A 144,179-nucleotide genomic window follows, 5' to 3' on the forward strand; every position below is an offset into this window, starting at 1 on the left:
AACGGCCATAACGGTTATGTTCCACAAGACCAAGGATGGGAAGTAGTCCTAGTAAAACCAGAATGCATGACTTGTTTCTGGACGTATGAATTACGTGTCTTTATTGCCTTTGCTGAACGACTTGTGTACTAGCTAGAATTATCTTCACAACCATCTTGTATCAAATTTATTGTGTGCTATATTTCATGCTATATGTAAAATAAGTGGTATTGTAAGTTTGTAAAATATTGTGTAAAAGTTTGAACGCGAAATATTATTATAATCAGTTTTTCATATAGAATTGTAGTAGTTGAATTGTATATTAGCTACTAAGTATGAACTTAATGGGTAGGTACTACCCGAATTTATACTTATAAAACGCTAATATGAAGAAAAAGCTTTTATAAATGAGTTCATATTATGCTACGAGATACTATTGACTACTCTTAATATTCTGTATGATTAACTTGTTTCATTTGGCTATTTGAAGGAAATGGCACCGACTACTCGACAAACCTTGAATATGAGCGAAGAGGAATTTCGTACCTTTCTTGCTTCAAACATAGCCGCAGTACAGGCTGCGCTACATACCAAAAATAACCTTGGATCTAGCAGTACAGGACCGAGAAGTTCGAATTGGTGTTTGCCATAAGTAAGTGTACTGAAGAGGTGGACCGAGAAGTTCGAATTGGTGTTTGCCATAAGTAAGTGTACTGAAGAGGACAAAGTGAAGTACGCTACGCATACCTTCACAGGTTCTGCGTTAACATGGTGGAATACCTATCTAGAGCAAGTGGGACAAGATGATGCTTACGCACTACCGTGGTCAGCATTCAAGCACTTGATGAATGAGAAGTACCGTCCCAGAACCGAGGTCAATAAGCTCAAGACAGAACTTGGAGGATTACGAACCTAAGGATTTGATATTACCACGTACGAAAGGCGATTCACAGAATTGTGCCTATTGTGTCCGGGAGCGTTCGAAGATGAGGAAGAGAAGATCGACGCATTTGTGAAAGGATTACCGGAAAGAATCCAAGAAGATATAAGTTCACACGAGCCTGCCTCCATACAACAGGCATGTAGAATGGCTCACAAACTAGTGAACCAGATTGAAGAAAGAATTAAAGAACAGACTGCTGAAGAGGCCAATGTGAAGCAAGTCAAAAGAAAGTGGGAGGAAAACGGTGATAAGAATCACCAATACAACAACAACAGCAATTACAACAATAATCGCAACAACTATCCCAACAATCGTAACATCAATCGCAACTACAACAAACGGCCCAACAACAACAACAACAACAGCAGCAGCAGCAGCAACTACAACAATCATCCCAACAACAATAATAACCGCAACAACAACAACAATCAGAAGTAGCTATGCTAAAGGTGTGAAAAGTATCACTCGGGGTTCTGCACCAAATTTTGCAAAAAGTGTAAAAGAAATGGTCATAGCACGGCGAAGTGTGAGGTCTACGGACCAGGGGTTAACAGAACGAAAGGAACAAATGGTGTCGGAACGAGTAATGGCGGAGCAAGTAGTGTCGGAGCAAGTTATGCCAATGTAGTTTGTTATAAATGTGGAAAACCGGGCCACATTATTAGAAATTGCCCGAACCAGGAGAACACGTGTAGTGACCCGAACTTTTCCATGTTTATATATATTAATTGAGATTGATATTTACATGATTAAATGTTTCCAACATGTTAAGCAATCAAACTTGTTAAGACTTGATTAATTGAAATATGTTTCATATAGACAATTGACCACCCAAGTTGACCGGCGATTCACGAACGTTAAAACTTGTAAAAATGACATGACGATATATATATGGATATACATATGGTTAACATGAGATTATGATAAGTAAGTATCTCCATAAGTATATTAACAATGAGTTATATACATATAAACAAGACTACTAACTTAAGGATTTCGAAACGAGACATATATGTAACGATTATCATTGTAACGACATTTAAATGTATATATATCATATTAAGATATATTAATATATCATAATTTCATGATAATATAATAATTTAACATCTCATTAGATATAATAAACAATGGGTTAACAACATTAATTGAGATCGTTAACTTAAAGGTTTCAAAACAACACTTACATGTAACGACTAACGATGACTTAACGACTCAGTTAAAATGTATATACATGTAGTGTATTTAGATGTATTAAAATACTTTTGGAAGACTTCAAGACATATATCAAAACACTCATACTTAACGAAAATGGTTACAGTTACTTTCCCATTCTTTTCTTTCATCAAGAATTCTAGTCGTATTCTTACCCGTATTATACACAGCTTCAAAACGTACTTACTATGGGTATATACCAATAGGAACTAGCATGGGATTCCACTCTTGATTATGTCATGTATGACTAATCAATTTTAACTTCTACCATGAGCTAGTCAACTAACTAGAACTCCTTTTAACCCCACTCACCACTCACCAATTACCACTCATCATTCACTCCATTTCACTTCCAATTCTCTTTCTAATTCTCTCTCAACACACACACACACACTATTATGAACGTATTTTTCTAGTAGTTAATCATCATCTTCATCAAAAATCACTTCAAGAATCAAGCTATAATCATCATAGGAAGAACACTTCAAGAACACTTCAAAAATCCCTTCAAGTTTACTAATTTACTTCCAAGCTTTCTAATCCATTCCAAGTAATCATCTAAGATCAAGAAACCTTTGTTATATACAGTATGTTATCTTTCTTATTCAAGGTAATATTCATATTCAAACTTTGATTCAATTTCTATAAATATAAACTATCTTAATTCGAGTAAAAATCTTACTTGAACTTGTTTTTGTGTCATGATCCTACTTCAAGAACTTTCAAGCCATCCAAGATCCTTTGAAGCTAGATCATTTCTTGTCACTTCCAGTAGGTTTACCTACTAAACTTGAGGTAGTAATGATGTTCATAAGATCATTCAATTCATATATATAAAACTATCTTATTCGAAAGTTTAAACTCGTAATCACTAGAACATAGTTTAGTTAATTCCAAACTTGTTCGCAAACACAAAAAACACAAAAAACACCGTAAAACTGAATTTACGCCGTCATAGTAACACCGCGGGCTGTTTTGGGTAAGTTAATTAAAAACTATGATAAACTTTGATTTAAAAGTTGTTATTCTGAGAAAATGATTTTTATTATGAACATGAAACTATATCCAAAAATTATGGTTAAACTCAAAGTGGAAGTATGTTTTCTAAAATGGTCATCTAGACGTCGTTCTTTCGACTGAAATGACTACCTTTACAAAAACGACTTGTAACTTATTTTTCCGACTATAAATCTATACTTTTTCTGTTTAGATTCATAAAATAGAGTTCAATATGAAACTATAGCAATTTGATTCACTCAAAACGGATTTAAAATGAAGAAGTTATGGGTAAAACAAGATTGGATAATTTTTCTCATTTTAGCTACGTGAAAATTGGTAACAAATCTATTCCAACCATAACTTAATCAACTTGTATTGTATATTATGTAATCTTGAGATACCATAGACACGTATACAATGTTTCGACCTATCATGTCAACACATCTATATATATTTCGGAACAACCATAGACACTCTATATGTGAATGTTGGAGTTAGCTATACAGGGTTGAGGTTGATTCCAAAATATATATAGTTTGAGTTGTGATCAATACTGAGATACGTATACACTGGGTCGTGGAATGATTCAAGATAATATTTATCGATTTATTTCTGCACATCTAACTGTGGACAACTAGTTGTAGGTTACTAACGAGGACAGCTGACTTAATAAACTTAAAACATCAAAATATATTAAAAGTGTTGTAAATATATTTCGAACATACTTTAATATATATGTATATATTGTTATAGGTTCGTGAATCAACAGTGGCCAAGTCTTACTTCTCGACGAAGAAAAAAAATCTGTGAAAGTGAGTTATAGTCCCACTTTTAAAATCTAATATTTTTGGGATGAGAATAAATGCAGGTTTTATAAATGATTTACAAAATAGACACAAGTACGTGAAACTACATTCTATGGTTGAATTATCGAAATCGAATATGCCCCTTTTTATTAAGTCTGGTAATCTAAGAATTAGGGAACAGACACCCTAATTGACGCGAATCCTAAAGATAGATCTATTGGGCCTAACAAACCCCATCCAAAGTACCGGATGCTTTAGTACTTCGAAATTTATATCATATCCGAAGGGTGTCCCGGAATGATGGGGATATTCTTATATATGCATCTTGTTAATGTCGGTTACCAGGTGTTCACCATATGAATGATTTTTATCTCTATGTATGGGATGTGTATTGAAATATGAAATCTTGTGGTCTATTGTTACGATTTGATATATATAGGTTAAACCTATAACTCACCAACATTTTTGTTGACGTTTAAAGCATGTTTATTCTCAGGTGAATATTAAGAGCTTCCGCTGTTGCATACTAAAATAAGGACAAGATTTGGAGTCCATGTTTGTATGATATTGTGTAAAAACTGCATTCAAGAAACTGATTTCGATGTAACATATTTGTATTGTAAACCATTATGTAATGGTCGTGTGTAAACAGGATATTTTAGATTATCATTATTTGATAATCTAAGTAAAGCTTTTTAAACCTTTATTTATGAAATAAAGGTTATGGTTTGTTTTAAAAATGAATGCAGTCTTTGAAAAACGTCTCATATAGAGGTCAAAACCTCGCAACGAAATCAATTAATATGGAACGTTTTTAATCAATAAGAACGGGACATTTCAGTTGGTATCCGAGTGTTGGTCTTAGAGAACCAGAATTTTGCATTAGTGTGTCTTATCGAGTTTGTTAGGATGCATTAGTGAGTCTGGACTTCGATCGTGTTTACTTGAAAAATGATTGCTTAACAAATTTTGTTGGAAACTATATATTTTTAACATGTGAATATTATGTGATATATTAATCTCTTAACGCGTTTGATATTATGTGATAGATGTCTACCTCTAGAACAAGTCCCATTGACTCACCTAATAATAATGAAGAGTCAAATGTAAATTGGAATGATTCGTGGACTGATTCACAAGTTCCCGAAGAGGAACCGGAAGAAGAGTCGGAACCAGAAGAAGAATCGGAAGCAGAAGAAGAATCAGAACCGGATGAAGAAATAGAACCGGTGAGGGAAATAATAAAACGGTTAAGTAAAAGAAAATCCTCAACCAACCGACCAAGGTTAATTATGGTCAATGGTGTTTACGCTAAGGAAGCAAAATATTGGGAGGATTACCAATTCTCCGATGAATCGGATTCTGACGAGAATTCCGATGATGTTATAGAAATTACCCCAACTGAATTTAAAAAGGCAAAAGAAAATAATAAGGGAAAGGGCAAAAAAATAGAGATATATAATTCCAACCCCGATGAACTTTATATGTATCGTCAACCCCCGAAGTCCTTAAGTTGTAACAATGACCCGGGAACCTCTAAACCACCAGGTTTTTCTAAACCAATGTGGAAAACGACGGCTCGTATTAGGGGAACATCATATATCCCTAGAAACTTGGCAAAACGAACCAAAACCGAAGAAGAAGAAACAAGCGAGTCGGAATAAGATAGTTGTATTCGTGTGGTGTAATATATGTAATATAGTGTGCTTATGCTTTATAATATATGTAAAAATTGCTTGTATTAATAAGTATTTTTTTTTTATGAATCTAACTCTTGTCTATTTTACAGTATAAAAACACAAAATGGATGGACAACCCAATATTTTAAGAGACCTACCCGGAGACATGATTGATGAAATCTTGTCTAGAGTCGGTCAGAATTCTTCGGCACAACTATTTAAGGCGAGATCAGTTTGTAAGACATTCGAAGAACGTTCCAAGAATGCCTTGGTTTATAAAAGGCTTTCGTTCGAAAGATGGGGGATATCACATTGGGAAATCCATAAGTTACGATGTGTTTACTTTGACGCATATATTGCGGGGAACCCAAATGCGATTTTACGCAATGGGTTAAGAAATTATTTTGACTCAATATATCCGAATATTGGACTTCGTGATTTAGAAAAAGCGGCTAACATGCAACATAAAGAAGCATGTTATGCTTACGGATTAGTAATGTTCGCTTCTCACCAAAGTGAGAACAAGAACATCGGCCTACAATTATTAAACAAAACGTTCCCACAAGTGACGGAGTCGGTTATTGGGGTAAGAAATGAGGTTTTTAGATTGTTACGGGACTATTGGACATTACGTAACCCTCGTCCCTTTGACGACGTTACAACACGCTGTCTTATCAACGACCATAACGGTTATGTTCCATAAGACCAAGGATGGGAAGTAATCCTAGTAAAACCAGAATGCATGACTTGTTTCTGGACGTATGAATTACGTGTCTTTATTGCCTTTGCTGAATGACTTGTGTACTAGCTAGAATTATCTTCACAACCATCTTGTATCAAATTTATTGTGTGCTATATTTCATGCTATATGTAAAATAAGCGGTATTGTAAGTTTGTAAAATATTGTGTAAAAGTTTGAACGCGAAATATTATTATAATCAGTTTTTCATATAGAATTGTAGTAGTTGAATTGTATATTAGCTACTAAGTATGAACTTAACGGGTAGGTACTACCCGAATTTAAACTTATAAAACGCTAATATGAAGAAAAAGCTTTTATAAATGAGTTCATATTATGCTATGAAATACTATTAACTACTCTTAATATTCTGTATGATTAACTTGTTCAATTTGACTATTTTGAAGGAAATGGCACCGACTACTCGACACACCGTGAATATGAATGAAGAGGAATTCCGTACTTTTCTAGCTTCAAACATAGCCGCAGTACAGGCTGCGCTACATACCAACAATAACCTTGGATCTAGCAGTACAGGAAATCGTGTAGGATGCACCTACAAAGAATTCACTGCCTGCAAACCTTTGGAATTTGATGGAACCGAAGGACCGATCGGATTGAAACGGTGGACCGAGAAGATCGAATCGGTGTTTGCCATAAGTAAGTGTACTGAAGAGGACAAAGTAAAGTACGCTACGCATACCTTCACAGGTTCTGCGTTAACATGGTGGAATACCTATCTAGAGCAAGTGGGACAAGACGATGCGTACGCACTATCGTGGTCAGCATTCAAGCACTTGATGAACGAGAAGTACCGTCCCAGAACCGAGGTCAATAAGCTCAAGACAGAACTTAGAGGGTTACGAACCCAAGGATTTGATATTACCACGTACGAAAGATGATTCACAGAATTATGCCTATTGTGTCCGGGAGCATTCGAAGATGAGGAAGAGAAGATCGATGCGTTTGTGAAAGGATTACCGGAAAGAATCCAAGAAGATATAAGTTCACACGAGCCCGCCTCCATACAACAGGCATGTAGAATGGCTCACAAACTAGTGAACCAGATTGAAGAAAGAATTAAAGAACAGACTGCTGAAGAGGCCAATGTGAAGCAAGTCAAAAGAAAGTGGGAGGAAAACGGTGATAAGAATCACCAATACAACAACAACAGCAATTACAACAATAATTGCAACAATTATCCCAACAATCGCAACATCAATCGCAACTACAACAAACGGCCCAACAACAACAACAACAACAACAACAACAACAACAACAACAGCAACTACAACAATCATCCCAACAACAATAATAACCGCAACAACAACAACAATCAGAAGCAGCTATGCCACAGGTGTGAAAAGTATCACTCGCGGTTTTGCACCAAATTTTGCAACAAGTGTAAAAGAAATGGTCATAGCGCGGCGAAGTGTGAGGTCTACGGACCAGGGGTTAATAGAACGAAAGGAACAAATGGTGTCGGAACGAGTAATGGCGGAGCAAGTAGTGTCGGAGCAAGTTATGCCAATGTAGTTTGTTATAAATGTGGAAAACCGGGCCACATTATTAGAAATTGCCCGAACCAGGAGAACACGAACGGACAAGGCCGCGGAAGAGTTTTCAATATTAATGCGGCAGAGACACAGGAAGACCCGGAGCTTGTTACGGGTACGTTTCTTATTGACAATAAATCTGCTTACGTTTTATTTGATTCGGGTGCGGATAGAAGCTATATGAGTAGAGATTTTTGTGCTAAATTAAGTTGTCCATTGACGCCTTTGGATAGTAAATTTTTACTCGAATTAGCAAATGGTAAATTAATTTCAGCAGATAATATATGTCAGAATCGAGAAATTAAACTGGTTAGCGAAACATTTAAGATTGACTTGATACCAGTAGAGTTAGGGAGTTTTGATGTGATAATCGGTATGGACTGGTTGAAAGAAGTGAAAGCAGAGATCGTTTGTTACAAAAATGCAATTCGCATTATACGAGAAAAAGAAAAACCCTTAATGGTGTACGGAGAAAAGGGCAACACGAAGCTACATCTTATTAGTAATTTGAAGGCACAAAAACTAATAAGAAAAGGTTGCTATGCTGTTCTAGCACATGTTGAGAAAGTACAAACTGAAGAAAAGAGCATCAATGATGTTCCCGTCGCAAAAGAATTTCCCGATGTATTTCCGAAAGAATTACCGGGATTACCCCCACATCGATCCGTTGAATTTCAAATAGATCTTGTACCAGGAGCTGCACCAATAGCTCGTGCTCCTTACAGACTCGCACCCAGCGAGATGAAAGAACTACAAAGCCAATTACAAGAACTTTTAGAGCATGGTTTCATTCGACCAAGCACATCACCGTGGGGAGCTCCTGTTTTGTTTGTCAAGAAGAAAGATGGTACATTCAGGTTGTGTATCGACAACCGAGAGTTGAACAAACTTACCATCAAGAACCGCTACCCACTACTGAGAATCGACGACTTATTTGATCAACTACAAGGTTCGTATGTTTATTCAAAGATTGACTTACGTTCCGGGTATCATCAAATGCGGGTGAAAGAAGATGATATTCCAAAGACTGCTTTCAGAACACGTTACGGTCATTACGAGTTTATGGTCATGCCATTTGGTTTAACTAATGCACCAGCTGTGTTCATGGCCTTATGAATCGAGTGTGTGGACCATACCTTGACAAGTTTGTCATTGTTTTCATTGATGACATACTTATTTACTCAAAGAATGACCAAGAACACGGTGAACATTTGAGAAAGGTGTTAGAAGTATTGAGGAAGGAAGAATTGTACGCTAAATTTTCAAAGTGTGCATTTTGGGTTGGAAGAAGTTCAATTCCTCGGTCACATAGTGAACAAAAAAGGTATTAAGGTGGATCCGGCAAAGATAGAAACTGTTGAAAAGTGGGAAACCCCGAAAACTCCGAAACACATACGCCAGTTTTTAGGACTAGCTGGTTACTACAGAAGGTTCATCCAAGACTTTTCCAGAATAGCAAAACCCTTGACTGCATTAACGTATAAAGGGAAGAAATTTGAATGGAAGGATGAACAAGAGAAAGCGTTTCAGTTATTGAAGAAAAAGCTAAATACGGCACCTATATTGTCATTGCCTGAAGGGAATGATGATTTTGTGATTTATTGTGACGCATCAAAGCAAGGTCTCGGTTGTGTATTAATGCACCGAACGAAGGTGATTGCTTATGCGTCTAGACAATTGAAGATTCACGAGCAAAATTATACGACGCATGATTTGGAATTAGGCGTGGTTGTTTTTGCATTAAAGACTTGGAGGCACTACTTATATGGGGTCAAAAGTATTATATATACCGACCACAAAAGTCTTCAACACATATTTAATCAGAAACAACTGAATATGAGGCAGCGTAGGTGGATTGAATTGTTGAATGATTACGACTTTGAGATTCTTACCACCCGGGGAAGGCAAATGTGGTAGCCGATGCCTTGAGCAGGAAGGACAGAGAACCCATTCGAGTAAAATCTATGAATATAATGATTCATAATAACCTTACTACTCAAATAAAGGAGGCGCAATAAGGAGTTTTAAAAGAAGGAAATTTAAAGGATGAAATACCCAAAGGATCGGAGCAGCATCTTAATATTCGGGAAGACGGAACCCGGTATAGGGCTGAAAGGATTTGGGTACCAAAATTTGGAGATATGAGAGAAATGGTACTTAGAGAAGCTCATAAAACCAGATACTCAATACATCCTGGAACGGGGAAGATGTACAAGGATCTCAAGAAACATTTTTGGTGGCCGGGTATGAAAGCCGATGTTGCTAAATACGTAGGAGAATGTTTGACGTGTTCTAAGGTCAAAGCTGAGCATCAGAAACCAGCAGGTCTACTTCAACAACCCGAAATCCCAGAATGGAAATGGGAAAACATTACCATGGATTTCATCACTAAATTGCCAAGGACTGCAAGTGGTTTTGATACTATTTGGGTAATAGTTGATCGTCTCACCAAATCAGCACACTTCCTGCCAATAAGAGAAGATGATAAGATGGAGAAGTTAGCACGACTGCATTTGAAGGAAGTCGTCTCCAGACATGGAATACCAATCTCTATTATCTCTGATAGGGATGGCAGATTTATTTCAAGATTCTGGCAGACATTACAGCAAGCATTAGGAACTCGTCTAGACATGAGTACTGCCTATCATCCACAAACTGATGGGCAGAGCAAAAGGACGATACAAACGCTTGAAGACATGCTACGAGCATGTGTTATTGATTTCGGAAACAGTTGGGATCGACATCTACTGTTAGCAGAATTTTCCTACAACAACAGCTACCATTCAAGCATTGAGATGGTGCCGTTTGAAGCACTTTATGGTAGAAAGTGCAGGTCTTCGATTTGTTGCAGTGAAGTGGGGGATAGACAGATTACGGGTTCGGAGATTATACAAGAAACTACCGAGAAGATCATCCAAATTCAACAACGGTTGAAAACCGCCCAAAGTCGAACAAAAGAGCTACGCTGACATTAAAAGAAAAGATATAGAATTTGAAATTGGAGAGATGGTCATGCTTAAAGTTGCACCTTGGAAAGGCATTGTTCGATTTGGTAAACGAGGGAAATTAAATCCAAGGTATATTGGACCATTCAAGATTATTGATCGTGTCGGACCAGTAGCTTACCGACTTGAGTTACCTCAACAACTCGCGGCTGTACATAACACTTTCCACGTCTCGAATTTGAAGAAATGTTTTGCTAAAGAAGATCTCACTATTCCGTTAGATGAAATCCAAATCAACGAAAAACTCCAATTCATCGAAGAACCCGTCGAAATAATGGATCGTGAGGTTAAAAGACTTAAGCAAAACAAGATACCAATTCTTAAGGTTCGATGGAATGCTCGTAGAGGACCCGAGTTCACCTGGGAGCGTGAAGATCAGATGAAGAAGAAATACCCGCATCTATTTCCAGAAGATTCGTCAACACCTTTAACAGCTTAAAATTTTGGGACGAAATTTATTTAACGGGTAGGTACTGTAGTGACCCGAACTTTTACATGTTTATATATATTAATTGAGATTGATATTTACATGATTAAATGTTTCCAACATTTTAAGCAATCAAACTTGTTAAGACTTGATTAATTGAAATATGTTTCATATAGACAATTGACCACCCAAGTTGACCGGCGATTCACGAACGTTAAAACTTGTAAAAACGACAAGACGATATATATATGGATATACATATGGTTAACATGAGATTATGATAAGTAAGTATCTCCATAAGTATATTAACAATGAGTTATATACATATAAACAAGACTACTACCTTAAGGATTTCGAAACGACACATATATGTAACGATTATCGTTGTAACGACATTTAAATGTATATATATCATATTAAGATATATTAATATATCATAATATCATGATAATATAATAATTTAACATCTCATTAGATATAATAAACAATGGGTTAACAACATTAATTGAGATCGTTAACTTAAAGGTTTCAAAACAACACTTACATGTAACGACTAACGATGACTTAACGACTCAGTTAAAATGTATATACATGTAGTGTATTTAGATGTATTAAAATACTTTTGGAAGACTTCAAGACATATATCAAAACACTCATACTTAACGAAAATGGTTACAGTTACTTTCCCATTCTTTTCTTTCATCAAGAATTCTAGTCGTATTCTTACCCGTATTATACACAGCTTCAAAATGTACTTACTATGGGTATATACCAATAGGAACTAGCATGGGATTCCACTCTTGATTATGTCATGTATGACTAATCAATTTTAACTTCTACCATGAGCTAGTTAACTAACTAGAACTCCTTTTAACCCCACTCACCACTCACCAATTACCACTCATCATTCACTCCATTTCACTTCCAATTCTCTTTCTAATTCTCTCTCAACACACACACACTATTATGAATGTATTTTTCCAGTAGTTAATCATCATCTTCATCAAAAATCACTTCAAGAATCAAGCTATAATCATCATAGGAAGAACACTTCAAGAACACTTCAAGAACACTTCAAAAATCCCTTCAAGTTTAGTAATTTACTTCCAAGCTTTCTAATCCATTCCAAGTAATCATCTAAGATCAAGAAACCTTTGTTATATACAGTAGGTTATCTTTCTTATTCAAGGTAATATTCATATTCAAACTTTGATTCAATTTCTATAACTATAAACTATCTTAATTCGAGTAAAAATCTTACTTGAACTTGTTTTTGTGTCATGATCCTACTTCAAGAACTTTCAAGCCATCCAAGATCCTTTGAAGCTAGATCATTTCTTGTCACTTCCAGTAGGTTTACCTACTAAACTTGAGGTAGTAATGATGTTCATAACATCATTCGATTCATATATATAAAACTATCTTATTCGAAAGTTTAAACTCGTAATCACTAGAATATAGTTTAGTTAATTCTAAACTTGTTCGCAAACAAAAGTTAATCCTTCTAACTTGACTTTTAAAATTAACTAAACACATGCTCTATATCTATATGATATGCTAACTTAATGATTTAGAACCTGGAAACACGAAAAACACCGTAAAACCGGATTTACGCCGTCGTAGTAACACCGCGGGCTGTTTTGGGTTAGTTAATTAAAAACTATGATAAACTTTGATTTAAAAGTTGTTATCTGAGAAAATGATTTTTATTATGAACATGAAACTATATCCAAAAATTATGGTTAAACTCAAAGTGGAAGTATGTTTTCTAAAATGGTCATCTAGACGTCATTCTTTCAACTGAAATGACTACCTTTACAAAAATGACTTGTAACTTATTTTTCCGACTATAAACCTATACTTTTTCTGTTTATATTCATAAAATAGAGTTCAATATGAAACCATAGCAATTTTATTCACTCAAAACGGATTTAAAATGAAGAAGTTATGGGTAAAACAAGATTGGATAATTTTTCTCATTTTAGCTACGTGAAAATTGGTAACAAATCTATTCCAACCATAACTTAATCAACTTGTATTGTATATTATGTAATCTTGAGATACCATAGACACGTATACAATGTTTCGACCTATCATGTCGACACATCTATATATATTTCGGAACAACCATAGACACTCTATATGTGAATGTTGGAGTTAGCTATACAGGGTTGAGGTTGATTCCAAAATATATATAGTTTGAGTTATGATTAATACTGAGATACGTATACACTGGGTCGTGGATTGATTCAAGATAATATTTATCGATTTATTTCTGCACATCTAACTGTGGACAACTAGTTGTAGGTTACTAACGAGGACAGCTGACTTAATAAACTTAAAACATCAAAATATATTAAAAGTGTTGTAAATATATTTCGAACATACTTTAATATATATGTATATATTGTTATAGGTTCGTGAATCAACAGTGGTCAAGTCTTACTTCTCGACGAAGTAAAAAAATCTGTGAAAGTGAGTTATAGTCCCACTTTTAAAATCTAATATTTTTGGGATGAGAATACATGCAGGTTTTATAAATGATTTACAAAATAGATACAAGTACGTGAAACTACATTCTATGGTTGAATTATCGAAATCGAATATGCCCCTTTTTATTAAGTCTGGTAATCTAAGAATTAGGGAACAGACACCCTAATTGACGCGAATCCTAAAGATAGATCTATTGGGCCTAACAAACCCCATCCAAAGTACCGGATGCTTTAGTACTTCGAAATTTATATCATATCCGAAGGGTGTCCCGGAATGATGGGGATATTCTTATATATGCATCTTGTTAATGTCGGTTACCAGGTGTTCACCATATGAATGATTTTTATCTCTATGTATGGGATGTGTATTGAAATATGAAATCTTGTGGTCTATTGTTACGATTTGATATATATAGGTTAAACCTATAACTCACCAACATTTTTGTTGACGTTTAAAGCATGTTTATTCTCAGGTGATTATTAAGAGCTTCCGCTGTTGCATACTAAAATAAGGACAAGATTTGGAGTCCATGTTTGTATGATATTGTGTAAAAACTGCATTCAAGAAACTGATTTCGATGTAACATATTTGTATTGTAAACCATTATGTAATGGTCGTGTGTAAACAGGATATTTTAGATTATCATTATTTGATAATCTACGTAAAGCTTTTTAAACCTTTATTTATGAAATAAAGGTTATGGTTTGTTTTAAAAATGAATAAAGTCTTTGAAAAACGTCTCATATAGAGGTCAAAACCTCGCAACGAAATCAATTAATATGGAACGTTTTTAATCAATAAGAACGGGACATTTCAACACGAATGGACAAGGCCGTGGAAGAGTTTTCAATATTAATGCGGCAGAGGCACAGGAAGACCCGGAGCTTGTTACGGGTACGTTTCTTATTGACAATAAATCTGCTTACGTTTTATTTGATTCGGGTGCGGATAGAAGCTATATGAGTAGAGATTTTTGTGCTAAATTAAGTTGTCCATTGACGCCTTTGGATAGTAAATTTTTACTCGAATTAGCAAATGGTAAATTAATTTCAGCAGATAATATATGTCGGAATCGAGAAATTAAACTGGTTAGCGAAACATTTAAGATTGACTTGATACCAGTAGAGTTAGGGAGTTTTGATGTGATAATTGGTATGGACTGGTTGAAAGAAGTGAAAGCAGAGATCGTTTGTTACAAAAATGCAATTCGCATTATACGAGAAAAAGGAAAACCCTTAATGGTGTACGGAAAAAAGGGCAACACGAAGCTACATCTTATTAGTAATTTGAAGGCACAAAAACTAATAAGAAAAGGTTGCTATGCTATTCTAGCACACGTCGAAAAAGTACAAACTGAAGAAAAGAGCATCAATGATGTTCCCGTCGCAAAAGAATTTCCCGATGTATTTCCGAAAGAATTACCGGGATTACCCCCACATCGATCATTTGAATTTCAAATAGATCTTGTACCAGGAGCTACACCAATAGCTCGTGCTCCTTACAGACTCGCACCCAGCAAGATGAAAGAACTGCAAAGCCAATTACAAGAACTTTTAGAGCGTGGTTTCATTCGACCAAGCACATCACCGTGGGGAGCTCCTGTTTTGTTTGTCAAGAAGAAAGATGGTACATTTAGGTTGTGTATTGACTACAAAGAGTTGAACAAACTTACCATCAAAAACCGTTATCCACTGCCGAGAATTGACGACTTATTTGATCAACTACAAGGCTCGTCTGTTTATTCAAAGATTGACTTACGTTACGGGTATCATCAAATACGGGTGAAAGAAGATGATATTCCAAAGACTGCTTTCAGAACACGTTATGGTCATTACGAGTTTATGGTCATGCCGTTTGGTTTAACTAACGCACCAGCTGTGTTCATAGACCTTATGAACCGAGTGTGTGGACCATACCTGGACAATTTTGTCATTGTTTTCATTGATGACATACTTATTTACTCAAAGAATGACCAAGAACAAGGTGGACATTTGAGAAAGGTGTTAGAAGTATTGAGGAAGGAAGAATTGTACGCTAAGTTTTCAAACTGTGCATTTTGGTTGGAAGAAGTTCAATTCCTCGGTCACACAGTGAACAAAGAAGGTATTAAGGTGGATCCGGCAAAGATAGAAACTGTTGAAAAGTGGGAAACCCCGAAAACTCCGAAACACATACGCCAGTTTTTAGGACTAGCTGGTTACTACAGATGGTTCATCCAAGACTTTTTCAGAATAGCAAAACCCTTGACTGCATTAACGCATAAAGGGAAGAAATTTGAATGGAAGGATGAACAAGAGGAAGCGTTCCAGTTATTGAAGAAAAAGCTAACTACGGCACCTATATTGTCATTGTCTGAAGGGAATGATGATTTTGTGACTTATTGTGACGCATCAAAGCAAGGTCTCGGTTGTGTATTAATGCAATGAACGAAGTTGATTGCTTATGCGTCTAGACAATTGAAGATTCACGAACAAAATTATACGACGCATGATTTGGAATTAGGCGCGGTTGTTTTTGCATTAAAGACTTGGAGGCACTACTTATATGGGGTCAAAAGTATTATATATACCGACCACAAAAGTCTTCAACACATATTTAATCAGAAACAACTGAATATGAGGCAGCGTAGGTGGATTGAATTGTTGAATGATTACGACTTTGAGATTCGTTACCACCCGGGGAAGGCAAATGTGGTAGCCGACGCCTTGAGCAGGAAGGACAGAGAACCAATTCGAGTAATATCTATGAATATAATGATTCGCAATAACCTTACTACTCAAATAAAGGAGGCGCAACAAGGAGTTTTAAAAGAGGGAAATTTAAAGGATGAAATACCCAAAGGATCGAAGAAGCATCTTAATATTCGAGAAGACGGAACCCGGTATAGGGCTGAAAGGATTTGGGTACCAAAATTTGGAGATATGAGAGAAATGGTGCTTAGAGAAGCTCATAAAACCAGATACTCAATACATCTTGGAACGGGGAAGATGTACAAGGTTCTCAAGAAACATTTTTGGTGGCGGGGTATGAAAGCCGATGTTGCTAAATACCTAGGAGAATGTTTGACGTGTTCTAAGGTCAAAGCTGAGCATCAGAAACCATCAGGTCTACTTCAACAACCCGAAATCCTGGAATGGAAATGGGAAAACATTACCATGGATTTCATCACTAAATTTCCAAGGACTGCAAGTGGTTTTGATACTATTTGGGTAATAGTTGATTGTCTCACCAAATCAGCACACTTTCTGCCAATAAGAGAAGATGACAAGATGGAGAATTTAGCACGACTGTATTTGAAGAAAGTCGTCTCCAGACATGGAATACCAATCTCTATTATCTCTGATAGGGATGGCAGATTTATTTCAAGATTCTGGCAGACATTACAACAAGCATTAGGAACTCGTCTAGACATGAGTACTGACTATCATCCACAAACTGATGGGCAGAACGAAAGGACGATACAAATGCTTGATGACATGCTACGAGCATGTGTTATTGATTTTGGAAACAGTTGGGATCGACATCTACCGTTAGCAGAATTTTCCTACAACAACAGCTATCATTCAAGTATTGAGATGGTGCCATTTGAAGCACTTTATGGTAGAAAGTGCAGGTCTCTAATTTGTTGGAATGAAGTGGGGGATAGACAGATTACGGGTCCGGAGATAATACAAGAAACAACCGAGAAGATCATCCAAATACCCAAAGTCGACAAAAGAGCTACGCCGACATTAAAAGAAAAGATATAGAATTTGAAATTGGAGAGATGGTCATGCTTAAGGTTGCACCTTGGAAAGGCGTTGTTCGATTTGGTAAATGAGGTAAATTAAATCCAAGGTATATTGGACCATTCATGATTATTGATCGTGTCGGACCAGTAGCTTACCGACTTGAGTTACCTCAACAACTCACGGCTGTACATAACACTTTCCACGTCTCGAATTTGAAGAAATATTTTGCTAAAGAAGATCTCACTATTCCATTAGACGAAATCCAAATCAACGAAAAACTTCAATTCATCGAAGAACCCGTCGAAATAATGGATCGTGAGGTTAAAAGACTTAAACAAAACAAGATACCAATTGTTAAGGTTCGATGGAATGCTCGTAGAGGACCCGAGTTCACCTGGGAATGAGAAGATCAGATGAAGAAGAAGTACCCGCACTTTTTTCCAGAAGATGAGCCAACACCTCCAATCGCTTAAAATTTCGGGACGAAATTTATTTAACGGGTAGGTACTGTAGTGACCCGAACTTTTCCGAACCTTTCTATGATTATATGTTTAATGAAAACTATATTTACATGATTAAATGTTTCCAACATGTTAAGCAGTCAAACTTGTTAAGACTTGGTTAATTGAAACGGAAATTTTGTAAACGTCTGATTACCCAAGTTGACCGGTGATTCACGAACGTTAAAACTTGTAAAACTATATGATGACATATATATGGTTATATATATAGTTAACATGATATTATGATAAGTAAACATATCATTAAGTATATTAATAATAAACTATATATGTAAAAACAAGACTACTAACTTAATGATTTTGAAACGAGACATATATGTAACGATTATCGTTGTAACGACATTTAATGTATATATATCATATTAAGATATATTAATACATCATGATATCATGATAATGTAATAATTTAACATCTCATTTGATTTAATAAACAATGGGTTAACAACATTTAACAAGATCGTTAACCTAAAGGTTTCAAAACAACACTTACATGTAACGACTAACGATGACTTAACGACTCAGTTAAAATGTATATACATGTAGTGTTTTAATATGTATTCATACACTTTTGAAAGACTTCAAGACACTTATCAAAATACTTCTACTTAACAAAAATGCTTACAATTACATCCTCGTTCAGTTTCATCAACAATTCTACTCGTATGCACCCGTATTCGTACTCGTACAATACACAGCTTTTAGATGTATGTACTATTGGTATATACACTCCAATTATCAGCTCTTAGCAGCCCATGTGAGTTACCTAACACATGTAGGAACCATTATTTGGCAACTAGCATGAAATATCTCATAAAATTACAAAAATATGAGTAATCATTCATGACTTATTTACATGAAAACAAAATTACATATCCTTTATATCTAATCCATACACCAACGACCAAAAACACCTACAAACACTTTCATTCTTCAATTTTATTCATCTAATTGATCTCTCTCAAGTTCTATCTTCATGTTCTAAGTGTTCTTCATAAATTCTACAAGTTCTAGTTTCATAAAATCAAGAATACTTCCAAGTTTGCTAGCTTACTTCCAATCTTGTAGAGTGATCATCCAACCTCAAGAAATCTTTCTTAATTACAGTAAGATATCTTTCTAATAGAAGGAAATACTCATATTCAAACTTTGATTCAATTTCTATAACTATAACAATCTTATTTCGAGTGAAAATCTTACTTGAACTGTTTTCGTGTCATGATTCTGCTTCAAGAACTTTCAAGCCATCCAAGAATCCTTTGAAGCTAGATCCATTTTTCTCATTTACTGTAGCTTTATCCAGAAAACTTGAGGTAGTAATGATGTTCATAACATCATTCAATTCATACATATAAAGCTATCTTATTCAAAGGTTTAAACTTCTAATCACTAGAACATAGTTTAGTTAATTCTAAACTTGTTCGCAAACAAAAGTTAATCCTTCTAACTTGACTTTTAAAATCAACTAAACACATGTTCTATATCTATATGATATGCTAACTTAATGATTTAAAATCTGGAAACACGAAAAACACCGTAAAACTGGATTTACGTCGTCGTAGTAACATCGCGAGCTGTTTTGGGTTAGTTAATTAAAACTATGATAAACTTTGATTTAAAAGTTGTTCTTCTGGGAAAATGATTTTTCTTATGAACATGAAACTATATCCAAAAATCATGATTAAACTCAAAGTGGAAGTATGTTTTCTAAAATGGTCATCTAGACGTCGTTCTTTCGACTGAAATGACTACCTTTAGAAAAACGACTTGTAACTTATATTTCTGACTATAAACCTATACTTTTTCTGTTTAGATTCATAAAATAGAGTTCAATATGAAACCATAGCAATTTGATTCACTTAAAATGGATTTAAAATGAAGAAGTTATGGGTAAAACAAGATTGGATAATTTTTCTTGTGGAAGCAACGTGAAAATTGGTAACAAATCTATATTAATCATATCCTAGCTAACTTATATTGTATTATACATGTATTCTAATATATTATGTAATCTTGGGATACCATAGACACGTATGCAAATATTTTGACATATCATATCGACCCATGTGTATATATTATTTGGAACAACCATAGACACTCTATATGCAGTAATGTGGGAGTAAGCTATACAGGGTTGAGGTTGATTCCAAAAATATATATATACTTGGAGTTGTGATCTAGCCTGAGACGTGTATACACTGGGTCGTGGATTGATTTAAGATAATATATATCAATTTTTTCTGTACATCTAACGTTGGACAACTAGTTGTAGGTTACTAACGAGGACAGCTGACTTAATAAACTTAAAACATCAAAATGTATTAAAAGTGTTGTAAATATATTTTGAATATACTTTGATATATATGTACATATTTTATAGGTTCGTGAATCGACCAGTGGCCAAGTCTTACTTCCCGACGAAGTAAAAATCTGTGAAAGTGAGTTATAGTCCCACTTTTAAAATCTAATATTTTTGGGATGAGAATACATGCAGGTTTTATAAATGATTTACAAAATAGACACAAGTACGTGAAACTACATTCTATGGTTGAATTATCAAAATCGAATATGCCCCTTTTTATTAAGTCTGGTAATCTAAGAATTAGGGAACAGACACCCTAATTGACGCGAATCCTAAAGATAGATCTATTGGGCCTAACAAAACCCATCCAAAGTACCGGATGCTTTAGTACTTCGAAATTTATATCATATCCGAAGGGTGTCCCGGAATGATGGGGATATTCTTATATATGCATCTTGTTAATGTTGGTTACCAGGTGTTCACCATATGAATGATTTTTATCTCTATGTATGGGATGTATATTGAAATATGAAATCTTGTGGTCTATTGTTACGATTTGATATATATAGGTAAAACCTATAACTCACTAATATTTTTTTGTTGACGTTTTAAGCATGTTTATTCTCAGGTGATTATTAAGAGCTTCCGCTGTCGCATACTTAAATAAGGACAAGATTTGGAGTCCATGCTTGTATGATATTGTGTAAAAACTGCATTCAAGAAACTTATTTCATTGTAACATATTTGTATTTTAAACCATTATGTAATAGTCGTGTGTAAACAGGATATTTTAGATTATCATTATTTGATAATCTACGTAAAGCTTTTTAAACCTTTATTGATGAAATAAAGGTTATGGTTTGTTTTAAAATGAATGCAGTCTTTGAAAAACGTCTCATATAGAGGTCAAAACCTCGCAACGAAATCAATTAATATGGAACGTTTTTTAATCAATAAGAACGGGACATTTCTTACGTCACCGGTTAAGACAAACCTGCATTTGTTCATTTCACTCCTTTGTGATAGCTTCACTCGTACTCTTCACAAAAACGAATTGTTTTATCCATATTACTCAAATATGATAAAATTCTATTTATCAACTCATATTCGTCAAGAAAACATTCTTATTGTTATCCATGACCACCTCGATCAAATTTCGGGGACGAAATTTCTTTAACGGGTAGGTACTGTGACGACCCGGAAATTTTCGACCAAATTTAAACTTTATCCTTATAAGATTCTGACACGATAAGCAAAGTCTACTAAATCGAGTCTCAAAATGTTTGAACTATTTTATGAAATCGTCTGACCTTTGACTATTCCCAACGATTCATGAATAACTAATTGTAAATAGATATGTGTGTATGTATATATAAATAATAATTTGAAATATTATATGTTAATTTTTAATTATGTAAAATAAAATAAAAATAGGATATTATAATAATTAATATTTAATATATATATATATATATATATATATATATATATATATAGTATATTAAAAATAAATATTAAATGGTTGTAATACTCGTTGATGTTCCGATTTATATTAAGCAAGTTAAATTCAAACTTATATGATTTTAAAATAAACAGTGATCCAAAAATGAGTTCTATAAATTTTAGGCTTACTATAAATGTATTTAGGATCTAGTTATTAAACACTTTTTATATTTTACCTAGGATCGTGCACGGAAATCTGAGTTAATTTTTATTTAATGATTAATAACCAAATTTTATACCTTAATGACTAAAATAACTAAATATAATTACTGTAAAAATTTGGGATTTTTCTGTGTACTTTTATCCGCCAATAATTATCAACGGTGTATGAGATAATAGTCCGTGAAAACTGTCGGTAGAAAGATTACAATTAAGTGGCTGCCTTACTATTTTAATGTTGAATTCATGAACATACTTTGTTTGTATGTTTTCCTTTAATTCGATCCGCTATATTCGATCCAGTAGCATAAATCCAAGGGGACGACTGCTTTACTGTGATTTCATTTCATCTCCATTTACTAGCATTATATATATATATATATATATATATATATATATATATATATATATATATATATATATATATATATATATATATATATATATATATATATATATATAATTGATTGTATGTATATGTGGATTAATAATAATAAGAAAAGATGTATATATATATTCAACTCATGATATAGAACATAAAAACACTTCAAACCACAAACTGTAAACATATAAATATGTCTCTGTTTCGGTTAACCTCACGATCACCATCAAGCCTCTTGATCACAAAGTTTGATAACCACAACCACCATCGTGAATCATAATCCATCCGTCACCTTGAAAACCCTACTCACAACAATCTTTTTCTTCTTCTGTTTCATGTCCAACAATTTCATTAGCAAACCACCACCTTCATCTAATTCTTTAGTCGATCAAACACTTGCTACCATCATACCCTCGGTTTCTAATTGTTGCGTCTATTATGATTATGTACGACAACCATCCTCATAAAACACCATCGAACTCCATTAAACCACGATGAAATAACTTGTCATTCTAGATCACCATTTAACAACCCTCACAACAACTATTATCAACAAACCCATGAACTACTGCTACTTTTGTTTCCAGTTCGATTAGGACCCAAACCGAACATCATTTAAACTTATTACTCGAAATCATGCAGCTATACTTACTTGATTACGGTTCTGGTTCGATCAACCACAAGAACAACTATCAACCACCACTTCATCTCCTTGTTTGATCACCACCATGTGTAACCGTCACCACTCTACACTACCACTTTTTTAGATATGGTGATCGATTGCAGTGACTACTGCAGCCAAAAACTGTTTCTGTTGCAACACAATAATCACAATTATTAGTCGATTTTTACAACCGTAAAACACCACGAGATCTATCAAACAACTATATGTTTCCGTTCCAATTGATGAGAAACCATCACAGACCGTCGTCTGCCATTCTACTTCTATTCGAACCCAACCAAACACCTGATAATAAAGAGCTGCTACTATTTAAAAGTCCAACTCTTTTTCTATTCCGTTAACCCAAGCTGCAACCGATAGGATAAAATAAAAGAATGATGATAAGGAGGCAAGGAAAAAGAAGATACTTATAATCATACTTGATTTTTTTTCATACAAAGTATTATTAATCAAAGTGTAGGTAAACTGTCTTTTATAATTATGATATTGATAATGGAAGATGATGTGATGATTAGGGTTTGATGATGGGATAATAATACAGCAATATATCGATCTGTTAAAAAGCTTCCTGACGATTAACACTCCACTTAGTTGATTTAAAAACTGTTGGGCTTATTGAATTAAATGGACTGGTTACGAATTGGGCCAAACACATCGTGGAGAAGATATAAGAAAATGAAATCACAGGTTATGATTAAACTAGATGAGTTTAAATCAGAAAAAGATAAATGGCGTAATGGTTGGGTAATGATTCGGGTTAAAGAGAGGTCTCGGGTTCGAACCCGGGCTGAGGCATTCTTTTTTTAGGCTTATTTGTTGAGGTAGATCTTTATTTATTTATCTTTATTATTATTATTATTATTATTATTATTATTATTATTATTATTATTATTATTATTATTATTATTATTATTATTACTATGACTAAAAGTTATTAAAATGCTAAGATTAAGATTGAAATATGAATATAAGACAAGATTATGATTTAGAATATGTTAAGTACAAACATGGTGTAATTATGAAAAAGATGGTTAAAATATTTACTACTGCATTTATAAGATGTACAATACAATATTGATTAATTACTTATGTCCTAAAAGATAATCATATGAAGTAATAAGTATTGTTATAATAATGGTATTAAGATATTAAGATGAATATAAGCACACATATATGAGAAAGAGAATAATAATTAAGTTATGATTATGAATGGAATATAATTAAGTAGGATATGAATATAGATATAAACATAGGTATTGATAAAAGATAATATTATGAATACGAATACTAATATTATGAAAATAATGAAGATAATGGAAATTAAGATAAGTATAAATATATGTGACTTTATTATTATTATTATCATTACTGTTACTATTATTGTTATTATAAAAATGATTATTACTACAAAATAATATAACTCTTTATTCATTATTATTATTAATATTATTTTATCAAATAAAAATTAAATACATAAAAATATATTTACTACATATTAATATATTAAGTAATCGATATATTATTATAAACATTATTATTAACACCATATAAAAATAAATACTTATATATATAATGTTGACACAACACATATCTATAGATACATAACACTTGAAATGACAAATATAATTCTAATTTAAATAAGTAATATAGTATATATATATATATATATATATATATATATATATATATATATATATATATATATATATATATATATATATATATATATATATATATATATATATATATATATATATAAACTTGTTTGATTGTGATTATATATTATATATATAATTGATATAGGTTCATGAATCCGAGGCCAACCCTGCACTTGTTCAGTGCCATCATATGTATTTTTACTACAAAATACAGTATTATGAGTTCATTTGATTCCCTTTTACTCTTTACATTTTTGGGACTGAGAATACATGCGCTGTTTTTACAACTGCTTTATTAAATTCTTTTGAAATATATTTTGAACTGAGAATACATGAAATGCTTTTTATAAATGTTTGACGCGATATGACACAAGCAAAACATTCCTCGAATGAATTATTATGCAGACAGAAGTTCTGTGGATTATTATTAAATTAGTTGGACGTTATAATTGCCACTAATTGTTGTGAATATTTTCCCCTGATTATTATTGCTTGGTAACCTAAGAATTAGAAACGGGTATGGCCCTAATTCATGCGAATTCTAAAGGTAGCTACCGGGTTTAACACCCCCACCCAGAATGTTCACTAGACGGAAGAGCTAGTGGGCGTGGTGTTTAGTACTTCGAAGTTTATATATTTATACAGACGAGATGTTCTGTTTTGGGGATATTATTAATGCGCATTATATGTTAAGGTCGGTTACCATGTTGAGCAATGAAATCGAAATGAATGTTATGTATCGAGAGAATGATTTTTATACACAGGTTATGTGTATTAGTTTTGTGCACGAGATATGTGCATGATTATTTAAAAATTACGAGGCAACCTACGGGGGAGAAAAGGATACAAACCTACTCTGCTAAGCATTATGAAAAATGGTTTCGTACACGAGATAGGTGTACTGTATTTGAATCTTGTGGTCTATCAAAATGATGAATTTTATTGTTTACGATAAACTTATGAACTCACCAACCTTTTGGTTGACACTTTAAAGCATGTTTATTCTCATGTATTAAAGAAATCTTCCACTGTGCATTTGCTCATTTTAAAGATATTACTTGGAGTCATTCGTGACATATTTCAAAAGACGTTGCATTCGAGTCGTTGAGTTCATCAAGATTATTATTATTAAGTCAATTATAGTTGGATGTATTATGAAGTGGTATGCATGCCGTCAACTTTCGATGTAAAGAAAGTTTGTCTTTTAAAAACGAATGCAATGTTTGTAAAATGTATCATATAGAGGTCAAATACCTCGTGATGTAATCATATGTTATTGTATTCGTCCTTATGGATTAGGACGGGTGGTCTCAGTGGAAGACTTGCAAACCACTATCTTGCCATTTTCTGCAACACCATAGGAAACATATGACACGCAACCTCATCTTCCCATTGTTGCAGTCTCATAATTCCCTTAAACATGGTAAAAAAATCTTATGGATCAGTTGTTCCATCATAAACATCGATAGACAGGATTCTCAAGTTTCTTGGTAATGGATATTCTGCAATTCGAGTGATAAAACATTGAGTTGACTCTACCATTGCTGACAGTTTGATGGCTTCATCTCCTGTAATCAAAGCAAAAAATTATCTACAGAAGTTGCACGGATAGTGGGCTGTGCTAACTTCTGCTTATACTTTGTGGCGTCGTTTTGGTCAGAATTCCATCTAACAACTTTCCTACCATCTCCTTAAATATAAATGGTTGCGCTTCTTCTTCCCCATAATCCCACTCATTCTCCACAAAACCTTCATCATTGCATTCATGCTCAATATCATCCACCAAAGTATTCAATTGATTGAATAGCTTGAACAATTATTGTTTAGAGATTAATTTTCCTTTGCTGGTATACTTAACATTCACATCAAATGTTCGCTTAAAAGAAATGTTGTGCATTCCCCGCCTAGCTTTCCACATTCCTCCACTAGAGCTTTCCATTAATGGTTTCTTCAATTGCGGTACAACATCATTCACATGCTCTTCTGCTGTGTCGGTATTCAATTGGTCTCCCTCTTCAATTGAAGTTTCTTCCAAGGTTAATTGATCCACCAGTATATTCTCAATGAAGCTTTCAGTGATTAGTTCAAGTGCTGCTCGCGTTGAAGTCATGTCAGTTGCCTTTGCGCTCTTGGTATTCTTGTTGGTCTTTGAAACGGATGGCACCATATGTTGGTACATTTTTTCGTATAGCGGGTGTATGGTACCAGTACAATACAATAACAGCCTAGCTTAGAGTGATATGGTGCCGATTGATGTTTTTCCTCGGGAAATAATTCCTGCAGACCCGGAACATGGATGAGAGATTCGTGGGGTGGCCTCAATCAATCTTTGGATCAATCTGGAATTGATCCGTCTAGCGTTCTGTTGCTAAGCGGTTAATGTTTTAGAGTGAGAAAGAACTGTGTGTGAGAGAGAGAAAGTGTACTTCTCTCTGACTGAAGTTCAAATGATAAATACAGTGACCCAAGGGGTCTATTTATCGACGTAGAATGTCCGAAATTCTCGGGATACACGTGTTAAATGCTGATTAATTCTATTATGTGACATATCCGGAATTGACTTTGGCATGGCTGACGTGGCCTAATAAAAGGGCTTAAGCATAGAAGCTACCTGCAGGGTTTACGCATAATGTTGGGCGACCTGTTGAGCGCTGGACCCAAATACTGAAACTATCAAATATTGTTATCTTTTATGCTCTTTGATCCATTTTTCTGTATAAAAATGATGCTTTTATGCGTGTATCCATAGGATACACCATTATATACTTATACATTAATTATGGAATGTGTTACATTGCTTGCAAGCTTGCATAAGCTTGAATTTGATTTGTTATGCAACTAGTTATATGGTAGACATTAGAATCTATATGATCTCTTGCCATGACTCTTATGAGTATTACTTGATCAACATGCTAATTGCTTATATGATTAATACTCATATGTGTGCCAAACATAATCTAGAATTGCCATCTCTAATATAAGTATTACTTGCTACTTGCTTATGTACTTAAATATAAGTATTACTTAAGTGTTTACTTACATCTATTAACATGCTCAAGTTATAGGTTGTAAGGTTAGGAATTCAATAACTAGTTTACCGTAGATGAATTTATTGATCATAATCTATTTGGTCTTGTGCTAAGATATGAATATTAACACATATGGAACTTAACTAGTAAAATGCTTAAGTCTAGTAACAAGTCTAAACTTAGTCAACTTGATGTCTTTGGGTGATTAACATAATAAACTAATTAAGACATCATAGTTACATCCAATTAGTGTATGATTAGGATTAATAAATAAATATAATAAGATTAATCATTAATTGGAACTAGATAGTTAAGGACATGTTCACTAGTCTTTAGGCTTGAACTAAATGTGTTAGAATGTAACCAAATAGTTATGACCAAACTGAGATTGCCTAAAGAGTCCATCAAGACACATATCCTAGGATGTTGGGGTTACCACATTTGGTGTGTCAAGTCACTTTCAAGGCAATGACTTTAATTAATTCATGTTGTACTTGTATAGGATGTCTGGTATCTTTTGCAGGTATTAATTAGGGTAAAGAGGCCAAAAGGAAATGTCCAAATCTCAGTCAAAGCATCAAGCAATGACTAGAAAATTTGGGCAGTTACACGTGCGGTCGATAGGCGGTCGACCGTGTGTCAACAGCTAGTTTTTGAACTCTACTATAAAAGGCAAGCCTTAGAGACCATTTGAAGCAGACCCTCTTGCACACTTCAAAGGCATTATTCCAGTGATCACAAAGCTCATAACTACTATCTTAATGTGATCAAAGCAAGAGAAGATTCTATGTCTTAGAGATATAGAATAAATTGTAAACTTACTTTCATTTGTATATCTTGTAAGTTTGCTCAGTATAGATGTCCTTAGTATTGTCTGAGGATTATCTTCACAGTTGTATGAGTCTTGTATTTGTAATAGAAGCCAAGGCTAACTTAGGGATCAACTTGCTTAAAGGGAATTAGGAAGTTGATTAATCTCATTGGGGGGGTTAATGCTTGTCCAAGGTGAAGACAAGTTGAACTAAGGTAGAAGTAGTTCTTCGAAGGGAATGAAAAACTAGATAGGTTTTCTAGGAAGGGTACAAGACTTGTAAATTGGATTCTCCACCGGGTTTGGAGAAAGGTGCTTAGTGAAGCAAAAATCCCGATTAGTGTAATCGGAGAGTGGATTAAGGTGTACTAGTTAACATCCACCCCAAACACTATAAATCCTTGTATTTATGTTCTTTACATTACATTTACATATCATTTGAACATAAACACACCACACATCAAGTTTGAGTTGAATGGTTTATCAATCAAGTTTTTGATAAATCGAAAATGTTTTAAAAAATGAACTAAGTAACTATTCACCCCCCTCTAGTTACTTACACATATATTATAATAAAAAATTATATATAAATGAGAAAAATAAAACACAACCATGCATCACACACATACATAGCCTATTCCAAAAATCCTATGCTTGATCACATGAGCCGACATGGAATCAAGAGGTCAAACTAAGGACAATTCAATGCTTCCACTTGATCCAAGAACCAAGTGAAAACTTGCTGAACACCATCGTTGTTAACTTGATCCATTCACCATCTTATAAGCCAAACTTCACGTTGCAACTTTATCTTCAATCTTCATCTTGTTACATTTATTTAAAATTGAAAAATAGAACTAATCTAATACTTTTACAAATTGAAATAAACTCAGATACAATACTATGAAACTGAAAATAATTAAAATACAACTTTGGCTTCTGGACCACCAAATAAATCAAAAACTAACATGACATAAAATTACCGTAACCAACAATCACAACATCACACATAGGTCGGGGAATTATGGGCTATGTATGTAATCATAAATTAATAACAACATTCTTGAACCTATATATGACTTTTCCATGGTTACAATGCATGTGTATAACCGTGAATTAAAATAAATATAAATAATCAACAATTATCTAAGCCATAACTTTTAAATTTAAAATTTAAACAATGAATTTCTTGAGATCTTATTTGTGTGTCATGAGGACAATCAACAAAGTTGACTTTCAAAACTATAAAAGTTTTGACTTTTACCAATTCACCACAAAGTTAGATCTAAAAAAATCACAGGACAATTAAGACGATGTAAAAACCTGGCCTTTGATACCACTGATAGAAAATCGTGTGCACGTTTATATTTTATAAATGTAGCGGACAGATATAATAATAATCTTTTATTATATACACAATTAAATTATCATTTATTTAATAATAAATTTATACGATTAAATAATCAATTATTTAATAAGAAGCTTTCATAAAATAAGAATGATAAGGGAACATTTTTTCGTAAAGGTAAATTTTATACACATGCATTAAGAGGCTTTCATTTTTAATCGTAATACTCAATTTAGGAGCTTATTCCTTATAATTAACAATTTCTATATTACATAATCAAAGCCATAAATAGCGTAAACATAACAATAAAATATTTAACCGAGTAACATCAGATTAGCTAGACCACTTAGCTCTCAACTATCAATATCTTTTACCAAACCTTTTGATGGAAAATCGTGTGCACTTTTATATTTTATAAACGCAGCGAACAAATATAATAATAATAATCTTTTATTATAATAATTAAATAATCATTTATATACCTTCGCAAATAATAATCATTTACAAATAATAATCATTTACAATAATCATTTACAATAATCATTTACAATAATTAAATAATAATCATTTACAATAATTAAATAATAATCATTTACAAAATGAGTAAGTAATATACCTTCGCAAATTGATTTTCACGTGTAGATTGAAACGAACCGCCTTGTAGAAGAGAAACCTAGCGATCAAAAGTATGATCGTCTCTTTGGATAGTTCACTACATTTTCAAACAACATCAATGGATGCTAGTCCAAAAAACAAGTAACAATTAATCTACCTTTGATATATATCTTGAAACAAAAATAATACTCCTTATTTCGTTCAAAATTATTGTTGGTACGATTTTCCGTATAGCGGCTGTAAGGTACCAGTACAAGACAATAGATGCTCAGCGTGTGGTGTATGATGTTGATTGTTGTTTGCCCTCGAGAAATAATCTCTGCAGACCCGGAACACAGATGAGAGATCCGTGGAGTGGCCTCAATCAATCTGAGGATCAATCTGTAATTGATCCGTCTAGCGTATTGCTGCTAAGCGGCTAATGTGTGTTTAGAGTGAGAAAGAACTGTGTGAGAGAGAAAGTGTACATCTCTCTAACTGAAGTTCAGATGTGAAATGTGGTGACCCGAGGGGTTTATTTATAGTCGCAGAATAACCAAAATTCTCGGGATACATGTGTCAATTAATGAGTGGTTCTGTCACACGAAATATCCGAAAGGTCGGTGGCGTGTGCTGACGTGGATGCGTGCCGTTCACGCGCTGAGCTAAAGGGCTTAAGCATAGAAGCTGCCTGCAGGGCTTACGTTTAACGTTGGGCGGCCTGCTGTACGCTGGGCGGCAAATACTAAAAACTGCCAAATTTTATTATCTTTTATGCTTTTTGATCCATCTTTCTGTATAGAAATGGTGTTTTTATGCGTGTATCCCCTAGGATACACCATTAAGTCCCCTAGTTTAATGTCTTTATTTTTGCAAAAAAATAAAGTCATTAAAGTAAAAATAAAAGATGCCTTTTTCCTCGAAGACACAAAACTGCTGCAGCTGTCTGCTTTCCTGTTCTGACGTCACATTTCAATTATAAAATTGCCCCCAAAATCTTTTTGATTTATTTTTAAAATTTAAATTGTTGTCCAATTGATCTGGCCCATACATCTGTCTCAATCTTATCCCTTCATTATCAATATACTTGACTATAAATAGCCCGTTCCCTTTTCCTTTTTCCTTTTTCGAAAACTGATTATTTGCTGTGAAGATAACTACAACTATTCATTTTAGCGATCTGTTAAGTGCAAGGTCACTGATCACTCATCTTTCTCTTCTGCTTGAATTTTTATTTTTCATACTACCATGGCCGAATCCAGCAGCACTTCTTCCCAAAGAGATAATCGTGATGTTAGCACCATCCCTTCCAGTATTACTGAAGTCGATATAGAACAATTATGTAGAAAGCACAGAAATCTTAGATTGCTAAATCCTGTTGTTCCATCGCCTAACGATAGGACCAATAAACCTCCTAAGAAGATGATTACTCTCTATAAACTTCAATTAACTGTAGGAAACCTCCGTATTCCTCTATTCTTTTCTTCAACAGATTCTTGCCCATTATGGAATAGGTCTTAGTCAAATTCATCCATTAGGATTACAAAAAATTATTCATTTTGAAATGTACTGTAATGCTGTAGAAGAAGTCCCAAATGTAAATATTTTTCATGAACTGTTTAGAACTAGATTAGTTAGCAGATGCTGGTATACATTTGACAGTAAGCCAAATAAGGCTTTTACTGGGGTGAAAGAAACTTCCTTAAAAAATTGGAAAGATCCCTATTTCTTTGTCAATGAAAGGGTTGTTCAGGATGCCTGGGCATGTGTTCGTGGATGGAGAAAAACAACAATAGGAGTTAGCAAGTCCATCACTTTATCTGATGATGAAAATAAAATTCTTGAAACATTAAAGACTTTTCAGTTTCCACAAAGGTCATACAATGATTATGAAGCCATTTTAGTGCTCTGCAAAATAAGTAATAATTGGCATGCTGGATATATGCCGGTGTTACGCTGGGAAGGACGTGGTAGGTATCTTTATTGATATATTTTGCCCATTGTTATGTTACCATGAGTTGTATATGTTCTTATATATATGTTTCTGCTTGTTTGTATGTTATTTGATTGCAGAAGAAGAGATGCAGGTCTACAGGACTTTTAAGAAAACTAATCTAGATCCGCTTATTGTTTCTGAGAGTCCCAAGACCCCTGCTGAAATAGAGGCTGATAAAGTCAAGGATACTGAATTAGAGCAACAATTGAAGAGCCCAGAGTGGCCTGCTAAAGGTGGAGATGGTGGTATTGCTCAACCGTCTCCTGATGTTGAGATTATCGAAACTACCCCTCAACCGTCCAGCACCAAGAAGACTGCTAGGCGCTCCAAACGTGAAGGGAAGCATCCAATAAGTGATTCTACTTAGAAGCCAAAAAAGAGAAGTATGTTTCTCATCTATACCTTTGTAAGTAAATTGTCCATTTGTGTTGGTGCTCTGATGTATATTTATCTGCTTCTTCATTTTATAGGATTGATTCTTCAAGATGATGTTGTTGATACTGCTGCTTGGAAAGATGATGAGAGTAATAAGGCCGCTGATGTGGAAGATGACAGTGATGAAGAGACTGATGATGATACTTTTGAGACTACTCCATTCAATACTCTGTGTACTCCCAAAGGAATTGAAACAATACAATCCTCAACATCTACCCAACCATCATCCGTACCGCTAGGCGGTCTGCAGGATTTCCTTGATGATCCCGCCAATAAATCTGATAGTTTTGCTGAGTTTCTGAAGGTAATCCTTATAAGATTTATGGTCCAATAAAACCATTTCATTGGTAATTGTTTTCTTATCATAACTATTGTATTCAATGCAGGCAAATACACTTGTTGATCTTTCTTCTTCTCTGTCTACTATGACACTCAAACAAAGTTGTCAATCCAATGCTGCAGCTTTGGTACTTCTAAATCAACATGTGATCCACGATCTTAAGATGCAAGAGGCTCAGAAGGTCATTATTTCAAATGCTGCACATAATGTTACCAAAATAAAGAAACTGGAAAGTGATTTGGAAGATGCGAGTTCAAAACTGAGAACTGCAGTGGATGCAGCAAAGAATAAGGATGAGCTGTTACAGGTGGTATCAACAAAATGCGTTTCGGAAAGGGTTGAGAAAGAAAAGTTTATGGAGGAGAATGATAAACTGAAGAAGGAGAATGAGGAGTTAAAGAAAATGTTAGAGGATAAGAATCGATTGATTGAAGAAAACATTGTTGCTGCTGCTGATGCTAAGAAGAATTTTGTGGATTTAAAGGCTGGTCTCCCTGCCCTTGTGGAAAGGGTATTAAACTCTCCTCTTGTTGGTCAAACTTTTCACAAATATCTGGTGGCATCTACAGAAAAATACCTTGCAGAGGCTGTAGAGGAAATTGTGAGTGCTCTTCCTACGAAACCTGACCCCTTACCAGCTGCAATTTCAAAACATATTAAACCAGATGTTGATGCTAAGCTACAGGCGGCAATGGTTGAAGTATCCACCCTAAAGATTGTTACTTTAAAAGATATATGCAGCAGGGAAAATGATTCTGTGAAAGATATCTTATGTGTGCCCATTTGAAAGTACAATGAAATTGATCTGTAATTACAGCATGTAACTTTTTTATGCTGATCATATGTATTCTTATATTTGATTTTGCCATGCTCCTTCTTTCCATGATTAACATGTTTCTATTATATGTGTTTAACTATTTCAAGCTACAGAAAGCTTAAAAATCATATAAGATGATTTTTGCCTTGAACTGAATACTGTTTATGACATATGTATTGATCTGTGTTCCGTTATCCGTTATCCATCAAATGTTGTTTCATAACATATTTATGAAATTAAAAATTGTTTCCATTATATGGTATAATATATTTCTGCTTAATATTAGTGTATCGGTAAAATGTATACGCCTTTGTAATTTTCATATTAAGAAAATATCAAAATCACTGTCCGACCTCCATATTGCATAAGAGCGTCTGTTTTCCAAGGATGTGTTCGAAGTATCATGTTTCTGAAATGCGTGATGAATCAAATAATGATAGTTTATGTTGATAAGGTATCATAATAATGATAAGTGTGTTTAAGGTATTTGTATAAAGTATACTTATTTAAAGAATGCTCCGCTTTCTATGTTGCGCTTAGGCGTTGTGCGGCTTATAAAAATACACTTGTATTTAATTTTTTTCTGCTTTCAAAATATAAATGGATTTATGCCTTTGTGATAAACCATTATGTTTGTCATGACATTATTAGATCTTTATTTTTGCCTCGGTGCCCTCTAGCGAAGTAAACACTTTACGCTAGCTGATTCCTTGCATCTATAATGTTGACACATGAGCCTCTACCATCGGGGGCATAAAAATGCCTTGCCTTATGTGGGTAGGTATGAATGCAATGTTCTACATTCGTAACGTGTATCGCTTTGCGTGAGAAAAGATAAAATTTTATTGATATTTCATTGCCGCATATACAATATTTTGTGCAACATCTTCCTATAGGGTGATCAATCTTAATCAGAAAACTAAAAAAATTGCATTGTGCTTTTGTTTGAACTGAGGAAAATTAAAAAACATGGTAAAAAAATTGTTCTATACGAATCAACAAGCTATTCTGCACAAATGATGGTAATATAATGTCTTCCGTGCAGCGTGTTGCATCGTGCGTTTAATGCTCCCACTTTTTGGGCGGTTTGAAATACCCATTCACATTGTTTCTGTTAAACAACTGTCTTGACGTCCCTCCCTGGAAAAAAATTTCCTGAGCTTCATAAACAACTGATCTCTCCCTTGCCGGTCCAACGTATTCAGAGTGTATCACTGCTACACCATTTGGTGTTGGGAACCGCAATTCTGCATGCGGTGTAGATGTGATTGCTCCAAATTTGCGAAGCATTCGCCTACCAAACAATGCATTGAATCTTGATCTGCCATCAAGAACCGTAAAGTCCACAATTTCTGTTCGGACTAAAGGGTGTATTCCCAATGTTACGTCCAGCTTCACTTTAGCAACTGCCTTCATTGATTCTCCCGTGATGCTAGCAATCTTCAAGTTTGTGTAGCGAAGCCTGTCCTTTACGCTGAACGGATACACTTTGAAACATTGCAAATATAAAATATTCGCTTCACTACCTGTATCAGTGTATATTCGAGTGTTGTTTCTGTTTACAATTACAGCTGAGATAACTACAGGTTCCTCTGATAGACGCCAATTTGGAATGGTGTGAAATATGATTGGAGTATACTTCCACCTCTCCGTCCTGCGTTCTCCGTCTGTTTCATTTTCCTCCCCCTCATTCCATATAACTTTGATGTGCATTTCAGGGGTTGGATCCCTTTCATCATTTCTTTCTTCCCTTCTGTTCCAATCACGTCGTCCACCATAACGCACTTTTCCTTACTAAGAAAAACGTTTGTTTGGATCATTTCTCCTGTACTTTTTCCCTAGTAAAAGATGGTTTAACTCCTTAGCTTTAATCTTTGTGATGATTTTCCTCATCAACGACTTACAGTTATCAGTGTCGTGTCCATATGCTTCGTGGAAATCACACCACTTGTCACTCTATGGTCCCTGACGCTCTTCCATTGGTTGTGGAGGGTGAAATGTTTCCTTAACCGCTTCTGTGAACAAGATCTCTTTTGGAGTTTTAGTTAAAGCCATGATAAGTGAATGTCTGTCTAATATCTTTCAATGGTGATAGTTGTCATTTGGATGATTATTCCCCTTCCAACTGTGTTGCTGCTTCTGATAATTACTCTCATACCCATGTTGTCTCTGATAGTTGTCATTCCTATTCCGTTCTCCGCCATGCTGCCTGAAGTTTCTTTGATAATTATCCACTCTTGGATATCCCATTTCTCCTGCTCTCAAGTGTTTCTAAGCAATAACCAATGCCTGATGCAATATTTTTGGTGCATCATAACGCAACGCATGAACCAATCGTGCAAAACGTCGCTGATCAAGACAAAATATAAATCCTGAAACAAGCTGAGATTCTGGTATGTCTGGTATCTTTTGACACTCAATAGTATAACGCTTCATGAAATCACTCAGTGATTCATTCTGGTGCATTGTTATCTCATGTGCATCAAGATGTGACAACGTACAACTTCTCAAGCTTTAATATTGCATCACAAATTTTGCCCTTAAATCAAGGAAACTGGTAATACTCCTTGGTGGCAAACTTTTAATGACCCATTCTAATCTATCTGGACGAATACATTACATTTGGTTACATCGTGAGGTACTTGACCTCTATATGATACATTTTACAAACATTGCATTCGTTTTTTAAAAGACAAACTTTCATTACATCGAAAGTTGACGGCATGCATACCATTTCATAATATATACAACTATAATTGACTTAATAATAATCTTGATGAACTCAATGACTCGAATGCAACGACTTTTGAAATATGTCATGAATAACTCCAAGTAATATCTCTAAAATGAGCAAATGCACAGGGGAAGATTTCTTTCATACCTGAGAATAAACATGCTTTAAAGTGTCAACCAAAAGATTGGTGAGTTCATTAGTTTATCGTAATCATTCATTTCTATCATTTTAATAGACCACAAGAATTTCATTTCCATTTCTCATAAATAAACATCACATACATAGGGATAAAAATCATTCATATGGATTGAACACCTGATAATCGACATTTACAAGATGCATATAGAATATCCCCATCATTCCGGGACTCCCTTCGGACATGATAAATTTCGAAGTACTAAAGCATCCGCAACAACGGATGGGGTTTGTTAGGCCCAATAGATCTATCTTTAGGATTCGCGTCAATTAGGGGCTCGGTTCCCTAATTCTTAGATTACCAGGCTAAAAGGGGCATATTCGGCTTCGATCCATTTGACCATATAATGTAGTTTTAATTACTTGTGTCTATTTCGTAAAACATTTATAAAAGCAGCGCATGTATTCTCAGTTCCAAAAATATATATTGCAAAAGCATTTAAAAAGGGAGCAAATGAAACTCACAATAATGTATTTTGTAGTAAAAATACATATGACGAAACTGAACAATGCAGGGTTGTCTTCGGATTCACGAACCTATATCATTTGTATATATATTAAAACATATACTTATAATCGAACAATTATATATATTATTATTAGTGATATAATTTTTATATTATTAATTTGTGTATTTCATTATTATTATGTAAAAATATAACTTTTGTTAGATTATATGTATCAAATATTTTATATGTATATATTTCATTTGTTTGTTAAAATTACAATTATATTAATACTAAAATAATATTAATAGTGATTAAAATAATGATAATAATAATACTAGTGTTAATAATAAGGATAATTTTATTAATGATTTTATTAATTATAATATTATTGACAGTTTTAATGACAAATCTTATAATAATGATAATAACAGTAGTTTTTAATAAATTAACTAATTTAAAAATAATGATAATGGAAATAATACTTTTTGATATTAATATTTAATACTTAATAATAATAATTGTAACAATCTTATTACTAATGGTAATCTTAAGAATAATACTTTTATTAATAATAATAATAATAATAATAATTCAAAAATAATATTAGTACTAGTATTAATATAACTAATATTAACTTTTATTACTTTCATCATAACACTATTAATATTTCTAATAACATTAATAATAATAATAATAATAATAATACATATATTAGTAATAATTATAGTATTAATAATTATAATACTTGTAATAATAACAATAATAATAATAATAATAATAATAATAATAATAATAATAATAATAATAATAATAATAATAATAATAATAATAATAATAATAATAATAATAATAATAATAATAGTAATATAATCACGTTGATCAAGTGTCATTATATTATACTAATTCATGCTTCAGTTCCCAACACTACTTCAAAAACATTCATATTTAAACTCGAAGGTTTACATAATATAGAAACTAAAAGTTTCCTTTAAGATGTAATACAGATAGCGCGAAGAGATAAATGATTTCGGATAAGAATAGTTATGAGAATATCTTCAGAAATATCGAGGATATTTATAATGAAAGATACAATGATATCTTAGAATTTCTAGTATCAAAGGATGATGAAGAAAATTTTTCCACAAAGGTTTAGAGTCAGGAGCAAGGTATTCGTTAATGACTTCAGCAGATACTGAATCATTTGGATTCTTTGAAGGCAGGTTTAGTATTTGTGATTTATCCACAGCCTCCTTCATGATTTGCTCAATCCGTTTATCAGTTTCAACTTTTCTGAGCTTTGCCAACATACTATTCTTTCTCATCAAACTTCTAATGGTTAAGGTCGTTTACGGTTGTCTATAGTTTCTGCCGTTTCATTCAGCTTTTTCAAAACTCAAAGAACTGATTCGTAGGCTAGAGTGCTTTTCAGAATTTCAGAATAGAAGAACATAATTCTAAGAGATAAATGTTATATGTATACATATAACTATTAATGTAGAAATGTTGTGAGATTCAAAGTATTGATTGCTGATTCCCGGTAATTGGTATGGCACTTCTCGTTACAAGGTGCAGATGAGTATATGATAGGGTTTTGATAAAGATAACGATTTTTCAAAAAGTTAAAGATCAACAATATTGTTGGTAAGTTTACTGCTAATGTGGGGGAATATAAACGGTTCCCCAATAACGAAGGTGAAAAGACAACATATATATCAAGGTTATAATAAGGTTGTTTCGAACGAAAAGTCGAAGTTGACTTGCTGGAGTTGTGACAAAACTGGCTATCTCGAACAGGAGTTGCATAGTTATTTTAGGTAATAATAACGCTAAAGGAATTAGCACAGCTACGTGTTAAACGTTTACTCAGTTTTCGAGAATTTTTCAGGTGCATAACTATATGCATAAATCTTTCCTTTCGTAGATGAAGTGCGGTTGGTTCATCCTTTTGATTGAGGTGTTTTCAAGAATCATGGAAGGTTTGAACGCAGATTGTAATCGTCAAGATACAAATGAGGTTTAAGATGAAATCAAGTGGCAAACTTAAAGAAATGTTTAGTTTCATATGTTATAATCAATATTTTTATTCATTTTAATTGTCTAATTTTATTAGTCCACGGTTAGTAGTTCAACAATTCATATATAGTTTAATATATAATATTCGAATTAATTAATACGTGTCGTGACCCATTATATACATGTCTCAGACTCGATCACAACTCAAAGTATATATATTATTTGAGAATCAACCTCAACCCTGTATAGCTAACTCGATCATTACTGCATACAGAGTGTCTATGGTTATTCCAAATAATATATATAGATGACGTCAATATGATATGTCAAAACATTGTATACGTGTCCCGATATTTAAAGTGCGTAAAATAAATAACAGAAATTAAATGACGATAAATAAAATTGCGAAAATTAAAATTGCGATAAATAAATTGCAATAAATAAAATGTAATAAGGAATTAACAGTTATCTAGGAACAGTTAGCTAGGATTTTGTTAGCGTGGATTCTTAACAAAATTTCTCATAGTTAATTTGTTTGTTTTTAACAAATTTTATTTCGTCCGATGTTTTCTTCATTATGCCACTTGTTAGATTCTGATAAGTTAAAATCCAAATATGAAATTGAATGAAAATGGCTACTCTGTGGTGAACTGATACATATAATTGTGGATCTAAGTAGGATAGTAAATGACTGTTGAATCAGATTCGAAGAATGTACAATGTAATTTATTAATGTGAAATCAAAATATTCTTCGAGTATTACCTACCCGTTAAAATATTTTCACCATTAACAGTTTGTACAAAAGAATTTTTTTTTTTTTACAATCTTTATGAAAACATATATACATATATATTTTCTTCAGATGTAATCATGGATTTAATGAGTTAATATGATATTAATCTCATTTGATTTACCGTTAGAACAAGAATATATAATCTCTAAAACATTAGAGATTGCATAATTACCATGTCGAACGAAGATAAATGATGTAGAACGATATATAGAACGAAGATTATGCTCGATGTACAAAATGAGATGTTGAGGCGTGTGATGTTGAAACTTGGGTTGTTGGTGGTACTGTTGATGTCGGTGATGTTGTTGAAGCTGGTAAGTTTTGCACCATATTTTCCAAATTGATTACTCGAGCGTGTAGCTCGTTGACTTCTTCCATTATTCCGGGATGATTGTCGGTTGGAACGAGCGGATGAATAAGGTTTAGAATTGTGTATAGAATATAATCGTGTCGCGCTACTCTGAAAATGAGGCTGAAAATGGTGTTTCGGATAGGTTCGCCGGTAAGTGCTTCAGGTTCATCGCCAAGAGGACAATATACTTATAATCGAACAATTATATATATTATTATTAGTGATATAATTTTTATATTATTAATTTATGTATTTCATTATTATTATGTAAAAATATAACTTTTGTTAGATTATATGTATCAAATATTTTATATGTATATATTTCATTTGTTTGTTAAAATTTTAATTATATTAATACTAAAATAATATTAATAGTGATTAAAATAAGGATAATAATAATACTAGTGTTAATAATAAGGATAATAATATTAATGATTTTATTAATTATAATATTAATGACAATTTTAATGATAAATCTTATAATAATGATAATAACAGTAGTTTTTAATAAATTAACTAATTTAACAATAATGATAATGGAAATAATACTTTTTGATATTAATATTTAATACTTAATAATAATAATTGTAACAATCTTATTACTAATGGTAATCTTAATAATAATACTTTTATTAATAATAATAATAATAATTCAAAAATGATATTAGTACTAATATTAATATAACTAATAGTAACTTTTATTACTTTCATCATAACACTAATAATAATTCTAATAACATTAACATTAATAATAATAATAATAATAATAATAATAATAATAATAATAATAATAATAATAATAATAATAATAATAATACATATATTAGTAATAATTATAGTATTAATAATTATAATACTTGTAATAATAACAATAATTGATAATGATAATAATAATAATAATAATAATAATAATAATAATAATAATAATAATAATAATAATAATAATAATAATAATAATATTAAATTTTTGTAATTATATTATAATCATAATAATAATACTACTTTAAAAATACTAATGATAATAATGCTTCTAATACCTATAAATCTAAACATGATAGTAATAATAATTATAATACAATCAATAACAATAATAATAATAATAATAATGAAGTAATAATAAAAATTTAATAACTACCTCAAGTGTAAGCCTTTCTAAAAAGATTTGTCACAGACGGAGCTCAAACCCGTGACCTCTCACTCACCCGAACACTTACTAAACCATCCTTCTGCTCGTTCTTTTCTAATTAAATCTATATCCTAATTATATTTATCCCGTTTTATTTTCTGTCTCTTTATCTTCTTCTTCTTCAAAAATAAATCGAAGATAGACCATTTGTTACAACAATTTTAGGATTGAAACTAGGACTGATTAACAACAGAAACGACTCTCAATGCTTGATTAAATCAATTTAATCATAATAAAAGGAAATTTAGCTGTAACAGATTATCACGGACACGTTTGAACTCAAACATCGATCCAATGATTTAGGCAGTTTTAGTTTGTAATTTCAACTTGAAAAAGGTTTCAAATCTCCCTTATAAACTTTCGAAATCATTAATTGATCCTAAAATATCATAACGAATTCGAATTTCACAATGAACACGACAGTTGACTTTTTGAATAAAATGTTTGACTCCAAAATTGGAACTCGATAGGATGAATTGGACTTCGAAACTTTCCAGATAGTTTTAGTAGAAGATTTCTAACAAAATTGCATTTTTACATTTTTAAAATTTATTCGAATTCGTGACTTAGTTAAAAAGTTGCAGAACAGAGTATTTCGACTAGTTTCTTCAAAATTTTGTTTAAATAAAAGAAAAGAAGTTGTTATACTTGCTAATTGGTAATGAGGATAAAGTAACTGATTGAATTTTATCACTATCGTTAAATAATTTGGTTGCTTTATAGCCAACTGATCGTCACATAATATTCTATCAGGAAAAATACAAAGTTCATCAATTGGTTAATTTCCACAGATTGGTACGATCGATTATGACTTGTATCAATTTATGAGACAGAAACAAATTTTTGTACGAGTCGATTGCTACGTGAAACAGATTCCAGTTATTATCTGATTTATATATTCTGTATTAATAAATAAATAAATAAATAGATTGATAATAATAGTATTAATAATAATAATTATATAAATAATAATAATAATTAATAATAACTTTAACAATTATAATAATAATAATTTAAAAATTTATGATACATTGTATTATCTTTATGATAATATTAATAATGATTTTAATAATAATGGTAATTATAATTATAAAAGTAATAATATTAATAATAATAATAATAATAGTATTAATCATAATAACTAATAATATTTAAATTACAACTAAATAATAAATTTAATCATTCTTATAGTAATATTTATATTTTAAGTCTTCATTTTGATAATCATAACCTTAAATTTATTAAAATATTTAATATTACTAATATTAATATTAATATTAATAATAATGAAAGAAGTAATGATATCAATATCATTAGTAATTAAATGTATCCAATTTTAATAATACTTATATTAGAATTAATAATAAGTAATAGTAACTATCTTTTAACTTCTAAATATATTAATATTACATATTACTAATTATGTAATATTTAATAACTATATATAATACATATAATGATTATATCATATATATATATATATATATATATATATATATATATATATATATATATATATATATATATATATATATATATATATATATATATATATATATTCCATTATACATGTTATAAAAATTCTTTATAGAACTACTATATATTTATATATAATTTTATTTTTTTATAATAACTTTCTTATCTTGTAAATTATTTTACATATTTAATTTAAATGTTAAATGATATTATATTAATTCAAATTAATATATACACTTATTTTTATATTTACATATATATATTTAGTTACCTGTTTAATTACACACAATTGTTCATGAATCGTCGAGCACAGTCAAAGGGTAATTGAATTTGTGAAAACAGTTCGAAAATTTTTGAAACTCAACATTACAGACTTTGCTTATCGTGTAGAGATCATTTAAAAATTAAGTTTAAATTTGGTCGGAAATTTTCGGGTCGTCACAAAACTAGCAAACCACTCTTTCGCCATTTTCTGCAGTACCATTGGAAACATATGGCACGCAGTTTCATCTTTCCAATGATGTAATCTCATAACACCTTCAAACATGGTAAGAAAGTCTTCTGGGTCTGTTGTGCCATCATAAACACCGATAGATGGAATTTCCAAATTTCTTGGTAATGGATAATCTGCAATTCGAGGGATAAAACACTGTGTTGACTCTACCATTGCTGGCGGTTTGATAGCTTCACCTCAAGTAATCAAAGCAAACAAATTATCTATAGCTGTTGCACGGATGGCTGGTTGTGCTAATTTTTGCTTATATTTTCTTGTCATTTCCTCAGTCATAAACAATTGCTCGTTTTCTTCTCCAAAATTCCAATCATCTTTCACAACACCTTCATCATTGTGTTGATTCTCAGTATCATCAACCAAAGTATTCAACTGATTGAATAGCTTGAATAATTTTGATTTTGAAATTGACTTTCCTTTGCTATTGTGCTTAACATTCATATCAGATGTCTTCTTAAAAGAAACATTGTGCGTTCCTCGCCTGGCTTTCCATATTCCTCCACTAGAACTTCCCATCAATGGTTTCCTCAACCGTGGTATAGTTTCTTGCACTTGATCATCTGTTGTGCTAGTGTACAAAATGATATTCTTCCTCAATTGAAGTTTCATCAAGAGTTAACTGATCCACTGGTATGTTTTCAATGATGTTTTCATCGACTGGTTTGAATGCTACTTTTGTTGAGGTTGTTTAAGTTGCCTTCATGCTCTTGGTGTTTTTGATGGTCATTGAGACAGATGGCGCCATTTGTTGGTACGATTTTCCTTATAGCGGCTGTAAGGTACCAGTACAAGACAATAGCTGCTCAGAGTGTGGCGTATGATGTTGTTTGTTGTTTACCCTCGAGAAATAATCTCTACAGACCTGGAACACAGATGAGAGATCCGTAGGGTGGCCTCAATCAATCTGAGGATCAATCTGTAATTGATCCTTCTAGCGTATTGCTACTAAGAGGCTAATGTGCGTTTTAATGACCCGTCCTAATCTATCTGGACGAATACATTACATTTGGTTACATCGTGAGGTACTTGACCTCTATATGATACATTTTTCAAACATTGCATTCATTCTTAAAAGATAAACTTTCTTTACATTGAAAGTTGACGACATGCATACCATTTCATAATATGTCCCAACTATAATTGACTTAATAATAATCTTGATGAACTCAACGACTTGAATGCAATGTCTTTTGAAATATGTCATGAATGACTCCAAGTAATATCTCTAAAATGAGCAAATGCACAGCGGAAGATTTCTTTCATACCAGAGAATAAACATGCTTTAAAGTGTCAACCAAAAGGTTGGTGAGTTCATTAGTTTATTGTAATCAATCATTTTCCATCATTTTAATAGACCACAAGAATTTCATTTCCATTTCTCATAAATATACGTCCCATGCATAGAGACAAACATCATTCATATGGTGAACACCTGGTAACCGACATTAACAAGATGCATATAGAATATCCCCATCATTCCGGGACTCCCTTCGGACATGATAAATTCGAAGTACTAAAGCATCCGGTACTTTGGATGGGGCTCGTTGGTCCCAATAGATCTATCTTTAGGATTCGCGTTAATTAGGGTGTCTGTTCCCTAATTCTTAGATTACCAGACTAAAAAGGGGCATATTCGGTTTAATAATCCAGCCATAGAATGTAGTTTCGATTACTTGTGTCTATTTCGTAAAACTATTATAAAAAACAGCGCATGTATTCTCAGTCCCAAAAATATATATTGCAAAAGCATTTAAAAAGGGAGCAAATGAAACTCACAATACTGTATTTTGTAGTAAAAATACATATGACGTCATTGAACAAGTGTAGGGTTGGTCTTGGATTCACGAACCTATATCATTCATATGTATATAAATACATATAATCGTCATCGAAAAAAAATTATATATTTTATCCTGAATTATATATCTTATATATTTAATTTGTATATATTTAATATAGTTAATGTTTATATAGTTTTATATATACATATGATTAATATTATATCAAAAATCAACAATTTATTATGTGTAAATACTTATATAAATAATCTTAATATATATATAATTAGATGTATTGAGGTAGTTGTAAATAATATACTCTTATATAGAAAATATTTATTTATTATAATAATATTGTTAATATGAAAGTAATAATGATAATATTAATAATAATAATAATAATAATAATAATAATAATAATAATAATAATAATAATAGTATTGATACTAACGATAATTCTAATAATAATATAGATTTTGATAAAAAAAAAATGATAATAATAATAATAATAATAATAATAATAATAATAATAATAATAATAATAATAGTTTTTATTAAAAAGATATTTCGATAATAATGATAATTCATTTAATTATGACTTTATTATAATTATATTCATAACTATATCTCTGTATTAACTTAATCATAATCGTGCATATAATTAATCTTTTCGATTGTAATTGCTTTAACTATAATCATTTTTATCTTAATATTTCGTAACATAAATTATAGCTATTTTTATCTTTATCATAAACATAATATTAATTAATTAATTAATAATAATAATAATAATAATAATAATAATAATAATAATAATAATAATAATAATAATAATAATAATAATAATAATAATAATAATAATAATAATATTTGGTGAGAAAACTACCTCACAAGAGTTCTAAAACAAATAGTTACCCACGCCCGGGCTCGAACCCGTGACCTCTTGTTCAGGAACGACACCCCTAACCATCTAAGCTGATTCGTTTTTCTGTTTTAATTAACAACCGCAATCTATATAACTCTTATTTCGTTTTTCTACTTCTTCTTCAACAATTCATGTCAACATATAACATTCACATCATCATCATGGAATTATTTATCATCACCATCGTTCTATATCATCATCTATATCACCAACTATCATCCTAATCTACTCAATCAACGAAAAATCATCATCATCATCAATCTTAAAACCGTAACACCAATCATCATCATCTCATCCTATCGTCATCATCATCATCATACATAAAATCACCATCATTCATTACGTTCATCATGGTCACCACCATCGTTGTTATAGGAACAAAAATAGGAATGTAGCAGTTTGGTGTTGGGTGATAGAAACAGATGCGTAAATAATGGCAGCCTGGTTTGAATATTGGGCCAAGGATAGTAGTGATAGTGGCCCAAGTTGCATTACAACCCAAGTTAACAAAAATGAGTCTTCAACTGATTCGGTACCAATTTTAAAGAGGGATATGAGCTTGTATTTCCTGTCTGGCTCCACAGCGATATTATGAGCCCCTAAACTCGCTAACCCTATATATATTCTATGAAATTGCTTTCGGTTAGATGATTAAGTGTAGGTGGGGTTCGATCCTAATCATAATAGCCACGTAAATCATCTTTGTTCCTAAATCTTAAAAGTCAAATGTGTTGGCCCCTCACAAGCATTGAAACAAAGTAAAACGCATTATACTCATGAATTAATATCATTATGTCTCCCACTTCCTTTTCCTAAATCCAACTTGCTTTTCCTAAATCCAACTTGTAATTGTTAGAAAATTTCGGTGCCCCACTATCAAATAAGTCCATATAACACAAACTTTTAACAATAAAGAAATCAAGTGGGGACTTGGAGTTTGTCTGTTACGAATTTAAAAGTGTGTAGCAAGGTTTTATGGTTGGTGCTCGCTGGACCCAAATAGAAAAATAAAAGTAGAAGTTGGCGAGATGCATGAAAGCATGTCGATACATAGATATATGTATGTATATGTAATATATATATATATATATATATATATATATATATATATATATATATATAGGTGGTTCAAGTGGTGGTTCATTTTTTTAGTATAAAAAGGTTTGCAACGATGAGGTTTGAAAAAAAAATACTAAACGTAGCAGCTTTTGCTGCTGCTCGAACAGCCGAAACAACCAAAAAATAAACATGTTGCAGGTAGGTTTGTGGGTGTTTTGTGGTGGTGTTTGGGTGATTTCACGATGAAGGAAAGAAGAAGCAACAAAGTGGTGGGTTTCGTGGATGTAGAAATAAAAAGGTTGGGTTCGAATATTAGAAACAGAAAACAAAGTGGTGATTAATAGTTTATGATGGTGGTGAGGGTTTACATCATGAAAGTGTGAAACAACTAAAAAAATGACGATGGTGTTGTGGGATTTACCTCGGGCAGAAGAAAGAAGAGAAGACGAAAAACGCATATGTAGGTGGTTTACATGGTTGATATGGTTTGCCGATGTTGTGTGTGTTGGAGATTGAAGATGATCGTTCAATCACAAAACCGGGAACAAGTGGTTTGTTGTGACAAATGATGTAGCAGAGAAAAATATATATGGGTGTTGTTCTTGCAAGTAGTATAAATATATATATTTTAAATTCACACAAGAACATGTATCAACAGTTTTAAAATCGTGATTGTTGCCACTAGTGGGATTAAAGTTAAGGGGTACATAATAATAATAAAATAATCAATATGATAATAATACTAGCAAATGGAAGAAACGTGCCAACAATTTAAGCAACAGTTTAGCAGTCTTAGTTTTGTCTCTTGTACCGACAGTTTACACGGACTGCTAAATCGTACTCCGTTGTTAAATTAGCGGCGGATAAAAAGGTCTCAGAACAATCCCAAACTTTTAAATTAAATATATTTATTTATTTTGGTCATTATGGTATAAAGTTTAGTCATTAACTATTAAATAAAAATTACATTAATTATTTACTCTCAACCCCAAGTAAAATATAAAAAATTTTAAAATTCAACAATTAGTTCCTAATTACATTTTTAATAAGCCTATAATTTATAAAACTCATTTTCGGCTAACCATTTATTTTAAAATAATATAAGTTTGAATTTAACTTGTGTAATATCCATCGAATGATGAACGAGTGCTACTATCGTTTACTAAATGCATTCAAAACCAAATATATATATTCGAAATACTTTATGTATGTAGATTTATTTTAACAATAAATTTTATTATTAATTACTTCATTTTTTCATACTTATTTCTAACAATTCAGTTGTATATTATTTTACATATTTATTTATAATAATAATTTCATACAACGATTAATAACATTTATTATGTACATATATTTATTTATATTTATATACATATCTACTCACAAATAGTTGTTCGTGAATCGTCGGGATGGTCGAAGGTCAATTGAATATATGAAATAGTTCAAAAAAAATTTTGAGACTCAACTTTACAGACTTTGCTTATCCAGTCGAAATCATAATGAGATTAAGTTTGAATTTGGTCAGAAATTTTTGGGTCGTCACAGTACCTACCCGTTAAAGAAATTTAGTCCCGAAATTTGAGTGGACTCGTCATAGCTAACAATAAGAATGTTTTCATGATGATTATGAGTTGATAACTAGATTTTTATTACCATTGAGTAACAAGGATAAAATAATTTGATTATTCGAAGGGTATAAGCGAAGCTATCATAAAAGAGTGAAATGCGAAAGGTAAAGTTTCGTCATATCTTTTGACGTAGATAGGGTTGATTTCCAGAGTTAAAGGGATTTCGAGAAAATTTTCGTAATAATATTTGAGTCTCCGATAATTAAGGAAATAGGATCTTCTTTGGTTAAATACGATAATCTGTTTTGATTGCTCTGTCGGATATTTCACTATAAATTCACCCTTCTCATTTCCTTTATATTTTGGAGTTCCATTCTTTTGTTTTCCTCTTCCCGACTTTAAGTCAAACGAATAATGGTCCAGAATTCGTAGGTATGAAGTTTCGAATAAACATGACTAATGTTCTAAGAGAGAAATTATAATAGCACGATCTTGATTGATTAAATTACCAGAATTCAAGAGAGGAGATAAGACTATCAAGATGATATGTTCTTGATATGTTTAGAGATCAGATAAAATGTAAGAGTCGTGTAACATGGCACATGATGACGGTATGGTCTGTGAATCATCATGTTTCATTAGAAACTCAGCATGACTTACTGTAATATAATCATGTTGATCAAGTGTCATTATATCATACTAACTCATGCTTCAGTTCCCAAAACTACTTCAAAAACATTCATATTTTAAATTCGAATATTTCAGAATTTAGAACCTAAAACAGTTTCTTTTATGATATAACACAGATAGAGCGGAGAGATACTTAATATCGAACGAGAATATTTATGAAGATATCTTCAGAAATATTGAGGATATTAATAATGAAAGATACGATAATAACTTAGAATTTTTGAATCAAATTGTGATGAAGAAATTCATTCACGATGATTTAGAGCGATTAAGGAGCAAGGTATTCGTTAAAGATTTCATCAGAAACAGAATCATCAGGATTCTTTTATGTACAAGTTTAGTCCTTGTTCAGAGTCTCTTTCATGATTTTCTCAATTCATTTTTCAGTATCAAAATCTTTGAGCTTTTCCAACACTCCATTCGTTATCATTAAACTTTTGACTGTTAAGGCAGTCTTCAGTTTTCACTGCTTCATCAGCTTTTTCAAAACTCAGGAAACTGATTCATAAGCTAAAGCGCTTTTTAGAAATTCAAAATTTAAATTCGTAAATCCAGGAGATAGAAGTTATATATATATATATATATATATATATATATATATATATATATATATATATATATATATATATATATATATATATATATATATATATATATATAATTGTTGTCGTAGAATTGCTGAGAATTTCGATATTATGGATTGATGCCTTCCGGTACTTGGTATGGTAATTATCGTTACGAGATACCGATGAGTTCATGATAAGACTTTAATAGATAAATATATTGATTTGTCGTAGAGATTTAAGCCAAGGAGCAACGAGGTTGCTGGTACGTCTGCTGGTAATTTAGTGGAATATAAAAGATTCCCCCTGTAACAATAAAAGAGCACGTATATATATCAATGTTATAATAAGTTTGTTTCGAACGAAAAGCCGAAGTTGACTTGCTGAAGCTGTGACAAAACTTGCAACTTTGAAAGGAATTACCAAGTTATTTTGGGTAATAATAATACTAAAGGAATTAGCACAGATACGTGTTAAACGTTTACTCAGGTTCCGAGAGTTTTCAAGTGCATAACTATATGCATCAATTTTTTTTCCGTAGATGAAGTGCGGTTGGTTGATCCTCTCGATTGAGGTGTTTTCAAGAATCATGAAAGGTTTGAACACAGATTGTAATCGTCATGATACAAATGAGGTTTAAGATGAAATCAAGTGGCAAACTTGAAGAAATGTTTAGTTTCATATGTTATAATCAATATTTTAATTCATTTTAATTGTCCAATGTTTTTAGTCCACAGTCGATAGTCCACAGTTAACAGTCCAATAATTCATATATAGTTTAATATATAATATTTGAATTAATTAATACGTATCGTGACCCGTGTACATGTCTCAGACTCGATCACAAATCAAAGTATATATATTATTTAAGAATTAACCTCAACCCTGTATAGCTAACTCTATCATTACTACATATAGAGTGTCTATGATTATTCCAAATAATATATATAGATGCGTCGATATGATATGTCAAAACCTTGTATACGTGTCCCGATATTTAAAGTGCGTAAAATAAATAACAGAAATTAAATGACGATAAATAAAATTGCGAGAATATAAATTTCGATAAATAAATTGCGATAAATAAAATGTAATCAGTTAGCTAGGAACAGTTAGCTAGGAACAGTTAGCGTGGATTCTTAACAAAAAATTTCTAATATTTAATTTGTTTGTTTCTAACAAATTTTATTTTGTCCAATGTTTTCTTCATTATGCCACTTGTTGAATTCTGATAGGTCAAAATCTAAATATGAAATCGAATGGAAATGGTTATTATGTGGTGAACGAATACGTATATCTGTGGGTGTAAGTAGGATAGTAAATGACCGTTGAATCGGATTGGAAGAATGTACAGTGTATCTTATTAATGTGAAATCTAAATATTCCCCGGGTATTACCTACCCGTTAAAATATTTTCACCATTAACAGTTTGTACAAAAGAATTTTTAATTACAATCTTTATGAAAACATATATACATATGTATTTTCTTCAGATGTAATCATGGATTTAATGAGTCAATATGATATTAAACTCATTTGATTTACCGATAGAACGAGAATATATAATCTCTAAAACTTTAAAGATTACATAATCGCCATGTCGAACGAAGGTAATTGATGTAGAATGATTCGTAGAACGATGATTATACTCGAGGTACAAAATAAGATGTTGAGGCATGGATTGTTGAATGTGACGACCCGAAAATTTCTGACCAAATTTAAACATAACCTTTATATGTTTCCGACACGATAAGCAGAATTTGTAATGTTGAATCTCAAAAAGTTTGGAACTACATTCATGTAATCAATTACCCTTTGACCGTGTTCGACGATTCACGAACAATTATGAGTATATAGATATGTATATATAATATATAATATTAACTGAAAACATTAACAAAGTATTAGATATATGATACTTTACATGAACGTATTTGTTTCGATATATTTATCGACAGAATTAAGAGATAATATCAAATGATTGAATTATCAAATACATTAAGATATGATTACGGGCCTATGTTATGAGGTCCACTGTGATTTAAGAAATCTATTCTTTTTGACAACATTCGGAAAATGGTAAAGTGATTTATAAATAAGAACAAATGTGTCAATTAACGGGAACTAGACAATGGTTAGTGGAAATTCCTGTTTAATTTCCAAGGCATGTTTTATAATATTTTCCTCGTGACCTTGATAAGATAACTATGTTAACTTTCATTTTATTTAATATGAAAATAAGAACGTGGAGTGTAAATAACTTAGATGTTGGATATCGACAAGTTAAGTAACTCGACATTTTTCATTAAGATGATTTCATACGTTTATTTAACCTTTTGACTTTATCCCATGCTTCACCAACAGACTGTAATTTAAAAACTTGAAACCTATTATGAATATATATAATTCTACTTTTCTAAAATGTTTTGTGGTATAACGATTTCCATTATTTTAACCTTTTAATAAAATGATTCTTAAATATATTTAGTTTTGGAAAACAAAATTATCATATTTATTTGATTTAGTTTCAAAAGTACAAAAAACGTTTTCAGTTTAAAAAGAACTTTATTATTAAAACGTATATATCTTTTGTAAATATCTAGAACCACTTTTGACAACTCATTACTTAATCAGTATGATAAAGATAACGATATTTATATTTTATTTTATTAAATATATATAACGATTTAAATTAATATTATATATATTTATACGTGTATTATACGTATATAGTTTTATACTTTTACTATACTTTAACTTTACCTTTACTTTACTTTTATTTTACTTTAACTTTAATAATTTATACTTTAATAATTCACTTTAATAATTCATACTTTAATAATTCACTTTAATAATTCACTTTAATAATTCACTTTAATAATTCATACTTTAATAATTCACTTTAATAATTCATACTTTAATAATTCACTTTAATAATTCACTTTAATAATTCATACTTTAATAATTCACTTTAATAATTCATACTTTAATAATTCACTTTAATAATTCAAAAATCTATTATAAATAGAATTCAATAGGTTTCATTATTTCATAGAAACTTAAAAATATATTTCTCTAAACTCTCTCAATCAAATTACATATATATATTTTTTTTTGTATTATTTCAAGATATTATTAGTATACATAAAATACTACGACGGAGTTATACTCGGACGATTTCAAAATAAGTTTTCAAACGGGATAGAGCTAACGAAATTATGGGTTATAGCTATGGAGGTTATGGGTATTGATCGAGGGTATTGCTCATGAGGTCAACCTAACGTTTATCATTTTCAGTGTCGTCATATACATAATTGCTACGAAATACAGTATTGTGAGATTCATTTGCTCCCTTTTTAATTGTTTTTGCAATATATATTTTTGGGCTGAGAATACATGCGCTGTTTTATAAATGTTTTACGAAGAAGGCACAAGTACTAAAACTAATTCTATGTGGGTTTAAACCAGAAATATACCCTTAGCTTGGTAACATTAAACTACTTGTCTATGTACGGTAGGCGCGAATCCTAAAGATAGATCTATTGGGCCTGACAAACCCCATCCTGACTATGGGATGTTTGAGTACTTCGAGGTTATTTTAAACACACCTGATCTGGTGTACTTAAGAGGGTAAAACATGAATGTTAAGGCTTGTTACCGGGTGCCTACAACTTATAGAATACTTTTAAACACTTGCGAGTGTACGGATATTTATGGAAACTGAAATCTTGTGGTCTATTACTATTACGAAAATGATTGATTATGATAAACTAATGAACTCACCAACCTTTTGGTTGACACTTTAAAGCATGTTTATTCTCAGGTATTAAAGAAATATTCCGCTGTGCATTAGCTCATTTTAAGGATATTACCTGGAGTCATTCATGACATACTTTGAAAGACATTGCATTCGAGTCGTTGTGTTCATCAAGATTAATATTAAGTCAATTATAGTTGGATGTAATATGAAATGGTATGCATGCCGTCAATTTTTGATGTAAAGAAAGTTTGTCTTTTAAAAACGAATGCAATGTTTGTAAAACGTATCATATAGAGGTCAAATACCTCGCGATGTAATCAACTATTGTGAATCGTTTATAATGTATATGAACGGGTCCTTTCATTGAAACTTGGGTTGTTGGTGGTACTGGTGGTGCTTGCAAATTGTGTACCGTGCTCTCTAAAGTTAATACTCGAGCTCGAAGTTCTCTAACTTCTTCTACTAACCCTGGTTGGTTATCAGTGTGAGGTAGAGGTCGGATATCTCCTCTATTTTTGTTAATGGTAGCCTCAAGATGAAAAATTCTTGCAAACAGGGTATAAACGGTGTTGCGAACGGGTTCGCCGGTGAGTGGTTCAAGTACTCCAAGGTTAGGTGGTAGATTCGGTTCATGATATGGAGTACCTTCTTCCCTTCTCCATAGGGTGAGTATGTCGCGAACCCACCCCTATTTTCTCCAGTAATCACGGTAGTTGATTGGTTGGTGTGCTCCTGTCACGCTGTCTTCGGAGACAGAGGAACTTGGTCGATTCGTAGAGGACATCTTACGCGATCTCAGGAAAGATTTTTGGTATGAAGAGTTTAGTGACAGCAATTGATAGTTGGATGGTGTTCTCAATGCATAATATGCATAGATATCTATAGTACCAGTTTCCCTTAAATTACGAAGAAATTTACAGAAGATATCAGGCAAAGTCTACCGTAATAGATACGCTAAGATATGAATTTGTCTATATACTATCTATGCAATAAAGGTAGTAGGATGTGTCTAGACTTAGGAATGATAAGCAGGTAATTTCCTAAGGATGATAAGTAGATGATTTTCGACACGAAATGATAAGCAAAGCTTTTGACATGCAGACACGGTCGAAGTCCAGACCCACTAATGCATCTAAACAACTATCAGTTAGACACACTAATGCAAGACCTGGTTCACTAAGACCACCTCTCTGATACCACCTTTAATGACCCGTCCTAATCCATCTGGACGAATACATTACATTTGGTTACATCGCGAGGTACTTGACCTCTATATGATACATTTTACAAACATTGCATTCGTTCTTAAAAGACAAGCTTTCTTTACATTGAAAGTTAACGACATGCATACTATTTCATAATATGTCCCAACTATAATTGACTTAATAATAATCTTGATGAACTCAGCGACTTGAATGCAACGTCTTTTGAAATATGTCATGAATGACTCCAAGAAATATCTCTAAAATGAGCAAATACACAGCGAAAGATTTCTTTCATACCTGAGAATAAACATGCTTTAAAGTGTCAACCAAAAGGTTGATGAGTTTATTAGTTTATTGTAATCAATCATTTCCATCATTTTAATAGACCACAAGAATTTCATTTCCATTTCTCATAAATATACGTCCCATGCATAGAGACAAAAATCATTCATATGGTGAACACCTGGTAACCGACATTAACAAGATACATATAGAATATCCCCATCATTCCGGGACTCCGTTTGGACATGATAAATTCGAAGTACTAAAGCATCTGGTACTTTGGATGGGGCTTGTTGGGCCCAATTGATCTATCTTTAGGATTCGCATCAATTAGGGTGTCTGTTCCCTAATTCTTAGATTACCAGACTAAAAAGGGGTATATTCGATTTAATAATCCAGCCATAGAATGTAGTTTCGATTACTTGTGTCAATTTCGTAAAACAGTTATAAAAAACAGCGCATGTATTCTCAGTCCCAAAAATATATATTGCAAAAGCATTTAAAAAGAGAGCAAATGAAACTCACAATACTGTATTTTGTAGTAAAAATATATATAACGTCATTGAACAAGTGTAGGGTTGGTCTTGGATTCTCGAACCTATATCATTCATATGTATATTAATACATATAATCATCATCGGAAAAAAATTTATATATTATATTGTAGTGACCCGAACTTTTCCATGTTTATACATATATATATTAAATGAAATTTTTATTTACATGATTAAGTGTTTCCAACATGTTAATCAATCAAACTTGTTAAGACTTGATTAATTGAAATAGGTTTCATATAGACAATTGACCACCCAAGTTGACCGGTGATTCACGAACGTTAAAACTTGTAAAAACTATACGATGACATATATATGATTATATATATAGTTAACATGATTATATTATAAGTATGTATCTCATTAGGTATTTTAACAATGAGTTATATACATAAAAATGAGACTATTAATTTAAGAAACTCGAAAACAATATATATAACGATTATCGTTATAACAACGTCTTACTAGGTACATATGAATCATATTAAGATATTGATACACTTGGTTAATTATGTTAAATTATAAGTAAATATATTATTAAGTGTATTAACAATGAAATACATATGTAAAAATAAGACTACTAACTTAATAATTTCGAAACGAGACATATATGTAACGATTATCGTTGTAACGATATTTAACTGTATATATATCATACTAAGATATATTATATATCATAATATCATGATAATATAACAATTTAACATCTCATTTGTTATAATAAACAATGGGTTAACAACAATCAACAAGATCGTTAACCTAAAGGTTTCAAAACAACATTTACATGTAACGACTAACGATGACTTAACGACTCAGTTAAAATGTATATACATGTAGTGTTTTAATATGTATTCATACACTTTTGAAAGACTTCAAGACACTTATCAAAATACTTCTACTTAACAAAAATGCTTACAATTAAATCCTCGTTCAGTTTCATCAACAATTCTACTCGTATTCACCCGTATTCGTACTCGTACAATACACAGCTTTTAGATGTATGTACTATTGGTATATACACTCCAATGATCAGCTCTTAGCAGCAAATGTGAGTCACCTAACACATGTGGGAACCATCATTTGGCAACTAGCATGAAATATCTCATAAAATTACAAAAATATGAGTAATCATTCATGACTTATTTACATGAAAACAAAATTACATATCCTTTATATCTAATCCATACACCAACGACCAAAAACACCTACAAACTCTTTCATTCTTCAATTTTCTTCATCTAATTGATCTCTCTCAAGTTCTATCTTCAAGTTCTAAGTGTTCTTCATAAATTCCAAAAGTTCTAGTTTTATAAAATCAAGAATACTTCCAAGATTGCAAGTTTGCTTCCAAGTTTTCTAAATCCATTCCAAGTAATCATCCAAGATCAAGAAACCTTTGTTACTTACAGTAGGTTATCTTTCTAATATAAGGTAATAATCATATTCAAACTTTAATTCAATTTCTATAACTATAACAATCTTATTTCGAGTGGAAATCTTACTTGAAATTGTTTTCGTGTCATGATTCTGCTTCAAGAACTTTCAAGCCATCCAAGGATCCATTGAAGCTAGATCTATTTTTCTCATTTCCAGTAGGTTTATCCAAGGAACTTGAGGTAGTAATGATGTTCATAACATCATTCGATTCATACATATAAAGCTATCTTATTCGAAGGTTTAAACTTGTAATCACTAGAACATAGTTTAGTTAATTCTAAACTTGTTCGCAAATAAAAGTTAATCCTTCTAACTTGACTTTTAAAATCAACTAAACACATGTTCTATATCTATATGATATGCTAACTTAATGATTTAAAACCTGGAAACATGAAAAACACCGTAAAACCGGATTTACGCCGTCGTAGTAACACCGCGGGCTGTTTTGGGTTAGTTAATTAAAAACTATGATAAAATTTGATTTAAAATTTGTTATTCTGGGAAAATGATTTTTATTATGAACATGAAATTATATACAAAAATTATGGTTAAACTCAAAGTGGAAGTATGTTTTCTAAAATGGTCATCTAGACGTCGTTCTTTCGACTGAAATGACTACCTTTACAAAAACGACTTGTAACTTATTTTTCTGACTATAAACCTATACTTTTTCTATTTAGATTCATAAAATAGAGTTCAATATGAAACCATAGCAATTTGATTCACTCAAAAAGGATTTAAAATGAAGAAGTTATGGGTAAAACAAGATTGGATAATTTTTCTCATTTTAGCTACGTGAAAATTGGTAACAAATCTATTCCAACCATAACTTAATCAACTTGTATTGTATATTATGTAATCTTGAGATACCATAGACACGTATACAATGTTTCGACCTATCATGTCGACACATCTATATATATTTCGGAACAACCATAGACACTCTATATGTGAATGTTGGAGTTAGCTATACAGGGTTGAGGTTGATTCTAAAATATATATAGTTTGAGTTGTGATCAATACTGAGATATGTATACACTGGGTCGTGGATTGATTCAAGATAATATTTATCGATTTATTTCTGTACATCTAACTGTGGACAACTAGTTGTAGGTTACTAACGAGGACAGCTGACTTAATAAACTTAAAATATCAAAATATATTAAAAGTGTTGTAAATATATTTTGAACATACTTTGATATATATGTATATATTGTTATAGGTTCGTGAATCAACCAGTGGCCAAGTCTTACTTCCCGACGAAGTAAAAATCTGTGAAAGTGAGTTATAGTCCCACTTTTAAAAGCTAATATTTTTGGGATGAGAATACATGCAGGTTTTATAAATGATTTACAAAATAGACACAAGTACGTGAAACTACATTCTATGGTTGAATTATTAAAATCGAATATGCCCCTTTTTATTAAGTCTGATAATCTAAGAATTAGGGAACAGACACCCTAATTGATGTGAATCCTAAAGATAGATCTATTGGGCCTAACAAACCCCATCCAAAGTACCAGATGCTTTAGTACTTCGAAATTTATATCATATCCGAAGGGTGTCCCAGAATGATGGGGATATTCTTATATATGCATCTTGTTAATGTCAGTTACCAGGTGTTCACCATATGAATGATTTTTATCTCTATGTATGGGATGTGTATTGAAATATGAAATCTTGTGGTCGATTGTTACGATTTGATATATATAGGTTAAACCTATAACTCACCAACATTTTTGTTGACGTTTAAAGCATGTTTATTCTCAGGTGAATACTAAGAGCTTCCGCTGTTGCATACTAAAATAAGGACAAGATTTGGAGTCCATGTTTGTATGATATTGTGTAAAAACTGCATTCAAGAAACTGATTTCGATGTAACATATTTGTATTGTAAACCATTATGTAATGGTCGTGTGTAAAGAGGATATTTTAGATTATCATTATTTGATAATCTACGTAAAGCTTTTTAAACCTTTATTTATGAAATAAAGGTTATGGTTTGTTTTAAAAATGAAGGCAGTCTTTGAAAAACGTCTCATATAGAGGTCAAAACCACGCAACGAAATCAATTAATATGAAACGTTTTTAATCAATAAGAACGGGACATTTCATATATCCTGAATTATATATCTTATATATTTAATTTGTATATATTTAATATAGTTAACGTTTATATAGTTTTATATATACATATGATTAATATTATATCAAAAATCAACAATTTATTATGTGTAAATATTTATATAAATAATCTTAATATATATAATTAGATGTATTGAGGTAGTTGTAAATAACATACTCTTATATAGAAGATATTTATTTATTATTATAATATTATTAATATGAAAGTAATAATGATAATAATAATAATAATAATAATAATAATAATAATAATAATAATAATAATAATAATAATAATAATAATAATAATAATAGTATTGATACTAATGATAATTCTAATAATAATATAGATTTTAATAAAAAATTATAATAATAATAATAATAATAATAATAATAATAATAATAATAATAATAATAATAATAATAATAATAATAATAAAGATACTAAAGATATATGTATGTATAAGTAATATATATATATATATATATATATATATATATATATATATATATATATATATATATATATATATATATATATATATATATATATATATATATATATAGGTGGTTCAAGTGGTGGTTCATTTTTTTTAGTATAAAAAGGTTTGCAACGATGAGGTTTGAAAAAAAAAACACCAAAAGTAGCAGCTTTTGCTGCTGCTCAAACAGCCAAAACAACAAAAAAATAAACACGCTGCAGGTATGTTTGTGGGTGTTTTGTGGTGGTGTTTGGGTCATTTCACGATGAAGTAAAGAAGAAGCAACAAAGTGGTGGGTTTCCTGGATGTAGAAATAAAAAGGTTGGGTTCGAATATTAGAAACAGAAAACAAAGTGGTGATTAATAGTTTATGATGGTGGTGAGGGTTTACATCATGAAAGTGTGAAACAACTAAAAAAATGACGATGGTGTTGTGGGATTTACCTCGGGCAGAAGAAAGAAGAGAAGACGGAAAACGCATATGTAGGTGGTTTACATGGTTGATATGGTTGGCCGATAGCGTGTGTTTGTTGGAGATAGAAGATGATCGTTCAATCACAAAACCGGGAACAAGTGGTTTGTTGTGACAAATGATGTAGCAGAGAAAAATATATATGGGTGTTGTTCTTGTAAGTAGTATAAATATATATATTTTAAATTCACACAAGAACATGTATCAACAGTTTTAAAACCATGATTGTTGCCACTAGTGGGATTAAAGTTAAGGGTTACATAATAATAATAATAAAATAATCAATATGATAATAATACTAGCAAATGGAAAAAACGTGCCAACAATTTAAGCAACAGTTTAGCAGTCTTAGTTTTGTCACTTGTACCGACAGTTTACACGGACTGCTAAATCGTACTCCGTTGTTAAATTAGTGGCGGATAAAAAGGTCTCAGAACAATCTCAAACTTTTAAATTAAATATATTTATTTATTTTGGTCATTATGGTATAAAGTTCAGTCATTAACTATTAATTAAAAATTACATTAATTATTCACTCCCAACCCCAAGTAAAATATAAAAAGTTTTAAAATTCGACAATTAGTTCCTAAATACATTTTTAATAAGCCTTTAATTTATAAAACTCATTTTCAGCTAACCGTTTATTTTAAAATAATATAAGTTTGAATTTAACTTGTGTAATATCCATCGAATGATGAACGAGTGCTGCTATCATTTACTAAATGCATTCAAAACCAAATATATATGTTCGATATACTTTATGTATATAGATTTATTTTAACAATAAATTTTATTATTAATTACTTCATTTTTTCATACTTATTTCTAGCAATTCAGTTGTATATTATTTTACATATTTATTTATAATAATAATTTCATACAGCGATTAATAACATTTATTATGTACATATATTTATTTATATTTATATACATATCTACTCACAAATAGTTGTTCGTGAATCGTCGGGATGGTCGAAGGTCAATTGAATATATGAAACAGTTTAAAAAAAATTTTGAGACTCAACTTTACAGACTTTGCTTATCGTGTCGAAATCATAATGAGATTAAGTTTGAATTTGGTCGAAAATTTTCGGGTCGTCACATGCGTTTAGAGTGAGAAAGAACTGTGTGAGAGAGAAAGTGTACTCCTCTCTGACTGAAGTTCAGATGTGAAATGTGGTGACCCAGGGGGTCTATTTATAGGCGCAGAATGCCCGAAATTCTCGGGATACACGTGTCAATTAATGCGTGGTTCTGTTACACGAAATATCCGGAAGTTCGGTGGCGTGTGCTGACGTGGCTGCGTGTCATTCACACGCTGTGTTAAAGGGCTTAATTATAGAAGCTTCCTGCAGGGCTTACGCTTGACGCTGGGCGGCCTGCTGTACGCTGGGCGGCAAACACTGAAAACCGCCAAATTGTATTATCTTTTATGCTTTTTGATCCATCTTTCTGTATAGAAATGGTATTTTTATACGTGTATCCTATTAATTATTAATTATTAATTATATAATATAAAACTCCATATATGATTGTATAGCTTTTCTAAAAGACACGTAATATCTCTTTTGTTTTGTACAGCCACCACTAAATGGGATTTGAGGTTTTATATTGCAATTTTTTGTTTTCTTTCTTATCACTCTCCAAACTAAAAGAAATATATGTTTTTTATATTACCTCGATAAGGAGTATGGTTAAAACGACTTATTAAGTCGCTGAGAAACTAAGAGGGCTCCCAACGGTCCGCCCAGGAGACCCGCTCAGGACCGCCCACCCTGGGCGCCGATGGCACCAACCTCGCCCAGGTCCCGCCCAGGTCACGCCCAGCTTGATTCGCCCAGGTCTTTTACTATGTTAAGCATATTTGTGGACGTAAACAGATGAGAGAAAAAAAATCGAATTTAACACCCAACGGCTACTTCAACGGCTATTTCAATTTTTTTATTTTTTCTTTTTCTTTTTTACACTATATATACACACCAAACAATATTTTTACATACACAAATACACTCTCCTTTCATATTTTCTACCCATTTCATCATTTTTATACTCAAATAAACAATATGAGTTCCGATTCCGATCCCGACGTAAATATGGTATTGTCGATCAGAAATACGACTACGAATCGAGCACTCGAAGTCATTGACACGTTAGATGAATTAAGTGATAACGAAGAAGTAGAACAAATACCACGGGCACCTAGAATATATTTACATAGAGATCGTCAGGGTCGTGCATTGGATTTATGGAATGATTATTTCTCCGACAATCCCACATTTCCGGACGATTATTTTCGTAATCGTTATCGAATGAGCAAACCTCTATTTCTTTGTATATGTCAAGGTATATTGAACTTTTCTCAAACTCCGGTTCCTAAATATTTTACTTATTTTATTCAAAAACGTGATGCTACCGAATTACTTGGTTTTAATATTGTTCAAAAAGTAACATCCGCCATACGTCAACTAGCTTATGCCGCTTCGGCCGATGTTTTTGATGAGTATTTGCATATGGGTGAACAAACCTCATATGATTGTTTAAACAATTTTTTCAAATGTATTTTCCACTTGTACGGTCCCGAATATTTGAGACGACCAACTGCACAAGATGTGCAACGTTTGACCACTAAACATGCTCAAATACATGGTTTTACGAGGATGTTAGGAAGTATTGATTGTATGCATTGGAGATGGAGAAATTGTCCGGCACGTTGGAAGGGTCATTATACACGAGGTGACCATGGTTACCCGTCAATTATGCTTGAAGCGGTAGCATCGTACGATGGATGGTTTTGGCACGCGTTTTTTGGAACTGCCGGATCAAACAATGATATCAACGTGCTAAATCAATCCGACTTGTTTAGTGAGTTATTAGCCGGTGAAGCACCACCATGTACGTATACGGTTAACGGATGTACGTTTACTAAGGGTTATTATTTGGCGGATGGAATTTACCCGGAATGGTCTACAATAGTTAAGTCGTTCAAAAATCCGATAGACCCGAAACAAAATAAATTCAAAAGGTATCAAGAATCGGCAAGAAAAGATATTGAACGAGCATTTGGAATAATACAAGGCCGATGGCAAATTGTTCAACGTCCGGCACGACCGTATTATATCCGCAAAATTAGAAGGATTTTGTTATCATGTGTGATATTAAATAATATGATAACCGAGGACAACGGCCGTGCATTTTGTGGACTCGAGGAGAATTATCGTCCGGTTCGACGACCACCGAGATCATTCCAAGAAAGGGTTGAAGTGCATATGCGAGTGGACGCAGAAATAAGAGATGCGGGCATTCATCAACTACTAAAACATATGCTTGTAGAACACATACATAATCTTCCACCAAATTATCGCATACGACATGATCCCACAAGAAATCCAAACAACCAAGATGACTCCGGACTTTCACACATTCCCGATGACGAGGATGAAGAAGATCACGAAGAAGATCAAGAAGACGACGATGAAGAATAGGTCTTTTAATTGATGTTTTAATGTAATTTTATTTTTAATTTGTATTTTTATTTTAATGTTGTTTTAATGTAATTTTATTTTTAATTTGTATTTTTATTTTAATGTACTTCTAATTTTAATTATTGTAATATTTTTTTTAATAAAAGTTTAGTTTTATTTAAATAATTGTAATTTTTTGATAATATAAAATAATTCAAAAATAAAATAAAAAAATGGAAGGAGGAATGTCTTTGTTGGGAGTGTTTAGTCCTGGGTTTAGTCCTGGGAAGGAAGTGGGATGGAGGTGCTGATGTGTCTTTGTTGGCGTTGTTATTACCGAAAATAACAGTGCAGTCCTTTTTTTTTCAAATTAGCCAATTTTGTCACAGCTCCAGCAAATCAACTTCGACTTTCATTCGATTTAGTCTTATTATAACCTCGATATATAAGTTTTCCTTTCATCATCATTACCAGGGAACCGTTTATATTCCACCACATTACCAGTAAACTTACCAGCAACATCATTGATCTTTGACTTTATGAAAAGTTATTATATTCATTGAAATCCTATCATCTACTCATCTGCATCTGATAACTAGAATTGCCGTACCAAATACCGAGAATCAGCAATCAATATTCTGAAATCTCGCAGCATGTCTACATCAACAGTTATATGTAAACATATAACATTTATCTCTTAGAATTATGATCTTCCATTCTGAAATTCTGAAAAGCACCCAGTCTACAAATCAATACCACAAATTCTGAAAAAGCTAAATACAGCGGAAAAAAAAACCGTACACGACCTTAACCGTCAAAAGTTTGATGATAAAGAATGGAGTATTGGAAACATTCAATAGAAAATTTAGTACCGAAAAGCGGATTATGCGAAACTATGAAGGAAGCCGTGGACAAATCACAAAGAATAAGTTTGACTTCAAAGAATCCAAATGATTCAATGCCTGCTAAGGTCTTTAGCGAATATCTTGCTCCTTACTCTAAACCCTTGCGGACAATAGTTTCTATCATCCTCTGATCTTAGATATTCCGAGGTATTATCGTATCTTTCATTATAAATATCCTCGATATTTCTGAATATGTTTTCATAACTAATCTTATCTGAAATCATTAATCTCTTCGTGCTATCAGTGTTACATCATATAGAAACTGTTAGTTTCTATATTCTGTAAACTTTTGAGCTTAAAATATGAATGTTATTGAAGTAATGTTGGGAACTGAAGCATGCGTTAGTATAATATAATGACACTTGATCAACGTAATTATATTACAGTAAGTCATGCTGAGTTTCTAATGGGACGTGATGATTCACAGATCATAACGTCATCATGTGCCATGTTACGTAACTCTTTCATTCTTCTTAACTTCTAAACATATCAAGAAAGTATATTCTTGATAGTTCTATTCTTAATGATTCTGGTAATTTGACAAATCAAATCGTGCTATTACGTCCTTTCTTGTTTAGAACGTTAAGTTCATTCGAAACTATATATCCACTAATTCTGGACCATTACTTGATCTATTTAATATTGGGAAGAGAAAACAAAAAATGGAGCTCTGAAATATAAAGGAGGATATAAAGCTCAATAACAACACAGAGGTTACAAACCGTGAATATTAATACAATAGCAATGTAAAGACACAGGAGAATTAAGAATAGTATCACCCCAAGGTAATAGTAGAAGTAAACAGATTCCTCAGGTGGTAGAAAAAAAAAAGGAGAATGATCAATATGAATGTCAGAAATATATCCAGAATTAAAAACTAGGTGAAGCATATTGAATGAGGATTTGGAAGTATGAATTAAGGTATAGAAAATGGGAGTAATGGGAAATAATGGAATGGAAGAAGTTCATTTATAGTGGAAATACCAGACAAAGCAATCAAGACAGATGATCGCATTTAATTATAGAGATCTTAATTTGTTTACTCGCCGAAGAATCAAATCTTTTAGATTTCGAAGATTTTCTTTAAATTCCTTGAATTCCGGAATTCAATCAAGACAACGTCAAAAGTTAAGACGCATCTTATTAGACCAACCTTAACTCTGCCAAAAGCTAAGACAAATCTTTATCCTTTCATTTCATTATTTTGTGATAGTTTCATTCGTAAGCTTCACATGATAGAATCATTTTATCTATGTTACTAAATAATGATAAAACTCTATTTTCAACTCATATTTGTCATGAAAACATTTTTATTATTAGCCATGACCCCCTCACTCAAATTTCGGGATGAAATTTCTTTAACGGGTAGGTACTGTGACGACCCGGATATTTCCGACCAAATTTAAACTTAATCTGTAAATGTTTCCGACACGATAAGCGAAGTCTGTAATGTTGAGTCACCAAAATTTTGAACTGTTTCATACATTCATGTAACTTCGACCATTGCCGACGATTCACGAACCATTGTTTATAAATAAATACATATGTGTATATAAATGTAAGTATATATAATAATTGGAATTAAATGTAAGTAAAAATACAGAATAAATAAGTTACTATTAAAATAAATAATATATACATATAAATTCTAAACATGAGTAAAATTAGATATATTAAATTATAAATAGTAAAGATTTAATAAGTTACTGTATTATAGATATTATATAATTAGTAAACATGATACAATAAATAAATTGTAAAAGTAATTATAAGGTAAAAATATAATTATTAATATCGTTATTATTACTTTCATGATGATTAAAGATAAATGCTAATATTAAACATTGTTATTAGTAAAGATTATAAATTTAATTATTATTATGGTTATTAAAAGTATTATTATTAATGTGATTACAAAAATTAACATCTTATTAAAGATTGTTACTAACATTATTTTTTATTAGTATTATTATTATTAATATTATCTTTATTATTAACGTTACTAGTTTTGCTAAACAATAATATTAGTATTATTAATAATATTATGTTTCCTTAATATGTAAAATACATAAATAATTAGATATATAAATAAGTAGATACAGAGATATACAGATATATAGGTATGGTTAAATACAAATATATAATAGGAAATTAGTTTTTATTTTTAAAGATAATTATTATTATTATTAATACAATTATTATTAATACCTATTAATCCATATAACTACAAAAACTGTTTTAATCTTGTTCACTGCTATACAATCTGTCGATCTAATTGATATCAATATCACAGATAAGTTAAAATCAGTTAGAAATTGCTATCACCTTTTATTTTATTTTTATTTATTCTGTACGATTAATTGATTTCCTTGTCGATTGTATCTTGCTACAAAACAACTACAATTGAATCTGGTACGGTTTAAATATCTCATTTACATTCTTTATAAGAATAGAGTTGATTCAGTAAAAAGAAGAGAAAAAAAAGAAAAAAAAAAGAAAAATCAATTAATGAAACCGTTTATCTCTGTTATTGAGTCAAATGGTGAAAAACTCGAGTTCAAATTGTTTTTCAAAATCTAATAATGCAAAAATGTTAGGAATCCCTTACTCAATCTTTCTGTAAAGATTCAAAACCCAATTCCTAATATCAAGTTCGAATTTCTGAGTCAAACTTTAGTTTCAAAAAGTCAAACATCGTGTTCATCGCGAAATTCGTAATCGTGCTGAAGTTTTTAGTTCAATTGATGATTACAAAAGATTCTAGGTGTGATTTGAAACTTAACTCGTGTTATAACCTTGGTCTATAACCCTCTCGAAATCAAAAAGCGAAAAAAAAATTTAAAAAAAAAAGCGACAGCAGTAAGCTGTTTAATAACTTTTTTTTATTTTTTTTCTTTTCATTTTTAGATAAATATAAACCTTTGTTTGTGATTTTAATTTGTGACGAAGAATTAAAAATCGTTGTTTAGAAGAACTGAGGAAAAATCAAGTTCTGTTAGATTATAGAAGAAGAAATAGGACAGCGAATATCAGTGTTAAAATTATTTAAGTGTAAGGATAATCAGAAAAATAAGAGCAGCGTGATGGTTGGGTCTTTGATTAGGGAACTAGAGGTCGCAGGTTCAATCCCTGCTGTGCCACATTTTTTTTAAAAGAAGAACCAGAATTGCTGTTGGGCCGAGAATTTATTTCTGTTGGGCCGTGGGTTTCTAGTTGGGCCGAAAGCTATTATCCTCTGTTGGGCCGTGAGGTTTAAACATTGAGTTGGGCTTCTAGTTGAGTCAAGGGATACATGATAAAAAGAATTATTCGGGTAATAAAAACAGAAAAACAAAATGGCTCAAATGGTTTGAGAGGAAGGCGTGATATCGAGAGGACTTGGGTTCGAGTTCGGTACAAGGCTATTCTTTTTAGAAAAGCTTTTCATGAGGGTATACCTTTTTTTCATTTTATTATTATTACCATTATTATTATTATCATTGATATCATTAGTTATTGTTATTTGTAATATTAGAAAAGGAATTATTATTAGTGTTAATACAACTAGTACTACTACTATTATTATTACTATTATTATTATTATTATTACTAATATAAGTGTATTTATAAAAGCTATCATTTTTTTAACATTATCAAGTATTGTGGATATTATCATTATTATTAATATGATTATAGTTATAATTAAGAATATTGTTATTATTATTATTATTATTATTATTATTATTATTATTATTATTATTATTATTATTATTATTATTATTATTATTATTATTATTAGTACTAATACAAATAATTATGTTTATATAAAAAATACATTACTAGAACGTTAAAATCACATATCACTATAATTTTATTATTATCAAGATAGTAACTAAGCTATATATATGAAATATATCAATTAATATATACATATATATATTTTTTTATATATAAACCCTAATATAAATTATTATTATTAATATGTTATAATGAAAGATAAACACTAATTAAATCAAATAGATAAATCAAATATATATATATATCTATACCTATATAACAAATAATTTAACAAGTATATTATTAAAAATAATATATAGATTCATTTGAATACGAGTATATGTTTTAATATATATACAAATGATATAGGTTCGTGAATCCGAGACCAACCCTGCATTGTTCAGTTGCTCAATATAGTCATATGTATTTTTACTACAAAATACATTAGGTGAGTTTCATTTGATCCCTTTTACTCTTTATATTTTTGGGCGGAGAATACATGCGCAATTTTTATAAATGTTTTTACGAAATAGACACAAGTAATCAAAACTACATTATATGGTTGAATGATCGAAATCGAATATGCCCCTATTTATTAAGTCTGGTAATCTAAGAATTAGGGAACAGACACCCTAATTGACGTGAACTCTAAAGATAGATCTATCGGGCCCAACAAGCCCCATCCAAAGTACCGGATGCTTTAGTACTTCGAAATTTATTTCATGTTCGAAGGAGGATCCCGGAATGATGGGGATATTCTTATATGCATATTGTTAATGTCGGTTACCAGGTGTTCAATCCATATGAATGATTTTTGTCTCTATGCATGGGACATAAATTTATGAGAAATGAAAATCTTGTTGTCTATTATAATGATGGAAATGATTATTTATGTTAAACTAATGAACTCACCAACCTTTTGATTGACACTTTAAAGCATGTTTATTCTCAGGTATGAAAGAAGTCTTCCGCTGTGCAAATTGCTCATTTTAAAGATATTACTTGGAGTCATTCATGACATATTTTAAAAGATGTTGCATTCGAGTCGTTGAGTTCATCAAGATTATTATTAAGTCAATTATAGTTAGATATATTATAAAATGGTATGCATGCCGTCAACTTTCTATGTAATGAAATATTGTCTTTTCAAAAATAAATGCAATGTTTGTAAAATGTATCATATAAAGGTCAAGTACCTCGCGATGTAATCAACTGTTGTGAATCGTTTATAATCGATATGGACTTTGTCCGGATGGATTAGGACGGGTCCTTAGAGTTGGTATCAGAGCGGTGGTCTTACCGAACCAAGTCTGCGTTAGTGTGCCTAACTGATAAGTCGTTAGGATACATTAGTGAGTCTGGACTTCGACCGTGTCTGCATGTCAAAAGTTTTGCTTATCATTTCTAGTCGGAAATCATCTGCTCATCATCCTTAGGAAATTATCTGCTTATCATTCTTAGTCTAGACACATCTTACTGCAATGATTGCATGAATAGTGTATAGACAAAATTTGTATCTTAGCATATCTGCTAATTCATATCTTAGCGTATCTGTTACTGTAAACGTTGCCTGACATTTTCCGTAGATTCCTCCGTAACTTATGGGATTTTAGTTTATATATGCATATGTAAATTATGTATTGCAGGATATTAATCTACATCCTATAATCTATTTCTTGTCGAAAATCCTTCATCTGATCGTACGAGATGAATCCCTCAACCAGTTCGAGTCCCTCAGATTTCGATAGCTATTCCGATAGTTATTCCGACAGCTATTCCGACATGAATATTCACCTAACTTCCGAAGCGGTGTCACCAGAATGAATCAACCAATCATCCATCCCCAATTCATCTGATGGGTTCGTAGTCGACTTAAACAATGGAGACGCGAAGAAGGCGATCCCTTCCACCAACCGAATTCATCTCTTGGCGAAGAACCTGAAGCATTTACCGGAGAACCTATCCGAAACACCATTTTCAACCTAATTTCTAGAGTAGCTTGACACGATTATATTCTATCTAAAATTCTAAACCTTATTCATTCGCTCATTCTGACCGACAATCATTCCGGAATAATGGAAGAAGTCAACAAGCTTCGCGCTCGAGTAATCAATTTGGAGAATATGGTGCAAAATTTACCAACTTCATCAACATCACCAGCACCAACATCAATACCCGTACCACCAACAACACAAGTTCAACATCACACACACCTCAACATCTCATTATGTACCTCGAGCACAATCATCAATCTGCGAATCATTCTACATCATTTATCTTCGTTCGACATGGCAATTATGTAATCTCTAATGTTTTAGAGATTATGTATTCTAGTTTTGACGGTAAATCAAATGAGATTAATATCATATTAACTCATTAAATCCATGATTATATCTGAAGAAAATATATATGTATTTATATTTTCACAAAGATTGTAATTGAAAATTCTTTTGTACAAACTATTAATAATGAAAATATTTTAACGGGTAGGTAATACCCGAGAAATATTTAGATTTCACATTAATAAGATACACTGTACATTCTTCGAATCTGATTCAACAGTCAGTTACTATCCTACTTACACCCACAGATATACGTATTCGTTCACCACAGAATAACCATTTTCATTCAATTTCATATTTAGATTTTAATTTATCAGAATCCAACAAGTGGCATAATGAAGAAATAATGGACACAATAAAAATTGATTAGAAACAGACTAATTAACAATATGAAATTTTGTTAAGAAACCACGCTAACAAGATCCTAGCTAACTGTTCCTAGCTAACTGATTACATTTTTTTTTCGCAGTTTATTTATCGCAATTTAATTATCGCAATTTTATTTATCGTCATTTAATTTCTGTTACTTACTTTACGCATTTTATTTATCGTCATTTAATTTCTGTATTTATTTTACGCACTTTAAATATCAGGACACGTATACAAGGTTTTGACATATCATATCGACACATATATATATATTATTTGGAATAACCATAGACACTCTATATGCAGTAATGATCGAGTTCTCTATACATGGTTGAGGTTGATTCTACAATAATATATATACTTTGAGTTGTGATCGAGTCTGAGACATGTACACGGGTCACGATACGTATTAATTAATTCGAATATTATATATTAAACTATATATGAATTATTGAATTGCTAACTGTGGACTAATCAACTGAGGACTATCAACAGTGGACAATTAAAATGAATTAAAATATTGACTATAACATATGAAACTAAACAATACTTCAAGTTTGCCACTTGATTTCATCTCCAACCTCATTTGTATCTTGACGATTATAATCTGCGTTCAAACCTTTCATGATTCTTGAAAACACCTCAATCGATGGGATGAACCAACCGAACTTCATCTACGGAAGAAAAGATTGATGCATATAGTTACGCACCTGAAAACACTCGAACCTGAGTAAACGTTTAGCACGTATCTGTGCTAACTCTTTTGGCGTTGTTATTACCGAAAATAACATTGCAGTCCTTTTTTTCAAATTAGCCAATTTTGTCACAGCTCCAGCAAATCAACTTCGACTTTCATTCGATTTAGTCTTATTATAACCTCGATATATAAGTTTGCCTTTCGTCATCGTTACCAGGGAATCGTTTATATTCCACCACATTACCAGTAAACTTACCAGCAACATCATTGATCTTTGACTTTATGAAAAGTTATTATATTCATTGAAATCCTATCATCTACTCATCTGCATCTGATAACTAGAATTGCCGTACCAAACACCGAGAATCAGCAATCAATATTCTGAAATCTCGCAGCATGTCTACATCAACAGTTATATGTAAACATATAATATTTATCTCTTAGAATTATGATCTTCCATTCTGAAATTATGAAAAGCACCCAGTCTACAAATCAATACCACAAATTCTGAAAAAGCTGAATACAGCGGAAAAAAAACCGTACACGACCTTAACCGTCAAAAGTTTGATGATAAAGAATGGAGTATTGGAAACATTCAATAGAAAATTTAGTACCGAAAAGCGGATTATGCGAAACTATGAAGGAAGCCGTGGACAAATCACAAAGAATAAGTTTGACTTCAAAGAATCCAAATGATTCAATGCATGCTAAAGACTTTAGCGAATATCTTGCTCCTTACTCTAAACCCTTGCGGACAATAGTTTCTATCATCCTCTGATCTTAGATATTCCGAGGTATTATCGTATCTTTCATTATAAATATCCTCGATATTTTTGAATATGTTTTCAATACTAATCTTATCTGAAATCATTAATCTCTTCGTGCTATCAGTGTTACATCATATAGAAACTGTTAGTTTCTATATTCTGTAAACATTTGAGCTTAAAATATGAATGTTATTGAAGTAATGTTGGGAACTGAAGCATGAGTTAGTATAATATAATGACACTTGATCAACGTGATTATATTACAGTAAGTCATGCTGAGTTTCTAATGGGATGTGATGATTCACAGATCATAACATCATCATGTGCCATGTTACATAACTCTTTCATTCTGCTTAACTTCTAAACATATCAAGAAAGTATATTCTTGATAGTTCTATTCTTAATGATTCTGGTAATTTGACAAATCAAATCTTACTATTACGTCCTTTCTTGTTTAGAACGTTAAGTTCATTCGAAACTATATATCCACGAATTCTGGACCATTACTTGATCTATTTAATATCGGGAAGAAAAAACAAAAGCATGGAGCTCTGAAATATAAAGGAGGATATAAAGCTCAATAACAACACAGAGGTTACAAACCGTGAATATTAATACGAATAGCAATGTAAAGACACAGGAGAATTAAGAATAGTATCACCCCAAGGTAATAGTAGAAGTAAACAGATTCCTCAGGTGGTAGAAACAAAAAAGGAGAATGATCAATATGAATGTCAGAAATATATCCCAAATTAAAAACTAGGTGAAGCATATTGACTGAGGATTTGGAAGTATGAATTAAGGTATAGAAAATGGGAGTAATGGGAAATAATGGAACGGAAGAAGTTCATTTATAGTGGAAATACCAGACAAAGCCATCGAGACAGATGATCGCATTTAATTATAGAGATCTTAATTTGTTTACTCGCCGAAGAATCAAATCTTTTAGATTTCGAAGATTTTCTTTAAATTCCTTGAATTCCGGAATTCAATCAAGACAACGTCAAAAGTTAAGACGCATCTTATTAGCCCAACCTTAACTCTGCCAAAAGCTAAGACAAATCTTTATCCTTTCATTTCATTATTTTGTGATAGTTTCATTCGTACGCTTCACATGATAGAATCATTTTATCTATGTTACTAAATAATGATAAAACTCTATTTTCAACTCATATTTGTCATGAAAACATTTTTATTATTAGCCATGACCCCCTCACTCAAATTTCGGGACGAAATTTCTTTAACGGGTAGGTACTGTGACGACCCGGAGATTTCCGACCAAATTTAAACTTAATCTGTAAATGTTTCCGACACGATAAGCGAAGTCTGTAATGTTGAGTCACCAAAATTGTGAACTGTTTCATACATTCATGTAACTTCGACCATTGCCGACGATTCACGAACCATTGTTTATAAATAAATACATATGTTTATATAAATGTAAGTATATATAATAATTGGAATTAAATGTAAGTAAAAATACAGAATAAATAAGTTACTATTAAAATAAATAATATATACATATAAATTCTAAACATGAGTAATATTAGATATATTAAATTATAAATAGTAAAGATTTAATAAGTTACTGTATTATAGATATTATATAATTAGTAAACATGATACAATAAATAAATTGTAAAAGTAATTATAAGGTAAAAATATAATTATTAATATCGTTATTATTACTTTCATGATGATTAAAGATAAATGCTAATATTAAACGTTGTTATTAGTAAAGATTATAAATTTAATTATTATTATTATGGTTATTAAAAGTATTATTATTAATGTGATTACAAAAATTAACATCTTATTAAAGATTGTTACTAACATTATTTTTTATTAGTATTATTATTAATATTATCTTTATTATTAACATTACTAGTTTTGCTAAACAATAATATTAGTATTATTAATAATATTATGTTTCCTTAATATGTAAAATACATAAATAATTAGATATATAAATAAGTAGATACAGATATATACAGATATATAGGTATGGTTAAATACAAATATATAATAGGAAATTAGTTTTTATTTTTAAAGATAATTATTATTATTATTAATACAATTATTATTAATACTTATTAATCCATATAACTACAAAAACTGTTTTAATCTTGTTCACTGCTGTACAATCTGTCGATCTAATTGATATCAATATCACAGATAAGTTAAAATCAGTTAGAAATTGCTATCACCTTTTATTTTATTTTTATTTATTCTGTACGATTAATTGATTTCCTTGTCGATTGTATCTTGCTACAAAACAACTACAATTGAATCTGGTACGATTTAAATATCTCATTTACATTCTTTATAAGAGTAGAGTTGATTCAGTAAAAAGAAGAGAAAAAAAAAGAAAAAAAAATAAAAATCAATTAATGAAACCGTTTATCTCTGTTATTGAGTCAAATGGTGAAAAACTCGAGTTCAAATTGTTTTTCAAAATCTAATAATGCAAAAATGTTAGGAATCCCTTACTCAATCTTTCTGTAAAGATTCAAAACCCAATTCCTAATATCAAGTTCGAATTTCCGAGTCAAACTTTAGTTTCAAAAAGTCAAACATCGTGTTCATCGCGAAATTCGTAATCGTGTTGAAGTTTTTAGTTCACTTGATGATTACAAAAGATTCTAGGTGTGATTTGAAACTTAACTCATGTTATAACCTTGGTCTATAACCCTCTCGAAATCAAAAAGCGGAAATTTAAAAAAAAAAAAAAAACAGCGACAGCAGTAAGCTGTTTAATAATTTTTTTTTATTTTTTTTCTTTTCATTTTTAGATAAATATAAACCTTTGTTTGTGATTTTAATTTGTGATGAAGAATTAAAAATCGTTGTTTAGAAGAACTGAGGAAAAATCAAGTTCTGTTAGATTATAGAAGAAGAAATAGGACAGCGAATATCAGTGTTAAAATCATTTAAGTGTAAGGATAATCAGAAAAATAAGAGCAGTGTGATGGTTGGGTCTTTGATTTGGGAATGAGAGGTCGCAGGTTCAATCCCTGCTGTGCCACATTTTTCTTAAAAGAAGAACCAGAATTGCTGTTGGGCCGAGAATTTATTTCTGTTGGGCCGTGGGTTTCCAGTTGGGCCGAAAGCTATTATCCTCTGTTGGGCCGTGAGGTTTAAACGTTGAGTTGGGCTTCTAGTTGAGTCAAGGGATACATGATAAAAAGAATTAATCGGGTAATAAAAACAGAAAAACAAAATGGCTCAAATGGTTTGAGAGGAAGGCGTGATATCGAGAGGTCTTGGGTTCGAGTTCGGTCCAAGGCTATTCTTTTTAGAAAAGCTTTTCATGAGGGTATACCTTTCTTTTCATTTTATTATTATTACCATTATTATTTTTATCATTGATATCATTAGTTATTGTTATTTGTAATATTAGAAAAGGAATTATTATTAGTGTTAATACAACTAGTACTACTACTATTATTATTACTATTATTATTATTACTAATATAAGTGTATTTATAAAAGCTATCATTTTTTTAACATTATCAAGTATTGTGGATATTATCATTATTATTAATATGATTATAGTTATAATTAAGAATATTGTTATTATTATTATTATTATTATTATTATTATTATTATTATTATTATTATTATTAGTATTAATACAAATAATTATGTTTATATAAAAAATACATTACTAGAACGTTAAAATCACATATCACTATAATTTTATTATTATCAAGATAGTAACTAAGCTATATATATGAAATATATCAATTAATATATACATATATATATATATATATATATATATATATATATATATATATATATATATATATATATATATATATATATATATATATATATATATATATATATATAAACCCTAATATAAATTATTATTATTAATATGTTATAATGAAAGATAAACACTAATTAAATCAAATAGATAAATCAAATATATTTATATCTATACCTATATAACAAATAATTTAACAAGTATATTATTAAAAATAATATATAGAATCATTCGAATACGAGTATATGTTTTAATATATATACAAATGATATAGGTTCGTGAATCTGAGACCAACCCTGCATTGTTCAGTTGCTCAATATAGACACATGTAATCAAAACTACATTATATGGTTGAATAATCGAAATCGAATATGCCCCTTTTTATTAAGTCTAGTAATCTAAGAATTAGGGAACAAACACCCTAATTGACGCGAACTCTAAAGATAGATCTATCGGGCCCAACAAGCCCCATCCAAAGTACCGGATGCGTTAGTACTTCGAAATTTATATCATGTCCGAAGGAGGATCCCAGAATGATGGGGATATTCTTATATGCATATTGTTAATGTAGACTATCAGGTGTTCAATCCATATGAATGATTTTTGTCTCTATGCATGGGACGTAAATTTATGAGAAATGAAAATCTTGTGGTCTATTATAATGATGGAAATGATTATTTATGTTAAACTAATGAACTCACCAACCTTTTGGTTGACACTTTAAAGCATGTTTATTCTCAAGTATGAAAGAAGTCTTCCGCTGTGCAAATTGCTCATTTTAAAGATATTACTTGGAGTCATTCATGACATATTTTAAAAGATGTTGCATTCGAGTCGTTGAGTTCATCAAGATTATTATTAAGTCAATTATAGTTAGATATATTATAAAATGGTATGCATGCCGTCAACTTTCTATGTAATGAAAGATTGTCTTTTCAAAAATGAATGCAATGTTTGTAAAATGTATCATATAGAGGTCAAGTACCTCGCGATGTAATCAACTGTTGTGAATCGTTTATAATCGATATGGACTTTGTCCGGATGGATTAGGACGGGTCCTTAGACTGGAAGACATTCTGTCATGGTTGGGAGCACTCTAACGCGTGAACAAAATATGGTTTTCAATTATATCTTTGTTTCTGAACGTGGCCATCAAGGAAAAAAAAAAACAAACTTATATTTTGTTTTAATAAAACTGAATTTCCAGTTTAATATTAATTAACTAAGTTATATTAAACAATCTTTTAATTAATTATCTAAACTAAATTTTTTTATTATTTTTTTAAAAGCAAACCTACAATCTACACATGAAAATCACGAATATTTACATTTCACTGCCACAAGTGAGGCTTGAACCCACAACCTCTTGGTTGAAGGGTTCCTCTCATACCGCTAGGCCAAGGGCCCTTTATTATCTAACTAATTTATAATTAGATACTTTAACTTGTTTCGTTACTTGAGTAATATATATATATATATATATATATATATATATATATATATATATATATATATATATATATATATATATATATATATATATATATATATATATGACGTCTAGATGTATATATGTGTGATTTCAAAGGCTAAAAGCCATATAATTATATGTTGTACTTTTCACATTAATCCTACACCTTTGACTTTGACTTTGTATGATAACTCCTCGGATATCAAAGCACCATAGAGTATATCTTCTTCTTTGCTTCTTCCTCAATCCTCACTGAAAACCACCAAATAACATCATCGGAGTATAACATTGCATATCCACACCACTCCTAATATGGTATATGTAAAATAACTACTATTGCAAAATTCACATACTTAAATCAATTAATGAAATAACTATTTGTAAAACTAGTAAAAGATAAATCACGGTTTAACATTTACTCAATATAGTCTTTCGTAATAAGTGAATATACATTCATGTAATTTTTCTGGTACATATATGAAAAATGAATAATACCTTTTGAGAAATTAGGGTTTAACAATTTAATCAAAATAATCTTTCGTAATAAGTACATATGCATTCATGCAGAGCCGGTCCCAAGAATTTAAGAGCCGGTCCCAAGAATTTAAGGACTCCGAACGAGGTGGAAAAAAGGGCCCTTAGGCCTTAACGAATAATATAATCTATTTAAAAAAGCTCTTTCGACCCTGCTAGAATGCTAATAGTCTTTTATTTCTTTTATTTTTGGGTCTTTAATTGTTGTTTTTGTGCATATTATGCTTTGACTTCACTGCTTCAAGTGAGTTTTCCTTGTTCCCCTATTTCCAAAATATCGAATTATATATATATATATATATATATATATATATATATATATATATATATATATATATATATATATATATATATATATATATAAAATTGAGCTCCAGAAAATCCCGAGTCCTGAGCGGTTGATCACTTTGCTCCTCCTCCGGGCCTCCCCTGCATTCATGTACTAACGTTTGTATGAATGATGAATACTAATTCCTTCCGAGAACAGTAGCTAGGGTTTTGATGTAAGAATTAATCATCTCATCTTCATAGGGTTTAGGGTCGGTAGGGAACTCCATAACAGTAAGCCAATGCTCATAATGACATCCATCAAGTAAAAGTGATTCTTTTGGAGGAAGATTCCTCCAATTCGGTGAAGGATTTGGCTTGGCGGTGCTGCTCACCGCATGCGGCGATGACGAAGGAGTTGTTGCTCTCCGCAGGTGGCGATAACGACGGTGGAGATGGAAGTGAGGAGTAATTTGGAGTTGAGGTTGTGGATAAGCTTGGGCAAGTAATTTGTAGTGGCGAATTTTTAATTTTTTTTACCTCTTGATGGGTCGAATGTTGTTTTTGTGTTTTTTTTAATGAAGTGGATGGCGGTTTTTGGGGAAAGCTTTAGTATATAAGGAAAAAATGGAGAAATACAAGAGAAATAAATTTGAATTATGATTCGTTTATTTTACAATCCAATTCATTAGGTGAAATTATTTTTTTTGAATTGTAAATGAATTTAGCATTTCTCTAACAAAAATACGAGTTAATAGAATATAAATTATTTGGCTTTATTTTTTTTTTTTCAAATAAAAAAATATAAATAAACGAATCTAAATTTTAAAAAGATACTAACAGTTACATCAAAACCAAGAACTAGCCTAGACAAACTAACACAATAAATATGTGAACAAACAAATGCAACTTAATTAACAACATGATGAACAAACATTAACAAGGTTAGCAAACAAAACGATCAAGATTACATTTAGACCCGAAGTATCGGTCATACCAAAATCATTTCTAGCAAAACACAATGTATTGTGAAAAGAACGTCAAATACAATTGTATCCTGCCGAAAATCTTAAACATATCGAAATTTCACATTTAGACCACTTGTAGTGGTAGGGGGTGGGTTGGTGGTGTGAGTTGCTTTTTGTACTTTTTTGATGACTATGACGTGTTGGTTTTTTGTGTGGAGTAGTGGTGGTGTGAGTTTTTGGTGTAGAATATGTAGGTTAAGAATATTGTGATGATGTGTAAAATATAATTGGTAAAATAATAAAAAGGGTTTTAAAATAATATTTTAAAATATTATAAAATTGTTAAATCTATACTTCACCCGTTGAATAGGAAACTAGAAAAAAATTCGACCGCGCGTTGCTGCGGTTGTATTCAACGCACGGTCGAATTTGGATATACGTTGTTTGGTACCTAATGTATCTAATAGGTTGGTTTGTTTTTTGTACGTGTATGTATATGTATGAAATATAGCCCGTAATATTTAGTATTTTTTTAATGATGTCCGTATCGCTTATAGTTAGTCGCAGTGTGTTCGTAAAATTATTTCGAGTTGAACGGTGGTCTCGAAAAAATTTAACTCGCACCGAGCGAGAAGATAGAGCCCGTTAAAAATTCGGGTGGAATTAGTTTCTTTTATTATAATAAATCTACTCCTGAGAAAATGTAAACTTAAGGGGTCGTTGTGTTAATTGAGCCAAAGTTGAGGGACCGGTTGTAGTGTGAACGCAAACTAAAAACGACAATCCGCAACAGCTGAAACGACAAATTTCGGAGGGGGGGTGAATAGTTACTTAGTCGTTTTTTTAAAAATTTTCTTTAGCATTTTGTTGAACTTGAACTTGATATAGTGTGATTTGAAATGTTTGTTCTCTAATAATGCCAACAATACAAATATAAGTTAAATTGTAAATAAAAGATAAGGGAAGAGAGAACAAACACAACGATTTATAGTGGTTCGGGAAGATGTTAACTAATATTCCTTAATCCACTCCTTAATTCTACGAATTGAGATTTTTCTTCACTATGATACTCCAAACTCGGTGGAGTGTCCGGATACAACACTAGTACTTCGATAAGCCGCCCCTTGTGAACTTTTACGTCCCTTTGAAGACTTCACAAACACCTATAGCTCTTACCACAAGATCCTAATGAACTTATCCTAGTGAAAACACAACTATCCTCTAGATCCCTTTAAGAAGATAGTTTATGTGATGACCCGGGAATTTCCGACTAAATTTAAACTTTATCTTTATATCATTCCGACACGATAAGCAAAGTCTGTCATATTGAGTCTCGGAAAAATTTTGAACTGTCTTCATATATTCAAATTGACCTTCGACTGTTCTCAACGATTCACGAACAACTAATTGTAAATAGATACTTTTATAAATATAAATATATAAATATATATATATCAATTTGAAATATAAAATGTTATAAGTATTACATAATTAATGAAATGTAAGATTAATATATTAATTGATGTTGCAAGTTTAATTTTAGTTGTTATATTATTATTACATTCACTACTATTAGTAATATCAGTAATATTAATAATGTTAACTATTATAACATGAAATTGATGCATTTGTTTTGCTAACTAGTGGAAAAATCATAATTATGATTAATACCTGTATTATTATTAAATAATATTAGTTCATTTTTTTATTATTTTATTAGTATCATTATTATTTTTTTAAAACTTATTAATATCATTATTATTATTATTGGTAGTAAAAATTATGATCTTAGTTATTATTAAGATTATTAATATTGTAATTTTTACAATTACCATTACCATCAAAATCACTATTAATATTAATATTAGTATTAGTAATACTATTATTATATTTATAATTGTTTAGATATGATAACAAGGTTATAAGAATAATTAGAAATTATAAATTAATTGTAATTCAAATATTATTAGTACTTTTATTATTATTAATATTATTACTTTTATAATCATTATCATTATTATTATATGGTTATCATTAATATTAAATATTATTAAACCTAACATTTTCTTTAAAGTGATCATTATCCTTATTATAAATATCACCATATTATTATTATCATTATTTATCTTTATCAATAATATTATTATTAATATTATTATTATAAATTATTATTATTATTAATATATTATTATTAACTAAATTACTGAAAATGCAAGCTGTTAAAGCGTCGAGTTTGGTTAGCATCGCTTTCATTTTTTTTCTCCTACTTGTCTATCATTCGGTCACAAGTGGGAAATTAAGTCAGAATGGAAACAAAAGTTGTTAGCACTCTCAATCAACTTTTACTTCTTTTATATTTTTTTATTATTTACCTTGTCTAATTAAAGGCTGCTGTCGATCACTCTGCCATAAACCAACCAGTTTTAAATGGAGAAGGGAATTCATACAACCTCACACTATCAACACAATTACAATTATATTTTTTTTTTTAGCTTTTAATTTGGTAAATTCCATCAAAAATATGAAGAACACTCTGTACGCTCAACTTTTTAATCAAAACTCAAATTTGAACCAATTTTAAAAATGCAAAAATGCAGAGTTGTTAGGAATGTTTTACTCAAACTTTCTTTAAAATATCAAGTCTCAATTCGTTGTATCAAGTCTAAATTTCGAAGTCAAAGTTTTTAAATAAAAAAGTCAACAAAAGTTCTTTGACCAAATCCGAGTTCGTGTTTATGTTTCGAGATCAATTGAGGTTTGAGATAGTTTCTAGGAAAGAATTACAATCTATTTCGTGTTATAAGTTTGGTCTAATCCGTTCCCCAAATCAAAAACAATTTAATTTTTTTTTTTTGAAAGCAGCCATCGCTGCTGTACTGTTTTTTTTTTATTGTTTATTTTTTTCTCTTCTCAATTAATTTAAGAACTTATGAAAACTGATTAGAAATTGTTTGAAAGTTCTAAAAATGTTTAAGTGATTGACTATCGTTGTTGGGTTGAGTTCTTGATCGATATGGATTTAGAAGTTAAGGAAGAAGAAGAATAAATAACACGGTTTATTACATTTAGCAGTTATATTAAAACAGAAAAATGTGAATGGAGGAGTGGTCTTGTGCGTGTGTTAGTGAGCTAGATGTTCCGGGTTCGAGTCCGGTCTGGGACTATTATTTTTACAGCAGCCTTTAAAGGGTATAGACCTTTTATTTTATTATTATTATTATTATTATTATTATTATTATTATTATTATTATTATTATTATTATTATTATTATTATTATTATTATCATTGTTATTATTATTATTATTATTATTATTATTATTATTATTATTATTATTATTATTACTATCATTATTATTATTATAATTGTTGTTATTTTTAGAACTATAATTATTAAGATTACTATCACTAATACAAGTATTATGATAAAAAGTTCACTTAGTATTATTATGATTATAATTAAAAATATAATTTTTAATGTCATTACTAATATTAATATTATTATTTAAAAATGTAACTTTATCATTTTATTACTAGCCTAAGTATTATTATTATTATTAATAAGTATTTAGTATTATTATTGAAAGTATCAATTTCATTACAATTATTATTAAATTTTTTATGTTATTTAAAAACTACTGTTATTTTCATTATTATAAGTTGTAATATTAAAACTATCATTAGCATTATGATTAAAAGAATTATTGATATTGTTATCTTTAATACTAAAACTAGTATTATCATTATCAATATTTTAGCATTACAAATATTATTATGGTATTATTAAAAATACTATTTTAACAAACAAATGATATACAAGAATATAATTAGTACATATAACATAACAAAAGTTATATTTTAATATATATATATAAAATAAACATATAATAAAATATATAAGTTATTGATCTAAAAAGTATATCACCAATAATAATATACATTTGATCGATTACAAGTATATGTTTTAATATACATATGAATGATATAGGTTCGTGAATCCGAGGTCAACCCTACACTTTTATTCAATGTCGTTATATGTATTTTTACTACAAACTACATTAGGTGAGTTTCATTTGTTCCCTTTTACTCATTACATTTTTGGGCTGAGAATACATGCAATGTTTTAATAACTGTTTTACAATATTTATATGCGTGAGTTTCATTTGCTCCCTTTTTAAATTCTTTTACAATATATATTTTTGGAACTGAGAATACATGCGCTGCTTTTATAAATGTTTTACGAAATAGACACAAGTAATCGAAACTACATTATATGGTTGAATTATCGAAATCGAATATGCCTCTTTTTATTAAGTCTGGTAATCTAAGAATTAGGGAACAGACACCCTAATTGACGTGAACCCTAAAGATAGATCTATCGGGCCCAACAAGCCCCATCCAAAGTACCGGATGCTTTAGTACTTCGAAATTTATATCATGTCCGAAGGAAGATCCCGGAATGATGGGGATATTCTTATATGCATATTGTTAATGTAGACTACCAGGTGTTCAATCCATATGAATGATATTTTGTCTCTATGCATGGGACGTATATTTATGAGAAATAAAAATCTTGTGGTCTATTAAAATGATGGAAATGATTATTTATGTTAAACTAATGAACTCACCAACCTTTTGGTTGACACTTGAAAGCATGTTTATTCTCAGGTACGAAAGAAATCTTCCGCTGTGCATTTGATCATTTTTAAAGATATTACTTGGAATCATTCATGACATATTTCAAAAGACGTTGCATTCGAGTCGTTGAGTTTATCAAGATCATTATTAAGTCAATTATAGTTGGATATATTATGAAATGGTATGCATGTCTGTCAACTTCAGATGTAATGAAAGATTGTCTTTTCAAAACGAATGCAATGTTTGTAAAATGTATCATATAGAGGTCAAGTACCCCGCGATGTAATCAACTGTTGTAAATTGTTTATAATCAATATGGACTTCGTCCGGATGGATTAGGACGGGTCCTTTCAGTTGGTATCAGAGCGGTGGTCTTAGCGAACCAGGTCTGTATTAGTGTGTATAACTGATAAGTCGTTAGGATGCATTAGTGAGTCTGGACTTCGACCGTGTCTGCATGTCAAAAGTTTTGCTTATCATTTCGTGTTGAAAATTACTTGTTTATCATCCTTAAAGTCTAGACACGTCTTACTGCCGCTATTGCATAGACAGTGCATAGATAAATTCATATCTTAGCATATCTGTTGTTGTTACCTTTGCCAGACAGCTTCCGTAAATTCCTCCGTAACTTATGGAATTTTAGTATTATATATGCATATTTAAATTATGTATTGCAAGGTACTAATCTACATCCTATAATCTATTTCTTATCGAAAATTCTTCATCTGATTGTACGGGATGAATCCTTCAACCAGTTCGAGTCCCTCGAATTTCGATAGCTATTCCGATAATTATTCCGACAGCTATTCCGATGTGGACGTTCACCTGAGCTCCGAAAGTAGCGTCACCAGAATGAATCAACCAACCAACCATCCCCAATTCATATGATGAGTTCGTAGTCGACTTAATTAATGGAGACGAGAAGAATGCAATCCTTTCCATCAACCAAATTCACCTCTTGGTGAAGAACCTGAAGCACTTACCGACGAACCACACCGAAACACCATTTTCACCCTCAATTCCCGAATATTTCACCACGATTATATTCTATCTAAAATTCTAAACCTTATTCATCCATTCGTTCCGACTGACAATCATCCCGGAGTAATACAAGAAGTCAGCGAACTTAGCGCCCGAGTTATAGTCTTGGAAAAATATGGTGCAAAAATTTACCAGCTTCAGTAACATCACTGGCACCAACAGTACCACCAACATCAATACCATTACCACCAACAACCCAAGTTTCAACGTCACACGCCTCAACGTCTCATTCGGTACCACGAATATAATCATCGTTCTATGAATCGTTCTACATAAACTATCTTCATCCTTCATGGCAATTATGTAATCTTTAATGTTTTATAGATTATGTACTCTAGTTTTAGCCGAAAATCTGATGAGTTTAATATCATATTGACTCATTAAATCCATGATTACGTCTGAAGAAAATATATATGTATATATGTCTTCATAAAGATTGTAATTAAAAATTCTTTGGTACAAACTGTTAATGGTGAAAATATTTTAACGGGTAGGTAATACCTGAGGAATATTTAGATTTCATATTAATAAGTTACATTGTACATTTTTCGAATCTGATTCAACAGTCATTTACTATCCTATTTACAACCATCGATATACGAATCCGTTCACCACAGAATAACCATTTTTATTCAATTTCATATTTGGATTTTGACTTCTCAGAATCCAACAAGTGGCATAGTGAAGAAAACATTGAACAAAATAAAATTTGTTAGAAACAAACGAATTAACTAATTGAAATATTATTAAGAATCCACGCTAACTGTTCCTAGTTAACTGTTCCTAGCTAACTGGTTACATTTTATTTACCGCAATTTAATTACCGCAAGTTATATTCTCGCAATTTTATTTATCGTCATTTAATTTATGTTATTTACTTTACGCATTTTATTTATCGTCATTTAATTTCTGTTATTTACTTTACGCACTTTATTTATCGTCATTTATTTTCTGTTATTCATTTTACGCACTTTAAATATCTGGACACGTATACAAGGTTTTGACATATCATATTGACGCATCTATATATATTATTTGGAATCACCATAGACACTCTATATACAGTAATGATCGAGTTCTCTATATAGGGTTGAGGTTGATTCTACAATAATATATATAGTTTGAGTTGTGATCGAGTCTGAGACGAATACGGGTCACGATACGTATAGTTAATTTTTTTTTTAAAATTTTACTAGAAGTGGGTAGTCAGTATATAAGACTAGGGCTGTTCTTTATAATCAGAGAGCACTAGATTCTAATACAACTACTGTGTTACTAGTAAAGTTTAACGGTGGCTATTAAACCAAGTGTATAAGTCAAAAAATTTTAAAACCGAAAGAATTTAATCCCTTCCCACACTTAAGATCTTGCAATGCCCTCATTTGCAAGAAATCGGTAATAATTTAAATTATTGAGGGCGATTAGCGTATAAAAATGATTAAATTTTACCAAAGTTTCCAAACATATTGTTGTTTGTGTTGAATGATAAATGGTGCACATCATTTGTTCATTCCTGCAGTTGTTATTTCACATTTATTTTGCATCTTGTCATCAAAATTAGTTGCTTTTGCTGAATTTAATGACAGTCTTTGAAAAGGCGCTGTTTTACCCTGTTGTGTACATGAGATAAAATACATACAATACAAATATAAACATGCATTGTAATTTGAAATGGGACTTAATATCCCACTTTCAAATTAAAAAAATTAAATATTAGTATACAATAATAAAAATATTAAACATTACATAAAAGTATCAAAATGTTAAGTGTTTAACATAAATAGATAAAAATAATAAAAGATAAGAAATCACCAATGGAACACTATTGATTTGGATAGGGATTCCAGTTCATATCATCGTTCGGGTTCCATGGTTGGTGATAGGTGTTCTGGTAGGCTTGATTGGGGTCGTACAGGTCAAAGGGTGGTCGCATGTCGGGCTGATGTGGTGGATAGTAAGCGGGTCGAGTCGGGATGTAGTTATTTGGTACCTGATTATGATAGCAGGCTCATGATTTGGTGCTGATGAACTTGCCAGCTATCGTGTTGGCATCGCCTGGAAGTCTCATACACATTCACGTCTTGCCACTGCTCATACTGACGATGCCTAGACTCGTTATTCATTTCCACCTCATCAACACGCTGGAAAACATCAGTAAAACTATCCCTAATGATATCCCTGATGTCATCTGCTACCTCCATCTCCTCATCCGAACCCCTCTCTACCTGTGGCACGAGAGGCACGAGAGGATTTCCAGCCGATACGCAGGGTGCCTTTTCAAGATTTTTCGGCTCCCCTTCAGCCGTTCTGGACTTCAATGATTGAGTTTCCTCAATCGATTGAGTCAACGCAGACTTTACTGCAGAGGAAGACTTTACTTCCTTAGATGTCAAAGCACCTTGCTTAGTAGGATTTATTATTAAGTCCTATTTAGATTGGATGGGCTGATTGGTCTTTTTACCATCCGTGCGTTTATCTCTCTTGCCTACCGAAGCTTGCGCTTCATTTAGTGTTGGGCTTATTGTTATTGTTGGATGTGATACATAAATGGATGAAGGTGACCTAATAGGCTCTAGGTCTTGGTCCGTATCACCAATGGTTGAAGTAACTGTTTGGCGTACGATAGGAGTCATAGTCCTAGATCTTGTTACTCGTAGGGTTGGCGGAGTCTGAATCATCTCATCGGGCATATATCGTGTTCTCTTAGAAGCATGTTCTGGAGATGATTCAGTTGTTGATGAATCGGTGTCACAGCTCTCAGGTGTAGTTGATAGGGTAGGTTCAATCCTAAGAGGACTAGGTTCCCTGATCCTCACGGGTTGAGCTTGTTGTGCTACCCTAGGGCATTTGAGGTTTATCCTAAGTGGAGGATTAGCTGGCCCGGGTGGTTGTACTACAGGTTCTTCTACAACCTCTGGGGCTGGAACTGCGGTTGGTTCAACTTGTTCTTGTTGTACCGGGTTCGGAAGAGGTATTCCTACAGCCTCAAAATAAGAACGCATTCGAGTGTCTTGTGGTTCAGCTAACCTCACTTACCAATCTATAATTGGTTCAGTGAATCTATTGTCAGAAATCACCGGGGTATTCATCTTTAACTCCCCAAATCTGTTCATCTGTAATCCATGTGTACCTGGTACAAAAATATTTACATTTCTGCAAGCAGTTATAGTATCATGGATAAAGATACATAAAAACCTTTCACAAGGGATGTAGGAGCCCCTCGGTTTATCTACTTGTGCTTGAACCAAATCCCACAAGAGTTCTGCATAATCTGGAGTTTCCACTCTTGTGAACGAGTAGAACAACTTGAGCATTAGCATAGTTAAGCTGTCAGATCCACTCCTTGTCATCAGCAAGCATCTGTTGATGATCGAGAAGATCACATACCACCGAGAATGCAAGTACTTCTTTTGAAACTTAGCTGGTGGAACATTGGTAGCTCCACTATAACCAAGTTGGAAGATTGACTCATCATTTGCTGAGTAGCAGGAAAAGCAGGAGCATTCTGTACAAGAGGAAGCTGAAAGATCCTCCTAAAGTCAGCTTTGGTGATACTCCTGAATCCTTGTAACCCTCTCAGCTCAAATTCAAATTTAGCTGGTTCTCCCTGTGGATTGGCAGCTGTAGGTTGTGTAGCCTTCGCAACCCTTATTATTCTATTAAGAAGCTCTAAGTCTGTGACTGGCACACTAACTGTTGAGCTTAGAGCAGGCCATAAAGTATGCCTCTCTAGAATAGCAGTCCAGTAATTGCAAGGGATGTTGGTTTCAGAATTGATGAAGTGATTGTTCGCCATTTAGCTGTATATATAAGAAATAGAAGATTACAAGATGTTATCATAAATCACATATCTCTATTCTTATTTCCTTTGAAAACCTTTGTATTTTTTAGATTTTATAATTTTTATGGTTTTTCTAAGTTATAAAAATCATTTATTCCAAATATGTACCAACATTTGACAAACATGATATTCATACGATATTCATCACATTACACCCTATCATGCAATATCAAATATATACCATAATGAATCAGAACAACATTTAGTCAATTATTCAACACAGTCCAAGCAGATTCGATATTCATGAAAACTTTAGATTCAGTAACCAAATAAGCTTGAGTTTTCAATTCAAATACTTAGAATAAAACATGTTAAGTGTTTCAAGACAAGAATCAAATTATTTCAATGTACCAAATAGCAGACTCGGTATCAAGCCAAGAACAGATTTGGTATCTTCAAAATTCACAGATAATCACTCAAACATGCATATTCAGTCTCATATCATGCAAAATCATAACCAAAATCAATTAACACCTCAATTAACATAGGAAAACATGTCAATCAATTGAACAGACTCGGTACTGTAGCAAGAACACATTCAGTATGTACAGAATCCATCAAACAATCAATTAAACATGTAATCAGACTCGGTCAATTAATAGATCAATCAACTTAACACAAATTAGACCAGATTTCATGTCAATCAACCTAATCATTTGAATTTAATCAAAGATTTTATTGATATTTTCAAAATTAAATATCATAATCTTGTTTTTATTGACATTTTCTGGTTAATAATCATGTATTTATCTCAGATCTACAACATGTAAATCTTAAATTTGCTTAAAACAAAGAAATATCAAAGATTTGAAGATAGAGAAGGACAGACTCGGTAGATTAGGCAGATTCAGTATGTTTAATCAGACTCGGTATGTAATTAAGAACAGTGAGAGAGAAAGTTTGACTTTGACCCTCCTTTTATAGATACCGAAGATTTTCAATTAATGAGCTTTATCGAATGGGCCTATTATAACGAAAGCAATCCATTTTCAAATTTTAATCCATTTGACTTCAAATTTTAACAAATCTTTAACAAGATTTTTCAAGTTTATCACATTTTCAATGAAGAACATTTCTGAGACAATTTGTGAAAACTTTAAACTTACCGAATCTGCACTGTTGGTTGTCAGATTTGGTATAATGCTAAAAATAGCATTTATTCAGTGAAAACAATTCTTTTTGGATTTTATCTTTTCCAATTTTTAAGAGTTTTCTAAAAAAAAAATAAGATTTGTACTTAGAAAAACTTTGAATTATGTACAAAGTAGAAATCTTCAGTGATACCAAATGTTGAAACGGGTTGCATACTGAAATGTATACAAGCCAAAGTGAATATTTGCAATTTAAAACATGATTTTTATGAATTCACTTTTGAAAATCAATTATCTTTTTAATTTTCTCCCTTTCTCCCCCTCAAAATGTGATATACAGTAAAGTTTATCACCATTTTGACCTTTGACAATAAAATTAAGTAACACCCCTTTGAAATATGATATCAATCAGTTACCTCCCCCTTTTGTAACCATTGAAAAATAAACCTAGGAAGTTATCAGAAATCTAAAGGCTCCCCCTTGAAAGATAATATCTAAAGCAGAAGGTATCCGTTGCTCCCCCTATCCGTTACTCCCCCTAAACACATGATCCCGGGTATAAGTCCCGATATAGCTAAGGAAAGTTAAGCACTATACTCTACCATGCCAATATCTTTGATCAAGAACTTTAGCCTAAGTTCATCTAAGGGTTTAGTGAACATGTTAGCTAATTGCACTTTGGTAGGCACAAAGTATAACTCTACATCTCCTTTTTTAACATGGTCCTTATAACAAGTATCTATGTGTTTAGTATTAGAATGCTAAACCGAGTTGCTAGTTTTGGCAATTGCACTCTGTTAATCACAGTATATTGGGGTCTTAGTTATCTTAAAGCCATAATCTAGGAGTTGAGTTTGCATTCACAAAACTTGTGAACAACAATGAGCTGTAGCAATATACTCAGACTCAGTAGTTGATAAAGAAACACAGTTTTGTTTCTTGGATGACCAACCAACTAACCTATTCCTCAACATCTGAATTGATCCAGATGTGCTTTTTCTATCAACATGGCAACCTCCATGATCCGCATCAGTATAATCAGTGACATTAAAATCAGATCCATATGGATACCAGATTCCAAGATTAGGAGTACCTTTCAGGCATTGAAAAATCCTAACCACCGCTTTGGAGTGGGATTTCTTATGGTTCGACTGAAAGCGGGCACAAACAGTTACAGCAAGTGTAATTTCTGGTCTACTTGCAGTCAGATACATTAAAGATCCAACCATGCTTCGATAAAGCATAACATCAAAGGGTTCCCCATTAGCATCAGCATCCAGTAATGTCCTCATTGGGGTTGTCATTGGTTTTAAAGCAGTCATTTTAAAACGTTTTAGAATATCATTGATATACTTTGTTTGACTGATAAAAATCCCGTTTGGTAATTGTTTTACTTGTAACCCCAAGAAGAAATTAAGCTGGTCAAGCATGCTCATTTCAAATTTGTTAGCCATAAGGTCACCAAATTCTTTGCATAAGGCCGGGGACGTGGAACCAAAAATAATATCATCAACGTAAATTTAAACCAAGAGAATGTGACCGTGGTTTTTACGAATGAAGAGCGTTGTATCAATCGTTCCATGAGAGAAGCCATTATCCAGCAACTACTTTGTTAAGGTCTCGTACTATGCATGCGGTGCTTGCTTCAGACCATACAAAGCTTTCTCCAAGTAGTAGACATGGTTTGGATGAATGGGATCGACAAAGCCTTCTGGTTGATCAACATAAACTTCCTCTTGAAGATGACCATTCAGAAAAGCAGTTTTGACATCCATTTGAAACACCGTGAACTTCATATGAGAAGCAAATGTAAGGAAAAGACGAATAGCCTCAATTCTAGCAACCGGAGCAAATGTTTTGTCATAATCAATACCCTTTTGTTGTCGATATCCCTTGGCCACAAGACGTGCCTTATTTCTAACCACAATTCCATCAGAATCCTTCTTGTTCTTGAAAATCCACTTAACCCCTATTGGTCGTTGACCCGCTGGTCTTGGAACTACTCGCCATACTTTCAAACGATCAAATTGATTAATCTCCTCTTACATTGCTACCACCCAGTTCGGATCTAGTAAAGCTTGAGCAACCGTTGTTGGTTCAATCTTACTAAGAAAGGCAGTATATAGACACATATTCTAAGTAGCCCTTCGAGTTGAAACTGGAGCATATGCATCACCAATGATAAGATCAATTGGATGACTTTTAGTCCATCGGTTGTGATGTGGAAGAGGTTGTACATCAGTGGTATCCATTGAAACATCAACCGTTGTTGACGTTGAGCAGGTCTCTGCTGTACGAACCCCTCAACAGAATGGAGTAGTCGAACGACGTAATCGTACTTTGTGCCAGACAGCTCGAACGATGCTTGCCTACTCCAAACTACCTCCAAAAATGTAGGGGGAGGCCATTTCAACTGCATGTTATACCCAAAATCGTTGTATCGTTAATAAACGTTTTGACAAAACTCCTTATGAGTTATTATATGGTAGATGCCCGAATGTCAAATATTTTCGTGTCTTTGGTTGTATATGCTATGTGCTTAATGATTTTGACAGCCTCGGAAAGTTTGATCCTCATGGCGATCAGGCCATATTTCTCGGTTATTCTTCGAACAAAGTTGCTTATCGTGTCTATCAAACGAACAAAGACGATCAAGGAAAGCATTGATGTCAAGTTCGATGAATTTTTGGGAATGGCTTTTGAACAAGTTGGTTCAAAACCCGATCCTAACCTAGCTACTACTTCTTCTGCGCACAATTCAATTTTCTTGAAGAAAGGTGTTTCGACGGTTACAACAGAGGAACTGGATATCTTGTTTGATAGTCTTTATGCTCCTCAACGGAATTCAAATGTTCAAACCGTACCGGTTACGCCATCACAGTCATCTACTGTAGAGACTCAACCAAGTCTCTATGATGAAGATACAACACCAACTGATTCACCTGTTTCTTCTTCATCCTCCCTCCCTCCTACTACTGATAATCTTGAACCAATTCAAGATTCATCCGTTGATACAACTCCAGTTGTTTCTCCAGATACTCAAATGAATCCATTAGAAAGTGTTACATCAGCACAAGCGGATTGGTTTTTTAAATAACTATCAAGCAGGTCATTTTTAAATTCCATCCCATTATCAGTTAGGATGCTCTTAACATGTGTGTTAAAAGAGTGTTGAGTCTTTTTGATGAACTCAATGATAATGGCGGGGGATTCAGATTTGGTCCTCAAAAGAAAAATCCATGTAAATCGTGTATAGTTATCTACAATGACAAGCACATGTTTCCGGCCACTGAGGCTAGAAATTCTCATATCCACATAAATCCATATACAATAAGTACAAAGATGAGGAAGTACCGGGGTTTCGCTTAAGCGGATAATTGGTCCGTTTCAGCTTACCCATCGTACATGATGGACACACATGATGCTTATCATACTGAAAGCAAGGAATACCATCAATTAAGTTTTAGAGACCAGTGGATTAATACCCTTGTAATTCAAGTGTGACATCTGTTGATGCCATAACCATGAATTTTCTTTTATCGAACGGATAGCCAAACACATGTTTCCATGTGATGATGCATAATTGAGTTCAATAGTATATAGTGAAGCATAACGTTTACCAACAAGGACATCATTTCCATCGGTGTATTGCACCGAGCATTGACGACGTTCAAATAGAACTTTGAGATCTCCATCGCAGAATTGGCTGACACTAAATAAACTGCACCCAAACCCTCAACATATGAGACTCGTTTGATCGTTATGCCATTTTTCACATAATCTCCATATCCCGTTATCATTTCAATCTCATCATTTCTGAATGTAATTGTTCCTAGGAATTTGTCAACAAAATTGACTAGCAATGATTTATCGCCCGTCATGTGTCGAGAGCAACCGGAATTGATATACCAAACACAGACGTTAAAACCCTATAAACGTTAATTTCCTAGAGTTTAGGTACCCAAAGTTTCTTGGGTCCTCTACGGTTAGTACCATCAATAAACTTTGGATCAACAATGAGATAATCACGTATAACATCATGCAATTTAGACAATAAAGCATCATTTAAAACCACATTACATGAAGCATCATGTAGTGACCCGAACTTTTTCATGTTTATTTATATTAATTGAATTAGATAATTACATGATTAAGTGTTTCCAACATGTTAAGCAATCAGACTTGTTAAGACTTGATTAATTTAAATAGGTTTCATATAGACAATTGACCACCCAAGTTGACCGGTGATTCACGAACGTTAAAACTTGTAAAAACTATATGATGACATATATATGATTATATATATAGTTAACATGATATTATGATAAGTAAGTATCTCATTAGGTATTCTAACAATGAGTTATATACATATAATTGAGTTTATTGAATTAAGAATCTCGAAACGATATATATAACGATTATCGTTATAACAACGTCTTACTAAATACATATGAATCATATTAAGATATTGATACACTATGTTTAATCATGATAAATGATAAGTAAACATGTCATTAAGTGTATTAACAATGAACTACATATGTAAAAACAAGACTACTAACTTAATGATTTCGAAACGAAACATATATGTAACGATTATCGTTGTAACAACATTTAACTGTATATATATCATACTAATATATATTAATATATCATAATATCATGATAATGTAATAATTTAACATCTCTTTAGATATAATAAACAATGGGTTAACAACATTTTACAAGATCGTTAACCTAAAGGTTTCAAAACAACATTTACATGTAACGACTAACGATGACTTAACGACTCAGTTAAAATGTATATACATGTAGTGTTTTAATATGTATTCATACACTTTTGAAAGACTTTAAGACACTTATCAAAATACTTCTACTTAACAAAAATGCTTACAATTACATCCTCGTTCAGTTTCATCAACAATTCTACTCGTATGCACCCATATTCGTACTCGTACAATATACAGCTTTTAGATGTATGTAATATTGGTATATACACTCCAATGATCAGCTTTTAGTAGCCCATGTAAGTCTCCTAATACATGTAGGAACCGTCATTTGGAAACTAGCATGAAATATCTCATAAAATTACAAAAATATTAGTAATCATTCATGACTTATTTACATGTAAATAAAATTACACATCCTTTATATCTAATCCATATACCAGCGACCAAAAACACCTACAAACACTTTCATTCTTCAATTTTCTTCATCTAATTGATCTCTCTCAAGTTCTATCTTCAAGTTCTAAGTGTTCTTCATAAATTCTATAAGTTCTAGTTTCATTAAATCAAGAATACTTCCAAGTTTGCTAGCTTACTTCCAATCTTGTAAAGTGATCATCCAATCTCAAGAAATCTTTCTTATTTATAGTAAGATACCTTTCTAATACAAGGTAATACTCATAATTCAAACTTTGATTCAATTTCTATAACTTTAACAATCTTATTTTGAGTGGAAATCTTATTTGAACTTGTTTTCGTGTCATGATTTTGCTTCAAGAACTTTCAAGCCATCCAAGGATCCTTTAAAGCTAGATCTATTTTTCTCATTTCCAGTAAGTTTATCCACAAAACCTGAGGTAGTGATTATGTTCATAACATCATTTGATTCGTATATATAAAACTACCTTATTCGAAGGTTTAAACTTGTAATCACTAGAACATAGTTTTGTTAATTCTAAACTTGTTCGCAGACAAAAGTTAATCCTTCTAACTTGACTTATAAAATCAACTAGACACATGTTCTATATCTATATGATATGCTAACTTAATGATTTAAAACCTGAAAACACGAAAAACACCTTAAAACTGGATATACGCCGTCGTAGTACCACCGCGGGCTGTTTTGGGTTAGTTAATTAAAAACTATGATAAACTTTGATTTAAAATTTGATCTTCTGGGAAAATGATTTTTCTTATGAACATGAAACTATATCCAAAAATCATGGTTAAACTCAAAGTGGAAGTATGTTTTCCAAAATGGTCATCTAGACGTCGTTCTTTCGACAGAAATGACTACCTTTACAAAAATGACTTGTAACCTGTATTTCTGACTATAAACTTATACGTTTTCTATTTAGATTCATAAACTTAAGTTCAATATGAAACCATAGCAACTTGAATCACTCAAAACGGATTTAAAACGAAGAAGTTATGGGTAAAACAAGATTGGATATTTTTACTTGTTGTAGCTACGTGAAAATTGGTAACAAATCTATATTAATAATATCCTAGCTAACTTATATTGTATTATACATGTATTCTAATATATTATGTAATCTTGGAATACCATAGACACGTATACAAATGTTTTGACATATCATATCGACCCATCTTTATATATTATTTGGAACAATCATAGATACTCTATCTGCAGTAATGTTGGAGTTAGCTATACAGGGTTGAGGTTGATTCCAAAAATATATATACTATGAGTTATGATCTAGCCTGAGACATGTATACACTGGGACGTGGATTAGGTCAAGATAATATATATAAATTTTTTTCTATACATCTAACTATGGACAACTAGTTGTAGGTTACTAACGAGGACAGCTGACTTAATAAACTTAAAACATTAAAATGTATTAAAAATGTTGTAAATATATTTTGAACATACTTTGATATATATGTACATATTTGTTATAGGTTCGTGAATCGACCAGTGGCCAAGTCTTACTTCTCGACGAAGTAAAAATCTGTGAAAGTGAGTTATAGTCCCACTTTTAAAATCTAATATTTTGGGATGAGAATACATGCAGTTTTATAAATATTTTACGAAGTAGACACAAGTAAATGAAACTACATTATATGGGTGAATGATCGAAGCCGAATATGCCCCTTTTGCTTGGTAGCCTAAGAATTAGTAAACCGATCTACTAATTGACGTGAATCCTAAAGATAGATCTATTGGGCCTAACGAACCCCATCCAAAGTACCGGATGGTTTAGTACTTCGAATTCGTTTTTATCATGTCCGAAGGATTTCCCGGAATGATAGGCGATATTCGTATATGCATCTTGTTAATGTCGGTTACCAGGTGTTCACCATATGAATGATTTTTATCTCTATGTATGGGATGTATATTGAAATATGAAATCTTGTGGTGTATTATTATGATTTGATAATATATAGGTTGAACCTATAACTCACCAACATTTTTGTTGACGTTTTAAGCATGTTTATTCTCAGGTGATTATTAAGAGCTTCCGCTGTTGCATACTAAAATAAGGACAAGATTTGGAGTCCATGCTTGTATGATATTATGTAAAAATTGCATTCATGAAACTTATTTTTGATGTAATATATTCTTATTGTAAACCATTATGTAATGGTCGTGTGTAAATTGTAACATCCCGCGTTTTTCCGTTAAATTTATTTTTAACACCGTCTTTTTCTTTTAAATAATACCTTTCGTTATTTAAATTCGTAGTTTCCGTTGACTAACGTTCATAATAATTCCGTCATTTAATTATAACATCTCTCGTTAACTTGCGTTTTAAAAATATTCGATCGGTTAAATCCCGCACCCGCTTTGAAACTCGAGGGACCGGAGTTGCCAAATGGGCGAACTAGTTGACTAGGTCAACTAGTCAACCCATTTCATCCATTCCATCATCTCCCTCATCCCTTTTCTCTCCATCTCAAGAACACACACACAAACCCATTCCATTCATTCATCATCTAAATTCAATCTTGGAAGCTCACAACAAATCCGATTACATATTTGGAATCCTCTCTTCATCCTCTACAATTTGATACCAACTTCATCTCGTTTGGGTAACATTTCTAAAACTCTAGATTTCTCTAAATTCGTGTTTTTGATTTGAAATGGTGTTAGTTAGTGTCTATGGCTCGAGTCTAACATGAATATATGTTTGGTTTGCTCGATTTGTTGTTTTTGGAGTAACTAGCATGAACTTGAAATGGGTGTGCTTAATCCTTGATTTTGGATGATCAAATGTTGTTAATATGTTAAAGTGCAAGTATTAGATGTGTTCCTAGTGTCACTAGCTTCAATTTGATGTGTAGGTTGATTTGTAAAACTTCATAAACTTGATTAGTGATTTTGGTGATTTTGGATTAGGGTTTGATAAGCTTTATATGAACTTTTGGTGCATCAAATGCTATGAATTGTTGTTGATAAGTGTTTAGTTGCAATGTGTGTTTGATTACCTTCGAAACGGCATATCATACGTGTGAATTGGTTTCCCGAAACTCAAATTGCATTTGAAGAACTTGAAACCTTAAAAATGAACGTTTAATGATCACTTGATGAGTTTTTGGCTATTATAAATGATGTTTTTGTTTGGTGAAACATGTTTAGTTGTGTTCCTTGTCAAAAGAGCTTTCCAACGGTATAAGATACGTCTTCTAGTTGTTTACGGTTTGAGTTTTGCGTTTGTTTGAAAATTGACCAAGCCTTGAACAAGTGAAACAGGCCTGGGACCAGGCCACGGCCATTGTCGCGGCGCGACAGTCCTGGCCGCGGCGCGGCATAAGCCGTGCCCAGCTTCTGTCTCCAATGTCCGTTTCACGTGAAATGTTTGCCATGTTTTAGACTTCCAATTCGCATGCAACTTGTTCTAACATGCTTATATATGAATAACTAGCATAGAAAATTTGTCCGAGACCCGACCCGAACATGTTGACTTTTTCGTTGACTTTGACCAAGTTTGACTTTTTGTCAAACTTAACCAATTAATTATGCAATCTTTCTAACATGATTCTATACTTGTATCTTGCATGAAACTTGACAATTTGACTCACATGCTTCATAATCGAGTCGTAACGAGCCATAGGACTAATTGAACATCTTTGACCGTTTGTGTTTACCGTTATTGATATAACCTATATGTTTAGGTCAAGACTAGCTTTGTCTTTGCACGCGTTTACTTGTCGAAGTACTTTATTAACTCTTGCACTCAAGGTGAGATCATAGTCCCACTTTTTCAATCACTTTTATTCTTTACATCGTGGGCTGAGAAACACATACATTTCATACTTATTTACTTTTCATGCTTTTACATTGTGAACAAATACGAATACAAAGATGCATACGAGTTTGAACAAAAGTCCTCAATCCAATTATCATTAGTTCCACTTGCAGGGTGTAAGTGTAAGCGTGTAATTATGTTGTGTGGCCATACGGGTTTAACAAACCCTCATTCAGACGGTTCGCTACCGTTAGTGAATGAAATATAATTTCAACAATAATTCAAAATTCAGAGGGAAGATTCGGTTAAGCCTTGATAATTGGGTGCTCGTGATACAAATACTATTTTGGAATGTGAATGATTCTGGTTGAGCAATTCTTAAAGAACCTTGTGGTTCAATACAATTTACTTACTAAACCTATGATTTCACCAACGTTTTTCGTTGACAGATTTCTATGTTTTTCTCAGGTCTTGCACGATATGTGATACATGCTTCCGCTCATTATTTGATACTTGCTTTGGATGTCGAGTATACATGCTTTTCATGGAGCGTCTTTTGACTTTACTTTAAACCGGGTCGCCTAGATTTCATTTGTACTTATAACCTTGTAACTTAACTTTTGGTTGAACAATTCTTGTAAACTTTGAGACAAATCTTTATTTTGAAATGAAGGCGACATATTTTGGTCAAACGTTATCTTAAAGACTTATAATCAGGTAATGGGACCCACGTAGCCGACGCCGTCACTTGACGATTTGTCGGGGTCGCTACAGGTGGTATCAGAGCCTTGGTTGTAGGGATTTAGAGTTCATTTGTGTCCACCCCGAGTCATAAGGTACATAGGTGAATCTAGACTACAACCGGCATATAGACTGAAGTAGGAATTACTTGACTATTTGTGCATTTATACTCGAACTCTTCTATCATATCTAACTCGTATTCGATCTTGATCTTACGTTGATAAATTTTGTTGATGCGCCACCTTGACTTTATGAAGTAATGTTAAATGCACATGAGAATCAGGGTAATATAATTTCCGGGATTATATTACGGTGATTCACATGGACGTTCCGACATTATGACATAAAGAATTTAGGGCGAGTCAAGGAAAATTTTCTCTCTATCCTTAATCCATACTCCGGTTAGTATTGTTGAAAATACTAACCAACGATATTCTTGTGTCGTGAAGGAATAATGGCTCGTCGATGCACTCCTCCCGAAACTCCCGAACAAGCCCTCCAACGTATGATAGCCACTGCCGTGGATGCGGCCATGGCCGGTCACTCCTCCAACAACAACAATAACAACAATTATCACAACAACAACAACAATGGAGCCAGAAATTTCAACGAAGGATGCTCCTATAAGAATTTCATGGGGTGCAAACCTCACACTTTCGATGGAACCGGGGGACCGGTTGTGCTCACCCGATGGTTTGAGCAAACGGAAGCCGTCTTTAGCATAAGTGGTTGTCGAGACCAAGACAAGGTTAGATATTCCACTCACACCTTCGCCGGTATCGCTCTCACATGGTGGAATTCGTATGTACAATCGGTGGGTATCCACGAAGCCCACGCTCTCTCTTGGGCCGACTTAAGAGGAAAGATGATCACCGAATATTTTCCTCGCGAAGAAACCCGAAGGCTCGAACAAGAGCTAAGAGCTCTGAAAGCGGTCGGGAACGACCTTAAGGCCTATAATCAACGATTCTCCGAACTTGCTTTGATGTGCCCAAATCTTGTAAACCCCGAATCTTTAAGGGTTGAACTTTACATGGATGGTCTCCCCAAGAGCATCAAACAAGGAGTAATGTCATCCAAACCCGCTAACCACCAAGAGGCTTTGAATATGGCCCGTCAATTGATTGAAACAGTGGACGAGATTGAAGTGCCGGCACCTAAAGCCGAGGATAAGTCGGGTGACAACAAAAGAAAATGGGAAGCCCCCCAATCAAGCAATTACAACAACCTCGCCAAGAAGCCCTTCATCCCCAACGGCAAGAAAGGTTATACCGGACACCTACCGTATTGTAACGAGTGCTACAAACATCATTTAGGTGAATGTGGCAAACCATTTTGCTTGAAGTGTCAAAGAAGTGGCCATGTAGCCCACGATTGTAGGAATACCGCTCCCGTCGCTCAAAAGGAGCACAATGCACCCAAGACGGGTGTTTGTTTTGAATGTGGCCAACCGGGTCATTTTAGGAGTGCGTGCCCAAACAAGAAAATCAACCCCAACACACGCCGTTGAACTTTCAACATCGACACCTAGGATGCCCGAGACGACGATGGACTAGTCACGGGTACGTTTCTTCACAACAAACAGTATATTTCATACATATTCGATTCGTTTACCGCTAGATGTTTATTAACCAAGTCTTTGACTCGTGCTCTTTACATTCCACTTTTTTTTTTTTTCCTAGATATTACTTAGACGATTTAAATGACCGACGGAAAATATTGTGTGCCTATAAATTTTATCGGAGGATATGCGTTAAGAAATTGGACTCGACACCTATAGAACTAAGGAACTCAAAACCTATTCATTAAGGAGAAATTGTTGCCCTACATTTATGTATAGATTATTGTGAACTAAGTAACTTTCGGTTGGAAACCAATACTCTCTTCCTCGTATCCATTACCTCATGATTATTTGCGTGGATCCCGTGCATTCCAAATCGACCTCCGTTCTGGTTATCATCAATTGGGGGTTAAGGGAGACGATGTCTCCTGAGTCTTTTCCGAACTCGCAACGTTAGTTGTAAATCCCTCTTAGTACCATTCGATTTATCCAAGGCTCGTCCGTATTCATGAACCTCCTAAACCACGTATGCAACTTATCTAGACAAATCTGTTATCGTATTTATAGATGACGTCTTAACTTATTTAAGTAAAGAAGGAAAACGAACAACATCACCATCTTACGCTCGAACTTTTGAGAAAAGAGCAACTTTATACCAAATTCTCCGAGTGAGAATTTCTGTTGAACGAAGTCCAATTTTCTAGACCATAATGTTAATGGACAAGGCATTACAATAAATCTCGAAATCAAGCCACATGTAATCAGGAAACTCTCCCCACTCAGACTTGTATTCGTGAAATCTTAGATCTCGTCTGTTATTACCGAGAATTCATTTCTGACTTTTCTCGTGTTACACGACTTTAATCTCTCCGCGATCGAACCTTGAGCGTGATTCTTCACACCAACATTTCTAGTTAAAATCGTATAGCAACAGATGGAACTCAAACATGGAAATATTTCTACATGAACGCCGAAAGGCATACTCTCTCGACTCAAAAATTAACGTAACTAAAATTCGTTATTTTGCACGAAGAAGTCGAATACTAAATTGTGGATCCGATCAATTTTCTCGTCATCACGTACCACACTACACACCTCTGATATTTCACCGTTACCGTCTGATATTACTGGAACTTAAGATAACACACATTCCAATGATACTTCACTCTTCTTTGACTTAATGTCATTGTGTTCCTGATAATCGGCCAACTATTATTCAACCCCGAACTATACAACTACGTGTACTATCTCGTTTCTATTTCAGACTTCAACTTTTGACAACTAGAGGCACGTTATGGCAACCTCGAGATGTAAGCTCATCCTATTCTAAGTCCTCATTTCACCCCTATCTTTATCGCTCGCATTTCCGTTTAAAGAAACTCCTTGTAACATTTCTCCATGGACAGAGAAATTCCTCATATTACATTAGTATTCGCCACGAGGGTGGATAGCCCTAACGAACACTTACGAACCCTAACTATCTTGTTCAAGCACATCTTAAAGAGATTCTATTCCAACACGGTGTATCTTTGTCAATTATTCCGTATCGAAATACTCGCTTCACTTCTAGAAATCTTGGAGACCCGCTTAGACATGACTACCGCGTACCACCCACAAACCGACGAACCGAGAAAACGAACGATTTATGTCTTGGAAAGACATGTCACAAACTCGTATTGTCACCTTTAGTAGATCACTCTTACAACAGTAGTTACCACTCGTGTGTTCACACGCACTTTCCGAAACCCCATATGACCGCTAATGTCATACCCCTGTTCATTTAACCAAAGCATCAACCACCGAAATCTGAACTCCATCAAGAAACAACAATTGAGATCGTTCAAGTCCGAGAAGGGCTCGAGACAACCCATTGTCGCCAGAAGAGTTATACCAAACTTAGAGGAGAACCTCACAAATCCCAGTGTGTAACCGCGTAATATTGAGAACCCGCACCTTGGAAGGGTGTAATCCGTTTCGGGAATCAGGGAAAGTTAAACCCGCGACATGTTAACCCTTTTGAAACCTTGGGGCGTATTGGAACCGCTCCCTACCGTTTAGAACTTCCGACTCAATTAAGTTTCCGTTTACCCTACATTTCGTGTAACAAACTTAGAAACGTGTCCTGCGGAACAGGAACGTGCAATCCTGCTGGATACATCAACTATCGATGACAAACTTCTCTTCATAGGAAAACCAGTTGAAACTGGGGATCGTAAAAACCGAACCTTAATGCAACGTAAAACCCTGACTATCCAAATTCATGAGAACCCTCAAGAACGTACTTTCACTTATTCATAGCATTGACAACGTAAAGTCTCGAGTAAGAGATATCGACTACTACTTCCAACTAAATTTCGGGACGAAATTTCTTTTGAGTTGTGGATAATGTAACATCCCGCGTTTTTCCGTTAAATTTATTTTTAACACCGTCTTTTTCTTTTAAATAATACCTTTCGTTATTTAAATTCGTAGTTTCCGTTGACTAACGTTCATAATAATTCCGTCATTTAATTATAACATCTCTCGTTAACTTGCGTTTTAAAAATATTCGATCGGTTAAATCCCGCACCCGCTTTGAAACTCGAGGGACCGGAGTTGCCAAATGGGCAAACTAGTTGACTAGGTCAACTAGTCAACCCATTTCATCCATTCCATCATCTCCCTCATCCCTTTTCTCTCCATCTCAAGAACACACACACAAACCCATTCCATTCATTCATCATCTAAATTCAATCTTGGAAGCTCACAACAAATCCGATTACATATTTGGAATCCTCTCTTCATCCTCTACAATTTGATACCAACTTCATCTCGTTTGGGTAACATTTCTAAAACTCTAGATTTCTCTAAATTCGTGTTTTTGATTTGAAATGGTGTTAGTTAGTGTCTATGGCTCGAGTCTAACATGAATATATGTTTGGTTTGCTCGATTTGTTGTTTTTGGAGTAACTAGCATGAACTTGAAATGGGTGTGCTTAATCCTTGATTTTGGATGATCAAATGTTGTTAATATGTTAAAGTGCAAGTATTAGATGTGTTCCTAGTGTCACTAGCTTCAATTTGATGTGTAGGTTGATTTGTAAAACTTCATAAACTTGATTAGTGATTTTGGTGATTTTGGATTAGGGTTTGATAAGCTTTATATGAACTTTTGGTGCATCAAATGCTATGAATTGTTGTTGATAAGTGTTTAGTTGCAATGTGTGTTTGATTACCTTCGAAACGGCATATCATACGTGTGAATTGGTTTCCCGAAACTCAAATTGCATTTGAAGAACTTGAAACCTTAAAAATGAACGTTTAATGATCACTTGATGAGTTTTCGGCTATTATAAATGATGTTTTTGTTTGGTGAAACATGTTTAGTTGTGTTCCTTGTCAAAAGAGCTTTCCAACGGTATAAGATACGTCTTCTAGTTGTTTACGGTTTGAGTTTTGCGTTTGTTTGAAAATTGACCAAGCCTTGAACAAGTGAAACAGGCCTGGGACCAGGCCACGGCCATTGTCGCGGCGCGACAGTCCTGGCCGCGGCGCGGCATAAGCCGTGCCCAGCTTCTGTCTCCAATGTCCGTTTCACGTGAAATGTTTGCCATGTTTTAGACTTCCAATTCGCATGCAACTTGTTCTAACATGCTTATATATGAATAACTAGCATAGAAAATTTGTCCGAGACCCGACCCGAACATGTTGACTTTTTCGTTGACTTTGACCAAGTTTGACTTTTTGTCAAACTTAACCAATTAATTATGCAATCTTTCTAACATGATTCTATACTTGTATCTTGCATGAAACTTGACAATTTGACTCACATGCTTCATAATCGAGTCGTAACGAGCCATAGGACTAATTGAACATCTTTGACCGTTTGTGTTTACCGTTATTGATATAACCTATATGTTTAGGTCAAGACTAGCTTTGTCTTTGCACGCGTTTACTTGTCGAAGTACTTTATTAACTCTTGCACTCAAGGTGAGATCATAGTCCCACTTTTTCAATCACTTTTATTCTTTACATCGTGGGCTGAGAAACACATACATTTCATACTTATTTACTTTTCATGCTTTTACATTGTGAACAAATACGAATACAAAGATGCATACGAGTTTGAACAAAAGTCCTCAATCCAATTATCATTAGTTCCACTTGCAGGGTGTAAGTGTAAGCGTGTAATTATGTTGTGTGGCCATACGGGTTTAACAAACCCTCATTCAGACGGTTCGCTACCGTTAGTGAATGAAATATAATTTCAACAATAATTCAAAATTCAGAGGGAAGATTCGGTTAAGCCTTGATAATTGGGTGCTCGTGATACAAATACTATTTTGGAATGTGAATGATTCTGGTTGAGCAATTCTTAAAGAACCTTGTGGTTCAATACAATTTACTTACTAAACCTATGATTTCACCAACGTTTTTCGTTGACAGATTTCTATGTTTTTCTCAGGTCTTGCACGATATGTGATACATGCTTCCGCTCATTATTTGATACTTGCTTTGGATGTCGAGTATACATGCTTTTCATGGAGCGTCTTTTGACTTTACTTTAAACCGTGTCGCCTAGATTTCATTTGTACTTATAACCTTGTAACTTAACTTTTGGTTGAACAATTCTTGTAAACTTTGAGACAAATCTTTATTTTGAAATGAAGGCGACATATTTTGGTCAAACGTTATCTTAAAGACTTATAATCAGGTAATGGGACCCACGTAGCCGACGCCGTCACTTGACGATTTGTCGGGGTCGCTACATAAATGGTATATTTTAGATTATCATTATTTGATAATCTACGTAATGATTTTTAAACCTTTATAGATAAAATAAAGGTTATGGTTGTTTTAAAAATGAATGCAGTCTTTGAAAAACGTCTCATATAGAGGTCAAAACCTCGCAACGAAATCAATTAATATGGAACGTTTATAATCAATATGAACGGGACATTTCAGTTGGTATCCGAGCGTTGGTCTTAGAGAACCAGAAATTTGCATTAGCGTATCTTATCGAGTTTGTTAGGATACATTAGTGAGTCTGGACTTCGACCGTGTTTTCTTTAAAAACGATTGCTTAACACTTTTGTTGGAAACTATATATTATTAACATGTAAATATTATGTGATATATTAACCTCTTAATGTGTTTGATATTGTGTGATAGATTTCTACCACTAGTACAAATCACATCGATTCATTTAATAATAATGAAGAGTCGAATATATTTTGGGAAGATTCACAAATTCCCGAAGAGGAACCGGAAGAGGAGGAACCGGAAGAGGAGGAACCGGAAGAAGAGGAATAGGAAGAGGAGGAACCGGAAGAGGAGGAACCGGATGAAGAAGAGGTTCCGGAGGAAGAAATATTGATACCTATAGTAAATCGATTAAATAAAAGAAAATCCTCAACCAACGGACCAAAGTTAATAATGGTCAATGGTGTTTCCGTCGAGGAAGCAAATTATTGGGAAGATTACCAATTTTTCGATGAATCGGATCCCGACGAGCATTCCGATGATGTTATAGAAATTACCTCGACCCAATTTAATAAAGCAAAAGAAAAAAATAAGGGAAAAGGTATAAAAATAGAGAAACCTGATTCTAACCCCGATGAACTCTATATGTATCGGCAACGTCCGTACTTCTTAAAATGTAACAATGACCCGGGAACCTCTAAACCACCAGGTTTTTCTAAACCATTGTGGAAAACGATGGCTCGTATTAGAGGAACACCATATATTCCTAGAAAATTAGGAAAACGAACCAATTCCGAAGAAGAAGAAACCAGTGATTTAGATTAGAGGGTTGTAATCATGTTGTGTATTATATGTATTGTAGTGTGCTTGTACTTTTATGTTCTATGTTAAAATTACTTGTATTGTTTGTTAATTATTTTTTACGAACCTAATCCTTGTCTATTTTACAGTATAAAAACAAAATGGGCGTTAAGGGTAGACAACCGAATATTTTAGAAGATCTACCAGAGGATATGATTGAGAAAATCTTTTCTAGAGTCGGTCAGAATTCATCAGCACAATTAATTATGGCAAAATTAACTTGTCAAACATTTGAAAAACTTTCCAGAAATGCCTTAGTTTAAAAAAGGCTTTCCTTTGATAGGTGAGCTTCTAACATGCAACATAAAGATGCATGTTATGCTTACGGGTTAGTGATGTTCGATTCTTACCAAAGTGAGAAAATGAACATCGGATTGCAGCTTTTAAATAAAACCTTCCCACAAGTGACAGATTCAGTAGTTGGGGTGAGAAACAAGGTTTTTAGATTATTACAGGGCTGTTGGACATTACGAAACCCTCATCCTTTTGACGACATTACAACATGATGCCTAGCCAATGGTCATAACGGTTATTTTCCACAAGGCCAAGGATGGGAAGTCGTCTTAGTAAAACCAGAATGCATGACTTGTTTCTGGACTTATGAATTACGTGTCTTTATTTCCTTTGCTGAACAACTTGCGTATTTACTAGATTTATTTTCAAAACTGTCTTGTATCAAAGTGTACTATATTTCATGTTATATTTAATATAGCGATGTTATAAGTTTGAAGAATATTTATATGTGATATATTATTATAATCAGTTTTTTCATATGGAATTGTAGTAGTTGAACTGTATATTAGCTACTAAGTATGAACTTAACGGGTAGGTAGTACCCAAATTTAAACTTATAAAACGCTAATATGAAGAAAAAGCTTTTATAAATGAGTTCATATTATGCTACGAAATACTATTGACTACTCTTAATATTCTGTATGATTAACTCGATTCAGTTGGCTATTTTGAAGGAAATGGCACTGACTACTTGAAACACCATAAATATGAGCGAAGAGGAATTTCGTACCTTTATTGCTGCAAATATAGCCGCAGTACAGTCTGCGCTACATACCAACAATAACTAGGAATCTAGTAATGAATCTAACGGCGCAAGAAATCGTGTAAGATGCTCCTACAAAGAATTCACTGCCTGCAAATCTTTGGAATTTGATGGAACCGAAGGACCAATTGGATTGAAATGGTGGACCGATAAAGTCGAATCGGTGTTTGCCATAAGTAAGTGTACTGAAGAGGACAAAGTTAAGTACGCTAAGCATACCTTCACAGGTATTGCGTTAACATGGTGGAACACCTATCTTGAACAGGTAGGACAAAATGCTGCTTACGCACTACCATGGTCGGCATTCAAGCAATTGATGATCGAGCAGTACCGTCCTAGAAACGAAGTCAATAAGCTCAAGGTAGAGCTTAGAGAGTTACGAACACAAGGGTTCGACATTACCACGTATGAACGACGATTTACAGAGTTGTGCCTATTATGTCCGTGAGCATTTGAAGATGAAGAAGAGAAGATCAACGCGTTTGTAAAAGGGTTACCAGTAAGGATTCAAGAAGATGTGAGTTCACACGAGCCCAGTTCCATACAAAAGGCAAGTCGAATGGCTCATAAACTCATAAATCAGATTGATGGAAGAATTAAAGAGCAGGCAGCCGAAGAAGCCAACACGAAACAACTCAAGAGGAAGTGAGAGGAAAACGGTGACAAGAGTCACCAGTACAATAACAATAACAATTACAACCACAATCACAACAACTATCCCAACAACCGCAACAACAATCGCAACAATAACCGCAATCCTAACAATAACTACAACAAACATCCCAACAACAAAAACAACTACAACAACCGTTTCAATAACAATAATAATCCCAACAACAACCTCAATAACAACAACGGCAACAAAAACCAAAAACAGCCATGTCATAGGTGTGAAGAAAATTATCAGGGGTTTTGCACGACATTTTGCAACAGGTGTAAAAGAAATGGTCATAGCGCGACAAAGTGTGAGGTCTACGGACCAAAGTTTAACAGAACTAAAGGAATAAATAGTGTCGGAACAAGTAATGCCGGAACGAATGGTGTCGGAGCAAGTAATACCAACGCTGTTTGTTATAAATGTGGAAAACCAGGCCACATTATTAGAAATTGCCCGAATCAGGGGAATACTAATGGGCAGGGTCGTGGAAGAGTTTTCAATATTAATGCGGCAGAAGCACAGGAAGACCCGGAAATTGTTACAGGTATGTTTCTTATTGACGATAAATCTGCTTATGTTTTATTTGATTCGGGTGCGAATAGAAGCTATATGAGTAGAGAATTTTGTGCTAAATTAAGTTTCCCATTGACGCCTTTGGATAATAAATTTTTACTCGAATTAGCAGATGGTAAATTAATTTCAGCAGATAATATAAGTCGGGATAGAGAAATTAAACTGGGTGATGAAACGTTTAAGATTGATTTAATACCAGTCGAGGTAGGGATTTTTGATGTAATAATTGGCATGGACTGGTTGAAGAAGGTAAGAGCAGAGGTCGTTTGTTACAAAAATGCGATTCGCATTATGCGTGAAAAAGGAAAACCTTTAATGGTGTACGGAGAAAAGAACAACGCGAAGTTAAATCTTATTAGTAGTTTGAAGGCGCAAAAACTAATAAGAAAAGGTTGTTACGTCATTCTAGCACACATCGAGGAAGTTAAACCTGAAGAAAAGAACATCAGTGATGTTCCCGTCGCAAAAGAATTTTCCGATGTATTTTCGAAAGAATTACCGGGATTACCCCCACATCGATCCGTTGAATTTTAAATAGACCTTGTACCAGGAGCTGCACCAATAGCTCGTACTCCATACCGACTCGCACCCAGCGAAATGAAAGAATTACAAAGTCAGTTACAGGAACTTTTAGAGCGTGGTTTCATTCGACCAAGTACATCACCATGGGGAGCTCTTGTTCTGTTTATCAAGAAGAAAGATGGTACATTCAGATTGTGTATCGACTATCGAGAGTTGAACAAACTTACCATCAAGAACCGTTACCCATTACCGAGAATTGACGACTTATTTGATCAACTATAAGGCTCATCGGTTTATTCAAAGATTGATTTACGTTCTGGATATCACCAAATGCGGGTGAAAGAGGATGACATTCCGAAGACTGCTTTTAGGACACGTTACGGTCATTACGAGTTTATGGTTATGCCGTTTGGATTGACTAACGCACCAGCTGTGTTCATGGACCTCATGAACCGAGTGTGTGAGCCATATCTTGACAAGTTTGTCATTGTTTTCATTGATGACATACTTATTTACTCGAAGAATGATCAAGAGCACGAAGAACATTTGAGAAAAGTGCTGGAGTTACTGAGAAAAGAAAAACTATACGCTAAGTTTTCAAAGTGTGCATTTTGGTTGGAAGAAGTTCAATTCCTCGGTCATATAGTGAACAAAGAAGTTATTCAGGTGGATCCAGCAAAAATTGAAATCGTTGAAAAGTGGGAAACCCCGAAAACTCCGAAACACATACACCAATTTTTAGGGCTAGCTGGTTATTACAGGAGATTCATCCAAGATTTTTCTAAAATAGCAAAACCCTTGACTGCATTAACGCATAAAGGGAGGAAATTTGAATGGAAGGATGAACAAGAAAAAGCGTTTCAATTGTTGAAGAAAAAGTTAACTACGACACTTATATTGTCATTACCCGAAGGGAATGATGATTTTGTGATATATTGTGATGCCTCAAAGTAAGGTCTCGGCTGTGTATTAATGCAACGAACAAAAGTAATTGCTTATGCGTCTAGACAATTGAAGATTCACGAGCAGAATTATACGACGCATGATTTGGAATTAGGCGTGGTTGTTTTTGCATTAAAGACTTGGAGGCACTACTTATATGGGGTCAAAAGTATTGTATATACCGACCACAAAAGTCTTCAACACATATTTAATCAGAAACAACTGAACATGAGGCAGCGCAGATGGAATGAATTGTTGAATGATTACGACTTTGAGATTTGTAGTCACCCGGGGAAGGAAAATGTGGTAGCCGACGCCTTGAGCAGAAAGGACAGAGAACCCATTCGAGTAAAAGCTATGAATATAATGATTCACACTAACCTTACTACTCAAATAAAGGAGGTACAACAAGGAGTTTTAAAAGAGGGAAATTTAAAGGATGAAATACCCAAAGGATCAGATAAGCATCTTAATATTCGGGAAGACGGAACCCGGTATAGGGCTGAAAGGATTTGGGTACCAAAATTTGGAGATATGAGAGAAATGGTACTTAGAGAAGCTCATAAAACCAGATACTCAATACATCCTGGAAAGGGAAAGATGTACAAGGATCTCAAGAAACATTTTTGGTGGCCGGGTATGAAAGCCGATGTTGCTAAATATGTAGGAGAATGTTTGATGTGTTCTAAGGTTAAAGCGGAGCATAAGAAACCATCAGGTCTACTTCAACAATCCGAAATCCCGAAATGAAAATGGGAAAACATTACCATGGATTTCATCACTAAATTGTCAAGGACAGCAAGTGGTTTTGATATTATTTGGGTAATAGTTGATCGTCTCACCAAATCAGCACACTTCCTGCCAATAAGAGAAGATGACAAGATGGAGAAGTTAACACGATTTTATTTGAAGGAAGTCGTCTCCAGACATGGAATACCAATCTCTATTATCTCTGATAGGGATGGCAGATTTATTTCAAGATTCTGGCAGACATTACAGCAAGCATTAGGAACTCGTCTAGATAAGAGTACTGCTTATCATCCACGAACTGATGGGCAGAGCGAAAGGACGATACAAACGCTTGAAGACATGCTACGAGCATGTGTTATTGATTTCGAAAACAGTTAGGATCGACACCTTTCGTTAGCAGAATTTTCCTACAACAATAGCTACCATTCAAGCATTGAGATGGTGCCGTTTGAAGCACTCTAAGGTAGAAAGTGCAGGTCTCCAATTTGTTAGAGTGAAGTGGGGGATAGACAGATTATGGGTCCGGAAATAATACAAGAAACTACCGAGAAGATCATCCAAATTCAACAACGGTTGAAAACCGCCCAAAGTAGACAAAAGAGCTACGCTGACATTAAAAGAAAAGATATAGAATTTGAAATTGGAGAGATGGTCATGCTTAAAGTTGCACGTTGGAAAGGCGTTGTTCGATTTGGTAAATGAGAGAAATTAAACTCAAGGTATATTGGACCATTCAAGGTTATTGATCGCGTCGGACCAGTAGCTTATCGACTTGAGTTACCTCAAAAAATCGCGGCTGTACATAACACTTTTCACGTCTCTAATTTGAAGAAATGTTTTGATAAAGAAGATCTCACTATTCCATTAGACGAAATCCAAATTAAAGAAAAAACTTCAATTTATCGAAGAACCCGTCGAAATAATGGATCGTGAGGTTAAAGGACTTAAGCAAAACAAGATACCAATTGTTAAGGTTCGATGGAATGCTCGTAGAGGACCTGAGTTCACCTGGGAATGAGAAGATCAGATAAAGAAGAAATACCCGCACTTATTTCCAGAAGATACGTCAACACCTCCAACTGCTTAAAATTTCTGGACGAAATTTATTTAACGGGTAGGTATTGTAGTGACCCAAACTTTTCCATGTTTATTTATATTAATTGAATTTGATAATTACATGATTAAGTGTTTCCAACATGTTAAGCAATTAAACTTGTTAATACTTGATTAATTTAAATAGGTTTCATATAGACAATTGACCACCTAAGTTGGCCGGTGATTCACGAACGTTAAATCTTGTAAAAACTATATGATGATATATATATGATTATATATATAGTTAAAATGATATTATGATAAGTAAGTATCTCATTAGGTATTCTAACAATGAGTTATATACACAAAATTGAGTTTATTGAATTAAGAAACTCGAAACGATATATATAACGATTATCGTTATAACAACGTCTTACTAAATACTTATGAATCATATTAAGATATTGATACACTATGTTTAATCATGATAAATGATAAGTAAACATGTCCTTAAGTGTATTAACAATGAACTACATATGTAAAAATAACACTACTAACTTAATGATTTCGAAACGAGACATATATGTAACGATTATCGTTGTAACAACATTTAACTGTATATATATCATACTAAGATATATTAATATATCATAATATCATAATAATGTAATAATTTAATATCTCTTTAGATATAATAAACAATGGGTTAACAACATTTAACAAGATCGTTAACCTAAAGGTTTCAAAACAACATTTACATGTAACGACTAACGATGACTTAACGACTCAGTTAAAATGTATATACACGTACTGTTTTAATATGTATTCATACACTTTTGAAAAACTTCAAGACACTTATCAAAATACTTCTACTTAACAAAAATGCTTACAATTACATCCTCGTTCAGTTTCATCAACAATTCTACTCGTATGCACCCGTATTCGTACTCTTACAATACATAGCTTTTAGATGTATGTACTATTGGTATATACACTCCAATGATCAGCTCTTAGCAGCCCATGTGAGTCACCTAACACATGTAGGAACCATCATTTGGCAACTAGCATGAAATATCTCATAAAATTACAAAAATATTAGTAATCATTCATGACTTATTTACATGTAAACAAAATTACACATCCTTTATATCTAATCCATATACCAATGACCAAAAACACCTACAAATACTTTAATTCTTCAATTTTCTTCATCTAATTGATCTCTCTCAAGTTCTATCTTCAAGTTCTAAGTGTTCTTCATAAATTCTATAAGTTCTAGTTTCATAAAATCAAGAATACTTCCAAGTTTGCTAGCTTACTTCCAATCTTGTAAAGTGATCATCCAATCTCAAGAAATCTTTGTTATTTATAGTAAGATATCTTTCTAATACAAGGTAATACTCATATTCAAACTTTGATTCAATTTCTATAACTTTAACAATCTTATTTCGAGTGAAAATCTTACTTGAACTTGTTTTCGTAGTTAACTTTCGACCATTTCCGACGATTCACGAACAACTATTCGTAAATAGATAACATATATATTTAAATAGGTATTTATAATTTGAAATATAATTTAGAATATTATATAATGTGATTATTAGGATTTATATTGTAACATAAATAAAATGCGATGTAATGGAAACTGTATTTAAGAATATATAGATATATATAAATATGTATATAAATATTACTCAAAAGTATATAAAATTTGTATTAAATCTATTTGTTTAATAATATAATTGTTTTAGTAATTAAATTTTCTATTCTAAAACTGTTTATATATAGAAAGGGAATATAAATGATTTCGATGCTTAATTAGTAAACGTCAGTAAAATTTGGTTGACATTTCGTTAGCGTTCATATAGATTTAATATAAGTTTATGAAGGAGTAAAATAAAAGTTGAACTGTAAATCAATTACGAAGATTTTAGATTTGTTAAATGTATTTTTACCTTTTTATGTTTAAATATTAGTACTCCGTACATAAAAATTGGAACAGAAAATAAATAATTTTCAAACCTTTTTGAGCAGGTTTCAAACTGGTAATGAGTGAAATAATTAAATATGTTTAATCTAAAAATTTGGGATTTTTAGGAACACTTTTATACGTTAGATGTTTAGCAATGGACACGATATAGTCATTCGGGATATAAACTGTCGGCATAAGTTTCTCATTTAATCGAATGATATACTATTTATTACTGTGCGTCTGTGACTTTAAAGTCATTATTATATTATTTATTATTATTATTATTAATTATTATTAATATTATAATTATATAATCCATGTATATATATGTATATAGGCAAAGAGAGTTAGAGAGATATATCCCACCACTTGATCAACACCTTCTTCTTCTCCAGCTCATCACCACCACCACCGGAGGTCACCATAACCACCGTCACCGCCCTGTACAAACCTCCACTATCATCACCACACTACCATTATTTTTTGTTTTTCTTTAAACCAACGACCACCACCTTCGTGGCTTTATGCCCTATCAACCCAACCAAATCATCACCACCCTTAGTTGAATGTTTCTTGATAAGAACCCATCACCACTATCGCCAAAGTTAACTTCTACTTGCACCCGTTTCTACTTCTGTTATAACTCGAACTAACCCCCACTTGATTATCACCTCCATCGTTAACCACTGTAAATTATGTTGCGTATATTTTTTTTGTTGTTGTTGTTTTTCTGCTTCATTCATGATTCATCGAGCAAACACAAAGCAAAACCCCAACACAATTTAAAACCGCTAGTTATCGATACTGTTTTCATTTATATTTTGTGCGAGAACCACCGTACCACCATCTCAATCCCTCTCTTCCCTCTCTATCCTCTCTCTCTCTCTCTCTCTCTCTCTCTCCTAAACTTGCTCATGAACTCACCCGCAAACATCATTAATTCATCACCAACACCTTCGGACTGTTATGGCAGTCATGAACCCATGAAAAACTGCTGCAAAAAGGTTGTTACTGTTCCAGTATTTTCTGTAAATTATTCGATGATGATGATGAGAAACTAATGATGAACCGTGAGGATGAGATGATGATAGATGATAATGTGATCATGATAATGATTCGATGATGATGATATGATATGTTGATAAAGACGAATGGCTGCTATTATCTTTGAGATATAGCTGTCGAGTAAAAAAAAAAAAAGAGAGAACCGATCCCCACCTTCCCTCTAATTACGGGTATGAGATTTAACAAGGTGGATTTGATTTATTACTTGTGTTGGGCCAATTGAATTAGGGCCATTTAAATCAACTTTATCAAACTGGGCCATTTAAATATTGAGTTGTTGGGTCAAGACCCATTCCATGATTCTGTTGTGAACGATCAAAATAATGATGATGATGTTTACATACATAAAATGATATAGAGAAGATGGTGATTAAGATTAAAAATATATGATAATGCTATATATGTGTATGTGGTATATGGGTGATCGGGATAAAAAGAATGATGATGACTAGGATCGTGATAATTGGTGATAAATAATGATGATGTTAGATGATACGGTAATGAATCATGATAATGATGGTTAGTGTTAGACGATGATGTTGATGATGAAAGAATGCGATGATATATTGATGATGATGATAGAAGTTGATGAAAATAAAAATTGGTTCGTTAATAATAAATATTTACTCAAACGAATTATTAAAAGAAATACACTATTTGTTCATTGGTTGGGTTAGAGGTGTGTTAGGAGATCAAGAGGTCATGAGTTCGAGCCTGGGCAGAGGTGTTTATTTTTCTTCTAAGACTTGATACATGAAGGTAGTCTTTTTATCATTTATTATTATTATTGATATTATTATTATTATTATTATTATTACTATTATTTTTATCACTTTTATTATTATAATTATCATTACTAACATATAAATTTTTTTATCATTTTATTATTAGTATTATCTTTATTATTAAAAGTATTAATATTTTTATTATTATCATTACTATTAATATTTTTTTTTAAACGAACAAATGTTATCTATATGAAATTTTACTACAAGTCAACCAATACTACATATTAATATATATTTTTTTAACTAATGTATTACCAATTATGTTAATAAAACTCTATAAGTATAATTGTATTTAAAAAAAAAAAAATAATACAAAATTTTAATAAATTATAAAATATAAGTAAACTTAGTTGATTAATTGAGATATGTGTTAACATATATATACATGATATAGGTTCGTGAATTCCAATGCCAACCTTATAATTGTTCAATGTCGTCATATGTATTTTTACTACAAAATACAGTATGTGAGTTTCATTTGCTCCCTTTTTAATTGCTTTTGCAATATATATTTTTGGGCTGAGAATACATGCGCTGCTTTTATAAATGTTTACAAGATTGACACAAGTACTTAAAATATATTCTACGTTGAGTTGTACCACCTTGCATATCTTCCCTAATAGCTTGGTAACTACTATTTACATGTGGTATTGTAAACGTGAATCCTGTTGATAGATCTATTGGGTCTGACAACCCCAACCGGACTGGATGACCAGTATTCAACGGTTGCACAGTACTTCGTTTTGGTGACTACTCTTGGTACAGTGTAGTGAGATTTCATAATAAAGGGAATATGCGACGTTGATTAAATGTTAAGTATGGTTACCAAGTGCTCAACCACTTAGAATATTTTTATTAAAACGTTTGTGTATATGAAATCTTGTGGTCTATTAAGATATTGAAATGATTGTTATGATAAACCTATGAACTCACCAACCTTTTGGTTGACACTTTTAAGCATGTTTATTCTCAGGTATGAAAGAAATCTTCCGCTGTGCATTTGCTCATTTTCAAGACATTACTTGGAGTCCTTCATGGCATATTTAGGTCAGTACCTCGCAATGGGACCAGATGTAGATGACTTCGTCCAGGTGGATTAGGACGGGTCTCTACAACGTGTTAAACATTTACTCAGGTTCTGATAGTTTTTCAGGTGCATAACTATATGCATAAATTTTTCCTTCCGTAGATGAAGCGAGGTTGGTTCATCCTCTCGATTGAGGTGTTTTCAAGAATCATGAAATGTTTGAACGCAGATTGGAATCGTCAAGATACAAATGAGGTTTAAGATGAAATCAAGTGGCAAACTTGAAGAAATGTTTAGTTTCATATGTTATAATCAATATTTTAATCATTTTAATTGTCCAATGTTCGTAGTCCACAGGTTGTAGTCCACAGTTAGTAATTCAATAATTCACATACAGTTTAATATATAATATTCGAATTAAATAATACATATCGTGACCCGTATACATGTCTCAGACTCGATCACAACTCAAAGTATATATATTATTATAGAATCAACCTCAACCCTGTATAGCTAACTCGATCATTACTGCATATAGAGTGTCTGTGGTTATTCCATATAATATATATAGATGCGTCGATATGATATGTCAAAACCTTGTATGCGTGTCCCGATATTTAAAGTGCGTAAAATAAATAACAGAAATTAAATGACGATAAATAAAATTGCGAGAATTAAATTTGCGATATATAAAATGTAATCAGTTAGCTAGGAATAGTTAGCGTGGATTCTTAACAAAATTTTTCTCGTAGTTAATTTGTTTGTTTCTAACAATTTTTATTTTGTCCAATGTTTTCTTCATTATGCCACTTGTTGGATTCTGATAGGTCAAAATCCAAATATGAAATTGAATGAAAATGGTTATTCTGCGGTGAACAGATATGTATATCTGTGGATGTAAGTAGGATAGTAAATGACTGTTGAATCAGATTCGAAGAATGTACAGTGTAACTTATTAATGTGAAATCTAAATATTCCTCGGGTATTACCTACCCATTAAAATATTTTCACCATTAACAGCTTGTATAAAAGAATTTTTAATTACTATCTTTATGAAAACATATATACATATATATTTTCTTCAGATATAATTATGGATTTAATGAGTCAACATGATATTAAACTCATTTGATTTACCGTTAGAACAAAATATATAATCTCTAAAACATTAAAGATTACAAAATTGCCATGTCGAACGAAGATAAATGATGTAGAACGATACGTAGAACGATGATTATACTCGAGGTACAGAATGAGATGTTGAGGCATGGATTGTTGATGGTACTGGTGCAGTTATTGATGTACTGTTGGTGCGGTGATGTTGTTGAAGCTGGTAAATTTTGCACCATTTTCTCTAAATTGATTACTCGAGCGTGAAGCTCGTTGACTTCTTCCATTATTCCGGGATGATTGTCGGTTCGAACGAGTGGATGAATAAGATCCAGAACTATAGATATTACGTAATCGTTTCGAGCTATTCTGGAAATGAGGGTGAAAGTGGTGTTTCGGACAGGTTCGTCGGTAAGTGTTTCAGGTCCTTCACCAAGAAGTGAATCTGGTTGATGGAAGGGATCGCCTTCTTCGCGTCTCTATTGATTAAGTCAACTACAATCCCATAAGATGAATTGGGGATGGCTGATTGGTTGATTCATTCTGGTGACGCTGCTTTCGGAGCTTTGGTGAACATCCATGTCGGAATAGTTGTCGGAATCTAAGGAATTTTTAACTAGTTGCGAGTACCGTCTTGTATGGTTAGATAAAAGGGTTTGCGATATGAAATGATTTTTGGCTATCGGGTGGTATTCTAATTACATAGGATATCTATATAGAGCAAAAGATTTCATAGATTACAGAGGAATTTATGACATATGTCAGGCAAGTCTACAGTAACAGATGCGCTAAGATATGAATTATCAGATACGCTAAGATATGAATTTTGTCTATATACTATTCATGCAATCAATGCAGTAAGAAGTGTTTAGACTAAGAGTGATAAGCAAGTGATTCCCTAAGAATGATAAGCAGGTAATTTTCTAAGAATGATAAGCAGATACTTTTCGACATGAAATGATAAGCAAAACTTTTGACATGCAGACACGGTAGAAGTCCAGACTCACTAACGCATCTAAACAACTATCAGTTAGACACACTAATGCAAGACCTGGTTCGCTAAGACCACCGCTCTGATACCAACTCTAACGACCCGTCCTAATCCATCTGGACGAATACATTACATTTGGTTACATCGCGAGGTACTTGACCTCTATATGATACATTTTACAAACATTGCATTCGTTTTTAAAAGACAAGCGTTCATTACATTGACTTTTGACGGCATGCATACCATTTCATGATATATCCAACTATAATTGACTTAGTAATAATCTTGATGAACTCGATGACTCTAATGCAACGTCTTTTGAAATATGTCATGAATGACTCCAAGTAATATCTCTAATATGAGCAAATGCACAGAGGAAGATTTCTTTAATACCTGAGAATAAACATGCTTTAAAGTGTCAACCAAAAGGTTGGTGAGTTTATTAGTTTATCATAAACAATCAATTCCATTATTTTAAATGACCACAAGATTTTCATTTTATTTCTCATAAACATCATCTCATATCAGGCATTTCGCAAACTGCATAGAGATATAAAATCATTCATATGGTGAACACCTGGTAACCGACCTTAACAAGATTCATATAGAATATCCCCATCATTCCGGGACACTCATCGGACATGATAAATTTTGAAGTACTAAAACATTCCAAATTCCAGAATGGGGCTTGTTGGGCCCAATAGATCTATCTTTAGGATTCGCGTCAATTAGGGGTGCACTAATTTTTAAAATTAGTGATATTCACTAATTCTTAGATTACCAGACTAAAAAGGGGCATATTCGGTTTAATAATCCAGCCATAGAATGTAGTTTTAAGTACTTGTGTCTATTTCGACAAATATTTATAAAGCAGCGCATGTATTCTCAGTCCCAAAAATATATATTGTAAAAGCATTTAAAAAGGGAGCAAATGAAACTCACGATATTGTATTTTGTAGTAAAAATACATATGACGACATGGAACAAGTGTAGGGTTGGCCTCAGATTCACGAACCTATATCATTTATATATATATATATATATATTAAATCATATACTCGTAATCGAATAAACTATATATTATTGGTAATGTATTTGTTATATTAATAATTTATAATTTTTATTATTTATTTATATATTTTCATTATATATATATATATATATATATATATATATATATATATATATATATATATATATATATATATTAATATAGTTAAGTTATGTAATTTAAATATATTTTTATGTAAAGATCATTTATTAATAGTTGTAAATATACTAACTTAAAGATAATAATAATAATGATAATATTAGTAATAATAATGTTAAATTTGATAATGATAACTTTAATAAAAATAACAACTTTACTAGAAATGTTAAATTTTAAGAAAAATAATAGTTTTGTTAGTCTTAATTTTAATGGTGAAAATAATGATAATAACAATAATAATATTACTAATTCTAATAATAATAATAATAAAATGATACTTTGCTTTAATATTATAATGATAATAACAATATCAGTGGTAATAATAATAATCAGGCTTATCATAACTTCGTTTTTAATTCTCAGTTTATAACCACAATTTCTATAACTTAATTTCTTAGTCAAATTCATACTTGTGCATATATTCATATACTTATAACCAATTTCACAATCTTTATAATATCAACTTTTACTATATATTTTCATTAATAACATGTTTTATGTTCTTGGAACCCTAATAATAATATTAGCAATAATAATACAATAATAATAATACTAATAATGACCATATTAGTAATGATAATACTAATAATTTCTAAATGATAATACTAGTAATGATAATATCATAAGTTATATTAATGATAATAATAATCATATAGTTAATAATCATAGTAACAACAATAATAATTAGAATAACAATAATAATAATACAATAAATAATAATAATAATATTTAAAATAATAAAAAGAAAAGTAACTACCTCAAAACAAGCTTTAGAAATAAAAAGGTCACCAGCAGGGCTCGAACTCACGACCACTCGTTAAACCATCACTCGCTCAGACCACTCTACAGTTCTGTCATTTCTGTTTTAAATTACCTTCTAAATTTATTTAACCTTTCTATACCCTGGTTCCTTCTTCTTCTCCTTCCCAATTAATTGACCCAAGACTAATTCATAACTTTGAATTACTTAACTGATTTAGGACGTGAAATTAATTTATAAATACATGAGTTGATTAATTTAGTTAAATAAAAAAACAAAAATAAAAAAAATCCAACCAGCGATGTTGCTGCTGTCGGCCTAAAGAAGAGAAAAAAAATTAAACTTGATTTCGAGAACGATTTGGACTATTGTTACAACACGAAATAAGTTTCAAATCATTCCTAGAATCTATTGGAATCGTTAATTTAACTGAAAACATCGAAACGATTACGAATTTCGCGATGAACATAAACTTTGACTTTTTTTGAAAATAAACTTTGACTCGATAATTCGAACTCGATATTAGAAACTAGGTTTTGAAATCTTGCAGATAGTTTGTATATGAGATTCCTAACAGAATTGCATTATTAAATTTTGAAATTTGATTCTAAATCGAGGTTTTGCTAAAAAGTTACAAATACAGAGGTGTTATCTGGGTTTTATTTAATTTCAGTGTAATTCTCGAATTTGCAGGGGTGATAGGTAATATATACAAATAGAATTCGAATATCTTAAGCTTAGTAAAGATGATTTGGTTGTATTACAAGTTGATTAGGACTTGTAACAAATTTTGACTAATATAATGGTCAGGAACAAAAGAATGAATAAATAGATATCAAATTTTGATCTGATTAGTACGATCCCTAACAGAATTTGGAGTGTAATGTGATTCTGATTCGATCTTTAAAGACAAGAAACGAAATTTAACTGCAGAGTGATGTTTACATGAAACTGAATCTGATTTTTATTTCCTAAATTTATACATTATATAAATAATATTAATAATTAATAACTAATGAGTATATTAGTAATAATATTAATTAATAATAATCTATATTAATAATAACAATAATATTATTGATAAGATATTAATAATAATAAATTTAAAATAATAATGTGATATTAATAATAACAAACATGATAATTTTCACTAGTTTCATAATGATGATAATAATATTATTAATGATACAAATAATAATACTAATTATAATAATAATAATAATACTAATAATAATAATATATTAATTTATATATACCAACTTTCATATCTATATATTATCTATTGATAATAATAATATATCTAACACTGATTTTTAATAATGATAATAAAAATATTAATATTATTTATGGTACTAATGATATTATTAGTTATAATAATATTAATTTTATTGATAATAATAATATTAACAATAATAATATAACAACTTATACTTATCAAATTTCATATGTATATATATACTTTATATAATAATATTAATGATACTAATATTAATATTAATATTAATGTTATTAATAATATTAATGAAAGTGATGATAATAATATTATTATAGCAATTATACTTTAACTTGTAATTACATATAGTATATTACCATTTATTATATCATATTTATCAATTATATACTTTATTGAATCTTTAATATTTATATATATTACAGTATATATAATACTACTTATGTATAGAATTCATATACATATATATATATATATATATATATATATATATATATAGACACACACACACACACACACACAATGTTCGTGAATCGGCGGGAGTAGTCAAAGGTCAAATGATTACATGAACACAGTTCAAAGTTTGTGAGATTCAGTTTAACATACTTTGCTTATCGTGTCGAAACCATATTAAGATTAAGTTTAGATTTGGCCGAAAATTCCCGGGTCGTCACAACTTCAAATGCTAAAAGAAGAAGACAGATATCGATACAAATCATTGATAGAAGAACCACCGACATTAGAGTTAAAGCCACTTCCAAACCATTTGGAATACGCTTATTTACATGGTGAATATGAATTACCTATAATAATATCGTCATCTCTTACGGAAAATGAAAAATCTCAACTCATTTCTGTGCTAAAAGCTCATAAACCAGCTATTGCATGGAAGATTCATGATATTAAAGGTATAAGTCCTTCGTATTGCACACATAAAATCCTTATGGAAGAAGGCCATAAAACCTATGTACAACGCCAACGAAGACTAAATCCTAATATGCAAGATGTTGTTAAGAAAGAAATTATTAAATTGCTCGATGTAGGTCTAATTTATCCAATCTCTGATAGTCCATGGGTAAGCCCAGTTCAATGCGTACCTAAGAAGGGTGGCATGACTGTTATCACAAATGAAAAAAATGAGCTTATTCCTACTAGGAATGTAACAGGATGGCGTGTTTGTATTGATTATAGAAAATTAAATGACGCCACCAGAAAAGATCACTTTCCCTTACCTTTCATTGATCAAATGTTGGAAAGGTTAGCCGGGAATAGTTACTATTATTTTCTTGACGATTTTTCCGGATATTTTCAAATTCCAATAGCACCCGAGGACTAAGAGAAAACTATATTCACGTACCCTTATGGTACTTTTGCTTACAAACGCATGCCATTTGGACTTTGCAACGCCCCTGCAACCTTTCAAAGGTGCATGATGGCAATTTTTCACGACATGATAGAAGAATGCATGGAATTTTTCATGGATGACTTTTCAGTCTTCGGTGATACTTTTGAAACATGTCTAGTTAATCTTGAATGAATGCTTATTAGATGCGAGCAATCAAATCTAGTTCTTAATTGGGAGAAATGCCATTTCATGGTTAGAGAAGGCATCGTTCTTGGTCATAAAATTTCAAAGGAAGGAATTGAAGTGGATAGAGCTAAAGTAGATGTAATTGCTAAAATTCCACATCCCACCAATGTTAGAGGAGTTAGGAGTTTTCTAGGGCATGCCGGTTTTTACCGACGTTTCATAAAAGATTTTTCTAAAATTGCCACTCCTATGAACAAACTCCTTGAAAAGGATGATCTATTCATCTTTTCGGATGAATACATCAAATCTTTTAATATTCTTAAAGAAAAACTCACTAATGCGCCGATCATGATAACTTCAAATTGGAATCTACCATTTGAACTCATGTGCGATGCAAGTGATTTTGCAATGGGAGCCGTTTTAGGTTAAAGAATTAAAAAACGATTTCAACCTATCTACTACGCAAGTAAGACATTACAAGGAGCACAAACGAATTACACAACTACTGAAAAAGAACTCCTTGCTATTGTCTTTGCTTTTGACAAATTTCGTTCATATCTTGTTCTAGCTAAAACGGTGGTCTATACCGATCATTCTGCTCTTAGATACTTATTTTCAAAACAAGATGCCAAACCACGATTAATCCGTTGGATCTTACTCTTACAAGAGTTCGATATTGAGATCCGAGACAAAAAGGGAGCAGAAAATCTCGCTGCTGATCATCTTTCTCGTCTTGAAAATCCCGAATTAAAAGTTCTAAATGAATCGGCCATACAAGACAACTTTCCTGATGAATATCTTTTGAAGATCGATTATAATGAAATTCTATGGTTTGCAGACTATGCAAACTACTTAATATGTGGATTCCTTGAAAAAGGGTTGTCGTACCAAAAACTAAAGAAATTCTTTAGTGATATAAAAAACTATTTTTGGGAAGATCCACATTTGTTTAAAAGTTGTCCCGATGGAATAATACGCCAATGTGTATTCAGAGATGAAGCTAGTCAAATCTTAAACCATTGTCACACAGGACCAACAGGAGGGCATTATGGGCCTCAACTTACAGCAAGGAAAGTCTATGACGCTGGATTCTATTGGCCTACAATTTTCAAAGACACACACCTTCTCTGTAAATCCTGTGATGCTTGTCAAAGGGCCAAAAAAATAAGTCAACGTGATGAAATACCACAAAATATCATTCAAGTATGTGAAGTATTTGACGTTTGGGGTATTAAATTTATGGGTCCATTTCCAAAATCTCATAATAATCTCTACATTCTCGTTGCCATTGATTATGTATCTAAATGGGCAGAAGCACAAGCTCTCCCAACTAACGATGCACGAGTTGTAGTTAACTTTTTAAAACGTCTTTTTGCTAGGTTCGGAACACCGAAAGCTTTAATAAGTGATCAGGGTACTCATTTTTGTAATAATCAACTTGAGAAACTTCTTAAAAGATATAGAGTAACTCATAAAATCTCAACCGCTTATCATCCACAAATAAGTGGACAAGTTGAAAATACCAACTGAGCTTTAAAATGTATTCTAGAGAAAACCGTAGGATCAAATCCAAAGGAATGGTTCATGAAATTGGAGGATGCACTCTGGGCTTTTAGAACAGCCTACAAAATTCCAATTGGCACCACACCTTTTAAACTCGTTTACGGAAAAGCATGTCACCTTCCAGTAGAAATTGATTACAAAGCATTTTGGGCTTTGAAGACATGTAATCTTGATTTACATGAAGCCGGACGTCTACGGTTAAGTCAACTAAATGAATTAGAAGAATTGAGACATGAAGCATACGAAAATTCATTAATCTATAAGGAAAGAACGAAGAAATGACATGATAAAAGAATCAGAAGTTCAAAAGAATTCAAGGAAGGAGACAGAGTTCTTCTTTTCAATTCACGATTAAAGCTGTTTCCTGGAAAATTAAAATCTAGATGGTCTGGACCATTCATAGTCAAAAGAGTTTTCCCATACGGAACAGTAGAATTAATAAATTCGAATGAGATTGAATTTAAGGTTAATGGTCACAGAGTTAAACATTACATAGATAATTCAACGAAAGTTGAAGATGAAGTTAATCACAATTTCAACACCATAGCTAACTAAGTGTGGGAAGATTCGAATCTTTTAAGGGTAATATGTATTTCTGTTAGAGTTAGATTTTCTGTTTTCGTGTAGTTCTCGAAAATGGAATCCGCATGGTCTTTCCCTAGCAGACCCTAAAGAACTAGTCTTCTCCCTCCATTCTGAATTTTTATTTCTTTTAGGTTTTACGAGATGAATAATTTCTTTGATCTGAACCATGGTCTACTACTACACGCTATGATTACTAAACGTAATAATAACACCTTCCCGAGTGAACTTGTATCATTCATAAGAGGCAAAATGGACAAAGTGAGGAAAGAACTCAGGAAGAATCATCATAAGATACATTTTGGTAAAGGAAAATCAAAATCCGCAACAAAAAGAAGAGCACGACACCTTGAAAGATGTCATAAATGCGGAAAATGGTCACACGAAGGTAAATGTTCGAACAATCAAACATATTCAAATACCGAATTTGTTACTCTATGCAGAGAAGGACCGTTCATATGTTTAGAAGAAAAGTTATTGTAGAATCGAGGTTACGCTTATGTAGCTATGGAAAACCAAAAAACACGACTCTCCTATGAGTCGACTAAGGCAGGTCTCTGAGAATTCTATCTCACAGGTAAGTATGTACAGTTTTTATTTGTTTTTATTTATTGCTTTTAACCTTTTGATAATAAACGCTGAATCGTTCACTATAAAGTATTAAATTAATATTCAATAAAATCAGGTATGCGAAACCGAAATTATTGATATCATACAAAAATTTATTACATCACTGCGAAATTTACCGTTTATTCATAAGGTATAAATATCTTTAATCAATCAATCCAAAATATTTCAGAAATTGGTCAGGAGTAAAACTAGGTAATTTATCCGAAATTACTTTACCCAAAAAGAGGGACGTATATTTTTGTTAATATTTGATTGATTAAAGTGGGATAAAAGACCAAAAAGATTTTTAATTTAATTTTTACCTTGTGTTTAAATTAATATTAAATTATTATTGTAAATTTTTAAAACCAATATATTTAAGTTTTTAAATATTTTAAAAATTAATATTTTCAATATAAGTTTGTAAAATTAATGTATAAAAATATTAATGATATGTATATGAATTTTAAATTTTATGTATTTTTAATTTAAGTTTTGTGTACAAAAATGTACTTTATTTCATTAAGTTAAAAAAAATTGATTTTTAAAATTCGTCGTGAGTTGAAAACTAGGTCGTTGAACGAAAATTGCTTTACCCGAGGGCGGGACGAGAAATTTTATTATCATTATTTTTAATTTTATTGATCTAAAGTATGCCAAAAACATAAAAAAAATCCAAAAACCTTAGCTTTTAAAACAACACTTTAAAAAGACAAATGTTTAAAATTTTGTCGAGGGACGAACTAGGTCAACGTACCGAAACGCCCTCAATATAAAAGGAAACAAAATTTTAAATTTATTTCATTTTTGTTTTTATAAGTCAAATGTTTTATATAAAAAAATATATATTATACCCCATGCGATCGCATGGGGTTTTGCCTAGTAAGCCATGCGATCGCATGAGACCAAAAAGCTGGACAGAAACAAAAACCCCATCGACTGGTCTCTATGCTCACTTTCAAACACACACATCCACAAACACACACATCCACGAACATATACACACATAATCATCAAATTTCACCAATTTTTCACCAAAATCAACGAAATTCGTCACAATAATCTGCTATAATCATGTCTTTTCTCAGATGGGGAAGCAGAAAGGTAAAAATTTCACCTCTAAACTCATAAATTTCCTAATTTTTGTGATAATTACAAATATTGGTCCTAATTTGACTTTGATAATTTTTAGTATAATTAGAGTTAAATTGTTAGTATATTATGTATGTATAACCTAGATTGATGCTATTTAACATGATTTGAAGCGTTAAACTTCAAAATTTTTAGAAATCTAGGGTTTGTGTTCTTGAGTAATTTGGGGCTTTTTGATATAAACAGGTTATGGCCGATTTTTGTTATGGATTATTGATAAATTAAGTAGTGTAAAATGTTTATTTTGATATAAATGTCATTTAAAACTTATTTAATTGCTAGTAATGATTATTTTAACATGTTATTTGAGTTGAATGCTTATGAACTTTGTATACCTTTTCATATATGCTTATTTGAAAAGTTGTAGAATTAATAAAAATATGAAAATGAGTATAAGTTTAATATGGATTAAACATGTTATTATAATTGTTTTAAATTGTTATTTTGCTAACACTAATGCATATTTAGATGCACAAATTTTGTGTTTAATGTGTTTTGCAGAGAAATACCGATACAGACGATGCATCATCGTCTAGACGACCTGAACAATAACCTGATCAAGAACCGCAACGGGAACCACAACCTGAACAACAATAACATTATAATCAACACGTGCCATACTATGAGCCGGAGCCACAATTTTTTACCGCCTACGTAGTATTTCCCGTTCACCATGTAATAGAACACTCGAGAATTCATGAAGAGGAGTTACACCCCAATCTAAGGTTTGATAGAAGTTGGAGAGATTACCCGACGTACCAAAGTAACAAATTTAAGCTTTGGACCAAAAATTTAGAGGTACCAAGGGTAATAGATTGGGAGCCTTTGGTAAGGGTCCACCTAGCTAACTCAGTTAAGCAGCATCTAATCCAAAGGTATGACAGCTCTTCTTTTACTGATTGGGAACATTTATTTACCACTCGTAGGCCTATATATAAGGAGTGGTGTGTTGAGCTAATGAGTACTATCGCCTTAAATAAGGATGTAGATAGGTTAGACGATAAGACTTTTCTTAGGTTTTTACTTGGGGGTAGGATGTACAGGATGTCTATGATAGACATGGCTAGAGCTTTTCAGATTTACACCCCCACTGAATTATTATCACCTGATTGTACAGCTTTAATTTATCATGGTGAAAGGGTAGATAGAGATTTTGACGCTAACGTCGTATGGAGGCGTTTGTCAAATTTTAATGTTTTTACACGGGGAGGAAGACACTCCTATTTAGATATTAATAGAGCCGAGCTTCGTATAATACATAGATGTTTAGCTAACCCGATTACACAAAGAGGTAAAAACAAGGAAAAAATGACTCTAAATGATTTATTTTACCTTAAGTGCAAAAGAGACACTAGAGGCTTTGTTAATATTCCCTATTGTGTTGGGTTTTATTTGTCCAAAGTTGTGAAAGGTATACATGATGGGGGAATAATAGGAGAAGGTATTTTTGTTACTCTCATTGGAGAGTATTTAGGTGTGGATAGGGAACACGGGGGTCCAATGATAGTAGTTGAGGAACAAGCCGAGAGCATAGGCTTACAGGTTTATCAGGGTGCAAAAGTACTAAAACGGAGGCATAATATGCCAATACCATATCATGGCACCCATCCATAGGTAGAGAGGGGTTCGGATGAGGAGATGGGGGAAGCAGATGACATCAGGGATGTCATTATGGATAGTTTTACTGACGTTTTCCAGCGTGTAGATGAGGTGGAAATGAATAACGAGGCTAGGCATCGTCAGTATGAGCAGTGGCAAGCCGCGAATGTGTATGAGACTTCCAGGCGACGCCAACACGATAGCTGGCAAGTTCATCAGCACCAAATCATGAGCCAGCTATCATATCAGGTACCAAATAACTACATCCTGACTCGACCCTCTTACTATCCACCACATCAGCCCGACATGCGACCACCCTTTGACCTGTACGACCCCAATCAAGCCTACCAGAACACCTATCACCAACCATGGAACCAAAACGATGATATGAACTGGAATCCCTATACAAATCAATAGTGTTCCATTGGTGATTTCTTATCTTTTATTATTTTTATCTATTTATGTTAAACACTTAACATTTTGATACTTTTATGTAATGTTTAATATTTTTATTCTTGTATACTAATATTTCATTTTTGTAATTTGAAAGTGGGATATTAAGTCCCATTTCAAATTACCATGCATGTTTATATTTGTATTGTAGGTATTTTATCTCATGTACACAACAGGGTAAAACAGCGCATTTTCAAAGACTGGCATTAAGTTCAGCAAAAACAAATAATTTTGACGACAAGATGAAAAATAAATGTGAAATAACAACTGCAGGAATGAACAAATGATGTGCACCATTTATCATTCAACACAAACAACAATATGTTTGGAAACTTTGGTAAAATTTAATCATTTTTCTACGCTAATCGCCCTCAATAATTTAAATTGTTACTGATTTCTTGCAAATGAGGGCATTGCAAGATCTTAAGTGTGGGAAGGGATTAAATTCTTTCAGTTTTAAAAATTTTTGACTTATACACTTGGTTTAATAGCCACCGTTAAACTTTACTAGTAACGCAGTAGTTGTATTAGAGTCTAGTGCTCTCTGATAATAAAGAACATCCCTAGTCTTATATACTGACTACCCACTTCTAGTAAAATTTTAAAAAAAAAAATTAACTAAATGAACTCAAAATCATGTTTATACATATTTATAAATGATAAAACTAGGTGTTAACACCAAAATTATTGTTACCTCGGAAAGGACAAAAATTGAGAAACAATTCAAAATGCTTGAATTCATTTAAAATAGAATAGAGGAGAATAAAAAGGCAAAGAAAGAAAAATAAAAAGCCAAGTGTGTGAAAAATTTACCAAGTTATTTAGAACATATATTACATATTTTTGTACAAATAGTTAAAGATACTTTTGTTTTGAACAATATTAATCAGTTTTACCCAGTTTATTCTAATATAAATAGAATTTATAAGGAAGTACAGTCTTTCGAGAAAAAGACACGTGCTTCTTGATTTAGGTCAGGAAGTTGTCGTCCAGACCAGTTGTAGAGTCTACGAAAAACCTTGAAAAGTTTTCTCGAATATCAGCTTGAAATCCACGGACCTCAACATCAAACAGGGTCGCCAAGTGGTCAGACTTATCCTAACCATGAGAGGATCTGTCTCGTACAAAGGGGGGCACCGTGCAAATTAGTTTATAAGACTAATGAATCAGATCCCCAGAAAGGATAATCTCCTTAAAGATCAAAAATCAGCTTTTAAGACTGATATTACTCAATCCTTGAGATTGACCTTAAATATTGAGAATTCAAACTCATGGAATTCGATGATATCTAAACTCGAGCTTGAACGAGAAAATATTTTGATCAAATTACAAACCTATTTTTTTCTAAAAACCCATTTTCAATGCGTTCATTACCCTTGAACGTAAAATTATAAGAATTCACCGGAATTCATTAGGTCACCTGAACCAAATCGGGTGTCAACCATAAGAACGGTGGTTGCATAGCATGGTCGAAGATAGGATCTTGCGCTAGACCAAAAAAACTATAGGGTGATCTTTACTATTGCTCCAACAAAGGATAGTAATTGCATCCGACACGATATAGACCATAATCAAAAGTGTCATTAGACATTGCCTTAACAGTTGCTTGTTCAACGCTTTCCTTTACAACCGGACGGTAGTTTACCGAAAGGTAATATACGGAGCAAGTATACTGGACGTGTTGCTTTCCCAATACAAGGTTAGCAAGTGGGTGATACAAAATCATAAGTTTTGAGCTAAAATTTTCAAATCTGAAACCCACAAAACCCACAAAAACAATTTGCAAACACCGATGAAGGGTTATTTCAGAAAACTTATCTAGGGTAAAAGCTAGATTGAATTTTCAAAAGATCAAATGTTTTCATAAAGATCCAATTTCCTAAAGGATCTAAATTTTTATAGTCATGTGGGACTGTAAACCACATCGTTACTATCATTGTTCATACCGCCATATTAAAATCACTGATGTACAAAGCGTGAAGAATAAAGAAGTGATTCTAGTAAAGTTATATTCAAGTTTTATATTGCTTGAGGACAAGCAACACTCAAGTGTGGGAATATTTGATAATGCTAAAAACGAACATATTTTTCATAGCATTATCCTTCAAGAAAGACAAGCTTTTAGTTGCAGTTGTTCTATTTACAAGTGATATTCGTTTAAATAATAAAAGGTGAAGACAAAAGACAGATTCGACGATTTGAAGATGCAAACGACCAAAAAGATAAAAAGTACAAAGTACAATCTAAGTGGTTCAATTTATTGATGAGAAACGTCTCAAAATTACAAGAGTACAAGCCGTAAAACGCAAAGTACAAGATATTAAATAGTACGCAAGGACGTTCGAAAATCCGGAACCGGGACATGAACCAACTATCAACGCGCGACGCAACGGAGCTAAAATTACAAGTCAACTATGCACACGAATATAATATAATATATAAATAATTCTATAAATTATATATATTATATTTATATATTAAAATAAAAACCGTCGGCAAACAAGAAAACAAAAGATTGTGAGATGTCCCAAGTCACCATGCGATCGCATGGCATATGCAAAGGAATCCCATGCGATCGCATGGCCCCAAAAGCCTGGCCATAAATTCAGCAATTTCCGGACGAGTTTAGTACACCTTATATCAACTATCTCTCTCACTCTCTCATACATATTTATATTTATAATTATAATTTTAATATTAAGTTAATAATAATAAGGTTATAGTGGCGAATGTTTTAAGTTTGTAAGTCGAAATTCTATCTGTGTAACACTACGCGATTAATACTCATTGTAAGTTATGTTCAACCTTTTTAAATTAATGTCTCGTAGCTAAATTATTATTATGTTTATTTAAGCCAAAGTAATCGTGATGTTGGACTAAATATTAAGACGGGGTTATTGGTCTTTGTACCATAATTGGGGTTTGGATAAAAGACCGACACTTATGGAAATTGGACTATGGGCTATTAATGGGCTTTATATTTGTTTAACTGAATGATAGTTTGTTAATTTAATATAGAGATTTACAATTTGAGGTAATTATAAATAACCACATATACTCGATCGGATACGATGGGCGGGATATTTATAAATATTAATAATCGTTCATTTAACCAGACACGGGGATGGATTAATAGTCAATGGACTCATTAAAACAGGGGTGGATTACATACAAGGACACTTGGTGTAATTGTTAATAAAGTATTAAAACTTTGGATTGCACACAGTCGATAACCTGGTGTAATCATTAACAATGTATTAAAACCTTATTACAGTTTAAGTCCCCAATTAGTTGGAATATTTGACTTCGGGTATAAGGATAATTTGACGAGGACACTCGCACTTTATAATTATAAGTGATGGACTGTTATGGACAAAAACCAGATGGACATATCAAATAATCCAGGACAAAGGACCATTAACCCATGGTAATAAATTAAAATTAACACGTCAAACATCATGATTACGGAAGTTTAAATAAGCATAATTCCTTTATTTTATATCTCACCGCACCTTTAATTATCGTACTTTTAATTATCGCAATTTTATTTATCGTCATTTTTTTTATCGCACTTTAAATTATCACACTTTTATTATCGTTATTTAGTTTACGCTTTAAATTAAGTTATTTGTATATTTAATATTTTACATTAGGTTTTAATTGCGACTTAAGACATAAAATCGACAAACCGGTCATTAAACGGTAAACCCCCCTTTTATAATATATATATATATATATATATATATATATATATATATATATATATATATATATATACAAATATAGTTTAAAATAAATATAGCATTAAATTTAGTTGTATCCCTGTAGAAGGAACCGGACTTACTAAAAACTACACTACTCTACGATTAGGTACACTGCCTATAAGTATTGTAGCAAGGTTTAGGTATATCCCATTCTATAAATAAATAAATAACTTGTGTAAAATTGTAGCATATTTAATAGTATTTCGCAATAAAAATATAACTATTTCGTATACACCTCGCATAACATCATCTTCCACCGACATCGCCTTCAACAGTTGCTGTTGATGCTATTGCTGTTCATGGTTACACTGTTGTTTCACCAACTGGGTCACCTTCTTGTATTTCAAACAGATATGGATTCAAATATCTCTCTGACAATGAGGTGGAGGAGCTATATCTTGCTGCGTTTGCTAAACGAACTGATCTTGATGAAGTTCACGAGACTATGATGATTTATCTTAAGCAAGCAAGAGTAGTATATCCTTTATCTCCGTGTAAGTCTCCTGGACCAATTCACATGCCTGACCATGATGATTTCGATCCCGATAATCTTCATGAGGGGGAGAACAGACATGGTGGTTATAGGTCCAGTAGTTTTCAAAGATCAACTTATGAAGCTGGTTCGTCTAGTCAACATTGGGATCACGATGTCATTGAAATATGCGATTATGAGAGTGATGAAATTGAGGAAATTCAATATGAAAGTTTTCTAGATGAATCGGAAGTTCAGAGAGAGGGTGACTAAGGGACGTTAATGATTATGGATTCAGTTGAACAAACAGAGAACAAGTCAGCTCCAAAGGATAATTGAAATTTTGATAATATTGAAAATATTTTGAGGGGGTCTAGTGTCGACAATGAATTTAATGAACATTAATTTGTCAACATGATATCACCAACCGATGAATTTGGGATACACTTTGAGAAGGAGATTTTCTCAAATGGCAAAGAAGATACTACGACTCCTCCTGATCTTAATGTTCCATTTCAAACTGCAGAGATTGTTCTTGAGCGTGATGCTGATTATAAACTTGATGAGGATGAAGAGAAGCTGATTCTTCGTTCACCATTCATAGATTAAAAAGCTTACAAGATTTATGGTGATTCTGATCTTGTCCTTTCTACATCAATGAGTGTTCTGGGTGCATGGAAATATCATAAGAAATCAGAATATCTCAAAGCTTATCTGCGTGTTTGCAACAAATTTAAATTGAAGAATGAAGAAAAACTTCAAGAACGGCGTAATTCAGAAATCAAAAGCATAATTAAGATTTCAATGATTAACAAGGATGAAGTGAAGATGCCATTGTTTCATGTGACAAGAATGGATGACGAGGACTATCAGTTCTCAGAAGAGGATTTTGATAGTTTAAAGATGGACGACATTATCTTCATCTACAATTAATTGATAGACTTGAATGAATCTGCAAAAATTTATCATGCTACTGTAATGAAGGCAATCTACAGATTTATTCTTGACTCAATGAGATGGATATATGTTCATGACTTTAAGTTAAGGTTGGAATCTGGACACAAAAAGCTCGAAATCAAACTACCAAATCAAGTGATTGAAGAGCTAAGATATATGTCCTTACTTGAAGTAAGTGACTGTCCATATGGGTTTGTGTTTGTCAACTGTCATTACACAAAGGTCTTCATCAGAGTTTCAGACTTCAAAAGATATTCAGACGGAACGTTGATGTATGCTTTCAAATATTTGAGATGGAGACTGATCAACAATTGCTACTCAACAGAAGATAGTGAGATAGTCAAATACATTCTCACAAGATTGAAGAGTCATCTAAAAACAAGAGTAAACATAAGAAGATATAAGAGACTCAAAGGGTTCAAATCAAAGATTCATTTCAGAAGAACAAAGTTCCTTTAGATGTTTCAAATAGGATTATATTGTAAATATCACATTTAACACTAAGGGGGAGATTGTTAGGACCCCGAAGTTGTATAGTGTTAATGTGAAACATGCGTAAATGAAGGTTCCTTAGAAGAGGGCTATATAAGGAACCTATGTAGTCCTAATTAGATAACCATTGTATTGTAATTGAGTTCTAAAAGCTGTGGAATGTAAATTTTACCGATTCTCTCTAATACCGAATCTGTTCTTCACTTACCGAGTCTCACTTTAACTCATCACATCTTCTAATCTCACCATGATTTGACCTATCAACAGGGCCGGTCATATCATTTTTGATGCCCGGTGCGTAAATATTATAATATGCCCCTTTAATTTTTGTAAGCAAATAGTACTATTATACTATCTTTATAAATATAAGTATAAATAAATGGTTATAACCTTGTGTTAAATTTTATGTTTTATTTAACTGAATATATGTTATAATACATACATTTATAGCAGAATATAGACACTAAAAAAATATAACCTCACGTCAAGTCAACTTGCAAGGTTTATTAATACATGCTACATATGTTCTATTGGGAAATATTCATTTCAATCCTTAATTTTGTTTGAAAACCAAGAGCTAAAACTCAGCCTTTGGATTAAAATAATCAATGGCTAGAATTAAAATCAAATGTGATTTGGTGGATCCATCACATGTGATTGTCATGACAATCACATGTGATTGTAAGATCCAATCATATGTGATTGTACGATTCTCAAAAAATATTAAGAATTCAAATAAATATTTCACTTATTCTAGGTTGTAAAAATATCACGGTAATATTAATATATTCATTCAATTAGATTTCAAATATGCTTATATATTAATACTAAAATACTTTTTTATTAATTTATTATTTAAACTATATCTTTTAGTCTAGATATAAATTGACACAAAATAAATAACATACGAGTACATTATATGGTCCTATTTTATTTTGTATTACAAGTACAAAAGTGTTCTTTAATTCCTTAATATACTCACATACAGTACTACTCGTATATAATTACAATAATGAAGTATTAATAAAAAAGTTTTAAATAATAAAATCTAAAGAGAAGGGTTAATATGTAAGTTAGTATAATATTGAAGGGGTAAGTAGCAAAAAAGTTAATTGATCGTGTCAGGGAATCACCTTCCCCAAATTTTCTCCAAAATTCTCTGCAACATCCTAACCCCATAAAACCTAAATGAAGCTTTCAAGTTTGTGCCAAGAAATAAAAATTAAAAATCTAAACATACTATATATATAAGTATCATATAACATAATTAAATTGTTCAAAACTCAATTTTTACACACGTACACATCTCAAATCTGTAAAAACTCAAGAACAATCATTGAACACATGATGCCCTCTCTTTCATGATGCCCAGGTGCGGTTGCACCTCCAGCCCCACCCCAGGTCCGGCCATGCCTATCAACAGGAAAATGTGGGTATTGAAGGTCATGAGGTTGTACCTAGCTGCATTGTTCTAAAGCAAAGTGATGATAGCACAAGAGAAATCATGACCCAACAAACAATGGCAAATGAGCATATCATGTGTGATACAGTTAACTATGCCAAAAATGTGTCACGAGTGAATGACAACTTTTATGCGTATAATGCATACTTCTGCGGAAAGATTGTGCAGATTTAAAAGGTTCATTTGCATGGTTATGCATGAATTAAAAATTTACGAGTAACAATGGAAAGGTTTCGCACTTCATTGTGGTATGCACAAAAATTTGGCAACATTGTTGCAGAAACGGAAATACTTGTGAAAATTTTTGAAAATTGTTGCCCTATGTGAGGAATGTTTGTATGATATTTTTTCATGACAGATGCAAATTTGTGCTTAAGGCGCATATGAATAATAAAGAAAGTGTTTGGCAATTGTTATTGCGTATTATTTTCATGATAAACTCTGCATATTAAAGTGCAGTAGTAGTAATATAGCGATGGAAAAGCCCGCTAAAATTGGAACAAATATTTTAATTAAGTGTTTGCGAAATGAAAGAAAATTATGTATATTAAAATTCATAAGTTGTGAATTGGTCCAACTTAGATTCTTCGCAATGACATAGTTAGCGTATTTTAAATGTAATATTTTGCCCAAGGATCGTTTCGGCGGACTTGGAAGATTCGCAAGGTATATTGGTAATTATACAAGTAAAAGATTGTTTCGCTAAAGTAAATTTTTATTATGTGCACAATAATAAATGATTGAATATGCAAAAGATAAGTCTAGCGATTGCGAATATTACATGGAACTAAGCGCTATATAAATATAAACAGTTGCAACTGAAATTTATGAAAGAGGAAACTTTATTTAATAATACGCAAAAGAGTTGCGTCAAAAAGTTTGATACAATAATAAGTGTGTATACATGCGCAGATAACAGCATAAAATAGCATAAAAATTTACAATTTCAAATTTATAATATCTTCTGCGGTTAGGTCTTCTCTGCGGCAAGCTTTTGATAGCACGAGAATGTCAATCTTCTCAATATCTGCCGCGCAGTACTTATACGCTTCACGAGCATCCTCTAGTGGGCATATTTCGTCTTGCACTTCTTTAGGCAAAGGAGTAGAGAGGTGTGACGACCCGGAAATTTCTGACCAAATTTAAACTTAATCTTTATATGATTTTGATACGATAAGCAAAGCATGTTATGTTGAGTTAAGAAAATTTTGGAAACGATGTTCATATATTCAATTGACCTCGACTGCACTCGACGATTCACGAACAATTAATTGTAAATAGATATGTGTGTATGTATATATATAAATAATAATTCGATATATAATTTGAAGTATTGTAATTAAAAATTAATAAAATAAAAATAGGATATTATAATAATTATTATTTAAAATATATCTCTATATACAAATAAAGTATATTAAAAATAAATATTAGATGATTGTAATACTCGTTTGATGTTTCGATTGATATTAATCAAGTTAAAAATGAGCTTATATGATTTTAAAACAAAAGGTGATCCGAAAATGAGTTATATAAGTTATAGGCTTATTAAAAGTATATTTAGGATCTAATTATTTAATTTTAACACTTTTTATATTTTACCCATAAATGAGAGACACAGTTGATGTAATATTTATTTATTAAATTAATGACTGAATTTTATACCATAATGAACAAAATAAATAAATATAGTAAATTTAAAAATATAGGATTTTTCTGAACACTTTTATCCGCCACTGATTTCGCACGATACACAGTGCGTGAAAACTGTCGGTAATTAAAATTCAAAGGTTCGATGGCTTCACTATTTAAGATTGATATTATGATTGAATTTCTTGATTAAATTATATTTACTGTTTAAATGTTGTCTTTTGTTTCCCCACTATCTCAAACGTTCACGGAGTAAAATAAATATACATATGTTATATCCATCCATCCCACCACTTGAAGTAATCTTCTGCTTTTTAGATTTTTGTGGAACTCCACATACTAGCCTTACTACTTCTTCTTTTCATTTTCTGTAAACAGTCGAACACCCATAACATCCCAGCTCTATATTTTCCATCTCTGTATTTGTATTTCTTCTTCCTTCGCATTCTTCAACAACCCGACATCAACCTATAGTGCAACCATTAACCACCATCTATGTACTATCGAGTATAAAATTTTTTTCATGTTTACATATAGAACGAGAACTACACATAACCCATCATTTTTTTATCCAAACAACCACCCGCCACCCTTTTATTCTTCATGACGACCATCATCATAATTAACTATGTTCGACACCACCACCAAACGAGTCACCCAACACCCTCACCATCACATCACAACCACCATTCTCATCATTGAAAACCCATTTAGAATCACGCCTACCACCTTGAGTTTATATCTCCTGTATTTGTTATGATCATGAGCACAAATCGGTTCACTCATCCTTCACCCATATGAACCACCGAAATATCCATCCTTAACCACACCAAAATCTACTTCAACTATATTACTTGCTATTTTTTTCTTCCTATTTTAGCTACAAGAGAAGACCATTAACATGACTGCAACTCACTGCTACCGATGTTCCTTTCTATGTACACAGTTCGATCAACCTTTGATATGTATCTGTAAGTTTTAAGGCTTGGTGTAAAATTTGTAGACTTTAAAGTTATAACATCAACCAATATAATAAGGAACCACACTTGATTATTTATTTTATTACTACTGGCCGACAAAAAGGAATTAGTATAGGGACTTGATGATAGGGACAAGTTAGTATACAAATTTTTTTTATTCGAGCTTCATGTAACCAGCCACGCATATATATTTTATTTTCGGCTGTGAATTTAAGTTAAGTGTTGGGTCATATTACTATTGTCCTAGTGGACCGCATATTTTGTTAGAATACCAGTTGGGTCGAAATCATATTAAGCTTCCTATTGGGCCACGATTCAGTTGGGTTTTGGGCTTGGGATGCACTGATTCTTGCTGTATATATTGAAGGTATAAGTGAAGTTAATTAATGATAATGAGTGATGATTAGACAAAGTGATGATCTTAGGATTAGCAAAATTGATGATGATATTGATGATTATATAGTTATGTGGTGATAACGATGATTAGATATTATGATGATTAAGGTAGTGACAATAGGAATAATCATGATGGCTATGATTATAAACGTAGATGAAAATTTCAACGGACGTACGATGATAGAAAAGAGATGTTGTAATATTAGGTATTGATGTAATGATCATATTGATGATTATGATGTTATAGAACGAAGAAGATAATAAGATTAGGATTATGATTATGATGTTGAAAAGACGAAAGATACGATGAATTAATGATGGTGATTTTATGTTAATGATCGTAAGTATATAATATATTATTATGATGATTTAATAAAATATATAAAATAAAAATATTTAAGTAATTATTAATATTAAATTTAATATCACAAGTATATTACTAATACCAAAATATATATTTATTTGAATATTAATAAAAGTGTTAATATATATAAATGGTATAGGTTCGTGAATCCGAGGCCAACCTACACTTGTTCAATGTCATCATATGTATTTTTACTACAAAATACATTACTGTGAGTTCATTTGATTTCCTTTTACTATTTACATTTTTGGGCTGAGAATACATGCGCCATTTTTATAACTATTTTCCTAAATTCTTTTGAGATACATATTTTTGAACTGAGAATACATGAACTGCTTCTATAAGCGTTTGACGAAATAGACACAAATATTCAAAACTACATTCTATGATAGAATTATTTAGATTCAGAGGTTCAATTTATATAAAGATTGTATTATCGACCATCGGTGAGATGATTTCGTCATTGCACTACGCGTTAGCTACCGATATGGTTCGATTTAGTAGTTAGTAACGGTGAGATGATTTCGTCATTACACTACGCGTTAGCTACCGTTTTAACTACCATCGGTGAGATGATTTCATCATTGCACTACGCGTTAGCTACCGATGTATTATATTGTATTGTGTTCGATTTTGTAGTTAGTAACGGTGAGATGATTTTTTCATTGCACTACGCATTAGCTACCGTTTTAACTACCCTCGGTGAGATGATTTTGCATTGCACTACGCACTAGCTACCGTTGTAAAATTATATTGTATTAACTACCACGGTGAGATGATTTTTTCATTGCACTACGCATTAGCTATCGTTGGTGAGTTGTTTGAAAGGTTCCGATGTTCTTCATTTGAATGATTTTTACAGCAGTGAGCAGACCTGCACATATTGTTTTCTAAATATGAGTATCTTGTGGTCAATTAAAATATTGGAAATGATTATTTATGATAAACTAATGAACTCACCAACCTTTTGGTTGACACTTTAAAGCATGTTTATTCTCAGGTATTAAAGAAATCTTCCGATGTGCATTAGCTAATTTTAAGGATATTACTTGGAGTCATTCATGGCATATTTCGAATTACGTTGCATTCGAGTCATTGAGTTTATCAAGATTAACATTAAGTCAATTATAGTTTGATATATTATAAAATGGTATGCATGCCTGTCAACTTTCGATGAAATGAAAGTTTGTCTTTTAAAAACGAATGCAATGTTTGTAAAATGTATCATTTAGAGGTCAAATACCTCGCGATGTAATCATATGTTATTGTATTCGTCCTTATGGATTAGGACGGGTCATCTCATGTGGTATCAGAGCGGTGGTCTTAGCGAACCAGGTCTTGCATTAGTGTGTCTAACTGATAGTTGTTAAGATGCATTAGTGAGTCTGGACTTCGACCGTGTCTGCATGTCAAAAGTTTTGCTTATCATTTCGTGTCAAAAACTACCTACTTATCATCCTTAGGAAATTACCTACTCATTATTCTTAGTCTAGACACATCTTACTGCTTTGATTGCATGAATAGTGTATAGACAAAATTCATATCTTAGAGTATCTGGTAATTCATATCTTAGTGCATCTGTTACTGTAGACTTTCCTAACATATTCCATAGATTCCTCCGTAACTTATGGAATTTAGTATTATATATGCATATGTAAATTATGTATTGCAGGGTACTAATCTACATCCTATAATCTATTTCTTATCGAAAATCCTTCATCTGATCGTACGAGATGAATCCATCAACCAGTTCGAATTTCTCAGATTCCGACAGCTATTTCGATATGAAGTTTCACCTAAGCTCCGAAAGCAGTGTCACCAGAATGAATCAACCAATTCATTTGATGGGTTCGTAGCCTACTTAATCATTGGAGACAAAAAGAAGGTGATCCTTTTCATCAACCAAATTCACCTCTTGGCGAAGAACCTGAAGCACTGACCGGTGAACCAGTCCAAAATACCATTTTCACCCTCATTTCCCGAATATTTCATCATGATTACATACTATCTCAGATTCTAAACCTTATTCATTCGCTCGTTCTTACTGACAATCATCCCGGAGTAATCGAAGAAGTCAACGAGCTTCGCGCCTGAGTAATGATTTTTGGAGAATATGGTGCAAAATTTACCAGCTTCAACAACATCATCGGCACCTACAGTACCATCAGTAAAAGCACCAGTACCATCAACAATCCATGCCTCAACATCTCATTTTGTACCTTGAGTATAATCATCGTTCTACGTATCGTTCTACCTCATTTATCTTCGTTCGACATGGCGATTATGTAATCTTTAATGTTTTAGAGATTATATACTCTTGTTCTAACGGTAAATCAAATGAGATTAATATCATATTAACTCATTAAATCCATGATTACATATGAAGAAAATATATATGTATATATGTTTTCATAAAGATTGTAATTACAAATTCTTTCGTACAAACTGTTAATAGTGAAAATATTTTAACGGCTAGATAATACCCGAGGAATATATAGATTTCACATTAATAAGTTACAGGGTACATTCTTCGAATCTGATTCAACGGTCATTCACTATCCTACTTACATCCACAGATATACGTATCCGTTCACCGCAGAATAGCTATTTTCATTCAATTTCATATTTGGATTTTGACCTATCAGAATCCAACAAGTGTCATAATGAAGAAAACATTGGACAAAATAAAATTTGTTAGAAACAAACGAATTAACTATGA

The 144,179-nt window shown here is 32.2% G+C and overlaps 1 protein-coding gene across 1 annotated transcript; it reads left to right on the top strand.

The window, feature by feature from the left end:
- The first annotated feature begins 62,851 nt into the window (after positions 1 to 62,851).
- On the top strand, positions 62,852 to 64,240 carry LOC139898454 (uncharacterized). Its single transcript, XM_071881186.1, has one exon. It carries the CDS (start codon positions 62,852 to 62,854, stop codon positions 64,238 to 64,240), a length of 1,389 nt encoding a protein of 462 aa, XP_071737287.1.
- The last annotated feature ends 79,939 nt before the right edge of the window (positions 64,241 to 144,179 follow it).

Source organism: Rutidosis leptorrhynchoides, chromosome 1 (genome assembly GCF_046630445.1).
Source record: "Rutidosis leptorrhynchoides isolate AG116_Rl617_1_P2 chromosome 1, CSIRO_AGI_Rlap_v1, whole genome shotgun sequence".
Lineage (NCBI taxonomy): Eukaryota > Viridiplantae > Streptophyta > Magnoliopsida > Asterales > Asteraceae > Rutidosis > Rutidosis leptorrhynchoides.

Excerpts from the sequence above, each read along its gene's own strand:
- LOC139898454 (XM_071881186.1), top strand. The coding sequence starts at position 62,852 with ATGGTATTGTCGATCAGAAATACGACTACGAATCGAGCACTCGAAGTC.